Source organism: Syngnathus scovelli, chromosome 1 (assembly GCF_024217435.2).
Source record: "Syngnathus scovelli strain Florida chromosome 1, RoL_Ssco_1.2, whole genome shotgun sequence".
NCBI classification, from domain to species: Eukaryota; Metazoa; Chordata; class Actinopteri; order Syngnathiformes; family Syngnathidae; genus Syngnathus; species Syngnathus scovelli.
In genome coordinates this window covers 15,239,633-15,382,737 of record NC_090847.1, presented here as the reverse complement: position 1 = coordinate 15,382,737, position 143,105 = coordinate 15,239,633, and the positions used below count along the sequence as shown (strand labels likewise).

Genomic DNA, 143,105 nt, shown 5'->3' with positions numbered 1-143,105 from the left:
GGCCCATTGTAGCCTCATGGTCAGTCCACTATGGCCTATTAAACCAAAAAGTCTGTAAGTCCCAAATGGGTTTTCCAAAATCCACAGCGTGTGTCTGCTGGAGGCTGCCGAGTGTGAGAAAGTGGCAGGTGCTGCGTTGCGTGACTCGACATTGGTCAAGTGGTGTGACTGGTTCACTTAGCAGCCAATAGCACCTCGCCAATGTTATGTCATGATTGTGTTCTCTCTCCAAACATCAAGAAAGCTAACAAAATTTGCACTTGTTTAATCAATGAGTAAATATTAAATACTAAGCGTTACATAGTGTTTAATTGTGCCGATAATGTCTGCCTTTCCCGTTTGCGAAATCAAACGAGATTTGCGATTGGCCAAGTAAGAAACCAATCAGCAAAACATCACTCGCGATATCTCACATACATAGTTGGGAGACCCTACGCTTTCATTGGCATCTGTTCATCTCAGAAGCACACAGATTTGTAGTTTCAAGGAATAATCAATATGTAGATGCATACATATGTATTCCCCCCCCCCTTAGATGTCTTGAATAATAGTTAATCAAAAACGGAACAATAACAGTAAGAGCAGGGTGCACTAAAGTGCGGGTGTCAGCAACGCAACCATTACTTCATTGGGATTGTTTTTTACTCCCATTGTGAGGAATGGGGATGAACAATTCGCTAAACCAATACATAACGTTCACATGAGTGATGGTTTTGTAAATGCCTCCCCAAGCTTAAACAGCCACAGTTTGTTTTATTTTCCAAAAGTTACGGATGATTGCTAATTTTAGGCATTCATGGTAAAGGCAAACCCCATTCACATAGCTGTGAGGGTGGGGCTCACTGAAATACTATAACCATAATCCCAAAACTTAGTGCATAACAGTAAAGGTACACTGAAAATCTTCCAGAATTAAGGCTTTAGGATCAGTGTTAAAAACACTTGCATTAATACCCCTCAGTAATAAAATAGCCTGTGTAGTCTCGGATGTCACACTCTTGTTACGATAGGGGTTCACCTAAATTCCACACTGATTGCTGTTTTACGCCTTTACCTAAGGATTGAAGTTGACTCGTTTGAGTCGAGACAATTTTCTGCAGCATCGTTTCCCTCCTTGTCTGCAAGTTGGAATCTGTAAGGTAGGCAAAACTTTCACATGATGGTGTTTGAAGAAAAAGCCACGTTTTGTGTGTGTTTTTTATATCCTTTATTTTACCATATTGCCCGAATATAAGACGGTGTTCTTTGCATTGAAATAAGACTGAACCGTCTTACATTCAGGGTCTAGACATTATACCCATTCACAATGCTAGATGGCGCCAGATATCTTTAAAGCGAATGCTGAACTTAACTCCCCAGGCCAAAGCGAACCGCTGTCATGAAGAATAAGAAAAATAAAAAAATAGCGGTAAGCAAGAAAAGATAAGAGAAGAGATAATAGATTGGCAGCTGAGGAGATTGTTATGACGCAAACTTCAGATGATGGTGATGAAGTGATAGACAGTTTTTGCATGATTTGAATGAGGCAAAATAACATGCTTTTTCTCTCGAATATATTGTTATAATCATTTGTTTCAGATGTACTGTAATTATTTTCTGTATAAAAATTAAAATTGGTGTTCAAAAAATCTTTTTTCAAACTTGAGTCTTGAAAAAAAGGGGGTCGTCTTACAATCAGGGACGTCTTATATTCGGGCCAATACGGTAATTTGAGTTTTGGTATTTGAATAAATGCTATTTTTAGAAACCAATAGATATGTGTTTGCTAATCATGATTTCAGCATCAATCAAAGCTATTGCCATTACTTTTTTTCCATAATTGCACACCCCTACAATAAAGAGACAAACAGCTTCATTACAATCTTCTAATTTGCACTTTTTACATGTCAAACTCTGCAAATACAATCACATAAATGAACCAAAATACTCATTAGCCCAACTCCTGGCCCCCAACAAAGATCCACCCCATGCTTTTAGTATTACTTTTACTTCAATTTTGACAAAAGGTCAGTCATGTGACATTTTGTTCTGGTTTTTAATTGGGTTACAATGATGTAACATCTTAAGTTAGCTGACTAACGACCACTTAAGATTTTCAATATTAATGTTCATCTTCAACTAAAAAGTGAATTTGAGAAAGTTCTCCTATTCCTTGAGGTAGATAAAGTCCCTAAACTCCAATTAGCCAACAAGTGAATTATATTGACACATACTTCTAATTAATCAACATTTATTCCTTCAACCGATATTATCTTCACATCTTGGTGTCACTTGTCACTCTCCACACAATATATTTTTTCATTTTATAAAATAATATAAATATTGAAGTTGCTTATGTTGTGTGATTGTGTGGTATGCAAAATTATTTTTATCCTATTACATAACATACTGCCTCCTGTATTGTTCTTTACATAATTCTAAAAAAATATGGAAAGTCAGACAAATTCTTCTGGGGTGAATTCCTATGGGTTTATGTAAAGATATCGACTGTTAGCTTCTCATATCAGCTAACCTCTTTCAAATACTTAAAAAAATAAATAAATTGAATACGTAAACTAGGTTTGTTTCTTCCATTATTCTGAGGACTATGTAATTAAGAGTTTTTGTGTTAACACATTATATCACTGATAGGAGCATACTTTCCTTATATGAGGTCATTTATAATGTTAACACCCACATAGCCGCAGAGAATAGATTTTGGTCTCCAAGTGAGCATCTGCTAAAGCTGTCACCATCCCCTCACACTTAAGTCTATAATATCACATCTCCACGTCTTCCCACACTGCGGTAAATGCTGAACCAATATACTCCCTGGCAGCGATATCTACTGTAAGTAGGGTAAGTCTGTCATTTCCAAAGTCTGAAACCATTGATCATAAACGTGTCAAAACGTATTCAGTACAATTGTGGTCACACACATACTTACATGTGCTCATCATGGGCATGACTTTTGGATGAATTGTGGCATTTAAATTCAAGACTGAATACCTTGGACGTCTTTACAATTGTTTGGATTGATGAGTTCAGCATCTGCTGTTAGTTCCCATATTTATATCCATATCTATATATCTATATACTATATCTATATAGATTGGATGGTGCGGTTTCAAATGAGTTAACAAGTTTGAGGTAATGCCAAACGTATATGGCTCACCATCATATTCTCAAGCCAGAGGCTGAGCAGCACTGTATTAGTTTACAGACTAAACGTGATGAGTAAATGTCTAACCCTCTGAACACGATTATATGTAGATCCCAGTGACTTTAGCCAGTGACGTTTCTAAGACGGGTGTACAGGAAAGGTTTAGAGATGAAAATCCATGCTCCTCATGAGTGTCTTTCCGTTTCCCATCTGTCATCATTCAAAACCGGCAGATGTGTGCTACTGCTATTCAATCTGCCTCTCCCAGTGTTTTGAGAGGCCAAGTGCATGCACATTGGTGTCTGTTTTACAAATTCCAACTGGTATAATTCAGGAAATAAAGAATATTCCTCTGTCACAGCTGCAAATGTCTGTTTTGGATATCAACCAGGATTATCTAATACTTTGTTAGATGTGCAGTGAGCGGCACAGTGTGATTTCAAGTCTCATGGAGTCGATCATTTGGTTTGAGGTCGCTGAGTACCTTTACCTAGTTTATGGTATTTTATAATAGGTGCAGTATGTGTGTTTAAAACTATTACTTGTTAAACACCTCAAGGTACGATGATTCGGTTTGAATCCCAACACTGCTTAGTCGGCATATTGACCATTTTTGTTTTGAACAAAGGGCTTATTTATGTGAAATTTCCACTGGTGTTGGGCATTTGAGTCCATTTGTAATGTTTGACAACCTGTTGTTCAGAGTGAAAATGTATCTATTTTAGCTTCTCCTGCTAATTGATTTATTCTGAATATAATTGCTCTCAATTGTTATTTTCGGGGGTGCTTGAATTCCTAACAAAACACATTCATTGGCCGAAAAAAGACCGAACTGAACCTTGGTAAACTATTTTCTAAAATTTCGATTCTATTCTATAATTCTATATTCTTTTTATTTATTGATTTTTTCATTTCTTTTAATGATATAATTCTACAAATTCAATAAAAATGAAAACACCACTATCAACAGATAAGCAAAATTGCTTCAACCCGATTCCCTTTTCGACAAGTCATGTGGAAACGGTACATGAAGTCGTAATGATTGTCGAATTATATACTTGTCGAAATAAACAAATAAAATCAACGCACTTTTATTGACAATACAGATATCACATTTCTTTTAAAGATTTGTTGTAATGTTTTGTACAAAAATATTTTCTGCATGAAACCAGTACCTTAATTGAGTTACAAAAAAAGAATACAAATGGGTATTTTCATATTTGTACGTGTCAGGGTAAAATCCTGGAAATAAATACATTCGTTTGAGCTTCTGGTCGATTAATTCGAAGCCACTTTTTGATCACTCGCAACAACTACATCCCTCCATTGATTTCAGGTCCATCCTTAGGACAGAGGATCTTATTTTCTCACTGACAAAGGAGCAGGTCCAGTTCATGACTTTAGCAAATAAACCGCAACCCTTTTGTTGTTGTATCTTCTCCGACGTCTTTTCCGCCCTTGTCGCTCCTTCCTGTTCTTCTTCCCTTTACTGTCCTTCCGCTTCCTCTTCTCCTCCCTAGTTTCCAGGCCTAGTCATAAGCAATTGTCCAGCACGCACGTCCGCTTCTCCTCCAGCAGGGGGCAGGGTACTCCATTGTTGGCATGGTGCATAAGGACATAGCGTGTGCGGTACTGCAGGGCAGTATCTCCGCACTTGCCTTTGCACAGGCCCCAGGGAGACCATGCTGACACCTCACAGTCCAGCGGCGTTTCTGCGTTGCACAATGGTAGACTTTAGTACGCGAGTTGTCGACATGGGTACGCTACGCTGCATGCGCTACATTTTTCTAAGGTTTTCTTAGGTTTCTCTAATGTCAGTAATAATGCACAGGACTTGTTTAGGACATACTACCCTTTGGGAGGTTTTGCCCTTTTCCCATCCTGAACCCAGGTGTAGGGACCTCCTGTTTCTTGAAAGCTGTATCCTGCCTGTTTTAGATGTCTCTCATGATTGAAATGGTCAGGATAATTATCATTTTTTTCTTACAGAGCTTGATTATGATCTTATCATTTGAATCAGGGGTGTTGGCAGAAGGAAACATCTAACAACAGGCAGAATAAAGATCCCGAGGAATTGAAGCTCATACTGCTGTCCTAACCCAAACCTCAGTCCTAAACCTCAACTCTGAAGGGGAATAGTAGGAATTATCCTGAGACCTAATTCTAAACGATAAACCTGAAATATTGACCTCCTTTTGCACATGGACTACATTAATACAGAGACGGGGCATTCAGACAGCTCGTCTCTTACATATCTGGGGCTGCATATAAGCAGTGCACACGTACGCAGGAGTGCTAAGAATGGTTTACAGAGCACCAAATCCTTTATACATGTCTCATTTTATTGTCTATCTTTTGAGAATCAGAATGAAAGCAAGGGAATGCTTTTGACAACCTAGTTTGTCAGATTGAGTCCAAATTTGCTTCAGTGTAAAGTCGAAAAGCAGAAGGATGAGGCGAGGCACTGAAGGATGGATGGTCTGCTGGAAGATTGCGTCAAGTCCTATCCGGCATTATATTGCCAGTCCATTTAGGACACAGGAAAGACATTAGTGGGCTAAAGGATGAAATTCCGTCAGTCAAACTTGGCCTCAATTAGTTGACATCTGTGAATATATTACACAGTTCAAGGTGATTGTGAACTAGTTGTGAAGGCCATCTCTTTGACTCTCTGGAAATATTGACGATTAAGTGAAAGATTGAACAATGGATTAGACCTTCGGGGCTGTTTGCAGGAACTGAAAGCCAATAAAATGTCTCGTTCGGACTGTTTGCTTACATGATCACAGAGTGTGACAACAGGTCTCAGGTTAAGTTGGTTCTTCAGCAATCTAGCCTCAGAGTTGTACTTACATTCAAAAGATGTTTTCATCAACATCAGCAAATACAGGCCTGGTATGCATATGACAGTGTTGTCAGGTCTGTATGAACTGAGATTGTTTTGATACTGTATCAATAACATTTGTAAGTTTAAGAATGTTTTTAATAGTTTTTTTTATGTGTAAGATCTGGACAACATCTCTGATTTTTAGTCCCTGACTGTTTGTTGGCGCCTTGTCAGCGGGAACAAACCTGTCGTGTAATCTAATTACTGCAGTTTTCCTTCTGTAAAACCTTTGTCAGATTCGTATTTTAAAGATGGACAACTCACATGGCCCTCCCATCCCACATCAACTGGACCACCGTGTGGTTGTCTTAACTCGTAAAAAAAGCTGTATTTTCTCAGCTTCCTGCTTTGGCTCACTTTTAATCCGAGCAACAGGGAGTCATAAACAGTAACTGTCTATGACTCAACATAGACTGAATGGAACTTCACCTCATTAATAGTGGTCCTGTTGAAATATAAGAGTCTGCCTCCCATTTTGGGTGGCTGACCCATATTATCGCTGTCGTTTTTTTTTTTTTCTACATATAATTCCTTTTCCACTTCTCTCTGGTCCTCTTTGCGTTTTAGTGATGACCTTAAGTGTGCTCTTAACATTTTCGAAAATGTAGTAGGTCATGTGGAACATGTCAGTTTATAGCTTCTAGATGTGGCGTACACTTGTTGATACATTGTCAAGGCAGTTAATCAGTGTTTGGATTGTTACCAACAAACCCTCTTATAAAACATGCATCTCTTACCGAATGATTAGTAGTTTTAGTGTGTTAAAACTGAAATCAAAAAGGCTCAAGACATGCTTTTTTGAATACCAGCTCTTTAATGGCTTATTATTTATATCCGACATGGACCCATACTCAACAAATGTTTTTACATCTGCACATTTGTGTTGAGGACATGCCTTTTTTAATACATAATTTTACTCTTTAATACCTAATTTGTGCGTAACAGTACGTGACTACAAATGCTAATCTCCGACCATGCGTGATTTATTATTTCTTTGACTTACTTATGAGGTTGTCCTCAATCTCATTCCCCGTTGGCAGCAGGTTGGACTGGGTGGGCTCCGCTGGAAGGCTTATTATCTGATTGGTCTTCCTTATCTTGGTCAGCGTTACCTTGGCGATTGGTGGGAGGTGCTTCAGTCGGGGGTAGTAGAAGGAATTAGCAGGGTGGTTGGGGAAGGAAGAGGTTATCTAGGAATGGAAAAAGGCAAGAAATGACTTTGGATACATAAAGATGATCTGAAATGTAACTCACTATCAAACAGATCCAAGACATTTCGTTAGGGAACAACCTAACAAATTCAACTTAGCGGCATTCATCTGTTGTCTCGTATATTTTGTTGACATTTGGTTGCAATTAGACAAGATCTTGATGAATAATCCATTTATGAAAGTCCCTTGAAAAGGACAAAATGACCCCGAAATATAGGTTTAAACCTATTTGGCCCTATTTCTTGTCGTTATAGTCATGAGTGACATGGCTACCAAATTTGATGTTGCCAAGTGAAACTAGCTGGGTAGAGTTAATCTGTGAAGGACCTCTGAAAATCATCAAAATGACTTTATACGGGTCAAATTTTGCATTCCCAAGTGATGGTTGTGCGGGGGGATAAACTTTCAGTAACCCAGCAAAATCTTACCAGGCTGAAAATGGAAAATCCTTGAAAATTGCTGTTTGTTTGGCCTCAGAATAGTAATGCCGAAGAGGGCCTTTGTACCCAAGCGCTTTAGACAGTAAATCTAAAACGCCAGCAGCATGCCCATCTTACATTTGTGTGGTTGCCCACAATTGTAGTATGTCCTACCTGAGTGATTTTGTCTTGTGGCATGGTCTCGAAGTTGGGTGAGGAGAACGTGAAGCCGCTGTCGGTCCCAGCGTCATATGGGAAGAGCTCCAGAGACACGCTATCTTTCCATTGGTCACCGAGGCAGAGGTCCACACTATCCGCTCCCACGAACCAGTCGGGGCTCGGAACAAGGCGCACAATAAACGACAGCTGGAGAATTGACAAATAGAGAAAGCTCACCACATTAGGAGATGGTCTAATTATGTTCTAAGCTATTCAAGAAATTCACTTGTTGTGTATTCCTAGCCAGAAAGTAGCTTTACTCATGTACTGAGACACACTTTGCTTGCCTCTGCCCCTCTTTACATGCGTTCATGGAAGGTATGGTTAAAAAATAACCTTCAGTGAATGACAGAAAACGGAAGGTTGTCTAGACCGCTGTCATCTATTATAGACTGACTTCGGAGAGGCTCTGATTGAAGCCCTGACCTAGTTTTAGCAAAACAGGTTCGTGAGCGACTTACATAAGAGTGTCTGGCAAAGACCTCAACCACAGTGTTGCTCTGGCCGGTGCCTCCTAAGACAGCAGGAGCTGAGAAGATGCCATAAACGCTCTGAATCTTTTCTCCGGCCTGCTCCACTTCCTTCATGAGCGTCCAAGCTTCGCCTTTCTCTGTGAACTCCCTCACTCCATTGCTGGCAAAGCCATTACGCTGCCACATGTGGTAGTCGGAGCTGTGGGTCACACCTGAAAGCAGAGAGAGGAAGGGCAGGGGGATCACCACTGTGTATTTATTATTAACATTAGTCATTTTATTTTATCTTTATAAATTTATGTCTAATTTGCTTTCATCCCTGATAATGATTTTTTGGGGGGGTTATCGGGTTCAGGAATTCACATGGTTTTCTCATGTCCGATGCACACAGGATGGGATCCGATGCTCATTACGTCCAACCACACGCAAAGATAAAAACCCACATTTGTCACTATTTCACATTTCCTATCTTTACACATTTCAAAATCGGTAGCATTTAGACAAAATCTTGATAAGTTTCTGTTTGGATGGCCCCTGGGAATAGTGAAACCGACCCCAAAATGCCTACCTCAAAACAAAATCGCTTGCATCTTGTGTTTTGACGAGAATCGCCTTTTGACACTTATTGGTGAGTATCATCATGAATTATGTGTTGCTAAGCGAAACTCGCTTTGGTGACTGATTTTCAAGCAATCTCTACAATGTAGCATACAATATGTAATGTTACTGTTGGTCTATTCCACCATTGCAATATACCAGAGTTCCTCATCATGAATGTACTCACCGACAAGTTTGGACCATTGTGCAGGGGGGCGGTAGACAGGATACTGTTTGGGGAATGCTGCCTGTGACCACTTGCCAATGAAGGTCAAATTGTACTGGGCTGGTTCTGAGGCAGTGCAGATGGGGATGTTTGTCGGCACGGGCATCGGATGGACACCGTAGCCCAGTGTCAGCATCGTGACCACCACGAGGCCAAGAATGGCATCGCTGGTGGAGGAGACACTTGTCGAGGCGTCCATGATTATGAGGCGGAAGAAGTGGGAAAGGAGACTAAGGACAAGAAGATGAATAGTTTTAATAGAAATGGACTGTCACAAATCTATGTGAAGTTTATTGAAGACTCTAAATCCCTCATTAATTTACACGATTGACACCTATACGTTTTTGGTTGCACAGAATGCCTATTCCTGCTGCTGTTCACATTTATGTATTATGTACAGTAGAAGCCCGGAACTCGACCGCCTCAGTACTCAACATATTCGGACTTGGATGCAAAATGTCGGGAAATCTTTGCCTCTGATCTTAAACAAAGCTTGGGAATTCGACGTGAGTTGGCACTGTTGTTTCGCGAGTTTTAAACCATTGTACGGCCTGACTGCGGTCGTGTGCGGTGCGCTTCCAGAGAGCTAGGGAGTTAGTGTTAGATCCGGGGTTCTATTGTAATGTGAAAAAATACAATAAACTTTAAATTTTGAAACTGCTACAGAACGAAAACTACTTGGACTGTGAAAATACAGCTTTCCATGATTTTTTTCAAATCTATTTGCAGATTCCACCAAAAAATAAATCAGAAAAATCCATGACACAAGTTTTCTACATTTCACAATGAAAACATAATTACATGAAAGTCACTCCTTGTCAAAATAATATCCAATATCCTTATTTAATGGACACACATTTTGCTACTACTTTCAATTCTGAATACATATTGTCTGCATGCATTTGTGAGTGTATAAATACAGTAGTTAATTAATACTCACTGATTTTGCAGAGGGTGAATGAAGGGTTGAGGAAGAGAGAGAGGAGGGGGGTGGAGAGCAGTGGTTGTGGCTGCCGGCAAAAGTGACTGCGAAGCTCCATAGTCCAGTTTCACCTTTTTATGCCTTCTCAGGAGCTTCAACCCCTCCTTCTCTACAACCCCTATCCCCTTTTCAAACCCCCTCGGTTCCACTCTCCTCCTAAACATGCTTCACTGCGTCCTATCTGCTAGTCGATTGATCCTGTGCCAGCTTCACAAAAGACATCTATCTCAACTACTATGCTACCCAAATGACATTTCCATTCAATTTCAATGGGGGGGGGGGGGAGATGTGATTTGACATGTGACAGTTTTAATCAGAAGAATGCCCCTGGTATAAAGTATGCTGTAACCACAATTGTGACCAAATGCTGCACAAAAAGAGTGAATACAACCCAATACAACCCTATACAAATCCAATACAAATCCAATACAAATCCAATACAAATCCAATACAAATACAACTTTATATACGTATATAGCGCCTTTCACAATATCTGCCGCTGTAAGGAAGCACTTTACATATACTACCGTTCAAAAGTGTAGTCTCACTTGGAAATGTTTTTATTTTAAAAATAAAATCACTATTTTTCAATGAGGATAAAAAAAACAATAAAAGCTTGTGCAATTAGACAGACTGACGGACGGACGGGCCGGCGGGCGGGCGGGCGGGTGGAACGGTACGTAGGTAGGTAGGTAGGTAGGTAGGTAGGTAGGTAGGTAGGTAGGTAGGTAGGTAGGTAGGTAGGTAGGTAGGTAGGTAGGTAGGTCGATCGATAGATACTTTATTGATCCCCAGGGGGAAATTCAGTTACCAGCGGCATCCGCACCCACGACTCTTTAAGTGTGATTATTTGTCTTTTGACCAATGCTTTCTACAAACATTGAAAAGTGTGTCACGTTTGACCCAGTCAGGCCTTCCATGTGGACAGAAGATGCTGTGTCTCTGTTTTACAGTGCATGATGTTTGTCTCTACACCGACAGGAAGCCACAATAGCAGCTGTTGTTTTCTCCTCCATCTTCTCCGAAACCTTGTGTATGTGTCTTTTGGTAAGCTTTCAGCCAGCTGTGTGTGCGCGTGTGCGGAGGCCGGGTGTGGTGCTTGGCTCAAGTCGGTGCCTAGAGGTGGCAGACAACACTATATGCTCACGTGCAAACACACAAATATACCAGCATGCTGACACAGCCCACATCTAATGTTTTCCATATGGTCACGTTTCTTCTTGAAAACACACATTGACACACCTACACTCAAACGCTGCGGCCGCTGACTCTCACTCAACCCCTTAGAATTTTCACAATTTATTGTTTAGACTGGTGACTTTTTCCCATTTTCACCTAGTGAATTTGGGTCACCCAGATTGCTTTTAAATAATGTAGTGGAAAAAAAAGTGAATATTAAACTTCATACCCCAATGTCCCGGTATTGTGGAATTCCCTTACACACAGGTAGACAGCATCCCGCATTTGTTATAGCACTGATTCTACCTCCGAAGCCAGAATATTACTGGTAGGAATCGCTTTCTTCGGATCTGGAAAACTGCCCGTTCCTTCTTTTATTGCTTTCAACACAATGGTGAGGATAGCCGGCTTTTTGCAAGGAGTTTTTCTTTGTCGTTATGATTGAAATCATTCCAACTAAAGACATCTGGTCAACTCTTTACGTCATGTGATCTATTCGTATCTGCTGTTTACGGGTGCCACTACATTAATCACAACATTTAAAACAGTAGTAGCCTTTTATTATTATTGTTACAAGTGGTTTAATCGTTTTTCTTCGCAGACAAGGCTGGTATGACAGTACCATTTTCAAGTGCGTGAACGATGACGTTACTCGCCATATGTGTGTTGAGCACAGTCTTGTGTTGTTTTGAAGCCATAAACAAGAGCAAAATACAAAAGGCTTTCGTAAATATTGGTCAGGAAACGTGAGGTGGGCCTTGTGCCATGTCAGTGAGGCACGTGGCTGCCATAACTTGGCGGTGGTGGGAGGAAGATGTGAGTGCACGTTGTGGCGGCAAGACGGACAGGTTGTCAACATCAAAGGTGATATCGCTGATAGATGAGCGAGCATGGTGCACGTCTGAAGGGAGGAGATTGATTTCCTTGACATGTCATCTCTTCGTCTGGTAGTCGCATTAAGATGTTTTTTCACTGGACTTCCAATTTCACAAGATTGATTTGTTCACTTAATAGTTTACACAGTATCATGAATGCAGCACTGTGTTTCCCTAAATATTGGTTGTTGCTCTAATAGAGGCCTCACTTTCCAACTCTGTTGCTTACCAAAAGAGCAAAGCTTTACTAGTGTGCAACTACTGTATTTTCCGGACTCTAAGTCGCTCTGGAGTACAAGTCGCCCCACCCATAAAATGCATAATAAAGAAGAATAAAAGACATAAGTTGCATTTTTGGGGGAAATGTATTTGATAAAATCCAACACCAAGAACAGACATGTCATCTTGAAAGGCAATTTAGAATAAAAATAGAATAGAGGCAACAACAGGCTGAATAATTGTACGGTATACAAACGTTACATGACACATACACAACAAACTAAGAACGTGCCTGACGTAAAATATTAAGAGTTATTCAGATAACTATAGCATAAATAACATGCTAACAAATTTACCAAACCATCCGTGTCACTCCAAATCACTAAATCAAATGAAATCTTCATCCTCTGTGTCACTTTTGAACAACTCCGCGAACTCCGAAGGTAGAAGATGCGGCGCTTCCTCTTCTACATGGCTTATATCAGACTCATTGTCAGTTGCAGTTCCAATTATTCCACAGGCCTAGAACGCCCTCAAATTACATGTGAAATTATATAGTAATGTGTTAATAATTTCACACATAAGTCGCTCCTGCGTATAAGTCGCACCCACGGCCAAACTACAAAAAAGAATGCGACTTATCGTCCGGAAAATAGGGTAGTTGAACTCCATGTTATGAACAAGTTACCTCCAGGGGTGGAAAGATGATCTGGCGTTAATTCATTGCTGTTATTTGTTCATACTTGGGCATGAAAGACTACACCATTGTAACTCCTTTGCTAACCAACACAGCTACACCTAAAAGCACCTAAAAAGTATTTTCAACAAATGGAACCACATTTTTAATGGTTTTCAAGGAGCGGTATAAAAAAATTATTCGGAACGAATTGGACTATCGGCACTATTTGTGGTGTGCCTTGCACAAAGGCCTCTGCTAAGTAGCCAGAAATCAGACTAGTGTCTCCCCACCGACTCGTTGCTATTCTTCCATTTCTGTTTACAATGGAATTCAAACTTGTGACACTTTGGCTCAAAAAACCAAAGTCTCTGCAAATGAGCCACTGCCCCAATGATTTGCAACGTTGCTATTCTTAGCATTTCCAACACACCGCACACGTGTCACGGCTATTACAATTCTCAACTGGCTTTCAATAAATGATAAAAAATGGCTTTTAGTTGCTGCAAAAAAAGTGACATCATTGCACTTTTTACCAGCAATCTTAAAACACTGATCCAGCTAGCAGACGCTGTTTGGAAGGCAAATCTCAAAATGTGGCGACGTCCGACAAAGCCCCACAGCCGCCGCCGGTCACGCTAAATGAGCGCCCGGCTTCAGACAATTTAACAGCATTTACTTTTCGTGCGGCGCCAGTGTTGCTGTGGCGACAGGAAGTGTTGTCATTGTGTCAGGTAATGGAAATAGACATAAATTTGCAGTCCAAAGAAAAGCATGTATCTCAAAACTGAGTCAACTTTTGCTTTCTTATTTAAAACATAAAGAAGTGACTTTTCTTGTGTTGTTTTTTGAACATAGCATATGGGAAAACGTGCTTTAAATTGATATTGAGGCTCACGTTTAGACCTTTGGCCAATTTAATGAAGGGAGCATGTATGTATTTTGGAATGCCACATACGTAGATCCCAAAACCTCTGAACTGTGATGCAGGTGTGCTTGTCACTTGGCTGCTTGTGAGGCGTAGGAAATTGGAATCATTGGAAAATGAATGCACAGTATGCATATACTCTATATATTGTGTTAACACCTGGTGGTGACATTGGGCCTTCTCCACGCTCATCCTCCAGTCGGCGTACCGCAGGGGCCCGATAATCACCCTGATTTCCTAGTAATTTCCGCCATTGTGTGGGAGCAATCACAGAGCACGTGAGGTTTTTTTTGCACATTTCTGCACACACAGATCCTTCTAGTGTGCATGTGCATGTGCGCACTGAGGTGGTAAAAGTACTCAAGTAGAAGTACAAACAAATACTAACTGAAATGTTTGAAAGTAAAAGCTATAAGTTAATATGTACTGTGAGTTATAGAAAATACTAGTTTATACTAACTTGGATTCACAAAATAAAAAAATAAATCTGTACTGCTTGTCCCCACGGCGGTCGCAGGCTTGCTGGACCATATCCCAGCAGTCATAGGGCAGTAGGCGGGGAACACCCTGAACTGGTTGCCAGCACTGAGACTCACACCTACAGGAAATTTGAAGTGCTCAATCGGCCTACCATGCATGTTTTTGGAATGTGCGATAAAACCGGAAAACATGCGAACTTTACACAGAGAGGGCTAAACTGTGAGGTGGAGGTGCTCACCAGTGCGTCACCATGCCGCCTGCTCAAAACCGACTCTTTTTAATTTAGCTTTTAATTCTTATTTACTGTGTGTGTGTACATGCGTGCGTGTACGTGTGGACAAGTGATGAGAGAGCTTAAAATAAATGGTATCGTCGAGCAGCTTTTGACGCCGAAATATTGATGTACAGTACATGTACTGGTATCTCGTGCAACACTATTGCGTACAGTACTAATGCTAGCTTAGTTTGCTGGAGAGCGATGTCTGTGACTATTTGTCACAACTTGTGTCATCATTCGTAGAGATTAAGAAAAGTACCACGCTTCTTTTGACCAAATGAGGAGTAGACCCGTTTTCATGTAGGGAGTAAATGTTGTCAGAAAATTACAAATGCTTGCAAAATCCAGTAGAAATACTGTGAGTCAAAGCGGCTGCCTGATGCATTACCCAAATCCTGCCGAATCAGACTTACGTTGGCATTATAAACGACCTCGGTGAAGGTTTGCACCATCAATCACGGCAAACCCATCGTCCTGGCGAGCCAATGTGAAATTTTGAAGAGCAACATGCTTTATACCTCAAAAATTATGGATAAGCAATATCTGGTCAGGGTATTATGACTACAGAGTATTAAAACACAGCATGTATAAATTATCCATTTGGAGAAACTGCTGACTTTGCTTTTTATTGTTCACTCTGATGGACCAAGGACATTGCTACTCGGGAAAAGGTCATTTTAAAGTATGTGTGCACAAGTTGCAGTCCTGTGTGTGCATGTAGATCCGTATTTTACTTGACAAAATGTAATTCATCAACTTTGTGAAGAGCTGTCTCCACAAGTAAAAATGCTCACTTCTGTTTTTAGTCCCACAATCATTTAAGAACAAATAGCCACTTACCAAGTTGTAACGTCCGAACTCCGCCCTTGCTCATCACCTGACATTGTACAGCCAGAACTGAGTCTAAAATATAGGGTGTGACGTGCTGCCTCCATCCATCTGTTTTCTGAACCGCTTTTCCTCACAAGTGTGCTGCATGCTGGGGCCTATCCCAATAGTTTTTGGCGGTAGGCGTGGGACACCCAGAACTGGTTGCCAGCCAATCGCAGGGCACACAGACAAATAACCATTCACACTCACAGAACAATTTAGAGTGCTCAATTCACTTATCGTGCATGTTTTTGGAACATGGGAGCAAACCGGAGTACCCAACGAAAATCCACGCAGACACCGGGAGAATATGGAAACTACACAAAGGGAGGGCCGGAGCCCGGAATCGAGCCCATGACCTCTGCACTGTGAGGCAGACGTGCAAACCAGTGCCACACCATATGTGCTGCCTCTGAGTGAAAATTATTTTATTGTCTTTAATTGTTTTAAGATGGGGGAGGAAGAATGCATGAGGCTGTGAGAGGGTCACTACTGTATTTGTTAATAGTGTGACAACATAGCATAGTGCACCGTCCACCTGCCACACATCAGGTAGATGTAGCAAGTTTGTTGCCGGTTTTCTTGGTTGGTGCCTCGAGGTCTCTGTGTTTTCTTCTGCTTCCTCAGCCGCCGCGACCCACTCAAACGTGATACCATCATGTTTTTCACATCATGCAATGTAGGGAGGCGGCAAGCCCCCGACCGGAGGTATAAAGGATGTGATTTACTGCATCCCTACACAACAGCAAAAAAAAAGTGGAGAACGATCAGTTTTCCAGTACAGTAGTTTTGCCCGACATGATTTCAGAGCAGGATGGAGCGTAACAGCTGATAAAGTGTGTAAAAAATAAGGTAGCAAACATGGTATGGAGTTGCCATTCATTTGTTTTGTGCTCCCCAGATTTTTACATTTCATTGTAGCAGATTCACTGGACTATGTAGTATATTACATTACATTGGGAGCAGTACAGTATCTCTTTGTTCAAAGTTGACTAGTTTATGGCAGTTTTGACACTTTGTTGAACCTCTCATCATAATTGATCTTATCCAATCTACAAAAAAAATCAGTTTTTAAGAATTACTTCTAAGTTTTCCTTTTGTTTGTGCTTTTCGACAGAAGTATACCTGAGCTAGAAAAGAGGAAACCTAACCATAATTTTGATTGAAAATGATAATCATGACGTAGATAGCTTTGGTTCTACAACTGCTTCTTTTACTTTACTTTTTGGAACTGTATATGTACAGTTTGATGTGTTTTGTGAAACCTCGAAACCAGTATTGTTTCTTTTAATGTTATTTTAATGTATTGGTAATTTTAATGTAATGTTGATTTTAATATAATTTCTTAACATTGAAATTGATTTTTGTTTAACCAAACACATTTTTACAAGTTCATTATAATGTAATTTTATGTAACTTATACATTGAACATTAAGTTCCACAGGGGCCCATCTTTGTCCTGCTCCTTTACATGACCAAAGGTTGAGTGGTTTGACTTTATTTCATTTCTATTAAAGTGAAAGAAGGCAAGCTGCCGCCCACGTTCATCCCTTGGGTTGCATCATCGCAGACAGACTTTTACTACTCGATGCACAGCTATTCATTTGTCCCCAAGTGCTAAAGTGAACCTCAATCCGCCATAAATATATCTTATTGCGCTTACATAACCAGAGTTATGAAATATACTGCAAAGCTACTGAAGAAATCATAACGTAAAAGTGGATATTCGAGAACATTAACTGTGTGAAACGACAATGTGGTTACGCTTCTGTCAGAGTCTTCAGTCTTCTGGCCGTTCAAACTTGAACGGCCTTCATGCTTTACATCCTTTATTAGGTTGGCCATCTTTTCGGCCGTAACGGTAGCCTTGGACAGCAGCATTATGGCTTTGGCTCCCCTCTTTATACCTTTTTCTCCACCTTGCCATTGGCATCATAAGAACAGATTCTCTGAAAGCTGATACAAAGGTTTTTCTCTGCTTAAAATAATTTGCTAACCATGACAGGTTACGTAAGAGCACAAGCTATAGATCATGATCAACCAGCAATACCTGTAAGGTGTTACCCATTGTAGTTTCTTAATTGAATCATAATCTATTTGTGTTTGTGAACATTCAGATCTGTGTATTTTTAAATAACATCCTGTTCTTCAATGGTAAATGGGTTTTCTCCTGTATAGCACTTCTCTGACTTCAAGTTACTCATAGCGCTTTAGCACTGTCTCCAAATTCACCTATAGATGATACGGCGTCAGGAGCATCTGAGAGTTCAGTATCTTACTCAAGGACTCTTCGACATGGCCACATAATTACGGCTGAAGAACCACCCTACAAGACAAAGGAAGACAACCACTCCACCACCTGAGCCATACCGTGTAAATATATAAAATATATAATATATAAAATATCAAAGACTAAAAATTAATACTATCAAATGCATAGAAAAATAATCACATTATTAAAATAATTGTCAAGATCAAAGCCCTACTTTAAACTAGATTGACATGTCCTGTTCAAAATATTGCATAGGTCCTTGAGATTTGTGCAGCTTTTATTGAATCAGTAAAGCTTGTGTTGGGGCAAATCTTTTAAGTTTACACAAGTGGCCAAATTGACTCAAAAAACGATGTTTCAAACCAAAATAGGGGAAGTCTTGTGGCCAAATTGACTCAAAAAACGATGTTTCAAACCAAAATGGGGGAAGTCTTGTGGGTATGGGTCATTGAGACTTTTTAATGTGTTCATTCATGATAGACATGCCCACCCAATTTGGTGTTTATCAGTTAAACTGGCATCAGAGGTTGATTTTATTTTCATTTTCCAGTTTTCATCAAATTATGAACAGTGAGTTCCATTCAGCAAGTTGCATTCAGCAACCCGTACACATGCTTGCAAAAATCTCTAAATTTTTCCCCCAAAATTTGTATCGTTTGGAATAAACCAGTCAATCAATTATTTAAATGAATGAATGAAGGAATGAATAAATAAATGAATGCATGAAGGAATAAATAAATAAATAATGCTATTAAATACACCATTCTATGGTATAAAATACTAAATTATTGCAGCAACTCTTTCCATAATGTTGAAGTTGTAGAGTAAATAAATGCAAAGTGGGTCACGTTAAAGAACAGAGTGGGCCACATGTGATCTGCGGGCCATACTTTTCCCACCCCTTCGCTGTATAGTCCACTCATTACTGTATCTTAGCAGCGGAAAACAATCTGTCCGACCACCGTCTCAGGCGATGATACTGATGATTTACTCAGTGTGTGGAAATGAAGAGACCATGGAGGCTCTTACAACATCGCCAGCGGTCTAAACCAAACACAAACTCTCTGGAGACATATACGGTTCCACACCGCAGGAAATGCATAGCTGATCATTTGGAGCAGAGCGGAAAAAAGGTGTAAATGTGTGAGGCCATCTCAGAGTGTTTTCGATGTTAAATAGAGATGACATTGTGAAAGTGAGGTCATCCTTCCAGGGAACAGATTGACTTCACTTCGGAATGAAGATGGATAGCTTTTGCGGCGTGCGGCAAAAGTATTTTGGCATTTTCCATGTGACGTGTTTTAAATACAGTATACATTTTGGTTTTGAATGTGTTCCGCAGAAGGTTAGCGTACAGGGGGTGAAGCCATGATAGAATCAACATGACGTTCACAAGATTAGAGAGGTACATAATGATGTGATGCTTTGTAATGCATCCTGGAACAAAAAAAAACAAAAACATACTGTCTATGCTTTCACTATCAGCTACATGCGTTTTTTTAAAAAAACGCTTTTGAAAATGTATTCGTTGCCTCCTCAATGCAACAAGGCTTTTTTTTTGATAAGATTTGAAAAGTCTAAGAATCCAAGTGACTCTTGCGATTTCAAAGCGTCAATAGATACGGAAGATAAATAAATAATATATCCTACATTTTTATGGTAAATGAAGACTCAAGCAGAGCTGATATGCTCATTCTTAGTCTAGATTCCCCTTGGCGGTTTATTACGGTCAACTCGTGGTTAACAAAAAAAAGCTTCAATATGTGGCGGCTCGGTGGGGCACTGGGTAGCACGTCCGCCTCACAGTTAGGAGGGTGCGGGTTCGATTCCACCTCCGGCCCTCCCTGTGTGGAGTTTGCATGTTCTCCCTGGGCTCGCGTGGGTTTTCTCCGGGCGCTCCGGTTTCCTCCCACATCCCAAAAACATGTTTGGTAGGCCAATTGAGCACTCCAAATTGCCCCTAGGTGTGAGTGTGAGAGGTTGTTTGTCTCTGGGTGGCAACCGGTTTAGGGTGTCCCCCGCCTACTGCCCGATGACGGCTGGGATAGGCTCCAGCACACCCGCGACCCCCGTGGGGACTAAGCGGTTCAGAAAATGGATGGATGGATGGCTTCAATATGTCATACTCTGTGTTGTAATGAATGAGAAACAACATATGCTTAATTTTGAATGGCTGTTAAGTTATTGTACCCCTTAAAACATTACAACATCTTTCATTTTACCAGTGAATGAGATTACCATAACACCGTAATTCTTCTCTTCCTCCCTGAGTTTCCGATGATGGTTAGACAGGCGTAATGTGTTTCAAGGTTTGTTTTCATAGGTGCAAGCACTTAGCAGCACAATATGTTGCATGAATTATCTTCTGCCAGCCCCTGTCTCTCAGGTTTCTCATTTAATGAAAGAATGATGACGAATATTACAACGGGATCGGGGAAAGAAGGAAATTCTTTACACCGTTGTTTCTTTACTTGTCAACCACCCGATAACAGTGACATAATATCAGCAATGATGGACATTATTAGGGGTCTAGTGGTATGCCAAAAATCAGGGTTTGGTCTGTTCAGTATCTTGGTTTCATTGTCTATATTCTGTAGTTTATTGTCTTTTTAGGAAAGTGCAACATACTAAATGTTTTTTTTTTAGAAAATGAAGAAAAAACATTTAGTTTGACAAGTATGCCTCGTTGTGATGTGAAAATGTGACTTCTCATTGCAGTTGCTCAATCCGAAGAGCCCGATGGTGACATCGATTCACCAGAGGCCGAGCCGCACTGTATCTAGTTGTTTACGTAGTGGGCATTTACACGTGCTATTCCCTTGCTTAATGGAAGAGGCTCTGTTATTTTCCATTTTGCTTCATCTTAAATCTGTGTACTGTAGGCTACAGTGAAAATTCATGGCTGTCATGATATTCTGGAGTGGGATATGCTGTCCAGTGTCAGAGAGACTGAATGTTGTCATTTGGGTCTCCTGTGCCAGATTTGACACAGGGTGTCCTGACTGTGCTGGGTACAGTGAAATTTTAAGATTATTGGTATTTGACTTAGGTTTGAGGTCCCACAACAGATCCAAAAACACACTGCGAAAAAACAACCAGCAATGACCAAAAAAAAATGACAAAGCGTTTTATTTGTGTTTGTTTGAGGATTACTTCCTAGTTCATGGAGGATTCCGCGGGTGGATGCTTCCATTGAAAATATCAAAAAGTGAAAATATTACATGTGTATAACAAAGTGTAGTTTATGCCATTTAAAAATCAAGATAGCACAGTGTGTTTATATCAGAATGTTGTACATGGATCAACTCATGCAGTTCATTGTGACACCGATCCAAATTTAAACCCCGGAAAAGGCATTTTTTCATTGCTTTTGTTGATCATTTGCAGTCCACGTGTAGCCCTGACACCCACCCCTGTCTGACTGTGTGTTTATGTACTTGTGTGCCGCATGGCGTCTGTCACCTATCAGCCTTCAGGTCCTCCCAGACCAAAAAGGCACGTGGGCAGAATCAAACGCAGGAAACCCCAGAAGCCTGGCAGCTGAAAGTGGGTCAGCACCTTCCCAGAATTGTGTTGGAAGCACACACACGCACACAACACGTTGAGGGAAAACGTGACCTGGCTGGAAACCAGCAGCAACGACATAGTCTACTTTTTTATTCGGTTTCTTCCTATGTTTTTTTTACGTTGTTAAATCCAGCTAGTGTAACCAACACTGACGCTTAGCAAGAGGTTTGTTTCAACAAAGGAGGGGTGGTCCACTCATTTTTCATAGTTTGCCCATATACACTTGCGTCATTAAAAACGAAGAATGGCCGGTTATTTCAGGTTGTCGACACTGTTCATTAAAATAAGAGAGGGTTGTCAGTTATTGTTTTTGCTGCGTTGCTTGGTTGTTAAATTTAGTTTAATAAAATAAGTAAGGGGCTTACGGCCATACTACCCTGAGAACGCCTGATCTCGTCTGATCTCGGAAGCTAAGCAGGGTCGGGCCTGGTTAGTACTTGGATGGGAGACTGCCTGGGAATACCAGGTGCTGTAAGCGTTTGTCTCTGTGTGCCCTGCGATTGGCTGGCAACCGGTTCAGGGTGTCCCCCGCCTACTGCCCGATGACGGCTGGGATAGGCTCCAGCACGCCCGTGACCCCCGTGGGGACTAAGCGGTTCAGAAAATGGATGGATGGATGAAAATAAGTAAGGGCAGTTGGTCTTGTTTCCACCACTTTGTGGGTGGTTGTCGACTGTCTGGTCATTAAAACAAACCAAGGCAGGCTGATTTGCTGGCAAACCGTCAACGCTCACTTTATTAAAAGAGAGTCATGGTGGTTACTTCTTATTTTCACACTATGCCAAACGTCGTCCACACCACGGTCACAAAAACGGTTACAAAATAAAAGTCCTGATACTTATTTTCTCCTTTTGACTTTAGATCATGGACACTCAGGCTCGTTTATGTGAGCAAATATCCGGGTTGGTCAAGGGGTAACTCAGATTATTATTGGGGTTTCTAAAAGCTTTTAGAATTCAGATTTTTGCGTGCGTTTACATGGCCTCAAATACTTGAATACTGTCAATACTTGGGATTTAAGAAGGTTATCTACTGCATTTAAACATAGGTAAGTTTTCACCCCTTCTTTGGGTGGTTCTTAGCGCAGTACTTGGTTCATCAAAAAAGTAAGTTGTTTCTTGTTTTGCCCCTTTGCTGCAGCTCAACACTCAATTGGGGGTTGCTGACACACACTTCATTAAAACAAACCTTTCTTTTGCTCATTGAAACAAAATTAAGATCAGTGTGAAGGTTCCTGATCGATGGCAGCTGATGGGTGGAGTGGTCGTGCCATTACGATTCTTTCGGGGTAGATTTTTCCATTGGTTGTTCACATTGATATGTCTTTCAAAATATCGTCTCAAAAATATCTTGCAGTCACATTTCTTGAATGAGATTTCCTAAATTTTGTAGAAGTGGCCTATATAAAGGTTTTAATCTGAGTTACACTAGGATTAGTTTGGATGGAAACATGTTTTTCCAACATTCAGCATCCATCCAGCCATTGTTGCCTTTTAATGAACCGATTTAATGACGCTTGGCTTGGCGTGATAACACGTTTTCCACACCTAGGCTGACTGCATGTCTGTAAACTTAGAAGTAGAGCACCTTTTACTTGCTGTGGTGACCTGCCAATATTGCTAATGGGCTTGGCAGCCAACGTTTTGTGACTCTTGGCTCAGAGGATCACTTCAACATGTAAAAAATAATTTTTGTTTGGTCGCATGTCTCACCTTGTTGTAAAAAAATGTCACAAAAAGTATATATTGTCTAACTGCAGTTTTTGTGAGAAAGTCTGACTACAATCAAATTGTACTAATTCCAAAGCAGTATTTCCCATTGGAAATAATATAAATCCAACCAATCCATTCAAGACACTCAGAAATATTAAAATATAAATTTTTATAAAGAATAGCTGTAGCGTTACATAACATGTGAGGAGCAGGAGCTAAACTTCTTTGCAATACTATCTTCAATATGCCCCCCACTAATCAAAACATGATTTTTTTGCTGTCGACCAATCTTGACATCCAAGTGGCTTTAGGCTCGCATTGCGTACGTCACATCCAAACCCAGAAAGTACAAGTTTGCCGGCTCCGTGGTCAGGAATCACTGGTTACCACCACCGCCTCATGCAGATAATTTTCTCATCTACACTTTTATCTGGATCAATATCAAAATGTAATTGTGACCCATCACTCAAATCGTGCTAACTAACAGACTGACTATTGGACAAACCAGGTCTCTCTGGATTTAGACTCAATGAAGTTGAAATTCGTTTCGCGAGATCATATGTATATGTAACATTAAACCACTTAGTAAACATTCTATTAGATTGCTCTGATAACAATCTGCACTCATAAACAGCAAAAAATAGTATCTCCATCCTAAAGGGTTTCATGTTTCACAGTTGGTGACTTTCTAGCTAGAACATTATAACAATGGGCAAAAAAGTGTTGGAACAACACAAATCATAGATTTTTGTTTGAGTGCCTTGCCCAAAAGCAGCTCAGCAATATTCCCTAAAGTAAAAGCAAGGATTAGAATGACCATCCCGGTTCTTCTGACACATCACAATTGTTTAATATCATGCATTGGGAACCAGCATTTGACAGCATATTGAGATGTTTAAATCCCTTATGTTCACTTCTGACAGATCTCCCGCCTCATCTGTTTTATTTTGAGCTTTTGATCTCCTCCAAGGCCTCGTTGCACGGTGCCCCCTCGGAGACGCTGAGTAAACAACTCTTTCCCTCCATCTGGTTCCCATTGAGCTCACGGAAGTATTTTAGCTGAAAAGCATTTTGAGTTCCCAGCTCTTAGTAAGCCGCTTCCAAGTAAACTTGGTGGATGTGAGCCATTCGGTGGGCTACACCATGAATGCTGCCCTTTCATATACCTCCCACTCTCCCCCCCAAAAAAAGCATAGACTTAGTTTTTGGAGTAAAAAAATTAGCCTTAAGCAATATCTTCTACTCCTGACCTACTTGGAAAGATTTGTTTCCTCTTTATGAACTCTACAACTAAGTGAATTGCACAACAAATGGGAGTAAGTGACATGATAAGTGATGAAGACTCTCTGGAACATCCTCAGCACTTTTACCATTCAAATTGCATGGACATCTATCAAAAGAGATCTGACAAAAAAGTCAAAAGGAACCATGAATGAAATTGAGCACGAAATGCACAAACTTGATCAGGAAGTTGGCTTTTTAGTTTGGATGAATTCCAGAGCTCATACTTTGGCAAACTCCTAGTAGGAAATTTGCCCCAATTAGCTTGAGCCAGTCGGTAAATTATGAAGCTTTTTTTACTTTGTCATCTCTTGTAGGCTTGGCCTCATCAAAAGTTTGAGGATCATCTTGAGGATTTGCCATGAAATCATGGGGTGCGAGGACCTTTTCATTGCTGATGGGTTTATTGCACTACATTGCTTAAATAAATTATTTAATGACTCACTGAAGCAATGAAAAACATGTCATCTAATGTGTGGTACACCAAATAGCTACACGGGTCAGCATAACCCACTGCAGTTGCACTTATTTTCTTTCGACGCCATTAATCTTTGTTTGTATGTTAATATTGAAAAATTGAATGTGTTTGATGTTACACTTTAGTGGTCAGTTTGACCTACAACTTAAGTTTTTCAAAGAATAGAACTAATGTCAATGTCAGATGACAGATGACTTTCAAGACTGGTTACAGTGTAGCATCTAGTGCCCTCTAGTGGCTCGCACTGTAACTATAAACGTGAACGAGGAAACTTAGTTTCATTTTCAAACAGTAGAAACTTCTTCCTCTGTATATTATGAAAGAAGACACATTATCTACCCCTCCCCACACACATACCAGCATACTAAACCATTATTTAAGATGCCTGAAACTTTTCCTGTAATCCAGGGTGTGATCCAGTATCATGATTCCGCTACTGTGTAACCAATAGCGTGGCAAAAAGTAAACCTTTGTAGAGATGGTGGCACATACAGCATGTGCGGCTTTTCTTACCATACACCCTTAATAATGTTGGGTTAAAAATTAGACCGACCCTCGAAGTTGGACTAGTTTGACCCAAGGAGAAGTTGGGTCGTTTTGCACAAAATTACCTTTTTTTTTGTTTGTTTTTTGCAGGTAGGTAGGCAGGCAGAAAGGTAGGCAGGTAGGGGATATGGGGAGGAAAACAAGTGTTGCCAGATCAGGCAAGGCACAGCGAATTCGTAGTCGGGTCAAAGCAATCATGGTTGGTCCGGAGCAATCGTGTCAGGGTTCAGTGTCCAAGATCATTTTGGGAGATAGCCAGTGAGCAGGAACATATGAGGTGCCGTGAGACAGAAACACATTCCTGTGACACTGAAACGCCTTCCTGTTACACTGAAATCTCATTAGTATTATGAGAGGGTTGTGTATGTGAGAACATAACATTTCACTAGTGTGTGTCAAAGCATTTCAGTTGTGTGTGTGTGTGAGAACATTTTGCCATCATATGCTCTCTTTAAAGGCAGTGTAGTGGAAAAAGTGTGTGGTTTTAGTGAAGAGCCTAAATGTAAAGAAACTATTGACAGTGCAAATGAAGTGTTTTGGGTGTTTATCATCTTTCAATTGCCACTACTGATCATTATCATTACCTCAGTAACCACACCAATAAAACATCATCATCCACAATTTTATTTCCTTTTAAAATAATTCATACAAATGCATACAGGCACAAACATATTTTTCATTAGGGTTTTGGCCAAAAATAATATTTACTGTAGAATATATATATATATGTACTGCATATTGCTACACCTACTACTACCATAAAGATGACAAACATGTAGGCAACAGTGGACTGTTTGTCACTACCAGGGAAGGAATTTCAAAGTGCTGTTTTTGTTTGTGAATGATGAACAATTTCTGTAGAGGTTGCCATAGAAACAGCAAAGGTGATAGGCATCTTGTGAGGAATGTGTAGTCCACAGGAATTCCCTGCAGAATTCCCAAGGCCTTAGAACGTACACATTTCAGAGTTTGGCCCAGCGAGAACTTGGCACTCAGCTCAGGTTTAGAATTGGTAACGTCGATGTGAAATGTCCATCCCTGGTCGCTACGCTTGCTACCTCAAAGTAAAACGGGTAGGCAACAGTGAACTGTTTACTACTCAAAATGCCTGATCTGGAGTGGGATCCTGAAAGCACCGTCACTTGGACAAACTTCCAGATTTGAAAATGTAAATTGTATTTTTCTGTAAACCACATGTAGATGTACATACACGAGTCTCACAGTGGACTCGGGAGCAAAGTTATTGCATCTATAAGTACTGTATACATTTCTGTCAGTTGGCACTTTAGCCTCTTTGGGTGACCAATTGTCATCACTCACATTTGGCCGGGTCATCAAACTCTCAGCTCTTCCCCTAAGCAGTGATTCACAATTAAGCTTCCCATGCATTTTTGGCCATGGCATGCATATTTCGGTGGGTATAGTCGCGAATTGCAGCACCACACATAGATCCGGTTTGGTTGTAAATCCAGACGAAAGTCTGTGTTTACACTAGGCTATGGATTTTAATGCTTGACCAAAAGAAACGTTTGAGCCGAGTACCGTAGCTCGTTTCATTTGATTGCGCCCTCAGTGACGATACCTTCAGGAACCCAATGCTCCCACTCGCAGCGCTGCTTTTTAGACACAGATACAAACCAAGTCACATTGACACAGGCAGGCAGAAAAACACCACCACGTTATGTACATATAAGGACACGGAGAGCGCCGCGGTGGCCAAATGGTACACTTAGTAAGGACTCATGAAATGTTAAAGGGAATGTTGTGCTATTCACTCTAGTGCTTTGTAAAAAATGATTCAAAGTAAGGGGGGGGGGGGGGGGGTGTACTGTTTCTTACGCGTTTCAGGATTTCAAATTTGAGTTTTAAACCACAGTTAGGATTTTAAATTTAGGTTTTAAAACCAAATTAGGAATTCAAACAAATGCTAGAGTTTGAAATTAGGGTTTCAAAATAGCGTTAGGTTTACAAATTATGGTTTCAAGCCATGGTTAGGGTTTCAAAACAGTGTTAGGGTTCTAAAATAGGGTGTCAAACCTGGTGTATGATTTTAAAGCAGAATTATGGTTTCAAGCCCAATGTATAATTTAAAACAAGTTTCATTTCAGGGTTTAAATCCAAGTTTAGTTGTCCAAAAAAGTTGGTGTTCCAAATTATGGTTTCAAGACAGAGTTAGGGCTTCAAATTAGGCTTTAAACCAGCTTCATTATTTTATGCTAAGGTTCCAGGCTATGTGTAAGGGTTTCAGGTTAGGCTTTCAAATTAGGGTTTTAAGCCTTGATTGGGCTTTCAAACAAGTGTTATGGTTTCAAAGTATGATTTGTGACCAGGATTTGTGGTTTTTTGAAAAGTGCATCGGAGAATAGTTCTCCTATACTTTTCCACATGTGAGGGCATTACATTTTTTAAGCATACTGCGATACAGAGGGGATTTCCACGGTAGACAGGTGAATGCGGTCCACACAAAAATTGTGCTTTGCAGCGAGGCTGCGATAGATGGACGCAATATAGCGGGGTGGAGGGGGGGGATACTTTACAAGTTTAACGCTACACATTTAAGTCTGCTACAGTACAGAATCTCAGTGCATTATTTTGCATCTTCCCAACATTGTTTAAAAAAAATCAATGTCAAGCACAATATTTCGCCACCTGCATACAACAAACGTGCAAACTCAGAAATTGCAGGCTCTGTACAAACTATAGCAAACACCCCCGGCAATTCAAGTTGCAACGAAAAGTGAGAAAGAACAACAAAAAGGAGCACTAAACGGCAGGAAATGAAGTCAACAGTAGACCAACTGCGGAAACTAAAGATCCTGAGATGGTGTGCAAAAAAATAGCTGCCTCTTTTTCAGGGTGGCTTGTTTAGGAAAATTGTCACACAGATGTATCTAGTTTGTTTCCAGCATCTTCTGGCCTCCACTCCAGTTTAAAACCGTGATTCCCTACCTCTGTGCCAAAAATGCCATGAGAGATCATCAGTCGAGGAAATTGCACACCTCCACCCCCATTTCATTCTGGCCCAAATGATTTATTTTACAACATTGATCATGATGTATTAGTGACTTGAGTTTGTCGTTTTTCGATTAGATGCCAAAATATCTTTGTTGAACCAAACATGTCCAAAGAATTTGTGGGTGAATAGAAACGGTGTACAGTGGTATCTTCATTCTTTATTCCATGGCTGAGCTTGTACAGTATCTCAATTCACTTGAATGGCAAATCAGTTTTTCCCCATATAAATGAATTTCAATGCTATTTTCACAGCCCAGCCCCGCCCCCCCCCAAAAAAACTACCTAAAACAGCACTAGATTGAATTTAAAGAAATAAACTGGTTTCATAAAGTATAATTACTGTACATAATATAGTATATGTTTGTTAGATGTGTGCTTTTAATGTGCTTTTAAGGGGTCTGGCCCAGTGGGTGAAGTCTATTGTGTAGTTTAATTAAAGTTTGAAATTGCATCGGTGACTGTGCCTCTCCTTTCAGTTTCTAAATTATTTTTCCTTTTTTTTCCACTTAAATGGAGAACAACATGTGTGAAGCTCACGCAAAACCCAACTTTTGGTTCACAACATGAAAAAATATAATGATGAAGTGAAGGCTCAGAATTCTCAAAACTGGTCAATTGGGGAACACCTAAGTCAATATACCACTATAGCGTTATAGTACTTAAAATCAACAAACTGATTCTGAATTAGGGATAGGGGCAAACCAGCTCGGGAATAGGGTTAGGCTATTATGAATGCATTGGGGGTGGATCAGATTAACCCTAAGCAATATTTCGAAAAGTTCATAATAAAATATAAATAAATATAAAAATATGTTAAGGGGAAAAAACATTTAAAATGTCGTTAAGGAAATCCACAAATAGTCCACTCGCATACCCACTACGCATATTTCAAATTTCAAAACTTCTTTTTCACTTGACTTGAGTGGCAAAAACTCAAAGTTTGGCTCGCAACACGAGGCAAAAAAGTTATAATCTGACTTTATTGGGGCTCTCTTAAGTCAAGGTACCACTGTAGTAGTATCTAATTTTTGCGACATCTTTCTTTGGTGTGCCGTATGACTTTTCTCATGTAAATGAATTCACCCTGATTCTTAAAAGGCTGGGAAAACACTGGTCTGCTTGAACAACTTACATTCATTTCAAAGCCAACAGCTTTTTTTTTTTTTTTTTTTTTACTTCCAGGCCCAAGGAATGATGGGGGCAGGGGGCGGGGTAAAATAGCAACCTATGTGAAATTTTGGACACGCGACTGTCAAAAAGATTAGTTTTCCCTCAGTCTTCGCACAAATGGAGCATCCAACCTCTTTGTTTACGTCTGCTGACCATCACTGCTGTCTTCTTGGTTTTCTTTGGAGTTTGGACGAGCAATTGGGTGCCTGTACATCATTTTGGGATCAGTAGTTGTTTACTGGACTTTGTCTTCCTGCTGCGCTTTTAGACTACAGCTGCTCGTTTGGATGCTGCTCTCTGTCACCCTCCGGTGGTTTGACTGTGTTCTGTCCGGGTGACGGGGTGTGTGGCGGGTGTGCGACTGCAGGCGGGAGGGGGTGTGTGATGGGCACTGCGTTGGGCACGATGCCCTCCACGGGGGGCGGGAGGCCACCACTGGTCATGCTCACTACCCCTGGCGGGTACCTGGTACGGGGAGAGAGGAGTTTGCGTTGGGCTTGTGCTCCACTTGAATTTATTAAACCTATTTTGGTTATTTTCAAACAAGGAATAAGATTCAAAATTGGGCAAGACTTTAAAATGTGCAAGTGTTTGCAATTATGATTCCAAAACCAGGGTTAAAGTCTCAAATTGGAGGAGGGTTCTCAAAATACGATTAAAGCCAGGATTAGGGTTTCAAGTTGGGGTTTAAAGCCTGTGTTAAGGTCTCACTTTTAAAATCGCGTTTGAAAGCAGAACTCCAGTTTCAAGGTAGGTTTTCAAGGCAGGGTTAGAATTCCCAAATTTCACAGCTTTATTGGGGTTTCAAACTGGGACTAAAATAGTTTCACTGTTTGTAAATTAAGCTTTTGAGCCTACCTGTGCAAATTTAGCTTTCAAGACAGGGTTAGATTTTCAAGTCAGGTTAGGATTTGGGATACAGTTTCCCAGTTGGGTTTCACGGTAGGATTGGGGTTTAAATTTTCAACCCAGTGCTGGGGTTTCAAAAGATAGTAAGCATTTCAAATTAGGTTAGGTGTAAGTGGCACGACGAAAGCTATATTGTTTCTATGATGACTATGTCTCTAGTCTACGATGTGTCGTTACCTGTAGGCTCCATTGAGTTCTGGGTGGACGTTGGCTGGTTCCACTGCCGTCCAGTGGTTGTTCTGAGTCAGGAATTCCTTGTTGACGCAGTTCTTAAGACTGTCCGGAATACGACCTGAACACAGACACAATATTTTTCGAATGGAACTTATGGAAGTAAAGCTGGCGATCAATGTGGGCCCGACCTGTGATGGCTCTCCGGATCTCCCTGGCAGCCTCCTCCCGCATCTCTAGCGAGGCCTGTTCACTGTACCAGGCAGCATGAGGGGTGCAGATCAGGTTAGGGGCATCCTTCAGGGGACCCTGACTGAAACTACAAAGGGAAACACACACACACACAGTGTGAAAGGGGCGAAATGACAGGATGAAAAATGTTATGCTCAAGGGCCTGTTTTATTTATGCCAATGATGAAGTCCAGGTCAGTCGTTCTTTCTTTCACAAGTATGTAAACGAACCATTGTGAATATCTTTGAGTATAGGAACCCATGAGTATGCAGAGGTCCACTGTAATTTATAATTAGTTTTTATCTTACAATAAATGAATAAAAAATATAAAAAAAATCTTTCATTTTCTTATGTTCATTATTTCACTATTTACAACTACCAATTACTGAATAAAAGAAATAAAATCATTACATTATGTTTGTAAGGTTTTAGTTTACTAATTTTCTTTCATTGTTTACAATAAACAAATTAATGAGACATAAAAGGAATAACAACATTCACATACACCAATTATAGGAGGCGGACAGGTAATTAATGCAACAAATATAGCAGGATTTTTTATAATGTAAATTCTCGCAAATATGTAAACACTTTCCCATTTACATGCACCAATTTTAGGGTGGGGGGGCAGTTAAATTAATGCAACAAATATTGCAGGATTTTTTATACTGCAAATTCTCGCTAAATGTAAATACCTTCCCAATAGTTACCATATTGAACACTTAACTTTGACAACCAACCAGAGTTGATATTACCTGAAGGGTTCCGTCTCGTGAACATCCAAGGCAGCGCCGCGTATTCTTCCGTCCTTCAGGGCCTGGGCCAGGGCCTTCTCATCCACCAGACCCCCCCTTGCCGTGTTGACCAGAAATGCTCCCTGACGCATCTGGAACACATGCCTCCATTCACATTGTTTGTTGGAATCAAAGTGAAATCAGAGGAAGGTCTGGTTCAGCCACCTGCTTAACGGTGAAGTCGTTGATGAGGTGGTGGTTGTGTTCGTTCAGGCTGCAGTGCAGCGACACGCAATCGGAGTGGAAGAGCAGATCCTGTTTGGGATAACCAAGAGACAAATATTAATTTAACAACACACACAACGAAACAACACAATAAAAAAAACGTAAAGGGATTAGGGATACTGACATCAACATCATACATTCATAAATTTATAAACTCAAATGCGACAGTATTCACTCTAATTAAGATACAAAATACAGCACGATGTGACACAATACTGTTCATAATAACTACAATACATGAAGACACAATTTGATGCAACGCAACACAATGCTGTTCACTCCACTTGCACTACAAGATAATATGGCACAATGGTATTCACTTCGATTCTGATACATTGAAGCTTAAAAATAAACTAATTATTTAAAATTGTGTTCACGTAGGTTTTGTGACAGTTATATTCAAATGTATGCACCTGCCTACTTTTGTTTAAATAATGACTGCACACTTTCTGTAAATCCTATAAACTTCATATCTCTTCTCAAATATCACTTTTTTTGTCTGCTTTATGATATATTTATCTGGAATTGCTGATCCAAACAACCAATGATTTATAAAGGAAAATCTTGAAAATTATCAGGGGTGCCCAAACTTTTGCATACGACTGTAAATACCTCCTCCAGCCAACTCTGTGGTGTGCTAGCCATTATGTTAATCTATTTATTAGAAGATATTTACAAGCGAGCCGATACTACAAAGGCTCCCGGCACGTTATAAAGCTAATTAGATATATGTGTGTGTGTTTGTGTGTGTGTGTGTGTGCGTGCGTGCGTGCATGTAATAATAATAATAGGAGCAGTAGTAATAATAATAATAATAATAATAATAATAATTGGTCGGTGACAGCCTTCCAAACCCAACACATTATTCACTACAGTAATTATGAATACACACCATAGTGTTCAGTACATTTATATCATACCCATTGCCACAAAACAGTTCGCTCCAGTTACGATACAATATGAAAGGATATGTATGGCATAGTAAAATTCACTATTACCCTACAATGGGACACATATTCAATAGTGAGGGTGGAAACACATGAACCTTCATGTGAGCAAATCTGTCCAAATCAAATGTACCTGTAGCGTGGTGACTCTTTGAAGGCCCAGGGATCTTTCCACGCCGTCCGCCAAATAGGGATCATAAAAAATGACATTGAAGCCAAACGTCTTAGCTCGCAAGGCTACAGCCTGGCCCACTCGACCTACACACACATCCGTGCGTACACATTAACACATACTTGATATATCAAGGCAGTAGTTAGTAGAGTAGGTGGTTTCACTTGAGTCTGAATTAAATAGTAATTTTTATCTTGGTTGCGACCTTTATATTGTTAGCTTGAATCAATTTTATTACTGTTTAAGATACCCTATTTTTTGGCATTCATTGAATGCACCTAGCTTGTACACATTCAATGTGGAACTAAAACTATGGGTCTGCTTCTCCACTGATGCCCCTACCAACGGCCCATGATGCACTTCCCCATTGCGCCTAATTTCATTCAAATTTTGTTTTAAGTTTACGACCATTGTGTGGCATCTATACACATAGATGTGCCTTTTGAGAGGAAGGGTCAATTTTAAAATTTTCACTATTTGCAACTGTCTGAATAGCAGGGGGGTCAAAGTAAAGCTAAAGCTTCATTTTACGCGGACTTTGGGGTCCAGAATTTGGGAATCGCGTTAACCACGAAAGCGCATTATATAGAAAATGTTGTTGTTGTTTTTTTAGAAAGGCATGTTTTTAGGCAGCCAAAGGGGTCCTTTGTCACGTTAATTTACGTCAGCTAAGGGGTTCGTTCGCCGTTCATGAATATGAGGCTCCCTCCTACAAGGACCGTCTGTTGACATTTATATTAAAAGAGATGCAATGCGCAGATGACAATGTTGGGCAAATTGAGTAAGTCATTTTGTTAAGTGAATGGATGGAAGAGAGATTAAAGCGGCCACTTATTTTACTAGTGTGTCGGGCCACGGTCTTTGACTTGTGAGTGACTGTGTGGATGAGGTGCTACTGTGAACCTCCCCCTTTTCGAATCAAAAATAAACAAAGCTATCCCTAACACTGCAATAAAGCAGTCATAAAGATCAAACAGCCCAATTACTTATCAAACGTCTTTAAATTAGTCACGGAAATTAAATCAGAAGTCTTTATATTGGCCATTTAAAATACTACTTGAATATGTAGTATATACGACAAAAAAAAAAATCGGGGTCCATCACCAAACCCCGTGAGACAGAAAGTTGCAAATCAAAGCGCGTAAGATTGAGCTTCAGCTGTACATTGTCTGGCTTTTCGCCTTGACTGACCTAGTCCGATGAGTCCCAACGTCTCCCCTCTGATCCTCGCTGCTCCTGAAGCAACCTCTCGGATCTGCTCCACACTTTGGACCCGTGTGCCCTCCCGGAGAGCCTGGCGTAGCGTGTAGCGTGTAGGTATGTGATGAACAATTTGACGTTATGGGTTTTCTTAAGGTCAAAAGCCACAAACCTGATGGAGCCATGTTGTACGCCGATACAAGGTGAGGATGTGACACAGCGTGGAGTCAGCCGTCTCCTCCACGGAGGCGGCTGGCATGTTACACACAACAATTCCTGTTGGAATAGAGGATGAGAACGTTTTGGCAACAGCTTTACGAGTCAGCTTTGGGTTATTTCAGAGGTCCAATAAACAATATCGGTATGAATAACGTTTGCAAGGAATATTATACAGAAATGAGTTTAACTTCTACCCCAACCTTTGTTGGTGGTTCTTCACAGAAATATGCTCAATGTGCCCCCACTTGTCCAAGCAAGGTATTATAAATAATACAACCTCCACCAGGTTTATCCATCTCAGGGGGCCGCCATTCTACCTCGTACGGTCACTTGCTGTCGACTGAAAATGAGATCATGGTGCTTAAGGTCGCCTTGTCCAAACGCGACCAAATCGAGAAAAAAGGTGAGCTGTGATTCATATTCTATTAACTTAACGTTAATATTAATCAGCATAGCATATTGATAAGAGTAGGGGTGCATATTCGAGAATGTTTGTGACTTGACTCCACCTGTAACTTCTCCCACAATGTTTGTTGGGGTGAGCTCCAACAGTACTACCTACATCCTTCTACGTTTGTCGGAAGTGTCCAAGACGGGATTTTGGTTGATTCGCTGCTCTATGGATTGTTATGAACAGAATGCCATACAGACATGGATCTCCCCCCTCATTTTATCTTTAGCTTTACAAACTCTTCCAAACATCTGCATCCATCGAAAACATCGCGTATGTGTTTGAGCCAGGATTTGGGCTGTTTCTGCAGTCCACAGATTATTTTTGGAAACTCAATTTTGAACTGTCATTTTTAGGGTGAGCTTTCCAATGATTACAACCCACAATCACAATAAATAACCACGAAAGCGTGTTAAAACTTCAGACCCCTGTCCCAGCATCATTCCGATACTGCTTGAGACGACAAAAACTTGCCGCACGTTTTTGTGTTGGTGCTGGAAAACAGGCATTATGAAAGGGGCCAAGAGCTCACTCACCAAGCTCACCCGCAGACTTGATGTCAATGTTGTCATAGCCGCTACCGATGCGCACGATGATGCGGAGAGCTTTGAACTTCTCCAGGTCTTCTCTCATCAGAGTGATAGTGTGATACATCAACGCTCCCACGGCTTCGTTCAGCACCTGCGTGCACAGAATGTGTGAATTACTCCAGGTCCGTCTGTATGGAGCACATGAATGCATTTCTATGAATGGATAATGGCTTTGCTTGGATTTGTTGTTTGCGTCTTCTTAATATCCTGTGTTTGAATATACCTGCCTGCAATGGTCGGCTGCACTTCCTGAATATCGCCATGGAAACAGATTAAACGCAATCAGATAGTGTTCCCCTTTCTTATCGGTGACAGGGTCTCAGTCAGTTGTGGCCCACCAAAACTTAGGGAATAAATCAGCGCCCGGCACCAATTTCACCAATCAACATATAATTGGGTGAACGATTCTATCAAGACGCAAGAACACGTTTTTACAGATTTTAATTGGTCTAAATGTGAACTGTTAAAGAATCCGTCTTCAGTAAAGAACACTTGATTCTCACAGTCAATGTCAAACTGTGGATGGCATGATAACCAGTGATGTCTCAAAAGCAAGCATACAAATGTGCACTTACACATAATACAGTTTGTCTTGTCTTTGAAGTAAAAAAAAAAAACAGTGTGCCATAGTTTTTCTTGTGTAACGACCCACCTTCTCATGGATCTCCTGCGTCGACTGGGCATCGCAGAAGGCCACAGTGGCGACATCTTTCAGGACTGGCATCTCTACTGTGCAGTCTCGTCCATCCAGCAGAGCCACTAGGGGACGTGGGTGCATAGGTCCATTCATGATGGGGGGCCTAATGCCTTGAACACAACGGAAATAGTAAAAGTCAGCCGATGTCAAGTGATGTAAGTATAAAACATGATACTACTTTGACAAGACACAAAAAAATTCCTGCAGGAAAAAGCAAGAAGCTGTCACTATTCTCACTATTCTTGCATTATATATAATTATTTTTTGGGGACAATTCAATAAAATTTTATAATTTCCTCCAGCACACAAATAATCTTACACTAATGTGCCCCAGCAGTGGCACACTGGTTGAATCTGTCTATGTATTTTTGCAAGTTGAGGGCTGGGTTGGCCTAGTCCCAATACCCCACAAAGCGCGAGTCCTTAAAAAGTATCAGAAGTATTCATGTCGCATTAATAATATGGTACTTGGATCAGTTACTAACAGTAACCCTCACAACCCTGTTTCCACTGGATTCGTTCCCAGCGAGTCCAAAATCTCTCATGTCCTTCAACTGGAGGATGCACAAGTGGAAATTCCTCTGTTTAGACGGCTCAGCTTTCCTGTTTAAATTAGCTCACATCATGGGAAATTGTAAAAGCAGTGATTTCACAATCGCTATTTTTCAAATATTCCGAAGAATCAGACTTGTTGGGAGAAGATTCCAAATGGAGATTTTCTTGTGATGACATTCTTGAGGTCTGATGTCCTTCGGTGAGAAACGGATGAGACGTCAGTTGTGGAATCACTGCCTTGGTTAGTTTTACTGTTAAAAACATTGACTAAGCAACGTCTTTTCCAGAAGGCGAGCCCTACATTGTACCGAGCAGTGCCCGGAGATAATTGATATCTTTGGATCATGATGTATAATTGTAACTTTTTCCAATTAAAATTTCAAGATAGGATTAAAGTAGGTTAGGGTTATATAGCACAGATACAGTTTCAAGTTTGGGTATTAAGAACTGCACATTAGGATTTAAAGTCAGAGTTTCAAGTCGGAGTTACAATTTCAAATTAGGGTACCACATAAAAATCAGCATTTTCAACAAGGGAAGGTCATTTTAAACAGGAATTGTAGTTTCAAGACAGTGTTACATTTTTAGCTCAGGGTTTTAAGATAGGGTTAGGGCTTTTCAAAGTTTGGGCTAATTACAGGGTAAGTGTTTCAAAGTGGGGTTTTATAGTGGGGTATGAAAGTTGTTCCAAACCTGACAGGATTAGGGTTTTATGCCAACAAAAAGATTTTAAATTAGGTTTTCAAGACAGGATTAGAGTTCAAAGGGTATAAAAGTCAGGTTGCAAAATGAGGTCAGAGTTTTGAATCAGGGTTTCACAACAGGTTGGGCTAGAATTTCAAAGCCTAATTTGAAACCAGCTTTGAAATCCTGTGAATTGACCTGTTTGATGAAAAAGGAGCTGCGAATGAGTGAAAGTCATATATGCTCAGGTATATCACTGTGTCCCATTATGATATGACTTTTCTACACGCCGCTTTCAAGTAATCACCAACAAAATGCTTCTTGTTGTCTTCTGACAGCTGAGCACCAGCTCAGCACAACCTCAGCCTGCTGTTGCCTACTTATCTGTGACATTGGATTCCAATGTGAAACCTGATCCAATGATCAACTGTGCTGTGTTCACGCGTTGTAAAACACGCTTAATGGAGAATCAAAAGAACGTCGCTGACAGAATGACTGGGCCACCAGCAGAAACGTAGGTATCAAAACTCAAGGCCTGCAAACTAGGTCTGAACCTATTGAAGAAAAAAAATACCACAGGTTTTCTTTGGTTAATGTTAAAAACTAATTATTGGTCTGTCATCACTTGAGATACTTTATGGTGGCAGGTGACTCAACTCACTTCACAACACGCTGAAGTTTGGCAAATATCAGGGTGACCATCTAGCGGTCTTCAAAATAGGTACGGTTTCCGGTCAAGGTTACGGATTTCAAATTTGGATTTCATACCTGGTTTATGGTACCATAGTGAGGTTATAAATGAAGCTAAATTAAAGCTTTCTATTTTGTGCCAGAGCTCGGGTTTTAAATGGAAGTTTCAAGAGAGGTTAGGGTTTGAAAAGTGAATTTAAAGTCTGGGTGTTAAGATTTCAAACAAAGTTTAGGGTTCTAAATCTTAATGTTCCTAAATAGGGTTTATGATTTGTTTGGGTTTCAAATTGGGGTTTCAAGAATGGGTTGGGGTTTCAAATCAAGATTTCAAGTCTGAATTCGAGTTTCAAAGTGGGGGTTTTAATCTGTTAATGTTTCTACTTAACTAGGTTAAGGGTTGCAAGTTAGAGTTTGAAGGTAGGGTTAGAGTGGGTTCAATAAGTGGTTGATCCAGAGTTAGTATTTTGATTTATTGTTTCAAACCTGGGTCAGTGTTTGGAAGTAGGTTAACAAGAGCCAGGTTTCTAAAATCCGGGTATCAAGCCTGCATTAGGATGTAATGTAACGGTGACGATTTGTAGTCAAAATAAAAGTGAGTATTAATTAGGGTCTCAAACCAAGGTTAGTGTTTCAAATCAGGGTTTTGACAATTGGTTAAACTGGGTTACTCTATTGAAGAAGTCTTAGACTGCATTTAGGGTTCCAAATCAGGGTTTCAAGTTAGGGTTTCAAACCAGAGTTGGTGTTTGTAAGCAAGTAGGTTAACATGGGCTAGCATTCCAGATTTGGCTTTCAAGAGACAAGGTTAGTGTTTCAAATCATTGTTTTGCTGTCTGGGTAGGGTTTTAAGTCAGGGTTAGGGTATTGAATTAGGGTTTCAAATGAGCTTTTTGGGGTTCAAGTCACACAGCTAATGCTAAGAGGATTGTGCTCCGGATCATCTATTTCTCACAAAATCAAATCTGAGCAGCCTGATGCCTCAGTTATCGATTGCTTCTTCCTGATCTGAAAGTGATGGATGCCATATCCCATGACCTTGAACTCGCTGCCTCCCCAGGGGAGACGATGGGGAGGAGCATACGCGGTGGTCCCCACAAGAACACGCTGGGCCTTTACATTCAGCAACCGGCACTACCTTCATCACCCTTTTTGTTTTCCAGAACAGTCTTTCGAAGCCACCTGTGTGTGTGTGTGTGTGTGTGTGTATGTCTGTGTCTGTGTCTGTGTGTCTGTGTGTGTGCGCGGTGCGTGCATGCGTGCTTATTCTCGCTAGCCCTCGTTTTCTGTCCTTACCAACACCACGCACACACAGGCACACACACACACACACACACACACACACACACACACACACACACACACACACACACACACACACACACACACACACATTCTTGCAAGGCCAACACAAGATAATGTAGTAGTGTGGGAGAATGAAGGGGAGGAAAAACAGAGGGGGGAAGGGAAGCGTATACACTCACACACACACAAACATTACCACACACAAGTACACACATTTACCTAGAGGCATGCCTTTGTTGAGGAGATGTGAGCTTCCCATGGTTTTCTCATGTAGACTCCACTCGGCATATGGCGGCGGCTTCCTCGCCTCCCTCTCTCACAAACGCATACACATGTGCTTCCCCCCCTCTCTGTCTTGCTGTCTCTCTCAACCGTTCTACCAACTCCCCCCCTCCCTCACGTTTTTCTCTCTCCACTACAGCAAATCCCTCCCTTTCTGTTTGTGGCAGTAAGGGAGTGCAGGAAGAATGTGAAAGTGTGTGCATGTGTGTGTGTGTGTGTGTGTGTGTGTGCATGTGTGTGTGTATGCGCGCGTGTGTGTACGTGTATGTGTGTGCGTATGTGTGTGCGTGTGTGTGTGTGTGTGTGTGTGTAATAGAAGCAGTAGAAAAGGGGCAGAGCTCATCTTTTGTCTCCTGAAGCTGGGGAAAAAAAGTTATGCAATGCAAGGCAGTTGCAAGAGAAGACCAACTTGTTCCTGATTCGAACGTCATTTATCTCTTCTGGCATGTTGCTTTCTGAGCGCCAACACTTTGTGGAAAGAAAAGAGAATGAAATAAAAAAGAAAAGCTGCCTCATGTTAAATCCATTAATATCCGATTATAAAACTGCATCTTAATCTAGTTTTCTCAAACTGTCTTTCCCTGCTCTTTTCCAGCTTTCCCCAATCACTTTATTTCTATCGTCATACAACAATGGTACAGTATTGTGGGCTATTAATATTTGGTATGGATGTGTCATGTATCTTTCCTAAAGAAAGAATAAACGTTTGTACACAACTTAACGATCACTGCGCGGTAATGTGGACACATGGAAAACGTTTCAGAAAAAAACTAACAAAACATTTTGGCAGGCAATGTGCTTACAGACACTAAAATAAGAATGACTCAACTTACTGGTTGTCAACGCACATTGCAAACTCACAACACCGTGCACAACATAGCCCCAGACTCTACTGTGCTGCACTTGAGCCACATGTAGCATCGTGCAAATAACGCGAACGCGCTTTTCACACAAATACAGAACATACAAGCATGAAAAATAGTAACCATTGTTACACTGACTTTTTTACATTTTCTACAATGATAAAATCAAATCAAAATTTAATCCAAAAACCCAAAAATGATTAGCATTTAATTGAGTAAATCATCCGACTTAACGGCAACTACAGCACAGCGCACCTTAGCAGTCATTTGTTCTAAGATGGCCGAACCAGTGATTTATGTGGCTCATCTAACGGGCTACTTTGAAGGAGAATGTGTATTTGCATTTCGTATTTAGTAAACAATATAAAAGTTGAAAATTTGATCAGAGGACTGTGTTCAAGACTGAATGTCTATTTGGACCTGTTACATTGGTTGATAAAGCAAGTAAATTTGCATCCCACAAAAACAGCAAGGGAGAGCAAGGGGTGTGGCCATATTCATTTCATGAAGGCATGCAACTGACACTATTAAGTTGATGGGAGAATCTGCACAGCCCGAAAAGTGCATAGTAGCATGCGTTTTTTACAACGTTCAAACTTCATTTCAATTTGGTTCGTATAGAAAAAAAAACATCATTGCAAAATTCAATAAAAGTATGATCAGATTTTGAAAAATTGGATGGATAAAAACAAAATAAGACCACCAAGAAACATAACAAGGTCATCAGTAAAGCTTTGTAAAGCTTTTTTTTTTTCCAGTGGATTTTCATATGGCTCCATTTGACCCACTCAGTTTTGTTGTGTTTGTGTTTATGCAACCAAACCGGCCAAACTACATCTTAAACATACCCAGCCTTGCACAAATATGTTCTACTGCTACAACAAAGGTCACATGTACCATCTTAAAGCAAAAAAAGCCCTAAAAAGAGAAAATGACTCATAAAACGTGATGTCATTCTTCATGACATTAAAGACAGTTGATATGTGTAGGGTTTACACACAGCATGTACTACTAAGTACATAGATGAGAACGCAAACAATGTGTGACATTGCTACATAAAAATGTGACAAATCTAGGTCAATGGCTTGCACTCAAGTTTTCAGCAGCGAGGTTCCATGCTTAAATTCTTTGAAGTCTCCCACATTTTAAATTGTTTTTGAAGTCTGTAAAAATATGCACGTTTAACTTTGCGTCACTCAAACCAACTGACAAATCAACTAAATAAAAATAATAAAAATCGACGGTGAAAGGAGCTGAAGATGCAGAGAGGTTAGGGTTGCAACACAACTCATGAAGGGAAAGAAGAAATGATCATTGCATAATTTTCTGTTTAATTTACTTGCTTTATCAACCAGTGGAACAGCTCCAAATAGACATTCAGTCTTGAGCCTCTGATTAAGTTTTTAACGTTTATATTGTTTACTAAAAATACATCATACTGTTCTGAACATACACATTGAATGACAGTGTGTGTGTGTGTGTTTTGTGTGTACGTACCCACTGCAGTAATCCCCACCTGTGGGAAATACCCCCCTCCTACCACTGTTTCTTGCTGTTTCCTCATCTTGAAGATCCTCTGTTCGCCTCTTCTAAAGTGGTGCTGAGGCAAGCAACTGACAGGAGCACTTACAGGCTAATTACAAGCATGCTTGGCTGCACAGTGCACACACACAAACACACACACACATTAACAGATTCTTACGTTAAATTAAATGCTTTAATGTCTCATTATGTCTCAAACTCAATTTACCTGGGGGCCACTGGAGGTACAGTCTGGGGTGAGGCTGAGCCGCATTGGGTTTTTTTTTTTAGGCTTGGATAAAAACGTTTAATGAAAAATAATTATCAAACAGTAATAAATAACTAAAATGATATAATGAAAACAACATTAATAGATATAGAAAACTGTAGAAACCACATATAGTTGCTGACTAGAGAAATGTATTATTATTCAGATTCATTGTCTGTATTAACAGTTTTTTAACCTTGGAAGGAACATTGCTCTGACCATGGCTTCTGCCTACTTCTTGCTGCTAGAGACCTGGCAGTGATTCCTCTTGGATAGCTGAGCCACATTTGGCGTGAGGGAGGAAGCAGTTGAGACCCTTATGCGCATCAATAAGTCTGGATCTGTACTTGGACTTATTGAAGTTCAAGGTAGAAAAGAGCTTTTTGCACAAGTACTATGTGCTCCCAAAAAGACACATTCGAATCAGCACCGCACACAAACATTCATATCAAAATCATGGGCCACACTAACAAAACTTTCATGTTAAGGTGAGGGCCACAAACCATCCTCCTGCAATTGGGCCACGGGTTTGAGACCCCTGCTCTAATGCAATTGTGTAGTACAAAATCATACTGAGAGATTCCTCCTTTAGCTATGTTAAGCTTTCAAAGTAGGGTTTTAAGAAAAGGTCAGGGTTTCAACACATGGTTTTAAGATAGGGATAGGGTTTCAAAGTAGGTTTTAAAGTCTGGATAAGGGTTTCAAGATAGGTTACGATTTCAAAGTAGGGTTTTAAGTCAGCATTAAGGTTCCAAAGTACGATTTCAACGCAGGATTTGCTTCAAGGTAGGGTTTCAAGTTCAGTTGGGGTTTTCAAAGTAGGGTTTCAATTTAGGGTTAGCGTTTCAAAGTAGTGTTTCCAGTCAGGTTTGGGGCTTGAAAATAGGGTTTGATGTCAGATTTAAGATTTCAAAGTAGACTTTCATGCCAGAATTGAGGTTTCAAAGTAAGGTATCAAGACAGGGTTAGGGTTTAAAGCAGATTCAGAGTTTCAAAATAGTGTTTCAAGGCACAGTTGGGATTCCCAAGCAAGGTCGTTGATCAGAATTAAAGTCCCAAAGAAGGGTTTCAAGTCAAATTTGGAGTGTCAAAGTAGGGTTATAAATTTGGGTTGTGGTTTTAAATTACAGTAGGGTTTTAAAGCTGGTTTTGGCAGTTGGAGTTGGGTTTCAGGCTGGCGTTTGGGTTTCAAAAGAAGGATTTTAAGTCACGGTCAAGGTTTGAAAGTGCACTTTCAACCCAGGATTGGAGTTTCAAAGTAATGTATCAAGTCAGGGTTATGATTTCAAGGTAGAATTGGGAGAATTGGAGAGAAAAAAAATAAAGAGTGCAGACATTTTAAAATGGATCTCTATTTTCTACCTTAACATTCGGTTATCCTATGCTCAATTAGTAAAATTTCATTTTAACTAGTCAAAATGGATGGACGGATGGATGGAAATTAAAATATTTGTTGGTCAGTGGTGTTAATGTTGCCACCGTTCCTCCAGGTGGCGGTCGCGAGCAATCGACGCCATGCTGACGCATTAGAAAAAAAGAAAAAAAGACACACGTACACAACCACATGTACACTACACACACGCGCACACAAACACGCCTTCAGTTGAAAGCCCCACGCACAAAACCAAGATGGCGGTGCAAGAGACAGCATCTCAACTCTCCATGGCTCTTAAAGTACAAGAATATCCCACGCTCAAGGTAAACTACCGATGTCGAGTGACACCGAGCGACTCCTTATCACGAGGTGGCCGGGGGTAATAGAGAGAGACGCTAGTTTCTGACTAATTTGACACCAATCTTGACGGGATTTCAACGTTAGCCGAGATAGCTTAGCCAAGCTATCAAACGTCTGTCTTACCCACATAACAGGTGCCACGATTTCGCATGACCAACTTGTGGAGACTTCCTTGTCACTAAATTGTACAATAAAGACTTTAAAATGACATGTCAGTGTAATATGGCGTCCCCCCCCTTTATTCAACATGGACGACGGGGTGGAATGTGTTTCTTGTCGTAAAATGGCGTCACGCTGAAACGTTTTGACAGTCAGCTGGAAAGCGAACGGCATCGCGGTCGAACCATCTATCTCGGGCTATCGTCTAGGGCTCAAAGAGCAAGCATTCGTGCCATACAAATCCGAGCCATCTGAAAGGGAGATCGGTTGAAATCACTCGTGTTAGTCTGTTTGGGGGGCGTGGGTAGTGGAGTAGCTCCGGTTTTAGGGGGGCTGGTACGACCCCTGTTCTCTGCGAATGTTCCTCACAAAATGGCCAACGAGAGGAAATGAAAGCAGCCGCTCTTCTCTCGCTGCGACACCAAACCCGGATTACCTCCCTCATCATCATCATCTTCGCCCTCCCATTCTCGCCCCTCGCACACAACTCTGCATCTCTCGTTGTGAGTAGCAAGTACATGATCAAGCTCATGCATCACATGTTAAATCAGCCTTTGTATGTGTTATGTTGAAGGTGGGCTGGCTGGGTCTACTGTGTCTGTGTCGATGCTGCAGTCAGAGGGGGGTTGGCGATGATGGGATCCATTTTAGGAGTAGAAGTGGTAGCAAATGGGGGTGCATGGGGCTACACGTCTGCAGGCATGTTGCAGGAACAAATTGTCATCACGGCTGTTAATCTGCATTTATACAAATAGCCTTGCAAACTGCATTTGGAATGCAGTGGTTGATATTTGTAGCAATTGTTGCAGTCTGCTCTAACATGCTGATTCATGTGTGAGACATTGAAATGAAGTCGAATGCTATTCCAGTGTCCCTAGCTTTTATTTGTTGAATTAAAAAAGGGAGCTTGCTGCATGTGGAAGAAGATGGGGATCAAAACCTACAGCCAAAGTCAGCGAGTAAGTGTCGCCCACCCTGAAAGGTTTGTAATTGCTTATTGATGCTTTAAGCATTATTTCTATTCAACAAGGTTATGGCTTGACTAAATGAAGCTCCTCCTTTCAGTTCTACGTGATTCCTTGTAGAGCTGCAATGATTATTCAAATTACACATATGTTCATGAAAAAATAAAACTTGAAGCACAATATCTGCCACAGAGCTTTTTAGTAATATTTATTCCACACGACTGATGTTAAGATAGACTCGAGTAGAAATTAGTCTGTCTGTAAAAGACTATGTCCAGTGTTTAATAGCTAATGTTCCCAGAGGTGGTCAAGGATAGACATGGCCACAGTGCATTTCTGCTTTATTGAAAAATGGTAACAAAATAAACATGTAATAAACACATTCAGGCACTAATATATTTGTTCGCCCCAGTTAATGTGACATAATTGAACAGGTGAGGGTCTCCCCCCCACAGCAAATAGTGAAGTGAGTGGAGGAGGTTCATTTAGTATAGCCTTTTTTTCTTCTTCTAAATGTTAGAATATATTCCCCACCATCTTGTGGCATCAAGAATAAATTACAAACCTTTTTTGGTGGACGTCAGTTACTCTTGTTCCTTGCGGTTTCTCCAAGCTTGGTGTTGTTTGTGTTTTTATTCATCAAGGAAAGAAAGTCTGACTTGTGTAAAACACACGTGCAAAATGAACTTTCAAGTGTCCATGCAAATCTGAACTTCAGAATCTTACATAACATATTTAGCCACACTTTTCCATAATGTTCCAATGAAATGCATAGCTTTGTTCTTATGAAGTGTCCTTTTCATAACAGGCAGCACAGTGCACATAAAGGTACAGATACAGGAGTGCAGATTATTTTACCATTTGCGTCACTAGTTGGTTCCAAAGGTGTGCGTTTTACTAAGCGATATATTGTTGTATAGTCATAATTACAGAAGGGGATTCTCTTTTTTAATCTTCAAATTCTGAAGTGAAAATTCTCACCTTCAACTCAGAATTGTCAGAATCCTAATTTTCACGTGAGAATTCAGATCTTAGTCAGAATGTGATGTATGTGCATATGTATATGACAATGTATGTGCTGTATATGACAAAAAATGAAGCGGATGGAAGGAACTCACGAGGGTCAATCATGCTGAACATTGACAAAGTCAGAGACCCTATCCGTTGCAAATGGTGGAAACCTTTGACCTGCAGTAAATGCTTCAAAGCTGCAAATACTTTGCCAGCGTTGCAGTGCTTCACCTGTAGGATTTTACATAAGTGTGTGTGTGTATGGATTGCAGAGCCGAACAGTTGATGGCTGTTTTCAATATGTAATGGTCATTTATAACTTACAAATACATGCATTTTTTGATGAGTCTTTTTTTAAACTTTTTTTTTTTTTGGCCCGGCACTGCACACGTTTGTTTATGTATTTATTTTATGTATTTATTATCTATATAATCAATTGTTTTTATTTATTTGGATACAGCTTGTTGAAAATATTGCAATCAAATGAATCAATCAAAATGGGATTCCCCCCAAGAGAAACGTTTTTTTACCCCGCTATTTCTGTAAAAGTTGGTGCGAGTTAATGCTGGGGTAAAAATACAGTCTCTGCTTGCTTGCTTGAGAAAAAAAATATTTGAATGGCATCATAATTTTCCTTTCCTATAAGTCAAGTAGTGCTCATTATTAAAATGTATCAAATATTTGCTAGAAAAAAAAACAGATTTTATTGTAGAAGCTGTTTTGCCCATCCCGACTTGACACGAATTTTTCATCCTTGCGTCAAGGTGCTCAAACATCTCCCTTTTTTCCATTCTTCAGGTGCCCTACGAGACACTGAACAAGCGATTCCGTGCGGCCCAGAAAAATATAGACAGGGAGACAAGTCACGTGACCATGGTGGTGGCTGAGCTGGAGAAGACGCTCAGCAGCTTCCCGGTGGTGGACTCTGTGGTGTCCCTGCTGGACGGCGTCGTGGAGAAACTCAGCGCACTGAAACGAAAGGTGACAAGCGCCTGTTTATGTGGACACCGCATTTGCTCTGTGAGACCAGAGGTGGTAAAAGTGCTCACTTTCTGTTCTGAAGTAGAAGTACTGATACTTTATCGATTTGACATGCGCAATTGAACGCGCGAACAAAAGTAGGACTCATTGGTGCACAGATCTAGTATACACCAAATAGTAGGTAATTTTTCCATAATAATTTTGACTGTGACTTGAGTTTCCACTGTATCTCAAATTAGCGCTCGCCTTTGAAATGAATGGAAATGCCATTAATATGTTTCACATCCTCAAAAAAAAACAGCCATTATTTTATTGAATGTTTCAAAATAGAAAAGTAGCATATGGGTAAATTGTGTGCTCATTTGCAATGGTTAAATGTGTCCACTGCAGGTCAGCGTTTTTCCCAACTTGGACACTTCGAACCATTTGAGACAATATTGCGAATGAGCTGTCAATGCTTCATGAGTCTCCATTCGCTATCACTAGTAAATCGAGCTCTGCCTTAATCGTTTTTTTTGTTTTTTGTTTTTTTTTTCTCACTTAAGCAGTGAAGGAAGGAACTGTATAGCACTTGTTCCATGAGTCTTGCTCAATTCAAAGCGCTAACTATTTGTAGGCAGCTGAGTCCATCCAGGCAGAAGATGAGAGCGCCAAACTGTGCAAGCGACGCATCGAGCATCTGAAGGAACACAGCAGCGACCAGCCGGCCTCGGTGAATCTGTGGAAGAAGAAACGCATGGACCGCATGATGGTGGAGCACCTGTTGCGCTGCGGATACTACAATACAGCCGTCAAGCTGGCGAGACAGAGCGGCATCGAGGTCAGCCATTTTTTTGTTTTGAAGCGCTGCTCACCAGTCTTGGGCAATGCGTACTCAAGTCTTGAACTTTTCAGGATTTGGTCAACATCGAGATGTTCCTCACAGCAAAGGAGGTGGAGGAGTCCCTGGAAAGGCAGGAGACGGCGACCTGCCTAGCTTGGTGCCATGACAACAAGTCTCGCCTTCGCAAGATGAAGGTAATAAGTAGAACCTGAGTCCTATCATACTGTCAACTAGATAACACACGTAATCAAGTCAACAGGATACATGTTAGCCTCACGTGGGAATTGTAAATAAAAGTTGTATAACATTAGTATAGAAAAAAAAAGGTTTCCCCAAATTTCACCACTTTAGTGGTCGCACTTTTTCAGCTCACGAGCTACTTTTAAAATGTCACAAAAAGCTACCCACTACAAAAAAGCTTGTTAGCTTTGGCGCCAGTTTGTGTATGCACGGCCGTTAAACTTGCTGCGGTGGGCGTTTGGTCACTGTTCATTCGGATTGCCTCCCGACAGGCTTACCAGTATGTCAATCAAGCGATGGCATGGATTCTCCCCTATAGAAAAAAAATGTCATGCGATCAGCCAGTAGTGCCTTGGCGATCGACAGAACTTGGATGTTTTACTGTTGCACTACATATACTCCATTTGACCGCTAGGTGTCACTAATGTCACAAGGATAGACATGATGTGATTTTGTTTGTGCAGAGTTGTCTGGAGTTCAGTCTGAGAATCCAGGAGTTCATTGAGCTCATCCGACAGAACAAACGAATGGATGCCGTTAGGTATTCTGATACTGCAATATTGGTATTATTAAGTGCTTTCATTAATACCACATGCCGATTCCATGCCAGACATGCAAGGAAACACTTCAGCCAAGCCGAGGGGGGGCAGTTGGATGAAGTACGGCAGGTGATGGGTATGCTGGCCTTCCCCTCAGACACACACATCTCCCCGTACAAGGTAACATTCACACGATGGACAGGAGTCATGTGACCTGGTCCCGAACAGTTCATGTGAGAATCTTGTGACACTCTCAGGATCTGTTAGATCCGGCCCGCTGGAAGATGCTGATTCAGCAGTTCCGGTACGACAACTATCGACTGCATCAGCTGGGCAACAACTCCGTCTTCACCATTACCCTACAGGCCGGGCTGTCGGCCATCAAGACGCCGTATCCTTTTGTGGGCTTGACACGTAGGGGGATTTAAACTTTTTTTTTTTTTTTTTTGTGCTTACTGCTCTTAGAGTGAGTGGGTTTGCTGGAGATGAGCAACACAGCACACCACATCACCATGTTACTAAGTAACGTAACACATAATAGTAATTGCTATTTGACTAACTAGTAATATCACATGTTAAAGGCTTACATTTTAACAAGATCCCATAATGGGGCTTTTTCTGATTTTAATGCCAAGAGAGGGAAGATACTTAAATTATTTATTTGCATGTAAAGAAGTGTGAACCTTAATTATCTTTTCCAGTCAGTGTTACAAGGAGGATGGCACCTCCAAGAATCCTGACTGCCCCGTGTGCAGCAAGTCCTTAAACAAGTTGGCTCAGCCTCTGCCCATGGCCCACTGCGCCAACTCCAGGCTCGTGTGCAAGATCTCCGGTGAGGTCATGAATGAGAACAACCCCCCCATGATGCTTCCCAACGGATACGTGTATGGATACAATGTGAGTACATACACAACCTGGAATGGGAACAGTAAATTTGGTTAAAATGATACATTAGAAGTGTATAACGTAGAACACTTATGGTAGATTAGAAATGCACCTGATTGTATACATTAAATATGATGGCTACAAAGACAATAAAACACGTAGATATGGTAGATTAGAGGTGAATATACATTCAATTAGATGCACAATATTTATCTACCCATTTTTGTAATCAAACGCTACACCATAAACATGTATAATCTTAATTTTACTCCTCGTTAGCAAGTGTGACGTTAGTGGGTAAAAATATGTAAGCTTTAATTTTGATAAACTTGTTTTATTTAATTATCAGTCAAAATGGTTGTAAAACATCTCCAAAGTAGTTTGCATGTGATGTAGTCTTACAAAACTGCACGCAAAGTAGTAAGTTGTACACAAACTGTCTAATAGTAATCAATCCTTCATTAGCCTTCATCTTAGTGTCATCTAATACAGAGGTGTTGAAATGGTTTTGTCCAAGGGACCAACATTAAAACCAAGAAGCAAGTCGGGGACCACTGTTTTGGCGGAAAATTATTTAATTTTACACCGGAGGATAGACCTATACAGGCTACTTGCATCATCTATTTTGGGAATCTCAGCTACATTTGACATAATATGGATGGGTAAATGATTCCCAAATTTAGCTAGAAAATAAATCAAATCTAAATAATGAGTCAATTTTATTTCTAAAAATGTTACAATTATTTTCTATTTCCAATTATGTGGACTACCTGCAATATCGCCACAGACCACTAGAGGGTCGCAGACCACCGGTTGATAATCCCTGATCTAATATATATATATGCTTTATAGAATAAAGATAAATTGAGTTTGTTTGGAGGGAAAAATTAAAACAAATTCTTTGAAAAAAACTCAACAATTAAATTCCAAACGGAATTTTGAGAGGGAAAACAAATCACAATTAGATTATTTCCCCAAATTGTGTAGCCCTAGTACATGAGGTACTTCTACACAGGTACAGGTACACTAAACATTATTTAAATGTTTTTTTTGTGTGTGTCTTTCTTTGGCAGTCCTTGCTCTCCATCCGCCAAGACGACAAAGTAGTTTGCCCCAGAACCAAAGAAGTCTTCAGCTTCTCTCAGGCTGAGAAGGTCTACATCATGTGATCAGGCGCTGTAACGCAACAAAAATGCCACAAGATTTAACCCCCCGCCCAAACTACATATGCACAACCCATCCGTGTCCCTCACAAACCACCTCCTTCCAATCATTTGGCCATTGGCTCTCACAGATACCAGTATGCTTCCTTCAAGACTGGTGTCCAGAGATTAGCTTGGCAAACATGCCTGCCAGGTAGCAAAGTACCTGTATGTGTTTTTGTGCTGGAGGCTGGATGATGTTAAATGCCTACATTGTTGCCTCTGACATTGCCTCCACCTCCCTACATGGCTTTAAAAGGCCACATCAGGGCTGCATTAGAGATGTAAATAGTAGATAGGCTTTGTTCACATCTCCTGGTGACGCATCATTGTGTAGGGGGGGAGGGGTGCGACTGAACAAGTATTTTGCTCCTCTGGTTTAACTTCTCTCCTGCTTTCACTAAAACGACCGTTTATTTTCTACGATCACACACTAATTCATGAGTGTCTCTGGCGATAAGGCTGATCTTCCTTTTTTGTTTTTTTGGACTTGTATAAGGTTTCTCACATTCATTTTCACCATCCGGCTTAACTTGTTTCACTTGCGATGGGAGTCCTATGATAGTGGGACAAAATTAAATGAGGTGCATAATGTTGCTTGACAATTCAACCACTGTGTTACAAAAAGCAAATAAATTGACAAATCTTTGCAAACTATGAAACGAGGGGCCAGTGAGGTGTTTTGATACATGTCTATATGGGCACTGTTATTTTCCATACTATAAGGTGGGTAGAAAATTGTAAAGACACTTGGTATTGGGGACAGGAGCTTGCCATTGGGGGCGAACGGGCTCATTCTTTCACACCGCTCCCATGGGACCTGGTTTTGTGCACTCGGAAGCAAACAAGTGGCCCAACATATCTTGAACTATAGGACTCTTGGTCTAACTTCTGACTGATTTAATTGTTTACGTGTTCCAATACTTTATCCATATGTGTTCTTTTGGAATGAAAAAAGGATTGTGTGAAACAGTCATGGATTTGAGACGTGACACCCCTCCCCCCCCCCCCCATCATTTCGATTGATAATGATAAACACTAAGCACAAAATTCAGCATGAAATTTAAAAAAGGTTTTCAAATCCCCACCACATAGAAGTAAACCAGACTTTTAATTTCAAGTTTTCTGACTGAAGGACTGTGACAAACCAGGAGTTGCTGCTTTGTGGACTGTCGTCTTGTGTGTTTCTGTTCTTAGACGTAGGTGAAGATGATTGTTTCGTCATAAATATGCCTCATAAAGATTTTACCAGTCTTTCTTTTCAATTGGCTGCCTTCTTTGTGTCTCTGTGATTTGAGGGTGTGGCTTGCTCATCACTTGACTCCATTTCACATTGAATTTTCTGCTGTGTCTCTCACCTGAAACCTACAATTGAGGTATGACATAGCAAGTCATAGAGATAATATGTAATCCTCGAACCGTGTCATGCTAATGAAATTAATTTAATTAACATACATCACATTGAAACAATTTTGGAGATGTTTTACAAACGTTTTGTTTTTAAACCAGGAGTTCTCATACGTTATGGGTTCAGGGGAGAATTTTTTTCGAGGACCCCTTGGACGTTCTAATGCTGATTGTACATTACTCGTGTGTGCATTGTGCATCCCCCAAACGGTGTCAAATAGGGGTTTCAAGAAAGGCTTACATTTTTAAAATAAGATTTTGGTTAGTGTTTCAAGCCCAGCCCAGTCTTATGAGAGCAAATTAGGGTTGCAAATAAGGGGTACAGTTTCTCGCCAGGGTTAGCGTTTCAAATGAGGGTTGTGAAATATGGTTTAAATTCAATGCAAGGTTAAGTCTTCAAATTAAGGTTTAAAGCCAGTTAGGGTTTCAAATAAAGGCTTGAAGACTGGGAGATGGTTTCAGCCAAGAAGTAGGGTGTAGAAGTATGTTGTTTGTAAGTTACAAACAATCCTTAGAGTGTCAATTTATTATTTCGTGTCAGAGTTGGGAAGAGTTTCAAATCGCGGTTTCACGATTGAGTGAAAAGCTTTAGGCTCTGAAGTTATGGTTTTCAAGCTATGGTTAAAGTTGCAAATTAAGGTTTCTCGACCAGGTCAGCTAAACTAGAATGTCAAATGAATAAAGGTTATCTCTTAAATAGCCAATCAGTTTAATTTGACTTTTGAAAATGTCATACGATAGTTATTTTAAAAAAATCATCATAAAGGCAATTCATCGAGGTACCTTTAAACATCTTTAAAGGGCACGTTGACTTTAACAACAAAATAAAAACGGAAATAGGGCGGTACCCAAGTCGAAGCGTGCGTGACGTAACTGGTGCTTCAATATAAATGTAACTGCGTTGGTTTCCTCGTCCACCATTTTGAGATTTGAGGCACCGTGTCTAACAGTTCTTCTGCGGTAATAGTAAATCTCCATTTTGAAACATGTCCGACCAGCTATGTAAACTGTTTGTCGGCGGCCTCAACGTAGACACCGACGACGACGGGCTTCGCAAACACTTTGAGCAGTACGGCTCGCTCACCGACTGCGTGGTGGTGGTTAACAAGCAGCTCCAACGCTCCCGCTGCTTCGGCTTCGTCACCTACTCGACGCCGGAGGAGGCCGACGCCGCTATGAGCGCTAGGCCGCACACCGTCGACGGCAACACAGTTGAGGTGAAGCGGGCCATGTCGCGAGAGGACGCCAACAAACCTGAAGCTCTCGCCAAGGTGAAAAAAATCTTCGTGGGCGGACTGAAAGACGACATCGAAGAGGATCACCTCAGCGAGTATTTCTCCCAGTATGGCCAAATCGAGAAGTCGGAGGTAATCTCCGAGAAGGACACTGGGAAGAAGAGGGGCTTCGGCTTCGTGTACTTCACCGACAACGACGCCGCCGACAAGGCCGTCGTGATTAAGTTCCACACCATCAACGGACACAAAGTGGAGGTAAAGAAGGCTCTTACCAAGCAGGAGATGCAGGCGGCCAACAGGGGCGGCATGTCCCCGAGAGGAAGAGGCGGCCGAGGCATGAGGGCTAATCAAAATGGCTACGGCAGTAGAGACTATGGCGGAAACTACAGCTACGGAAATGGCGGTGGAGGCTACAACAGCGGCGGAGGCTACGGGGGCTACGGCGGACATTACGGGGGTGGCTACGGCGACCAGGGCGGCTACGGTGGTGGCAACGGCTACAGCGACTTCGGCAGCGGCTACGGCCAACAATCCTCTGGCTACGGTCCTATGAAGGGACCATTCGGCGGCCAGCGGAACCCAGCCCCCTACTCACGCGGCGGCGGTGGCGGCGGCTACCCCAGGGGGGGCTACAGCGGCTACTAGACCAAGTCATCCGAACATCCCTCCAGACCATACCTCCAGCCGTGGATTTGGACGTCAAAAGTCAAAACTCAGTAATGGTGGTGGGGGGGGGTCATCCCCCACCCCCAAACAAAATGAAGACCTCAAAGCCCCGTAACAGGTAGGAAGGTCACTTCCCAAAAAATACCAAATTAAAACAAATTAGGACGTTTAAAATACATACAATATATAAAATACAGATTATCACCATTTTGTATGTACTACTCGTGTAGCTGACGTCTAAACAATTAGACCCTTTTGCGTTCACCCTTTGTTAAAAGCTGAATGTAGGCTTGTTTTATTATTCTTATTTTAATATTTTAGATGCTTTTTTTTTTTCCAGTGTGGGCGTGAGCACATATTCTGATCTGTTAAATATTTTTTTTTAACTGTTGTCACAAGGCCATTTTGTGACTAGACTCACGTTTTCCCCCAGTAAAGATGGCGGGAGACGCACTGCTTTTGTTTACCCCCCCCTCTTTATGCTCTAAAACCGACCACGCATTCATTCTAGCTGGCGTCTCAGCGGCTATTTTGCGTCGATTTGTTATTCCTCCCATTCAGCCTGTAGAGCAATATCCAAATGTATGCTGTGTACTTTCATGTTCTTCAGAAAACAATTCATTACTGTTTGAAGAAACTTATTCTGTATGTTCATTCTTAAATAAAAGGTTACACCACATAGCTTAGTTTTACTTTACTCATTAATCAAGTTTATCCACAGGTCAGCTTTGTAGTTACACGGGGCCTCTTTTCCCAGTTTTAAAGTCAGGTGGGTGTATTTCAAAAATACACGTCTGCCCACAGCCAATGCATGTAGGCTATGTAGGGTTTGACCATGTTCTTACTTAAATGTGACTAATGAACCATATCGCATTTATGAATATATATATATTTACTATCTTATGTGGACACATCATTTTTGCTCATTCCTGTTGATTATCCCTACATTTAGGTGTTCTTACACGTATTCCAGTAGGATATCCCAGCCAAAATAGCCGTAGCAGTTTGTTTGTAGGCTACGTCAGGACCCTGTTGATTACCTGGGGTCGGTTGTGATAGGAGTCTGAAATATCTCTTTAGGATATCAACATCCAGCCAACTAGGTATGTAAAAACAACCTATCTTATGTCTGTGTTGGTCAACCATGTATGGAAGAATATTATACCATCTTAAATCCTAGCTAATCCTTATGTAAAACGCCATTAGGGGTGGGCCGGGATTTCATTAGGTTTTTAATGACTTGGGAGGAGGGGATTCAAATTTTCCCACCATTTACAAACTAACTATGGCAACAAAAGTGGTGGTGTTCTGGTGTCTCCTGCCGAAAAGTCTATTTGCACACAATCTCATTTGCTTTCTCTCTTTTTTCTCCCCCCCCCTCCCCTTTCCAGGTTGGAATGGTAACCTGGGCAAAGGAGAAGGCAAAAGATCCCCCTAATGTGCCGATGCGGAGCAGAGCCGGCTGGTGCATGGTGCAAGTCTTCTCAGGTGATCTCGGGACTTAACTAGTGGTACTTTGCCATTGCCAGATCAAAGACAACCGTTGTGCTAAAAGCTTTAATCGTGTCGTTGTTTGTATTACAGATTGTGGTGCTCAAGGAGATTCGACATCATAACAATCTTCTTTTAATGACAATCTTTTTTATATATCTGAGAATAAATTATGACCAATACACTGATGTCCTTATGTCAGTTATTTACATGGGGAGGATGTTGTTCTGTTATATTGCTTTAGGGCTTCAAGTCTGGAGATGTGATGTCTTGAATGCAAGTTTTCCAAGTGCAATGTGAACATCGAAAGGCTACATTTTGTATCGTACTTGCTTCTATATCTTTGTTGTGTAGCAGGTCGCACCATGTACATGGGCTAAACCAATATTTTGGAATTAGAATAAATGTGAAGTTACACTGGAAATGAAATAACGGTAAGATACCAAAAGGAAATGTAACTAGTAATGGTATTAAACCCAATGCTGACTCCCCTTTGTAAAACCTTTGAAATGAAAAAAATGAATCGGTGCTCATGATGTAACATGAACGAATGGACACTTGTAATTCTAAGTGGAAACCTAATGTACGATTAAATGATAGATGAGTGTACAGCAGCATCATTTGCGCTACCTAAAGGCATTGAAATAATAGAGGCTGCAAACGAGCTAAGGACTCGAGCTCCCACATCTTTTACGACGCCAAGCAAAGTCTCACGCATGATTGGCTCATCACCGCGGTAGAGGTGTCGCCAGTTTTCAAACTGGCCAATCAGCAACCGCAACGTTTTATGAAAGCGCGAGTCGAAACGTCCCGCCCCGCTCGTCGCTCATTGAAGAAGGAGAGGGACGGTGTGTCGCACCTTCCCTAGCGCGAATCTAGTCATGTCGTCCAAACTTACAAAGCTTTTTGTCGGAGGTCTGAACGTGGAGACGACGGACGATGGCCTCCGTGGCTATTTCGAGCAATTCGGCACCCTCAGCGACTGCGTGGTGGTCATGAACCAGATGCTAGGTCGCTCGCGCTGCTTTGGCTTCATAACCTACACAACGGCGGAGGAGGCCGACGCAGCAATGGCGTCCAGGCCACATGTCGTTGACGGCCGCAACGTGGAGCTCAAGTGGGCCGTGGCCCGGGAGGAGGCCAGCAACACAGACGCGTCGTCCAACGTCAAAAAGATATTTGTTGGTGGTGTCAAGGATCATCTGGAGTCCGAGAACCTCAGCGACTACTTCTCTCAGTACGGCGCGGTGGAGAAGGCCGAAATCATCACCGACAAGCTGAGCGGTAGAAAGCGGGGCTTCGGCTTTGTCTTCTTCGAGGACAGCGAGTCTGCCTCCAAGGCTGCGCTCACCAAGTTCCACACTATCAGCGGCACGAAGGTGGAGGTGAAGAAGGCCATGAGCAAGCAGGAGATGTCCGGCGGAGGTCGAGGTGGCGGTGGCCGCGGTCGCGGCAGAGCAATGTCGAGTTACGGCGGAGGAAGAGGAGGCGGTTACGGCTCGAGTAGCTACGGCGGGAGCTACGGAGGTGGCGGCGGCGGTTACGGTGGAGGAAGCTACGGCGGCGGCTATAGTTCTGGAGGCTACGGTGGGGGCTACGAAGACTACGACAGCGGCATGAGTGGCGGGTATAGCAACGGGGACTTCGGGGAGGGCTACGGACAGCAGCACTCCGGCTACGGCGCCATGAAAGGGGGAAGCGGCTACGGCGCCATGAAAGGGGGAACCTACACCTCGTTTCGGAGCGGTGCCCCGTACAGCAGAGGCGGCTATGGCCGGGGAGGAGGAGGAGGAGGCGGCTACGGAGGCGGCTATTAAAGTTCCCTCCACTTTTGATACGGTCACGGGAGGGAGTGGAGTGGGGGTGAAAAGGGGGTTCAGACTTCCAGAGAACTTGAATACATACCACCACGGAGGAGGTGGGTATGGGGGGTTCTCCTCTTCCGAGTTTGGGAGAAGTGTCCATCCCCCCCGACGAATGAATGAGTCTACCCACCATTAACCTCCTCCCCGTCCATCGTGTTCCTCTTCACGGACGCTACTACTACAACAGAATTGTGAATTATTGATGAAACATTGTCATTCGCTCTGTGTGATTACGGACACGTTTGTCACTTTTTCTTGCGTCTGATTGTTTTTGGTTTTCTTTCCTGAGTTCTCTCAGGGTTTTTATGTCGACTTGTAGGCAGCGTGACAGTTGAATCGCTTGACTTTGTGTTTCTTCCCTCTGGAGCAGACAAAGCCTCCCCCCCACCCCCGTCAGCTTTGATTTAATGTTTGTTTAGATTAAAAATGTTCTGAAATCCTGTTTAGCACATACATATGTTTGGTTTTATTAAAGTTTTTAATGTTCGGAAAATCTCAACGTTTTTAAGGTACATTTTCTAAAGGGTGCTATTTAACTAGTGCCGCCCAGGGGGCAGCATCTCCCTTTTTATTGATCGCCATTTTTGAGATGATTGGTTGATTTGTAGAAAACCCCAACGGCTAATTAAGAATATTTTGGGGATGACCACTGAGTGTTACAGGTGGCAATTCTTCTCTAGAGTTTAGAGCAGAGATCATGAGCTGTTGGGAAAGTAGACCCACCTCAACAAACTAGAATGTTTTAGTTTCAGCTTTAATTCTCTAACATTTACCTAACTTGCATACAAAAAGTGCGAGTCAGTATGTCCAAAATTATTCAATGTCATTGTCAATGATATCGAAAGTAAAGTGTATAAAATCCAAGGTTCACTCAATATTTTAAAATGTGCTCATTTGAGTTGGAAACAAAATGGAAAGAAATTGCACTTTTCTCTGTGCTGCTGTCTCAATTCCAGCATTCATTATTCCTTGAAAAACCAAACAGTTTTGAATTGTAAGCAAAATGGCTAATTTAATTGTGCTGCAGTCTCAAAACCAGTTAATGCATGTCATCAGATTAAAAAAAAAATGGAGTATACTATTATTTGATAATTAAAACCCATAGTAGCATGAGTTTAAATTAAAATAGTAGTAAAATCAAAATAACTGACATTAAAGTGCAAATTTAACTAACTAATGTAAACGATCAACAATCCTGAAATAATAGGTTCAGCGGAATATCACACATCTTATTTCCCCAAATAAATCGATTGTCATCACCTATTTCACATACTAATGCAATTGGACTTTATGTAGCTATTTACTTGCCAGTGAAGCTACTTTTTAGGGCACAAACTACGGTTATCAATTTGTAAAGAAAATAATACAAAAGTACATTGATAATCTAAAAGATTGTACAAGATTTTCAAGTCGCAAGTACTCTTGCTTTTGTTTGCTTGTGGCATCAACAATTTGTGACCAATATGCAACACTACAATGAAAAATCAGTAATTAGTATGTTAACTGTTATTTATTTAGTAAGTAATGTGGTTTGGACATAATTTATGTAATTTTCGAAAAATGTATATATATGTACAATATATTTTTGGCTCGATTTGTCTTTGGATATGTAACGGAATTCAGCGTACGTAATAAATAAAGAAAATAAAAAAAATGGCCAGAGTGGTCAGAAACTGGAATAGACGATCTTTGTGTCCGTGGGCAGTTGTGCGCCCGCGGTGTTGCGTTTGGGGACTCTGCCAGGATGGACGATGTGTCGCCGGGGTGAGTTCTTACTATAATTCCCCTCCGTACTTGTTTGTCTTTCTAAATAACACCAATATTACCTCGTTTTGACAATACGTCCTCAAACCATATGTTATACGGGACAAAGAAAACGTGCTTCCTGCTTGGGGTACAAGCCCCCATCCTCCCACGAATAAGCTAGCATTTTGTTGTTGTTGATTGTGATGATGATGATAATGATGACGAGAGCTAACGTGCTAAGTTGCTCCCTAATGTGACTTGTTTTTGTTTCCGGACACATGTCGCCTCGTAACGTTCCTTTCTAGACACGGCCCAACATTAAAAAGCCGATCGACAATTCCTGTCAGGTTGTGCGACTAGTAAAGTTAAATGTGCTAAACGCTAACGTTGCTCAACTTGACCCCCCAAAAGACATTTTTTCAACAAAAATATTACGTCCATTGTCTCAACTGGGATCGGACCCATAAGCAACTAGGTAACACGTTCAATGTTGACATATAATGAAGGTTGTAGGTGTAGTAAAGGTGAATGTGCTAGTAGCTAACGTTGCTCAACTTGATATACAAAAAGGCTTTTTTTTTTTTTTTCAACAAAAATATTACGTCAAGTGTCCCAACTGGGATTGGACCCATAAGCAACTGGGTAACACGTTTAATGTTGACAAATAATGAAAGCCAGTGGCTCAAACTTAAGGATGTGAGTCAAGGTGTAAGCATTTTCAAAGGTAACGGTCTTTTCGGGTTCAAATTGATGCAGACGTGGTATCATTATGGACACTTGCACTCGTGCATATGCCGTGCTCCCGTGGTGTATTTATATGCATTTTCTCAATTTTGTTTTAACATTGCTTTATTTCTTACATTGCATATTATACTCTGTATTTAAAAAAAAAAAACAGAAACCGTGTTGGATGTTGAATTAAATATAGCCTAATAGCATTATTGGAATGTTATTATTGGAGCATTTGTGTCATTTTGTCCATTCACACAAATTAAAAAATCCTCCCCCGTAAGGCAATTACACTTAGATGAAAGCGGTACAGAAAATGGACGGACGGACGGACGGACGATGTCAACAGCCATACTGAAATGAGAAAGGAAGTGAGCCATTTTGCTTTGAAGCATCCTTTTGAGGGACATTTACTCGAATTAAACTTCACATGAAATCTGGTAAACATTTGTATCAAGAGTACATAGCTATACCAAAAAGTAGTACAAAGTAGTAGTACTGGGACGAGAAGAAAAAAAGTCTCAAGAAGAGGTTGGATTTGGTTCACAATTTAGGAAGCGCACTATCCGTGCCTCACGGCAAAAGCCAGAGCCAATCACCTGTTATCCATTTTACTCCCTTCGTGTTCGTTGTCTTTTGCAATGTAAGGAAAAGACTGAGACACCAAAACAAAATTTAGACTTACACAGGTTGGTTGAGTTCAATCACAATTCTTGTTAAGAAAGCTCTGTTTTCAGGAAAGTACAGTACAGCGCTGGGCCTTTCGTGCAACCATGTTCAAGAGCAGAAAGTCTCCATTCAGAAAAAGCAACGTTCAAGGTTCTTTGGTCAGCTTATATTCAGTTGCACATGCCGGTGTGGGCCGAGTTTGATGGGTGATGAGTCTTTGGGGTGGGGCAAGTTCGCAGGAGAGTTTGATTCCACGGGAGTGGGTGCTGGTTCGGTGAGAGCTGGTTCCGTGGCGTTGGGTGCTGATTACGGGCGATTCGATGTGTCTGGGGGCTGTTTTCCTTTATGTCTTTCGGCCTTGGCAATCATCTTTGGCCGGGTTCTTGGCTGTCTCCCTCTGGCACCTGCTGGTTTTATCTCCAAATGACCTTCCTGTAAACATTCTCCTCCATTCTTGCACATACACCGTCACACCTCGTCCATTCATCATCCTTCCACTTTTGTCATTTTGTACGGACTCATGTGAAGTTTTGTGTGTGACATCATCAATTCGTTAATGTTCCCTGACTATGCAAAGTTCTAACTCACCACTTACTATGCATTTGTTTGTTTGTCACATTCTTAGTTTAATTATGCTTCCGACCGTAGTTTTCACTATTAGTCAAAACATTTTCTTTCTGTCCAGAACATTCAATAGTAATCCAAGGCTGGCATCTAGCATTAGGCAAAATACGACGTCACATCAAGCATTAATCAAAACACAAGATATAATCAAGTACAAAACATTCTTAGACACCTTGGGCTGTGTCCGTGAATTAGAATAACATCAGGCATGCATTTAAACAGTTCCTTAAGGGTCGTTTTGCTATTCAGGCAATATATCAACAAACATTTGTTATTTCAAAGTGCACAGAAATACATATCAGATCATGAAGTTATAAAAACTTATGTCATCATCATATATAAAAATGTCTAGTTATGTCTTGTTTATTGGTTTGGTGTGCAGGTATAATTATATGCTTAAAATGTTTCTTTTGATGATTTAATATGTGAATATACTTGTCTGCTTATGTACTTTGTTCAATGAGGTTTGAGCATATCTGTTTTTGTAGCTAGGCAGGACTTTTTGTATTTCGACCCCATTCCTTCAAAGCCATACACAAAAAGACACAGGAAATCAGCCAGTTTGGTTTCAAGCAAACCTTTTAGGGTGATTCACTCTATTTGAATTTGTAAATTCCGCTCGTGCAGTTAGTATACATAGCAAATTTGGTAGGCATTGCTAGAACTACAAAAAGCCCCAAAAATGCATGGGCAAAAAGACAAAGTCTGAATTATGCAATGTTTACCTTCATGTTTTCTTTCAGTTGACATAGACTCTATTACTGCTAACATCATTTTGAAAATGACTCTCCCCATCAGCAGTCGAGTAAATTAGCACCTGTGGTAACTATTTGTGGAAATAAAATAAATCTGTCTTGGTTCTAGAGCCGTCGTGTCATGCGTTCCCAGTGTGGAGGTCCCATCGCATCCCATGTGCCATCCCGAGCCAGAAGAAGAGGAGTCCATGACGGCAAATGGCACACTGCTGACTTTCAACCACACGCACATGAGGAAAGCCTTCCAGCTCATGAATGACCTGAGAAAGTATGTTATTGTTTTCATCTATGCCATGAAGTTGCAGCCCTTTTGTTTTAACCATGTGTGTTTGCACATGCTGCAAGTTTATTTTACACGGGCAATAATAAACGAACGGTTATAAATTAAATTAATGTATTTGGATGTATATTGTAATAGTAACTTAACAGATTATTATTATTTTTTGCTTACTTCCGTAAATACTGACATGTAATCTTTTCTTTTGTACTGTATGTGTCACTCGAAGTCATACTTTGTGCCCGTGTGTCTAATCACTGATGTGTTCCGTTCACTTAAACATCCCAATTGTTTTTGTAAATCGAACGAGAACATAAAAAAAATGGAATTGTGGCATCACTCCCTGTAGTGTGAACCTAGCCTATCTGATTGCGACAACAATAAACCAGAACAGTTATGTCAGCTCCATAGAGTCAGCGTCGGTTTCACTTGGCAACATAAAATCAGGCAATTATTTTGCATGCCTATCATCGGTAGACCTACAAAAAAAGTCTACAAATGCCATGCCTGAAAAGAGACTGGAGGGAATCTTGCTCCGAAGTTACAGTTTTAGGCTCAATAGCCTCAGTTGAGTTTTTTAAAAAGGCTTGTCTATCATTAGTAGACCCACAAAAGTCTCAATCATACCAGTGAGATTGCTAATTTGCACAGAATTGGTCTTTTGACCCTTTTCAGGTGTCTTTCATAGACAAAGTGGTCCTAAAAATGTATTCCTATTGCTACCAAATTTGAGGCATCGCCATAAAAGACAAAACTCTAATAACTTCCATTTTGGGTGTCCATCAGGAAGAAAATGCTTTGTGATGTCCAGCTGGTTGCGGGACATGTAACAGTGGCAGCGCACCGGGTGGTCCTGGCAGCCTCCAGCCCCTACTTCTGTGCCATGTTCACAGGTACTCTCTCCTTTTTGTTTGTATGCTTTGATGGTCATGTGTTTGTTTACCTGCGTGTGTGTTGTGTGTGTGTGTATATGTGTGTGTACATATCTGTGCGTGTGTGCACATGTAGGCGACATGAGTGAGAGTAAGGCCCAGCGAGTAGAAATTGGTGAGGTGGATGGCCCTACCCTCACCAAGCTGGTGGACTACATCTACACGGCTCAGATAGAAGTCACTGAAGACAATGTACAGGTGAGGTCGTACAGTGAACTGATTGTTTTATTGCCCTGGTCTGCGTAAAATGTAATGTCCTCTGATTGGTTCATCGGGTCTTCATATTACGCCTATACATTATATCCCTGTGTGGCGGCAACCGGACAACAACATTTACCGATTTTGGAATTCGGTCCGTACAAAAGGCGCACCTTCGGTTTTTGAGAAAATGAACCGCTTTTAAGTGCGCCTTATGGTGCAGAAAATACGGTGTAAGGTTTGGAAATTGTTCTTGACCATCATGTTTTTGATTTGCATATTTAATTTCCTAATGCAGGGAACCCACTATTTTTAAATTTTGCTGGCTCCATATGAAAGAGCCTCTACCTCTTCGCTTGAAAACACACCAATTCTTTTTTCATTCCAGCAGTGTGCGCACGTGCGATCACGTCTTCGCAGCCTGCACACTTCCTGTCATTATTAGTCCAGGAAGTGTGCTCATGGAGAGAGACGGGAAATCCTCCCACTGTTAGTTACGCGCCTCATTCGCGAGTGCACCTCCATCACTAATGTGTTTAGTGGATAGCCGTCCTATTTACTTGGCCCTGTTTAACATGCAATTAGTGTCTGGTGGTTGTTTGTGATGCCCTCTTGCTCCTCCTTGGATTCTATTCACTGTTTTGTGCTACCCCCACACAAACAAAATCTGAAAAGGAAGCACAACGACAGCTACATGCTACATTTTTCTACGTCATGTGGAAAGAGAGCTTTTATTTGTTTGATTTTCTTTATTTCAGGTTCTGCTGCCAGCAGCGAGCCTCCTCCAGCTGATGGATGTGCGTCAGACATGCTGTGACTTCCTGCAGTCTCAGCTTCATCCTTCCAACTGCTTGGGTATCCGAGCCTTCGCAGACGTGCACACATGCACGCAGCTTGTTGGACAGGCGCACGCATACGCCGGTGAGCTACTTGTGCACAAATGAAATTTTCAATGTAGAACACAGTAGTACTAATATTGAAGAAATACACCTCATCGTCTTAAAAACAACCAAAAATGCATTTAAAAAAAGTCACTTTAAATAAGGAGCCAGAAATGCAACTTTATTGCAAAACTGCTTTCAGTATTTTTGCTTTCTCTTTGACTTTGTTTTTTTTGTGCACGAGTAGTTTTATTTTTATTTGCTCATTTTTCATTTATTCATTTGCTGTCAGAGTGGCTTGGGTTGCAATTTGGAGCTTCAAATCCATATCATGCGCTTGTAAATCTGATCAATTGTGTGTTTTTACGTCTCACAGAGCAGCATTTCTCCGAGGTGGTCCAGTGTGAGGAGTTTGCATCTCTGTCTCTACAGCAGGTATGCAGCCTGTTCTCCAGCGACAAGCTCACCGTGCCCACCGAAGAGAAGGTGAAAACACGCACACACAAAAAAATCATATAAAATGGAGGCTGACTAGTAGGCCTGGGGATTCATGAATGAATCAATGAAAGATTAACTTTACTCACACCATAACAGTGGAAGGCAGCGTAATGATCTGTGCAGATAGAGTGCGTGGTGGGAGGGATTCGTTGGAGCAAAAGCATTTTGATGCAGTCAGCCAGTGAGGCGTGTTTCCAAAAACGGTTTTATGGGCTTACACTGTTCTGAGTTGCTACAAAAGGACACACAGCTTTTTTTTTGATATCTTAACTTCTAGGGGTGCTGGGACTCAGTTTAGGGGTGCATAGACTGGAAACGCCCATACTTTAAACCCTATATTGAAACCCCTTACCTGTTTATATAGAACTCTTTACTGATTTAGCTGTGCTCTTCTTGGTCACCCCCTGCTGGCTGTCATAGGTGTTTGAAGCAATGATCTTGTGGATCAAACAAGACAGCTCCCGTGTGGAGCACATGCCCAAACTAATGGAGCACGTTCGCCTGCCACTGCTCTCCAGGGACTATCTGGTTCAGGTACATCAACACAACATCCACACCTTCAAACATATGAACAGAAAGTCTTTCAGTTGACGTTTTTGCAAATTCCAGATTCATCCATCCATCCATCCATTTTCTGAACCGCTTAGTCCCCACGGGGGTCGCGGGCGTGCTGGAGCCTATCCCAGCCGTCATCGGGCAGTAGGCGGGGGACACCCTGAGATTCACTACTCATGAATTAAACTAGTGGTGTTATTGTTCTGCGGAACCTATCCTAGCTATTCTGTGAAACACTGAACTATTTGAGTTTTTTTGTACTCTTTCTGAAACACCCTAAGATGCCACAAGATATTTCCTAAGTAGGTAATACGTTGGTTTGAAGAAAATAGGTTGCAGTGATACCCCTCCACTAAGAGACAAGCTTTGTATGTAGGGGAGGATCTAAGTTTAAATAAGAGCTATTAGGAGAAACTTTCTGCTGCAAGATCAAATAATTTGTAAGCCATTTTATTCTTAAGGATACATTTGTGGGATGGGTTTTGAAGTTATGTTAAAGAGAAAGTCAAGGCAAATATTTTCTTTACAATATGTCCTATTTTGTTTGTAGTCCTATTTAGTTTTATTTTCTGTTTTTTCTTTTGTGTCCAAAATTAATATTCAAACACACGAAAAAGTTACTCTTCCATCGAGCCTGCATAGCCGTATGTTGTGCTGCAACTGGTGATGTGTTCATTTACCACCAAAAATTTGGGAATTCATACCTCTGTCAGAATTTTAATCAATCCAACTCAGCAGGTCCAACTCAGCAAGGCGTCAAAGCCAGCCATACACTATAATTGCATGTGTTGTACATTTACTATAAGGCTGGAAAGTGCTGGGAGCACACAACTCTGGCGTCACAGCGTTCAAAGTTAGCAGAAGTTTTTTCACGCAAGAAATGAGGTGTTTGCGCAGCGTGAATGACCAAACAAACTATTTTCACTTGATGTTTATAAATTTTCCCCCTTTGCTGGATAGGTTTTGTGTCCTATGCTTATTAATAGCTGAATTGAAAATTTAAATGTATGTGGAAATCATTACATCTTTATTATTTTGACCAAAGACTCGTTTTTTAAAGTGTGGGGTTTGCAGCCAGGGTGAGGTGGCTGTGCAGTGCCTGTTCAAAATGTCCAGGGTGATAATAAAGAAACCAAAAAATAATCACAGCATTTTCTCTTCTAAAACAATCAAACAATGTAAATAGATTATCGCACCCTTCGCCAAGATACGGTTCCCTTTCAGATAGTAGAAGAAGAGGCGCTAATCAAGAACAACAACATCTGCAAGGATTTCCTCATTGAGGCCATGAAGTACCACCTCCTTCCTGCGGACCAGAGACACCTCATCAAGACAGACAGGACGCGACCGCGCACACCTGTCAGCATCCCCAAGGTGCTCACACAGGCCCAGTTAGGTGCATGTATGTGTGCATATCTGTAGCTTACCGTTGTTTGTGGCCAGGTTATGATGGTGGTGGGCGGCCAGGCTCCCAAAGCCATCCGTAGTGTTGAATGTTACGATGTCCAAGAAGATCGATGGTATCAAGTTGCCGAACTGCCGTCAAGACGCTGCCGAGCAGGTGTGTGTGTGTGTCTGGGTGTGTTGCGTAAAGTCAATGAGCACATAAAAAGATTGGCTTTGACAAAAAATACAAATTGGGCATCACACCTTGCAGTGTGAACGTACTCATAGACTCCACTGCGAATACAAGAAGGATTCATCGGAAACGTTCCACACTGTACCCTATTATGACAATGTATAAAAAAAGTGAGTCTAAGATTTTTTGCTGATTGAGAATAAGAAACTAAGAAATATATATAGATCCAAAAGATAAGATATATGTGTGTGCGGGCGGGGGGGCATGTACAGGCGTGGTGTCGCTAGCAGGCCGAGTGTACGCGGTTGGCGGCTTCAACAGTTCTCTGCGCGAAAGGACGGTGGATGTGTACGACGGCACCAGGGATCAGTGGAGCCCTGTAGCCAGCATGCAGGAGAGACGCAGCACGCTGGGGGCGGCCATGTTGGGGGGGCTGCTCTACGCTGTGGGAGGCTTTAATGGAAGCATAGGTACACAGGCACGCACACTCACTCACTGTCATGTGGTCACTGAACATCTTTTGAATAGCAGTAGTGACTGGCGCACAACTCCGACATCAAGATTCATGCGTTATAGACTTTTAGAAAGTTGTCCAGTGTCATGTCCTCATGTGTTGCATACAGGTCTGTCCACAGTGGAAGTGTACAACCCAAAAAGTAATGAATGGACGTACGTGACGTCTATGAACACGCGGCGTAGTAGCGTTGGTGTCGGCGTGATTGACGGTATGAACACCTCTCTCTATGTGCGCATGTGTGACTCAGAGAGAGATCACATGACTTATGTGTGAGCACGTGTCTTAGGTAAGCTGTACTCTGTGGGGGGTTACGACGGAGCTTCACGTCAGTGTCTCAGTACAGTGGAGGAATATGACCCTGTCTCTGATCAGTGGGGTTACGTCGCTGACATGAGCACACGCCGCAGTGGAGCAGGTAAAACACCAACTTAGTCACAAGCACATAGATTCACTCACTTCAACTGCATGTGTATTCTACAATGTCATCCTACTTAAAGCATGTGAACACACCCGTATGTCTTTGCAGGTGTGGGGGTTTTGGGAGGGCAGCTGTATGCCGCCGGCGGCCACGACGGGCCCCTAGTGCGGAAGAGCGTGGAGGTTTACGACCCAGCCAGCAACACGTGGAGGCCCGTGTGCGACATGAACATGTGTCGCCGTAATGCCGGTGAGAGGACACCGTCGTCTCACAACAATATCAAATAAACATTGTCATGTAGCATTGTTGCACTGTTGCATGCGTGTCCGTTTTTAAGGCGTATGCACAATCAACGGTCTGCTCTACGTGATCGGAGGTGATGACGGCTCGTGCAACCTTTCCTCTGTGGAGTTCTATGACCCGGCCGTGGACAAGTGGAGCCTCGTTCCCACCAACATGAGCAATGGACGCAGCTATGCCGGTGAGACACAGCTTTTATTCACTTCCTGTTTCTGACTGGTGGGGCTGTTTGAGAAACCTCCTCTCTTCACTTCTTTTAGTGGTCAATTATTGAAATAATAATTTTGAAATTGAAATAATAACTATTAATAAGGTGTTCATTCCAATTCCCTGACATGCTTAATTGTTATTCATGATCTAATAAGTACTTTCTAAACTTCAAATCATGTTTATTTGAGATAGGGCATTACGTTTTGAAAACTAAAATAAAGGAAAATGAAGCATATGAAAGACATTTGATTTTTCTGTTATATTACAGGCGTATACGTAATACTTTGACGTGCCGTCTCGTAAGCGTTCACCACGACGATAAGATTATTATTACCTTCCAGAAAAAGTAATTATTTGGAGCGTCGACATTCATTGATACTTTTAGATTAGGCAAGTCGTATTTATTTAACTTCACACTCAGAATGTGTTTATTGGAGTTGCAGCGTTAAGTTATTCAACCAGGCAATTGTACTTGCTCTTGGCAATTGTTTCGTCCCACAAATAATAAAAGGTTTATTTAATCTGAGGCGCACACTCCCTTCCGTCACTCTCAACCCTACTTTGCTCATTGTGCTGCGTACAGGAGTTGCAGTCATCGACAAACCTTTCTGACTGTGGCAAGTGTTTGAAATGGCTGATGTTTGACGCTGGCGAGAAGTAAAATATCCTGAATGCCACCTCTGCCAATACTGCTCCAAAGGAGCCAATCGGGATTTATCCTGTCAGTGTTTTGGACCTGGATTGAGTTGCTGTTTACACTGCGGAGGATGGTGCTCCAGTTAAAAACCCAAGCAACAAATATGCACTTTGGTGTCAAGCACACGTTTCTTCTCAGGCTCTCCGAATGGAAGGCATAGACGATGCCAACTGGACCACCACCAGCAACAACACACGTTTACATTCATGTTCTCGTGGACTTAAACACACACACACACAAAAAAAAAAACATATAGAAATTTATTTTGAATACTCAAAAAGATGTAAACAAATGTTTGTATGCAAACCAGGTGAAAAAGAAGCACTGCTGACGTCACATACTACTGATGAACAAAATGGTGGTCCATAAAGTTTTTATATGTTGTGCTTCTTATACTAATATTACAAAAGAAGTGTCAAAACGCACTGTACCTATAGAAAGGCTATGCTTATTTATTACAGGGCTTGCATTTATATTGTAATTACTGCTAAAAGTGACGTCATTGTACCACATGTTATTATGCTTCAGATGATTTTGAATGATTTAAAATATGTAAATCTGCACAGATTAAAAATATTTAAAGGAATCCTGCATTTCATATTCACAATTATTTTATTGGTTCACAGAATTTTATCAGACCTAAAAAAAAAAAAAAAAAAAAACTAAAGCCACTGAACAAACGGACCAGTGGACCATATCTGCATGACTGTGATGTCATCCAGGTTTATGAGCTGCTCTCTAGAAGCCAGCTGGTAACTTTTTACTTTGTTACTAATTATACCCCTGAAATAATTGGCCGCACGTCTTAAAGGTATTAGAGAGGATCTTATTTTGATATATATATTTTTTTAATATTTCTCAAATTTCTCCCCACATACCACTGACGGACTGTGCCCACTTAAACCTCGGAAAAGATCACAGCAATTAGCCCCATGGCTCATTTATAGGCAAAGGAGGAAATGAGCATCCTGCAGTTTCTGTCATGCCAGATTCCGTTTTGATGCATCCCCAATATGCACGGCGCTTCACCGGGGCAAGGTAGTGCTACAGCTCCGTCAGAAATGTGCCTATTCTTGCTCAGCTCCCCATTCGTCTATTTGAGTTTTAAAACGTTGAAAAGGTCACAAATAGCCATTCTAAAATCTAGCGTTCTCTTTCAAACAGTGCATTGCCATAGCAACAGCATTTCAGAAAGACGTCATGTTAAAACATCATGAATGTCAGGGCACTCTTTCGAGTAAATAGTAGTGTTGGCTCGTGAGTGAACAGTTCGTTTAAAAGAACGAATTCATTTCAGTGAACGAGATTGAACGAATCACTTTAGGAAGTGATTCGTTCTTTTTTTCAGTTCATATGACTTCAACCAGTAGGTGTCGGTAATGCGCATTGAAGCTGGTGCCACCTCGCCGTAAAACAAAACGAAGGAGAAAATGACGTCACTTCCCGTCACGAACCAGTCGTGAATTGTATTTCCCGTTCACCAACTGAACGGATCTGTGAGTGAACGAGTCAGTGAGTGAGTGATTTGCATTTCCAGTTCATCGCGAGAACGGATCAGTGAGTGAACGAATCCTGACTTTCCCGTTCGCGAACGAGTTAATGAGTGAACTGCCTTCCCGTGCATCAAAGGATCAGTCAGTGAACGTGTTGCGTCTCCTGGCGTGAACTATGTAAACCAGAATGTGGATTTACGATTTGCCAAGGAAAGAAAGAACCACTCACTGAAACACCACTTCTTTTATGCACGTTTTCTCCAAGCTAACGGCTAACTTTATTGCATGAAGGGATGCGCCGTTATGCAACAACGGGGAGATTATGCTTCTCTTTGGGTAATCTTGATTTTATAACACTTGTAGTAGTTTTTAAATAACGTGTATGCATATATACGCCTAAATATTGTTATCCAATATATCTACTGCAGTTTCACATTGGATTGCTGGTTTGAAATTTACTTTTATTATTATTAATATTATTATTATTATTATTATTTTAATAAACATTTATATTAAAACTTATCTGGTGTTTTATTCCTTGTTTTTATATTCGCCAATTAAAACAAAAATCAGACATTTGGTTAATTGCTTTATATGACAACATGTGTAGGTACACCTCATGGACACTTCAATAGGTACACTACACGAGGTAAAAAAAAAATTGAATAAATAAATAAAGGGTTATTTGCACAATAAAAGCACGTTAAAGCATTTTCTCACACCTGGGATCAAACCAAGCTCTTACCGAGCAAGAGCCTGTGTCACTAACCAGTCAGCTGTTTCGACACGATAGGCTGCTGTCGAATGCACTGTTTTGTACTAGTGATGTTGAAGGAATGGGGCCGAAATACAAAAAGTCCTGCCTAGCTACAAAAAAAGATATGCTCAAACCTCATTGAATAAAGTACATAAGCAGACAAGTATATTCACATATTAAATAAATAAAAGAAACATTTTAAGCATATAATTATACCTACACACCAAATCAATAAAGAAGACATAACTAGACATTTTTGATAAGTGGTGATGAGAAAGGTTTTTATAACTTTATGATCTGATATATATTTCTGAGCACTTTGAAATAACAAATGACTTTTAATATATTGCCTAAACAGCTTAATGACCCTTAAGGAACTGTGTAATGCATGCCTGATGTTTTTTCTCTAAATCATGGACACGGCCAGAGTCATCTTGACCGTTCAGTACTTGATTGTGTAATGCTAGACGCCAGTTTTTTATTACTACTGAATCAACCATGATATTTCCCTAATAAAGTGGCCTGTACACTTGAAAATGGCGGTGTACCTAATGGAGTGTCCGTGTGATTCCCTCGTTAAGTGCACCTGCGTGAAAAGTTTTAGCTCCCGCAGAACGTGAAAGAAGCTAAAAGTTTTCACGCAGGTGCGCTTAACGAGGGCACTTGGAAAACATGTTGGAACGCGGCCCCGAGGACTAGCGCTTGACACCTGTGACCTTTGACCATGATATTTCCTTAGTAAAGTGGCCTGTTATTCGGTACACTTGAAAATGGCGGTGTACCTAATGGAGTCTCCAAGTGACATCACAGATCAAACAGCCAATCAGAAAGTGGGGGTGAGGGCGGGTGTGGCACTTTTCACTTTCATTTAAGCTTTTTCCCTATTGAAGTGGCCTGTGATTAGGTACACCTCATGGACACTACAATAGGTACACTACACAAGGTAAAAAAAAAAAAAAAAAAAAAAAAAAAGAATACATAAATAAGAAAGTGTAGCGAACGATTCGGTGAACGATTCTTTTGAAGAAATATTTTGAGTGAACCGATTCTAAAGATTCAGTTCACTTAACTGGAATGCACATCACTAGTACAAAACAGTGCAGACGACCATGGGCTGCCAGGTGGAAATAGCCGACTGGGTAATGACACGGGCTCTTGCATGGTAAGAACTTGGTTCGATCCCAAGTGTGACAAAGCACCTAAATGTTCTTTCATTGTTCAATTAACCATTTAGTTAATCTTTTTTTTTTTTTATACCTCGTGTAGTGTACCTATTGAAGTGTCCATGAGGTGTACCTACACATATTGTCATATAAAGCAGTTAACCAAATGTCTGATTTTTATGTTTTAATTGGCGAATATAAAAACAAGGAATAAAACACCAGACAAGTTTTAACATAAATGTTTATTAAAAATAATAATGATAATATTAAAAGTAAATTTCAAACCAACAATCCAATGTTAAATTGCAGTAGATATATTGGATAACAATATTTAGGTGTATATATGCATCCATGTTATTTTAAGTGTTATAAAATCAAGATTACCCAAAGAGAAGCATAATCTCCCCGTTGTTGCATAACGGCGCATCCCTTCATGCAAGAAAGTTAGTTGAACAATTCATTTGAACGAATCTTTTGAGTGAACTGATTCTAAAGATTCAGTTCACTTAAAAGAACTGGAATGCACATCACTAGTAAATCGGAAGGCGAGCTCAGATCAGGTTAAAAAAAACCATCAAAGAATAAATGTATTTCTTGTAGCCAGTAGCTGGCGCTACTACCACGATAGAAACATACATGTATTCAGCTAACTTACACACCTCGAGTGTTTTACTACAGTATCAAAACATTATTTTCTAAAAATTGTTTTGTAAAAAATCACTTAAATATGATCTTGGCAATTACACATCTAATTATGTAGCATTTTCATAACAGCTGTTAAGTGTAATGCTGACAATATACATCTGTCGTAAAGGTTTAATATGTATAACAACAAAAAAGGACGACTGTGGAGCAAAAACGACCAAAAAGCACTAATACTTTACTGTAACTCGGATGTTTGTGGCGCTAAAAATGGTGGCCATGTGAGACGAATGATGCACTAAGCATAATAGCAATTTCCCTGGCTGACACACGTGCACACGCATAAAAAAGTTCAAATTCAATGTGTAGTTGATCACACAGTTTTATTATTATTGCTGCTTTTTTTATGGCACAAATAATAGAAACAATAAAACGTGTCATTGTCACTATGTTGTAGCATGCAAGCTTTTTCCTTTTAAATCTCTGAAACATCACAGGACAAGCAGGATCACGCACACACTACGAAATTCTGAAGCTGCTTTGTACACTGAGAAGATTAAAAAATCATTGTCATCACACACTAACAAGTCAGATATGAGAAATCATAGCAATAATTCATAATAAAAAAACCTCAGGCATCAGAAATATGAAAAAAAAAATGGACCAATGGGGGTGACCATGAAATAATTTAAACATTGATGACATTCATCCTTTTCGTGGTAGTATTTACACAATGTATGTGCATTATACACGCACACACATACACACATACATATATTAGTATATGTATATAGTAGTAAATAACAGTAGTCCATCCTTACAACACACACACGCAAACAAACAGGGCTGCATTCTGAAGAACGCTGTGCAAATAACAGTTTTTCTTTCTTTTTCTTTTTTTTTTTAAAACACCTTGATCACAAATGCCTTTGCCTCCAAAATGCTGGCTTTTGTGAGCTTTACAATAACTCCTCACAGGACCTGCCGGCAAGAAACCACCACCACTGTGTGTGTTGGGGGAGTTTTGTCCCAAAAACAACAAAACACAAAATAATCTTGAAGGTTTTGTGTTAAAAGGACGAGTAAAAAGTTCCAAGGCATCAAGAGCGACAACTCTTTGAGGCCCTGGTGATGACTGAGCAATGCTTGGACTGGTTGGATGCTACACAGTGAGCTGGGGATTAGTCGAGGCGCTGTCAATCAAACGGAGAGTTGGTCAGTTGAGGAGTTGCTTTGTGTTTGTGTTTATATGGACTTGGAGGAGTCTTGTTTGCTGATGAGCACCTCCAGAAGGCGCAGCTTGGCCTTGAGCCTTTTGTAGGCTCCATACTCATCTAGCATGGGCTCACGGTCCTCCTTCTGCACGTTCCTAACGAGGTCGAAGGACAAAAACAAAGTAAAATCAAACAAAATACAAATAAAGCAAATACATTTGATTGTTTTTTTTAACGTTACTATTAATGCTGTTTACCTTTTGACATACATGTACGACTGATTGAAACCACTGACGATGGAACAACATATTGATATTACAGTGATCCCTCATTCATTGCTGATAACTGGGTCCAAGAGAGGATAGGTGAAAATCCCTGACAGAGTCAATATTTTTACGATTTCTGCACATGACTTTATTGTATTTTTAAACACTTTTGAAAGACTTTAAAGTTAAACATTCTTTAGGGCTCCACTAAAACTTACAAAGTAAAAAAAAAAAAACTACTGTAAACGTGTCACGGCTCTGCTATGCTCTCGCCGCGCTGGTCCGCGCAGATCCAATGTGGAAATGCGCGTGCTAACCAGTGCTGATCCCTGCCACCAGTGCTGCTGATTCTGTCGACGCGAACAAAGTGGAAGAGTGGATACGTAGCGCGACTGCGGGAGGCTGAGATAAAGCGTGGTTAGAACTGCTCTTACAGCTCTAGGCCAATCAGCGGCAAGAATACAGATCAACATGTTCCCATTGGTCTCGTTTCCTCTACCAGCCATTAGTATGCTGTAAAGTCAAATGGGCATACAAAGCCCCGCGCTCCAAATGACGTCGCAAAAAGCAGCGATGCACCGAAATATTCGCAATATTTAATATTCTTAAAAAACCCGCGATGCACTGAGGCCGCAAAAGACGAACCGCGAAATAGCGAGGGATCACTGTATATTGTTTGAATTTTCTTTAGGTACCCTAAACAAGGCTTGAAATCCTAAACTAAACTAAACTTACCCTCAACTAAAACCAGGAAACTGGCTTGACACACATTTGAAATGCTTGAAACCATACCCTATGTCATGTACCTGCCATTCCGCTTATAGAATTCCTCTTCAAATTCTTTGATGGTCTTCCTCAGTTTCTTCTTTTCTGCTCTGGCTTTCCACAGCTGTTCCAGCAGCTCTGGCCTAAGAGGCACATACACAGGAAGTGATGTCACCATCATCTGGACCATGAGTTCTTTGTGTGCGTGCATGCATGCATGTTCTCACATGGACGAGGCGTTAGAGCTGGACAGTCTCAGGTCGAGTGCCATCTTCCCAGAGCCTTCCTCCATCTTGGTCCTCATGGACCCCCCTGCACTGGTTTCCATGGCCATGATGACCTCTGAACCTTGCATTTCTCCTCCGCTGCTCTCTCCTTCCTCCTCCTCCTCCTCCTCTTCATCCTCCTCATTGTAGTCTTCCTCCTCCTTCTTGTCTTCCTCTTTGTTGTCATCTTTTTCTCCTGCCACTTTCTGCTCCTCCTCCTCCTCTTTGATCTCCTCCCAGAAGTGAGCCGTCTCTCCCTCGATGATTGGCTGGAGGGTTTGGCTCCGTCTCTTACTGGAGGGAGACACCTGGCGGTGGTGGTGGGGTACATGTTAATATGTGCTTATTGTCACTAATGCTAAGTATGCTAGGGCTACATGAAAAAGTTTGATTTCATCCCTGCTGGGGAGGCAGTGCTTTAAGCTCCGTCACCTCGCGGTCAGCATTGATTCATAGAACCGTAGCTACAGTTTCAATTTAATACGCAAATGCTAAAATGATGATATAGCTTATGCGACGTTAATGCCAAAGATGCAACAAATTATGACTATATACAGTGCCTTGCGAAAGTATTTGGCCCCCTTGAACCTTTCAACATTTCGCCACATTTCAGGCTTCAAACATAAAGATACAAAATTGTAATTTTTTGTCAAGAATCAAGAAGTGGGACACAATCGTGAAGTGGAACGAAATTTATTGGATAATTTAAACTTTTTTACCAAATAAAAAACTGAAAAGTGGGGCGGCCCCTTTACTTTCAGTGCAGCAAACTCACTCCAGAAGTTCAGTGAGGATCTTTGAATGATCCAATGTTGTCCTAAATGACTGATGATGATAAATAGAACGCTCCTGTGTGTAATCAAGTCTCCGTATAAATGCACCTGCTCTTTGATAGTCTCAGGGTTCTGTTTAAAGCGCAGAGAGAACCATGAAGACAAAGGAACACACTAGGCAGGCAGGTCCGAGATACTGTTGTGGAGAAGTTTAAAGCCGGATTTGGACACAAAAAGATTTCCCAAGCTTTAAAAATCTCAAGGAGCACCTCACATCCCATCATTGCGTAGATCTCAAACTCAGGACCGCAGTATTCATAAAAGAGCAAACAAATGCTCTGAACGCGGTTCTAGAGAGACCTTGTGCACTGTACACTAAAGGTCTTTGGGGACACAATATTAGGTTAGCGAATAGCACTGGCTTCTTGTGGTCTCTCTGGAGGTGTTCCTTCCCCTCGTCGGCATTTTGTCGTAACGATGCATATTCGAAGTGTTGCTTTATTTGCTGCCATCCGGGGTTAGTAATAGTTACTTAGAAGAAAGGAGCTATAAGTGCTAACAAGTGCAGATACTGACGCGAAAGCTAATCATACCAACTGATGTGAACAATGTTATTATTGATCCAAACGATACTCACAGTGACCGGCGTGATGGTGACTCTGGTGAGCATTTGCTTAATCAAACGGTAACGCTCGTAGAGAGGCTTCACCACCAGACGCTCCTCGTGAGTCACCTGACACCAAACGTGAAGAGGATCCGTTTTAGCATACACACCGGCCGACTCGACAAGCCAGTTTGTACTGCACGTGAACTGACCGGTCGCCCGTGCAGGCCCTCATAATGCAGCAGATTCTTTTGGAGGACGGTCTTCTCACAGGATAGTTGTTCTTTTGTCATCTTCTGCGGTGAGCACCATGTCATCTTAGGCCACTGCCACTAAGGCTTCACTCCACTAAGGCTGCACTCAGGCTTAAGCGTCTCACCTTGATGTCGTCGGGCCAGCCGTCCTCCTGGCGCTTGCTGATCACGCGTCGCTGGATGAGCTCCATAGTCTCTTCACGGGTGGGATGTGGCGCCGAGGCCTGCTGCACCGCCGTCTGCTCCAGCGTAGAGCCAAAGCTCTTAGGCAGCGTGTTGCTGCGAGGACGAGTCTGAGGACCCAGCTCGCTTTCGGCGCGCTGTTTGGCATCTGCACCAACGACCAACAACAAGGACAAGACCATGTCGGAAAGGTTCCGAGTGAAACACCGTTTGAGCTTGAGTTGATGTCGACCACACATGGACAACATGTCAATGTCAACATGTTAGACATGCATGCAGCACGCAACACTGACGCACACACACGTGACTCTGTAACATTTCAAGTTGTTGGACCCAAATATCGGTATCGTGATGACTTGAAACACGACTGCTACAACCCTGACCTAGACTTGAGTCCTCACCTTAAAACTCTAAATTGGGTTTCGACCTTCAGTCATGCTTGTAAACTAATTTTGAAACCATAACGTGAGCTCTGTTGTCAACATCGCTCGCAGAGATCCAATGAGAGTGTGACGTGAATTCTTGTGGGGAAATGTGGACAACTAAAATAAAAAGCAGGTCAATGCAATGCACGTCCGTGGTTGTGAAAGGTCGCGGTCTCACTCATTGCCGTTGATGTGCTTGAAACTGCATGCCATCGCAGTAATGGTTCCAGCAGCAGAGCATCGGTGCACTCGCCGCTACCAGAGAGGTGCAGCGGGTGAGAGTGACAGTCACGATTGGATCTCTAATTACATAACATTTTATCTTGGATCTTTTACCGTACATATGTATATTTTTAATGAGTCCTTGCGTCTACTGCGGGCTATAAAAGCAGCTTAAATATCCGCGAGAAGCATTTGATGTGGCAAGATAGTGCAGTACACCAGGCTTGTATAAAAATGAATGACAATATTGTTTACTTTGGAGTGTGAGAATACACCAACCTAAAAAAAATACCAAGCTGGGCAAACCTAATTGTCACACATTTTACCCCACCCCCCAAAAAATGTATCAAATAATCAATAAATAAATATTCAATGAATGATTAATAGCATTATTAATTCTAAAAACATTGGTTTGTGGCAGCCCTATTGTATTTACAGTACTATAACTTTATGTCTTTGGCCAGCTCTGTCTAAATCCAGGAAATGACCGCGTGCAGCACAGTGTCAATCAGATGACAGCGATGACAAACCCCCATAGCACTGACGCTTTATCACCCCTTCTGAGATATTCCTTAAAAGCGGAACAATTGTAACACTTGGGCCCTGAAAAAGTGAAAACGTGGGAAAGTGGAACCGGGCTAATGAAAAAGTGTCTAATCCTTGTTTGACAACAACTTGAGGATGAACCCTAATCTTGGGCTTTAAACCATAATTTGAAATCCTAACCCTCATTTAAAACCTACCCTGATTTAAACCCCAAATTGGAACCCTAGTTTAAAACAATACTTGGAGAGCCTAAACGCAGGTTTGAAACCCTCATTTGAATACGAGACTTTAAACCCTGACCCAGGCTTGAAACTAGAAAATATGGACAAATGTGTGGGTGTGGTTCTGATGAATTATATAATTGTTTTGTTATAAATAACCCCAATGACAACTTTAACAGCTTGAATGACATTAAACACATGACTACACATAACACACAGTCACACACGCGTACACACCCACAGAGCACATGTCCACGTGACGGAAGCGGGATGCTCTCACAGTGCCACCTGACAGTGGACGCATCTACTTACGGGCACTCTGCTACTTACTGAGGTGACACGGGCCCAAGTGTGGGGCGAGTGTGCAATGTGAGGGGGGCGTGGGGGCGGGCGGCGCAGGGTAGCGCCTGTGTGAATGGAGCAAAGCCTGGTGCCTCAGCGTGCTCCTGGGAAAAAGGTGGTGCTGGCGTCCTGGGTCGGTCAGTCGAGAGAGGAAGGAAAACGGAGAGCGGGTTCTTGGGTTATTCACAAGACAAATGTGGCGGTCTCCGCCGGGGAGGGAGCGCTCGCCTCGCCTAGGGAAACCGTGAGCTTGGGCGCCACGTGTCTGGTGCAATGACATCCATGGTACAAATTCATGAGTTTGCAATTTCACAGACGTCCCACTGAAGGGTGGATTTGTGAGAGCCACTGGTTAGTGCTGCATTCATGCAGTGGGCCTGCACGCGTGTTTGTGTCTGTGTGTGGCCATGGCACAAAACACTCGCAGCTCATACGACATACACACATACATACTCATACGTGTGAGGAGTGTCTACCTTTGATCTGCCGTCGGATCTTGGTGAGGTCTGTCATCCACTTGAGGACTTTGGTGTTAGCTGCCTTGTCGCCATGAGAAGGCTGCACACACCAAATGGAATGATGACATCAAACTTGTGTTACATAACAGTGAATGTCAAATCAATTGAATTTACTATAGGCGAACTCCAACGTTTTGAAATAGTAATAATAATAATAATGGAATGTAGAGAATATGCTTTACATTTTTTGTGTGTTTCTTGCTCATTGCATTTTCTCTTTGTACCTTATAGTTCTTCTCCTTCTCAAATTGCTCCTCAAACTGTTTGATCTTCTTCTTGAGGTGTTGAAGCTTCTTGGTGAGCTGGTGCATCACTGGGTCGCCTCCTTTCAGCGCCTCCTTGGAGCCGAACGACGCTCGCCTCGGCCTAAAGAGGATGCAACCGGGTCAATCAATTGTGGGAAGTAAAAAAGGAAAGCATTCATGGGCCCATGGAATGCGAGATGTGGAGCCAAAACCTCCTTCCGCCAGTGAGAGCATTGAAGAGGAAATGTGGCTGGGTATTCCAGCATAATAATGATGGTTTGGTATAGTTAGCTTTGAAGTAAATGTTCACAGCATTATTAATTATATCAAGTAATCTTATTAAATTATTAAATCGTTTTTTGTTTTTCCATCTGAGCCAACGGCATATTGCAGCAGCAAAAATAATAAATGATATAATAAAAAATAAATTAAAAAGTGCATTAAATCTAGGGGTTTATGGTATAAGACCAAATTGAACACCGTAATTAATAATTGCAGCTCGTTAGGGATCCACCTCTAGCGAGCTATACAGAACTACACAGTAGTACAAAATTTACAGTGAAAAAAGGTACATTACTTTCTGCTTACTTTACATATACGTAGGTTAAGGAGTTCAACCAGTAGTTACACCTTTAGTATTGTCTTTTTCTTTGGTCTGTATTTTCACCTGTGGGCTTTGGTGGGCGAAGTGGCGTCGGCATCCTGCTGCAGGAAACGCTGAGCGCCGTGCACGCCAAAGTCCAGGAAGCGGCGCGCCAGGTGGTGTGGGTGCGAGCGGGAGGATGAGGGCGAGGCATCCTCCCGCTCGCCTTCGCCGCCACCCTCATCCCCGTCATCCTCCAGGTGCAGCAGGGGGAGGGGAACCATGCGGCCCGCAAGGGGGGACAACTGGGCCTCGCCGCTCTCGCTGTCGTTCTGCCACGACTTGAAGGCTGGAACCGGTTCTGCAGGAGGACAGGAATGGAGAACAGGTCTTAAACGTTCAGTTGGTGTGTTCAGGCAATACGAGAGGCTTTGAACAGTTAGGGCGGGAACACAAAGGGAAATCTGCCAGGGGAAGAAGAAAAAGGAAGAACCAGGACAACCAACAAAGCCCTTTCACAATGTTCCCAGTGGGGAGCAGGATGGAAGGCAGAGAGGATGGATGAGTGAAGTCGTGTTGGTCGGTTGGGCAGGTGAGAGGTTGGGTCTCATCTGAAACAACCACTCACCTTGGCCTTCTTTCTGTAGGTGCATGCATGAGAAGTCTATGGAAGGAACGTGGACATGATGGTGAGGAGATGTAGGTGGTGGTGCTGTTTGGATGGAAGGAAGAGGAGAGGAAGAGGAGGAGAAGACGAGCGATAAGCTCAACCGGCCGGCAACATTCGGTCATTGCAAAACTGCGCTCTGCTGCGTCATTACAAACAATCATAGGAGGTCATTTAATGGTCTGACACTGTAACATCACTGAAAAAGATGAGCAGCGGTATGCATATACACACGTGTCTTGGTAGTAAATTACTCACATTTAAATTAAATATCTTGTAGCTTTTCTTTCAAAGGTAACTAGAAAGTGAGATAAGCCTACAAAGCTTTCTTAAAGAAAGAAAGTCACAAAAGGAGTGGGAGGATGCGGCTCAAATAGTCCATCTGTGCTCTGGTCTCATGACAGAGCTCACTTTGGCTATAACCGACCCTTAAAACCAAACCAATCAACCTTGCTGACTATTGGCCAGTAGCCAATGTTAGCACCTGCCGCTAACATGTGAGCCTTAGAAAGTGCAGGCTGTTTGGGAAACATTAGTAAGCGCGAATTGGTGAGCTTTTTTCAGCAAATACTTTTTATGTTATACAGTAAAAAATTGCAAAATGTAAACTGATAAGAGGCTGGAGTTCACGGCACAAGGATGATGAGTTATGTCCTATGTATGTTTAGTCACACACCATCCCATTGGTGGTCGGGGAAGAGCTGGATGTGGGGGGCGTGACCACTGCTTGACGTTTGGCTGGTGTTGGCATTCTGGTCGCATAAAGAAGATTCCTGGAAGGTGAGCAGAAGGGAGGATGTGTGTTACTTCACATTTTACGCTATATTAAATAAAGTTACATGTTATGTGTTCAACTATTGGTATGTTATGTTACACGGTGCTGCATGTGTATTTCTAGCATCACGTGGGATGTGTTACATTGCATGTCCTTTGGTGTGCTACGACTCGTAATTTACAAGACATGTGATACAATATGCTACATGTGTTATGTACATTACTGATGAACTGTAACTGATGAAGTTAAAAAACTAGATGGTGCGTGTGGTTACATCACGTGTTACACTAAAACTCACACTTTTTGATACACGTGATTTGTTATTTGTTATACGCTCGGTTGCACGCATTCTGTTGAATTCAATGTGGTACAATAATCACGTCGTTACATGTTTGTTCAACTTTGTTGCGTGTTACAGTATGCATGTTGCACTCTTCATTGTTACATTAGTGAGTTAACTTACACAGCTTATGCTGTCACCGGGCTGATTGTCCACACTGAAAGCAAAACACAACACATCCAATGAACTCACTGGCTTAGTAGAACATTGAATGTTAAAGTATTTTCCAAAAGTTCTTTTGTGGCCGAGAGAACAAGTAGTATTATGAGCGCATACATGTCCAAAGTCAAAATGCATTATTATAAGCTGTTCTTGTATTTGACAGTGTGAACGTGTCACATGGTTTTTAATGTTCAGTTTAACTTGCCTTATTGGAATCACATATTCTCCTTAGTGGTGGTACTAACCACCATGACCAAATGATCACAGCAGCAATGACGCGTCATCACGAGTGTGTCACAACGCGGCTCAGCCGATCAATTTGCTTATAAGCTAAACCAAGCAGAGCGGTACGAAGCGTAGCATGACAACACAAACGACGTTTTGTTAAGTTTGCTTCCTTGGGACGCTTGTCTGCAGCCACGCAATTTGTAAACATGGATGATGTTAACTGCCAGCTAAGCCTTCAGTGTTTCTGGCACACGAGAAACGCTGTCCAAACCAAACCAAAAGCAGCAATGAACCTGCAGACGTTGATGTTGTTCTCGACATCTCGGATGGTGTCCAGCTCCATTCCCAAACCCTCCTCCAGGGGCCCAATTGCATCCTGGGAAGAACAAGTAATAGAGCCCATGAACACTGAGTGTCTTCAATCAATCAACACTTTCAAGACTTCCACTCTCACCTGTGTGTCTTCCTGGTCTACTTTTTGCTGGCACTCAGCATGGCAACCAGCAGGCTGCGCTGTGTCACTGAAAGAAGGTTAAAAGGATAAGGGGAATGCGTGTCACACAAAGGTGGGAGTATCAAGTCGTGTTGGTCTCTCACTCTTGCTGGCTGTCAAAGTTGCTGATGTCCTGGTCAATGGAGGACTTGAGATCAAAGAAATGCTGCTCTACTGCTGCCCTGATGGTTCGTTCGATGATCCTGAAGACACAATACACATTTTTTTCCTTTTTTGCACATCGTGTTAAATATGTTAAATATGCATTACATTTACATCTGGTACACTTGCAGCGATATGAGGTCAGCATGTGCTGTAACATTAGGTGTGTTATATTACGTGTGCTATGACTCGTAACATTTTATGTGATGCCGTATAATATTATATATATCACACTATGCCAGGGGTCACCAAACTTTTTACGAGTGCTACTTATGTACTAATCAATCCAAACGTTTTATGGGAGAGCTACTTGTGTACCAATCAGGACAAAGGGCTACCTCATTTGATACCCTATTATATATCTGAAGTAACACATTTGCTCAAACTACCTTTAATAATAGTAGGATGTGTTATTATAAACGCCCCTCCGCAACACATACACAAGAGGCAGGATACATCAATACTTACTACTTCCATCTTCTCTAGTTAGTGCGTTTCATTTTCCAAAAAAGACACTCAAATGCTTCCGATATCAATTGTTTTCGACATTTACTTTCAAATGCAGTCAAGGTTCCTTTTCAGACAAGACATATTCAATGTTTTGAAAAAAATCTATTTTAGGGTCGCCTCTTATGTTGGACCTTTTGACGCTAAAGAGAGAGCCAAGTCAGACTGTAAAAGGCAGGGTCGCACCGCTTGTCTACCTACACACCTTTTTTGGACACTTGAGCCTTAAGATTTACGAAGATTTTGGTGCGTATTATTTATCGTCCTTCTCGTTTACTTTAGCTCACAGTCTTGGTACACGTGATGGAAATGTGATGTTCTAATACTGTGTACGCAGCTGTCTGTAAAATACCATGTAAAGCCTTCATTTAAGACGGGACTTGACCACGTGATGCACAAGCTGACAGTCATGCGAGTCTTTACCCCGCCCCTCCCCCTTATTTTGCAAGGCTCCCGCTTCTGATCCAACACATTTATCGCTGTCTTCACATGTCATTGACTCACTTCCGTCGTACCTTTGACCATACTCCTCCTTATCACAGAAATATGATTAAAATATAAATGTTTCATATTACGACGATGAGCAAGAGGATGTTTGTGGTCAATAAAGTAATGCGGCTGGATTAACGGCTCCTGCTTCTGTCATTGACTCACTTACAACACACCTTTGACTTTGACCATACTCGTCCTTAATCACCAAAATATGATTCAAATACAAATGTTTCATATCATGACGGTGAGCAAAAGGAAGTTGTGGTCAATCTGATCATGATATTGTTCAAAGTAATTTGGCTGGTTTAATGGGGTGAGTGGTGGAAGGCTCAAGCAGGGGTCATGTAATCTTTAAACTCATGTGGCTAAACAGTATAAAAATCTCAGGTATATTCAAGCATAATTAGCCACAACACTGCATATTAATGTGGTGGAAAAATAAAACACAGAAACTTATGATAAAACATTCGGAACATTTTTCAACAGGATTCAATTAAAAAAAGAAAATATTAAAAACAGTTAAAAATACTCAGAAAATATGGAATGATAAAAATACAAAAATATTAGAAAACAACAGAAACCATTATAATAGAAAATACTACATTATAACAAGAAAGCTAAATTATTACTATACGCAAAAACACACTAAAATGAATAATGCAAAAATATAAGGCTAAAAACATTCAGAAACGCTAGTTAAATGATATTACAAATAAAATTGGAAGATAATATAAATAATCTGTGTAACTGAATTATACCATGGGTGCGTGTCTACGTGTGCATGCATACTCACTCTGCAGAGTCAGCAGGCAGCATGGGCACAGGAGAGAGATGGGAGCTGCAGAGAGAAGAAAAAGAAGACCTTGTCTTTAGAACATCCTGTTCTCTTCGACTGCCATCACAGAAATTGAATGACCTTGGCGAGTATGTGTGCGCGAGGGAGTCAAAACAGGAAACTGAATAAGGATGGTTATTTATGGTTATTTGGGCTACTGTATTGATAGTAAGATACGAGACTGTTGAGGGTTGCAAAGGAAAACCGGGTCACATTCCAGGGCAGCACGTTTATGTAACACAAGGACAGTGATGTTAGAGCAGCGCACAAGTTCAAGTACACACTCAAGTCTAGGTGTGTGTGCGTGGGGGTGAGGGGGTTCAAAGAAAAAGTTGATCGTGAAATACATTTCATCCACTTACAATACGCAGCAAAAATAGCAATATATTTGTACAGAGGCACACTTACAGAAAACTATAAAAGGTGTACTATTTTGCTGTATGAAAACGGCTGTACAGACAATTGGATGAAAAAAAAATCTGAAAATAATAAAATAGACAATTGGATGAAAAAAATATCTGAACATAACAGTCTACATGCCAAACAAAAACAGGGAAATAAAAATATAAAAACAGATAAAAATATATTAGATGAAAAACTAAAATATTACAAGCAAAATATGAACGTTTTAGAAAAGTCACAAAAGATTAGATGACTAATAAAGATTTATGTAGTACTTTCAAGGGACTCAAGGATGATTATATTTGGAACAAAGTGTTAACTGAAAAAAATACGCGCGCGCACGCACACGCACACACACACACACCGTATCACATTTTAACGAGGTAACATCACGCTAAAAGTTATTCTGTTAAAACCTGCTAATATGACTTCTAAACGTGCAATATAAATGACATCTTATGTAGATAAGCTGCCTAATTCACTTCCTGCCATAATAACGGTACATCAAACATCTTGCCAGCAAAGCTCACGTCCTGAATAGATTTCTGCTCCGTTTCTAGGGACCACATCGACGAGCGCTAGAACGTTACGTAACCCGTGATAATGTGCCATCACTACACTGAGAAGGACTCAACGACATGTCCTTGGGGGCCTCTTGACAAAGCTATTCTATTAAATACACCTGTGGGGTAACACGTCAAGGCTACGAGAAAACGCTACGTAGCCAAGATTGTGTCAAAAATAGTGTTCCAACATGCAAAATGTATTAGACAGTAAAAGCAAAAAGACACAATCAATTGAACCAGTCCCACCTAAATAGTTTTTATAATTTCCTGTACTAATAATTTGTAGCATTATTAGGTCACAAACTATGATCCCCAAAACTTCAAATACCACTTTGAACACATGTTAGAACACTACCATTACAAAAAAGCCTTACACATGATTTGATATAAAAAATGTGCCCCCTTGTATGCATCCAGACTCTCTGTAATGCAAGCAAAATTTAAATCCTCCTTGACATGCAAAGCTTGTCTCTAAGTAAAGCTGTTACACTTCAAGATACTTCCTTGGATCCATTCTAATACGTTTCTATTTCGACACTGCTTTGGCATCAATACAGTTCAGCATTAGCAATTATGAGGATGAATGGCCGAGATATGTTACAATTCTGCATCATCAAATGCTTGTTTTACTTTTTCTTTGGATTTTTTTCAACCAAGTTCCCCATTGCTGTAAATGTGTCTCAATTTTGCCAGACTGTCAACCCGGGACCGAGTTACTCTGCACATGGCAGTCAGGATGGACGAAGACTTATGGGTACTTTAGTAAATTGTAAATGGAGTGCATTTATAGGTGAGGTTTTTTGCCCATATGCAATTTTCTTTATGCAGAGTGAAGAGTACAATTACTATTTTTTTTTTTTTTAAATGAAACCTGGGCCTCTTTTGTATGTAGATCTAATTGGGATCTGTATGCGAATCGTCTGCAGTGTAAACGCTCATCCACACAGATCCGACCAAAAGCTCCATGTGTAAGGTGAGAGATTAATGCAGGCCCTTGAGGAGCTGCTGTCAGCAAGTAAGCAATTATGACTAGGGCACATGCAGACACGTCATAAACTAATCTGTTCACTGTGTGTGAGGCATTCACAGCCTTTCATTGAAAGAGGCAATGACAATGCTCTGAAGCCGTCCCGGCAAAATTGTTGTGCTCAATAAACACGTTTGATTTATAGAATGTACAGATGGGCCATGCCATTCGGAGATGAGGATAGAAAACAAACGTATGTAGTTACTTTGAATAATCTCTTAATTTTATACAGCGCTTCCACAACAGCTGTGGCCGTAACAGAGAGCTTTAGAAAATATGTAACATAATACAACAGAAAACATCACATAAAACATTGGCAATAAAACCAATGTAACTACGCCTCTAGATGCCTTGATGAAAGGTACCATGCTACAGTAGTATAAATATCTAATTTTCCAATTGTTTCAGGCTTACAACATAGGACAAAAATGAGAGTTGTACACTGGCCACAAAAGCGGATGAAATGCTCAGATTTGAATTCGGCGGCTTGGGGACACGACTCATTATTCAAATGAGTGTTGATTTCGTGGCTACGGGTGCATTCAACTTAGGAAAAGAATTGTTGAAATACCATGCAGCGTCTAAAACTCTGCATCAGCTGCCAGTCTCAGAGATAGCGAAGAATAAAAGGCTTTAATTTATTTTGGGAGTAACTCCTATGCATTTCAAAGGCAGAACCTTTTTGTGTTTGGGCACATTTCTGGAGGCCTTCTTCAGCTTGAGCTTTCACACACGCAACACAAACGTTTTGGAGTTTTAAGCATGAAGGTGTGCCGACGTTTGCGTTTGAAATAAATAATCATGGCGCACATTGAGAATCAGCTGAGGCACATGGCTTCGTTCATTCCTCTCAGAGTGCTCGCTGGGTGGCGACAAGGCCACGGGCAGACTACAATAATAAGAATAAAACAATGTTTTACTTAACATTAATTTTATTATTCAGCCCACTACCTAATAATAAAATTTCTCATTTTACAAACTTATTTTTTCTGCAAATCAAATGACCAATTATTTGAGATAAACTAAGAAATTATAAAAACTATAATCAATTATTTGATAACATTGCTTTATATCAAAATAATTATTGGATGAATCAAACTTGTTAAATGTGTATCTATTGTCACGTATAGTGCATATACACTACAGTATTTTCGTTTTCACAATAAATGAACCAATGAGAAATTCATTTAAAAATTGAATGCATAGATTTAAAAGGTAAAAAAAACAACCAAATGAATGCAACAAATATTACAGGATTCTCAATAATGTAACTCTTCACGATCTCATACAAAAAATAGCGAGGTAAAAAAAAAATCACTTTGTATTTATACTTGCGCATAATTCATAATGTCACATCAGTCACTCCTGAGTTATGAAACTGACACGTTTACCTCTGCAGCAGCACATCACAGGACATCCTCATGGTTGCTGTTAGCACTTTTTACAACGCTTCTCAAAAACAATCACAGCAGCGGCAACAAATCCAAAGCTGACTTTTGAGTCAATTTGCTGGTCAGTCAGACCTCCTGCAGGGTGAACAAAATCCAGCTGCTGTTTTCAGGTCAGCACCCGGCTGCATCCTACATCCAGCCGAGGCGGTGGCGCTGCCCAAGTAAAGTCCTGACGTAACCAGGCAACAACACCAGCAGTCCAGGGGGAGGAGGAGCAGACATTGGGGAGGGAACTCAAGTTGTGTAAGCCAATCAGAATAGAGAGAAGAGTTGCAGGCAGGCAGAGACAGCAGGAGTTTTTGGGTTTGCTTGCCCACTTACGCAACAGTCCTCGGATATTCAGTGAATGATTGACGGGCGCAAAGAATCTAGGATGGTCGAAATAAAACAAACCAGACTGGGTCATACCATCTTTGCAGACAATACATTTTGGGGATCTTTTTTGGGAACTTTTCCTGTACACATTGGCCTGCAGACTTTTCAAATATTTACTGTACAAGTTGAATTGATCCGACACTGGTAATCAATTCAAATACACTACTAGCAAGCTACTCGTGAGAAACAATTAAATAAAACTTTTGTTTTTCTATATTTAAGTTAAATTAATATACATGACATATCTTCAATAATAATTTTTGCTCGACAAACTTATTTATCTGTAACCAATAGTCTTTGCTCCAAAAAAAAAAAAAAGTCTGTATGATTTCACAATTGCGCGAATATACATTATACTGCCCCAAAACCATAACTGGCTTGGGAACAAGGGCAGGTGAAAACCCACCATTGTCAAGTAATAATTTATAATATTTTCATGGGCTACATGCCTGGGCAGAGCTCGGTGATAAATCAATATTAAGACTTAAGAGAAAACTACTGCTGCACTCTGCAATGACACCACAAAAAGTCACTCGATTTGTTGTCAGACAAGTGGCCTGAGGGGTTCATTGAGAAAAACAGTTATTGCCCAATGTTACCACCGAAGACAGAAACTTCTGTGTGACTGCTAGCTTCTGTGGGAGTCAACACTGTCGCATGCATTTTTTGATGTCTCAACGAAAGGGCGCTGAACTCTTAACTGCGAAGAGAAGCAATAAAGTCAATCTTGTCGAGCTTCTGTCAAAGATTTGGTAACTCCGCTTTCTGCCCGTTCAGCTCATTTTTTCATGTCCTACTTCCGTTCCCAATGCAAATAATTAACTGCAGTTAAGTAAATCACAAATAAACAGTAGGCTGTGGTCTACATTTGACCAACATGTCACTGTTAAACGTCACTTACACATCAATTAACCATCTTAAGCACATGTAGGGATATTCATTGGCCACATTTCTAGTACAGTAGTGAAACTTGGTATGATGTATGGGTAGTACCCAAAAAGTATGGTCAAACTGCATGGTGAAATGCTGACTCGCTTCGAGAGTAATTTTTCTTCAATTTACAATCAATCACAGATTTCACTGCATGCAATATCACAGACATACTGCAAAGATAAAATAACTTCAGTGAGATTTGTGAAAGTATTTTGAGTGATGAGATGTACCCCTCGCCCCCACTTACTCTTTGTGAAATGACAACCCACCCATTCAATCCAGGCCTCTTTCTGCCCTTAAAATGCATCAGCGTGAAATATCACACACAACACCGTTGACTTGAGTCCCACGCTTTATGTAATAAGTTATATGTAAAATCCACATTAGTGCGATGAGAGAATGGAAAATGCCTCCTAAGTGAAGTAAGTTGTGTAAAATACACTCAAGGACAATGAAAAGTGTAATACACTCAAGTGTAATGAGAGTCAGTGTAGAATTCCCACTTGTGCAGTAAATGAGCAAATACATAAATGGACAGTTACAATGTATGCTATGAGCCCTCATATTTTTTAGACGTTATATACAAGATTTTAAGTCAGAACTTCATTGGATGTTTTTTGAAACAATCGAGATTTTAAACTTCAGTGAGAAGTGGTGTGGGATGGAAATGAAAACCTTTCTGGGAAGGCAGAGCGCTACCAGAAAGTAAGGGTCAGAAGAGAGATGGCTCCGATGTTATCTGGGTCAGTTAGCGGATCTCCTTACGCGCAGTGAGGAACCAGAGCATCGTCGGAAAAGTTAAGCACACGAGGATGGGATGCAAGCCAGGGTGAGAAGGGGTGGAAGTAAAGTGGGGGCATAAGGTGGTACTTTTTGGCAAATGTCCGAGTTGTCATAAACTGACACCGTTCCTTAGAGTGTGTGCGCCAACCGCTGTGCTGTGGTATATTATCCCACTGAAGGGCGAACATTTCCAACTGTTGGCGAAGGTAGCGAAACGTGCATTCACGACAGGTTTGGTACAAAGTCGCAAATGTTCAAACGGATGTCAGACATTCACCAAAGCTTTCAGTGTTTTTTCTGTTCAAGAGGGAATTTTGAACACCTGTGCAATAAGAAATGTACAGGCGAACATGTTTTCTTACCCTGAGTGAACCCTAACAACATTTTATTACCTTTGAAAACTCACAATTACGTATCTGCAGTTTATTGTAGAATGTATCTTTGTTGTATGTATATCATTGATGTATCGTGACAGGCAGAACAACTAAATGTCCTTTAACTAGAGAGCTGAAGGACCACAGAAGCAGCTTTGTATTCAACATGCTTGGATTATACACAGAGAAAACATAACTACAAGTACATTGTACATCATTTCAGAATACAGTGGTACCTCAACATGCAACTGCTTCGACCCACACGTTTTTCACAATGCAGCTTTTTCTTTTGTCGGCGTTGCAAGCAAAAATGGGTAACGGGAGCTACAAGGTGGCAGCGAACTGCACAACAAGCAGCTGTTTTGCAGACAGTGAACAGTTCTTCAAAAAGATGCAAAGTGCTTTTACAGCCGCTCCTACAAGTTTACTGTAAAACTAAACAGACACAAAAATTCAACCATTTATTTAAACAAACAGCATAATTTTGCCTGACTCGCATCTTAATGCAAAATTAAAGCAGAATGTCATAAACAGGCTAGCAAAACTAGGACTGATGCTTCAATAACTATAACTCTTGAAGCTTCAATAACTATAACTCTTGAAGCAACGGATATCAGAACCCAATCAATGCAGCAACATTTGTCAATTAACAATACTCCCAGAATGACATTCATACTCTGGAAAAAAAACAAGAATATTACTGCAGATGAATATACAATGATGACGGCAACCGCTCAGCTCATCTTAAAAGAACACTTTTTCCTTATATGCTCTACATACTTTTGGATAATAAGTAGAACTAGGTTTCTGTAAACATTCTAGTTTGGCGGCGTGCCATGAGAATTTGCAGACGCCAAACTTGTCTTAATAGAGGTTGGGAAACACTGCTATAAGGATTTCGCCGTATGACATTTTCCGCATGTGACGCAAATAGGAGGCCTCTCATTCCACGCTGCAGTTTATGGCGGGGCAATAAACACGTGTCGTGAGGCTTTCACACCAACATGCTGGTCAACATCGGCCTGTTTTGAAGACAACTCTTCAACAGCTACAGAGCCTCAACTTTGCATGTGCAGTTGCTCTCGCGGTTCACAAATAGAGTGTTAGCATGCAGCGAGTGGCAACAAAAGTCAAGTTGTTTGTGTGCAGCTTGACTGACTGTGAGGTCTGTTTTCTTCTGTTGCCATGCAGACAGCACAGTATAGTCAGTCCACATAATTAGCCGGACTGAATACACAAACATAGCTTGATTTCTCTATTTAAATAACAAAATGAAACTTCTAATAGTTTGTCATGTTACTTGACTGTTGACCAGCATACTGATGTTAAAGCCTGGCGACACGTCGTGTTTGTTGTACTGCACCATTGTTGTTAGCGGGCCGTGTCCACGCATGTTCACGCAAGAACTCTGATAACCGCATTATCGTTTCAGGTAAGATAATTGTGTATTGTTAACACAGGAACGCAAGGGCAAGATTTTGAAATGTACCATAATTTTCGGACTATAAGTCGCGGTTTTTATCATAGTTTGGGTGGGGGGGGCGACTTATAATGAGGAGCGACTTTAAAAAAAGTGAAACTGTGATAAACGAACCGCGATGTAGCAAGGGATTACTGTAATTTGTATTTCAAGTGACGTCAGCAGCGCGGCGTGGCGCTGCGGTTGTTTACAAAAAGGACAAAGATTGATCACGGGATGACGAAGATGACAAAGGGCCCCACGTACTACCGGCATCATTAGCGGCTTTGTTTCTAAGTGACACGGAGGACGAAGTGTTTGAAGGCTTTTACGCACACCCGGTCCTACTCTACGGAGCTCTCTTTCACCTCCGTGGATAGAAGTCGGGGTTTGATCGATGGATTTAATGATTTAGAGTGCACAGATGGTTTGATATTATTGCTTATATAATAGTTATTTGACATCGTTATATGGGCCTGTGGAATATTTTGAAGTGCAAGCAACTATTTGACTATTTTTAGCCCCGCCCCCCAAAAATAAAAAAAATTATGATTTTCCTCCCAAAATACAAAAGTCTTCATGTATTTTTTCTTGTCTAATTTAGCTTGAAAAGACTCTTTGTTCTCATATTTTTTCAAAAATATGTCATTTCACACCTTTAAGACTGAAAACACCACCCTTCCCTTAGCCCAAAAATTATTTGCCTGGGTCCCCGGCAAATAAACTTGATATTTCTTCTGACTATGTGTCTATGCAGAATTTAAAAAAATATATATCTGCCAAAAGTTGTCACCAACAAGGTCACAACAAACAGCTGTTGAGACGTATAAGCTCTTAGTGCATTACCCTGATTATTTTTAGCTGTTTGTGTGAGATTGATGTCTCTATCTGGCTTTACTGCAATGTGCCACAGAGCTGATATTTCATTGTGTGCATGGAAGCATACTCACAACCACAACATGCTCTGCTCATTAACCAACACCACACATCAATATTGCAATACTAATTTGAAATTAAAAATACTTTATTTCTAAAAGATCAAGTCTTTTCCTTAGACAGATAAATTTCAACTTTATCCTTTCAAATTGAGGCAAGGGTTTTTGATACTTGGCTGATAATTTAATGACGTCATTCTTTGTTATTGACTATCAATAAATTGTATGAACCATTGTCAAACCGCATGGGTCAAACCGCATGGGTGCAGTCCTTTAAGCTCATGGAAGTCATACAAAATATTAAATATCGCTCTAATAGCACAACAACTTAATTCACCAATGGTATGAAACATTTTTGTATTTGAAGTAATTATTTGTTTGACTCTCACATTACAGGCGGCACGGCGAGCACTGGTTAGCACGTCCGCCTCACAGTTTGGAGGGTGCAGGTTCGATTCCACCTCCCGCCCTCCCTGTGTGGAGTTTGCATGTTCTCCCTGTGCCTGCGTGGGTTTTCTTCAGGTACTCCGGTTTTCTCCCGCTTCCCAAAAAACATGCATGGTAGGCTGATTGAATACTCCAAATTGCCCGGAGGTGTGAGTGCGAGTGCGGATGGTTGTTCCTTTCTGTGTGCCCTGCAATTGGCTGGCTGGTTCAGGATGTCCCTTGATGACTGCTAGGGTAGGCTCCAATTTGAATTTAGAAGTACCATGTGCTTGTAAGTAATCATTTGAGATTTGCTTTTGAGACATGCCCTTGGCCCGAGTGCCGACATTTATGGGTGTCCTTGCACTGGTTCAGTGTCACTTAGCCAAAAGCTCAAATGTCCTCCTGACTGCCTTGTTTGTCATCTGCAAAAATGTCACGAACGGAAGGTCAGTGAGAGAAAACGAGATGTGAATATTTGTGCGCTCACATGAAAACGAGAAAATATTAATCTTTTAGACCAAATGATCACCTTATTGATCTTGCTAATTGGCTGATTTATGACATTTTATGATGTCCAGTAATGATATTTTATTTGTGTGTGCAGTCATGAATGACCCTGACCCTCCTTGGATTACAGCAAAGACACATACTGAACACTTTATCCTCAAGCGGCATGCCAGTGGTGATCTATTTTTTTTTTCTTTGCTAATGTCGGCCATGGCCCCGAAAGCCTACATTACAGCCTAAATCCCCCTCTGACTCGTCTAGCAAACAATAATACCACCTAAACAATCACACGAGCTGCAAAGATCCAAAGAGACTGATCAGTGAGGCTTTAAACTGCTGCAGCTGCCACATGAAATCCAGCACAAATCCTTTGTTGGCCCACAAAGCAGGCATTAGCCACAAAGACGCAGACCATGTCGACCACGAAATGTACTGTTTAATTAAATGTCCCTACAAGTTATCGCAACAGTCCATCCAATACAATTAGAAACTGACACGCAGACAAACAGTTCTTCCCTTGTCACCTCAGGAAGGACATGTTGCCACTTGTTTGTTAGCAGGATTACACAAACACTACTCGCGTCATCTGATCAAATGGACGTTCACATAATTTCATCATGGGAGGTTATTGGTATTTTCAACTGTGGGCATGAGAAGGCCTTTGAGACTTTTCTGTGATTAAGGGCATAGAAAAAATAAATCTGACTTGACTTGGGCTCAGGAGCGACTTATATATGTTTTTTTTCACAAATTTTTACTTGATCATTAAGACATCACTTACTTACAAGTATAGTTGACCACTTCCCATGTTATTTTTAGTATAGTTGATCACTTCACATGCTTTTATATCTTTATCTTGAACATATTCAAAACATAAAAAAATAGAGAAAACATCAAATAAAGCAATTTACACTTTAAAGCACCATATCCAAGTCCACTGTCTGCTGTATGTACACTTGCTCCATTTTTGCTCCTCTTATATTTATTATTATTATTTATTATTATTTGTTTATTTATCATTTATTCAACACTCTTATTTATTCATTGTTTGTGCCTTCTTGTTTTTTTTTGTGTTGCTTGTATGCATATGTGTACTATCTCACCGAGGGATAGTGGGAACGTAATTTCAATCTCTGTGTGTGTCTTGGTATATGAAAAAAAATCGACAATAAAGCAGACTTTGACTTTGATAAAACAACCAAATAAACAAAACAAAAAACTATATCTGAAAAAAATTATATTTTCAGACGAAACTGGATGAGGGCGCTCTAAATTTCACAGTTGGCCGTGACTCATCAACTGGGTGGGCTTAAGAAAAATGGCACCAAAAAGAAACTCATATTTTGCAGGTTACAAACTTCAAGTTGTAAAATATGCAGCTGAAAACAGTAATCGAGCAGCAGAAAGAAAGTTTGGAGAACCGTGATGTACCAAGGGATTACTATTTCAAGTGACGTCAGTGGCACGGCGCGGCGCGGCGGTTGTTTACATAAAGGACAAACGTACCCACATAAGGACTACCGGCATCATTAGCGGTGATCATTTCTAAGTGACACGGAGGACAAAGAGTTTGAAGGAATTAAGGATTTGGAGTGACATAGAAGGTTTGAAAAACTATTATGGCTTTTACACACGCTCGGTCCTACTCTACTGAGTCGGGGGCCGGCGCTCGGCCGAGTGGCTGTCCGCGAACGGTGCATGGGGCTTGGACATGGCCATTACGCACGCCCGGTCCTATGCCATGGAGCTCTCGTGTCTCGAAGTCCACGCCGCCACACGCTTGGAAGTTTCTTTTGTTTAATAAAGAGCCGTTTACCAAACCCACGTCTATCCTTGTACTTTGTTAACGCTACAATATAGTTATATACTAGATCTGTGGAATAAAGACGAGGCTGACGTCAGGGCGCACGCGCGGCGATGTTGACAAACGATGAGGAATTTGATCGATGGATTTAATGGATTTAAAGGGCACGGATGGTTTGATAATATTATTCCTTATATTATAGTTATTTGAAATATAGTTTATCTATCGTTATATGAGCCTGTGGAATATTTTGAAGTGCAAGCGCCCTCAGCCACGCGCACCCATTGTTGACAAAGAATGATCGATGGATTTAATGAATTGGAGTGACACCGATGATTTTATAAACGTGTTATTCATGTAATCGTTTTCTTTAATAACTCTATATGTTACGTCAGGCCCATTCTGAGCTCTTCGTTTGTGTTTGTCATGTTAGCATACCTATCGTTTAGCCTGTTGCTATCGTATCGAACGATCGATGGATTTAATGAATTGGAGTGACACCGATGGTTTTATAAACATGTTATTTATGTAATAGTTGTTGTAAATCACTCTATATGTTACGTCAAGCCCGTTCTCAGCTCCTTGTTTGTGTTTGTCACGTTAGCATACCTATCGTTTAGCCTGTTGTTGCTATCGTTTAGCCTGTTGTTGCTCGTTCATGACTGTTTTTGGTGTGGGATTTTGTCGAATAAATTGCCCCCCAAAATGCGACTTATACTCTGGAGCGACTTATATATGTTTTTTTCACTTTTTGGGGCATTTTATGGCTGGTGCGACTTGTACTCCGGAGCGACTTATAGTCCGGAAAATACGGTAATTGCAATTTTTGATAAAGGTTGTGATTTTTATTCAATACATGATTTTCCTCAAATCGAGCTTCGGTGCAATTCCATGTAAATGACATATACTATTGAAACATTGAAGGCTATTACTGTAATAGTGCAAGGACACTAAAGAGGTTGTGTGAAGGAGACAGTCCCTTTTAAAAGTTTTTAAAACCATCTCAATGCAAGAGCCATACTGCTTGCCGTTATGTATAAAATTAAGCAATTATAGTGCATGTAAAACACTTTTTTAAACTGAAAATAAAATGTCTTTTTGTGAGTAACATGCTTTAGTCTTGAGTGTAGCAGAAACAGCCACAGCAAATGTTAATCATCTTAAAGAAGATCAGCCGATCAGACCTTGGCACCCCGAGAGGAGGGTCTTCTTGTTGCCATGTGTGGACAAGGCTCTTATATGGTGTACATGAGAGTTGTCATGTGGCCACTTTGATCCTTTAAACGTTGGAGTCTATATGATACGATAAATATGGTGTCACTCATTAAGTTGCAGAGTGCCGTCGGAGGGCTTCAGACACCCCAGAGTGAGGACAACTGCTGCCTTAAACACCGAAATTGATTTTTCAACTAGATATTAATGCTACTGTGCATTTAATAAGCTGTATTTGCAACACTGGCACATCATGCACAGCAATTCATATTGCCCCCAAAATCAGTGGCAGAAAGTGGCAGGGAGTCTGTGATTCTCTGTTTTTACACTGGATACCCTCACCGAAGCATCCCATTCATTTTTATCTATTTGTTACTGGGTAACAGTACCAAACACTAAAACCTAAATAAGCAACTGTGACTATTAAACTTGTAAGTTTATTATTCATTCTTATTTCAATCAAACTAAAATGCTCAATTTTGTGTTTGTCATTCAATTGGCAGAGTGGCACGGTGACGCACTGGTTAGCATGTCCCCCTCACAGTTAGGAGGGTGTGGGTTCGGTTCCACCTTCTGCCCTCCCTGTGTGGACTTGGCATGTTCTCCCCGTGCCTGCATGGGTTTTCTCCGGGCACTCCACTTTCTTCCCACATCCCAAAAACATGCTTGGTAGGCCAATTGAGCACTCCAAATTGCCCCTAGGTGTGAGTGCGAGTGCGGATGGTTGTTCGTGTGCCCTGTGATCGACTGGCAACCGGTTCAGGGTGTCCCCCGTCTACTGCCCGATGACTGCTGGGATAGGCTCCAGCACGCCCGCGACCCCCGTGGGGACAAGCGGTATCGGAAATGGATGGATGGATTCAATTGGCACACACTGTTTAGTTGTCAAGGTCGGTGTGTCCACTACGCATTAAAATAGAATAAAACATTTTGAGAACATCGGGATGACCTGAGAAGCCGCTGAAAAGATTAATGATTGACGCGAGTTCAAGCAGTGAGACATGTATACCCTTGGTTCTTGCTTGAAGCACACTCACTTCGTATGCTCCAAGGCTCGCACACGTTTAATTCGTATAGCAAAATGTGTGATATATTGTTCTAAATGAGGTGTTTTTGTGAGTTATAACCACAACATGAAACGCTCACCTGTTGGCGGGGTTGTTGGAGCAAGTGTGTTGAGGGGAGCTCGAGGAGGCGGCACAGTCTTCGCTATCCTGGGGCAGCTCCTCACACTCTGCCTCGCACTTGTCGTCGTCCAGCAGCTCTGTGATCTGACCACAAACAATTCAAGTGTGAAAATGATTTCACTCCTTTATTTTTTTAGCAAGAAATGGAAATGGCTATGTTGGTAACTAACTTCTTTCTTAAACAAGCTGTACTCTGTTCACGGCCTTGTGGTTAGTGTAAGCAGTGCACGTCGACAGGTGGAGTAAACCACGGAAACGGTTTTAAGTTAAAAAAAAAAAAAACTGACAATACAATAGATTAATTGTCTAGGTGTACATGAAAAAACAGGGGAATTGTCCAGAGTTGCTTGCATTCATTGGTACAGTACAGTAAATAATGTGAAATTAAAGCTAGACTTAACTTTTGTCTTGTATTCAGTTTTTAATCGGTCTTCTGTAAACAACAAAAATAAAAGAATTGCTATTTCAATCATTCAGGGCAGGACTGTATATTATCATTATTGCTAATGTTACCTCCACAAACCTGAATGTGATATCGTTATGTAACTTAACAATTGCGCCCATCTCCCACCCGTGACTTTGCAATGTCACCCATGACACTGAACAACCTTTTCATTTGATGTAACTTAGCTGAGACATTTAAGGCAATGGAGGCAGTTTCATAACATGTCTAAAAATAGTCGCATTCGCTCAGCAGGTGGACAAGATGGAAGACGAGGCCTCCATCGTTTGTCTGGGGTGGGTGCAAAACGCATCAAATAGCAGAGGATGAGTTTGGGCTAATTTTCTGCAGGCACTCTCCATGTGCTGGGATTTTAACAACTTAATTTTGGGGGAAAAAAATGTTCCAACTAGGACGGAGGCCAGTGTTAGCATTCTAGTTTTAACTGTTCCACCATGGTTAAAGCTAGTTAGTCTCAGTAAGTTGTGAATAACTGATTAATTAAATGCCTCTCATATTTACTATATATATTTTTTTTAATTCAAGATTGCCAACTAATAGTTGCAGCTGCGTCTGCACGTTCTTCCTTCTCTCCGCAAAATAATTGTCATTGACTGGCTATCAACACTAAACTTGTGGACGGGGCTTTACACGCAATACAAGCGTGGCAAGGTCACAAGACTGATATCGTCAAAATTTCAATATCTTTCAAATTCAAATATCTTGAAGGTTATGTGGATTTCGATAAAATAACAATATATCACCCAGCCCGAATACCGAAGTAACTACACAATGAACACACTACCATAACCAAGTCTGTAAATGACAACCACCTAATTACACAACCAATTAACAGACGAATTGACTACATCTTTCCATTTTCTCCCTCCATCACAGTCTTTCTCCAAGTACCGGCCTCTTTTCCGGACGATTTCTTTCCCGCTATCTCTCAAAGTTTTTAGTAACCAGCGGACGAATGAGTCTCTTACCTGTTCGTTGATGGAGCTGTAGTCGTTAGTGGTAGAGACGTCGTCGTCCTCAGAATCAAACAGGCCTTCTTGGTTGTCTAGCAGGTCGGCCAGGATTCGGCTAACGGACTCCTGGTCACGCAAGTCCTCGCCTTCTGTCGACAGACTGCTCATGGATGAAAGCAGAAGACAACTGTGTGTCAAAGTAAGTCATTAGATTTGTAATTTGGTTCAGAAGCACAAATTCCAATTCCCAAAGTTGTTGTGGAAAATTAATTAAAAGAAGACTACAAAAATGTGTAAATTTTTTTTTTACATTTTTTCAGAAGACTTACTGTTTTGCTGTGTCTTACACAGAACTATTCAGGCTGAGTGCACGTGGCTGGTGAGGTTGTGAATGCAGTCTACCATAGAAGTTGGCTGTTTGTATTGAAAAATACAGGAAGTATGAAGCCCCCCCTCACTGTAACTAAGAAATGAGCGTCACTGATTTCACAGGTTATGGAAGAAAATGTTTTAAGTTTTTTTTTTTACCATGAATCTATTATAAACAGTTAATGGGAATGTGAAAGATGAAAATACCCAATATTTTAAAATAAGTATTTCAGTGAAAGCATTTTAAAAATCAGTGTATTAAAATTCAAAAAGCAGGTGTATACAGTCATGACACGGTCAATTGTTACTTTATTATGGGCATTAAACATACCCTCAAATCTTGAAAAACGAACAAACAAACAATAATGTTCCCTTTGTCTATTGCCAGTTCCGTTCGAGTTCTCAATGCTGCTGTTAGCAGTTATATTAGTGGAAAAGTTATTTTTGATGATTGAAACTACTAAAATGTTACCGTATTTTACACACTATAAGGCGTACCGGATTACAAAGCGCACCTTCAATGAATGGCCCATTTTAAAACTTTGTCCATATATAAGATATATACATTTGGCCTGCGGGCCGGACTTTAGACACGCCTGCTGTAGTGGCTCAATATTGGTCCATATATACGGCGCACCTGATTATAAGGCGCACTGTCGGCTTTCGAGAAAATTGGAGGTTTTTAGGTGCGTCTTATAGTGCGAAAAATACGGTAAATATGTTTGTTTATTATCATGTTTTAGCTTATGAAAGTGATATTCATAAATTGATAAGTTGATCCCCTCCCCAATTTTTGGTTTGTTCAAAAAGATCAATAAAGGCTCTATTTTCAAAAAGTCATAATTTTCCTCCTTAAACTCACCTTTATGGCTTGCCCCATCTCAAAGTGAACGTTACAGTCTACTCAACAAGCATAAAACGTTTAGTGCACATGCATGCAGCTGCTTGTACTTGTGCACATCAGGAGCTCGACAAAACCTGCTTAAGTAGCAAATGATGGAATAACATGCCAATTCGTGGGATTTTTCTGGTTGAACCAATGAAATTTTTGCATTGATTTTCTTCTTCGACGAGTATACGCACATATTACATCCCATAGGATGATTCTTGCGCATTTTTCTAAACTAAAATAATTAATTACGACCAAAAGAGCTGCAAATATAAAAACAACAAAGCATTTCTTTAAACGCATGTTTTTAAACCACATGAACAATGACAAGTATTGTTGGTTAATTAAGCATTATATAAAAGAAAAATAATAAGGACTTTTGTAGGTGACCAGCAAGTTTTGAACAGCACACATTCTGTGTCTGCCCAAATTTTTTTTTTTTTAATTCTGTGATTTGATGTCCGTTTTTCTGTTTATTTTCACTGTGGATGCTGGCGATTATCATGAATACCTGGCAAGACAAGTGATCACAATCTGTCCACTTATTTGAAACGTGGATTATTTTTGGCCATTGTGTGTATCCATTACACAAGTACGCAAGTTGTATAATATAATAAATATCAAACATATGAATAAGACCATGCATGTGTCTATAAGATGGGTGTCTTACTGAAAGATGTCAGGTCCAAAGACAGCAGCGAGTGCACCGACGTTCCACCTCTCACATTGCAATGATGCCACACTGGCCAAGAATCGGCACAGGAAGCGTAGCAGGCCGTAGTTGAGTTGTGGAAGCTGCTGCAGCAGGAACTTCAGGTTGCGGCACAGCTCGTCATCGCTGCTGTATTCTACATGGATACATGAATATGAATTTGTGTCATGTGGAAGGAAGGAAGGAAGGAAGGAAGGAAGGAAGGAAGGAAGGAAGGAAGGAAGGAAGGAAGGAAGGAAGGAAGGAAGGAAGGAAGGAAGGAAGGAAGGAAGGAAGGGCAAATGCAAAACCATTGCCTGAGTGACTCCGCACATTTTAATTAGTGCTGTTACTTAACAGGGAGTGGGAGCAATTACTTTTTCAATAGGTTTAATAACAGAAGTCCATTGTATGTTTGTGCTTTGAACACACATTCACATAGAAAAATGTGCAAAAAAATCAACTTGTAAGAGGTAAAGAGGAGGAAAAAAAATTATCTTCTAAGAGAATTTGAAATGATTCCCCCTTGGCCGTCATGGGGATTAGGGGAGATTATGTGAAATGATAACAGAGTCAATAAAAGGACAGGATGATGAAGCACAACGTTAGCAATACCAGCGGTGATTATCAGACCATTAGAAGTAATCTACATCTCTTGTGTTTTATACTCAGGTGCGATTTATATAGTATGTTAAAATTAAAGCTCAGACTGGCTCCCAAAATCCCTGTTCCCTAATTGTGTTGACTCTATGTGCATTACCCCAACCTTCTTTCCACCTCCGGTAATGCACAGCAAGTATTTGCCAACCGCCAAGCCGGTACAAGAGATGGATGCGGCAGCAGTAATGGAAGAAAAACAAGCAGCGATGAAAGAAGCGCCAATGGCAGAAGAAGGAAAAAAGAAGCAATGGAAGGGACAAATGAAAATTACAACGAAAATTATAATTAGTAGTAGCAGTTCTCATGGATTACTGCCTATGGCCACATGCATGCTAGAGAAGGTATTGGTAACCAAGAGTATATGCCAACCGCCAAAGTTAGAAGAAATGGAAGAAAGAGAAATAGAAGATAAAGTAGCTGCTCGCATGCGGCCATGAAAAGGATTCACTACTTACACTACTTTGGCCGCAATGCGACGCGCGATTGCCCTAACTGGGCAAGCCATTTTTAACTCATATGAAAAACTTCAGTTGTAAGTTTTGAATGCAACTCAAATTTGCAGTCAACATGGGGCGCGGTCGGAAATTCTCTCTGATGCCCTAACACCAGTCGAGTGTCGGCGTTGAGAGGCACAGCGAGCTTCCCACCCGTTAATATTCAAAAGCAGCCTATTCGGGCCCGTTCGATGAATCGACCTGCCGATTATGGCCCTTCAAAGGCAAAATAATCAGCGTTGTTTATATTTAGGGATCATTTTTATTTTAATGTATTCTTACCACTTTAAGCATGCAAACACAAATAACACTGGTCTCAATAGGGATGGTCCCATTCAGCTTTGTCTTTATTTTAATACCACATGACTGTTGACTTGGATAAAAAAAAATTTAAAAAAAAAACACACAACATGAACTGTTTCTGCAAATCATTGGTTTCAACCAACAATGCACAGGGCATCACGAAGTTAAGCGAGGAATTAAGTTGGAGCAGTAAATGTTCTTGAGTCTCCGTTGGTGTATTTAAAAAAAGAAGAAAAAAAAAAGAAAAAAAAATCAACCTCCCCAAAATGTCAATGGTTAATAAATGCCCACGTGTACAATGACCATTAAAAAAATCTAAAAACATTGTGGCCAATCACATCTCTGCTGCTCTACACTGTCAGAAATACAGTAATTTCCGGACTATAAGCCGCGACTTTTTTCCAAAATTTTGGACCCTGCGGCTTATAGTCAGGTGCAGCTTATATAAGATTTTTTTCGTGATTTTTGTGATGACTTGATCACTTTTACTCTTAACACTATTATATACAGTAAAAGCTACAAAACAAACCGACAAATAACTTGTTTTCAAATCAGACGAGTAAAAACTGGTCAAATATTTAAAAAAAAAGATATTATTAAAAGTGAAGACAATTTGCAATTCTAGTAATGACACACGAATTTGATGCACAATTTGTCTTCGTGGGCCACATAAAATGATGTGGCGGGCCGTATCTGAGTTTGACACCTGTGCTCTAAACCCTTTCTCTTACTCTGCCATGTCACTCAGAGATTACACAAAGCAGTGGCACTGTTTGGACCACCTGCATTGTATTAAAACCCAATCAATCGGCATTTAAATTCAATTCTTCTGACATTTTGCTCACCAAAAACATGTTGTAATGAATGTGAACTTTTAATGCATTTTATTCAGAAGGTTACTTTGAACCTTAAACGGCGGCGCGGCGTACTAATGGATTTTTACGGCCTCCGGCCTGCAGGGGGCACTCTAGCAGGAAGCAAGAGCGAGACAGGCGAAGAAGAGATAATGCGCCGAAGAAGACGTGCTAGTTTGTGTTTACATTTCGCACATCACGCAGAACGCGATCAAGACCGACATTACTGAAAGGAAGCCTTTATACACAAACCGTCATCATGGGGGACAAAAGAAATGCATATGATGCCGCTTTTAAGCCAAAGTCGATGTTGCTGACATTATCTTGTGTCTACTCTGGAGCGTACTTATGGATTTTTACAGCCTCCGGTCTCCAGGGGGCTCTCTAGCAGGAAGCAAGAGCGAGACAGACGAAGAAGAGATAATGCGCCGAAGAAGACGTGCTAGTTTGTGTTTACATTTCGCACATCACGCAGAACGCGATCAAGACGGACATTACTGAAAGGAAGCCTTTATACACAAACCGTCATCATGGGGGACAAAAGAAATGCATATGATGCCGCTTTTAAGCCAAAGTCGATGTTGCTGACATTATCTTGTGTCTACTCTGGAGCGTACTTATGGATTTTTACAGCCTCCGGTCTCCAGGGGGCTCTCTAGCAGGAAGCAAGAGCGAGACAGACGAAGAAGAGATAATGCGCCGAAGAAGACGTGATCGTCTCGCGCATCATGCACACACCCGCATTCACACAAAGACAGGAAGCTTTTATACACAAACCGTCATTATGGGGGACAAAAGAAATGCATACGATGCCGCTTTTAAGCTATACGTGTCGCTCGCTAGTTTAATGTAATTTAGCGCTTCGTGCGTGAATAAGATTAGCATGAACAGACCCTCTTCACACTCGAAGAAATGCATAAAACCGACGACGAAAGAGAGACTGAGAAAGTGTGAGGCGAAGGATATCTAACGCTATTCCAATCGGACACCAAGAAGGAAGACTTCGATGGTTTCAGTGCACAGGAGGAAGATGAAGACGTCTCTTTTTTTACTTTTACTGGTATGTTTTTTTTAACCAGCCCTGTTAGTGCTGTGCTACCGTGTTGCTGCTGTGTTGCTGCTGTATTGCTGCTGTGTTACCGCCGCGTCTCAGTGACTTTGCTGTGTTACTTCCGTGTTACTTCCGTGTTGCTGCGGTATTACTGCCGCGTCACAGGCAGTGTTTGGAAAGAAATGTTAAGGTATGTTATTAAAGCTTTAAAAAAACTTTCTGTGTCCAGTCTTTCTTTGCTAATAACTCGCGTGCACACTTCCGCGTTGCTGCGGTACTACTGCTGTGTCACAGGCAATGTTTAGAAAGACATGTTCAAGTATGTTATTAAAACATTAAAAAGGCTTTCTATGTACTGTCTTTCTTTGTAAAAAACTCGTGCGCACGTGCGGCTTATAGTCCGGTGAGGCTTATGTAAGAAAAAAACTGAAATATCCCTGAATTTTAGCTGGCGCGGTTTATAATCCGGTGCGGTTTATAGTCCGGCAATTATGGTAAGTACTTTTACTGTTGTACTATATGTAACTGAAATTTAGAACAATGTTAATTGCTGTTCCTACGTGTTTACTAATGCACCAAACAATCTATATAATGTTTAAAAACAAAATGGCATTTAATGCTGAAAAAAATTCTATACCTAAATGTTTCAAAATAGTTAATTTCAGAGCTGTAATTGCAATACCGTGGTATCCTGATATTTTTGTTCTTCAGCTGTCAGAAACTGAAACTGGCCCTTTCCTACCGACGTTAGATCCTCGCTATGGACTTTCTTGTGTGGATTATTTGCAGTTGTACAGTGAAATTCAACTGTAAAACATGGCAGACGCCTCAAGTAAATTTGCTCTAAGCATGTCAGGCCTACCTTGGTGAAGCTGGAGAATGGATCCCTGGATGGGCGCCGGAATGACGGGCTCGGGCAGCTCCTGCAAGAAGAGTCGCAGCAGACTGACAGCCGACGCTAGGTCTGCCTCCTTGTCCAGCGCTACCTCCTCGCCACTGTCATAGCGACGCCGCAGCCAGCCCACACGCTCAGCGTTGCCGTTGACTAGGAAGAGGCCCTCCAAATCCAGATGACCTGGCAAAAGAAAAGAAGAAAAAAAAACTCACTGGGGGTGCAAAATCAAAAGGTCAAGTCTTAAGGCTTGGTGAAGCTCTCAGGCTGAGTTAACAAAGGACAGGATGACAAAGCACAATGCTAACAATAGCAGCAGTCATTACAGTCCATCACAATTAAATCCACATTTTTGGTTTTGGACGAGCTTTACTGTCTGATCATTAGTGGAATGCAAAAATGACCGTTAAAAAATGTTTGGGGTATTTGAATCGCCTACTTTCTAATGCTTTGGGAGTGAACTGTATGTTTTTCACAGTAGTGTTGTTTCTGTATGAGTATCGATGTACTCTTTGCAATTATAGTATCAAAGTAAAAACTTTGGTATCGTGGCATCCCTTAACCTCTGTTGCCTTTTTATGGATTGTGGATTATTTTGTCAGGTACTTTCAGGCCTCACATGTTTTTGCCCTCATTGTTTTTTAAAAGTTTTTTATCATGCATCACCTGTGTGAAATGATGCACTTAAGTGTAGCGTGCACAGTCACGTATGTTTTTAAAACTTTTTTTTACTCATCACTTGTGCAGCAAAATAATGTGCAGCCATTTTCCATGCCTCCCATTTTAAGAGATCTTTTTGATGCTAAGCTGATGCTAATACCCGCGCGCACACTAAATATGAGATTAAAGCCTTTTCACAGGCTGAATGACTTCCTGACTCGCAGCAACGGCCCATTTCACGCACCAGCCATGCCAGCGGGGGCTTTAAAGACTTGTTATACAACCTCATATGGTCATAAGGTGAAGTCCCAGTGGGCTGGTATTTATATTTTGCTATCATCTTAACTTAATGATCACAAGAAAGTGAAATCCGCCAAACTGTTTTCGGCCCCAAATGCTATCATGTTTCCGAAACGTTGGTAACTTTTTTCAAAAGATCACAGACAAAATGTAAACAATAATGATGTCATGACAACTACTAAGTCAAGGCCAAAAAGTGAAAAGAATTCTCAATCTATGGCTTTATTAAAATTTGCAACTAAGAAGTGTCCTCACGTATTTAGATGAGCTGTTGCTTAAGTGACCAATTTTTACTCTTCAATTACAGGCAAACTTTCATGCAGACCAGATAACAGCGGCAGACTTCACAACATCCAGTCAACATCAATTCACAATATTTTCCATGCAAACCCAGTGGCTGAGACCCCGCAACTTCTAAAATATAACTTCTAACCAATGTTCGCGTACTGTCAATTTGGCATAACATCCCTAAAGCACCCATCTCACTGTGCAGCAAACAATTGAGAGCGTTTTTGAAGGCATCCAATGTTGCCTTCACGCCAGGATTCGTTCAAGGTTTCAAAGGTTCACAAAACATTCATCAGACGTCCGTCAGATCCCTTGAGACAAGAAAAATCACAAACAGTTTGCAATCTTGAATGAATTTTGATATGAATGCAACATTCGGCGCCTTAAAAAAAAAAAAAAAAAAAAAAAAAACTTTTCTTTGCTACCAGGTGGCATAGAGGCTTAAAACATGTTTTTTTTTAATCAAATTAATTGACAAAATAACAATTTATTTAAATAATTATGAGTTGCAGCTCCAAGACAGACCATAACGCTCATTACGCACACATCTCACCATGCTCCTCGATGTACTCCACGATGTCCTTGACAAGCGCCGGGACCTCGAGACCGCCAGGTGTGTGCGTTCGCGTCACCTCCTCCAAGGGCACGCCAAATACGCGGGCGGTGCCAGCTGGGCCCCCGCCCTCGTTGCCTGGCAACGGAGACGCGCTCTTCCTCATGGTCCCCTCTCCTGCTCCTCACCACGCGGAGACGTCTGAGGAGAGGACCGAGAAAAAAAAAAATCACAAGCCATCAGTCACTACAGTAGAAAACGCGTGCACACACAGACATACAACTATTCACAGTCACACCTAAGGACAATTTTGAGAATAGTCAATACAATACATTTTGGATAGAGTCCAAGGTAGGCAAATTTGTTGGCCCAAAAGTACTGTTTTTCCATGGCTGGCTATCAAAACATTGATATTTCCGCATTGTTCTCTGTAGTGCAGTGGTCCCCATGACTATAGATCAGGGGTGTCCAAACTTTTTGCAAAGCAGGCCAGATTTGTTTAGATGAAGATGCAGAGGCGCCGACCATTCGCACTGACATTCCTCGAACCATTACCATTGTAAATGAACTTGTAAATATGTAACTAGATCCTTTGCTGTCTGCAGATAGGCTGATATTGCAAATGAGAATCTATTGGCAATTACATTACCAGAAAAGTTAAAGATTAAAATAATAATAAGTTAAATACAAATGAACAATTTTATGAAAGTTCAGAATCAGAAAACCTTTATTGTCATTCTACATAGTACAATGAAATTGGAGTTGAATGAGTTTATATTAGATGTATTGAGTTAGTTTTATTATTGTTATTGTTGTATTAATGAGAAGAGGGATATCGGTGTTTCGAGTGTAGTAAACAGGCCAGGTTGCGTCATGTCGGATTTTTAACCCAAATTAAATCATTCTACATTTTATCTTTTTTATTTTAACTTCATACACAACAAATTACTTCATAATCACAAAATAATAATCCAGTCTTAGTTGTTTGCGATCACTGAGTGGGCGGCACGAACGCGCAAGAGTGTGTAGAGTTAGTACTAAGTACACAATTCCGTGGTTTTTTTTTTTTTTTGCCTTTCCCTGTGCAGCGTCACTTGCTGTGTCTCTGATCTTATCGTCGCCTTAGTCCTTGGTGTGTGGACACCTGAATGAGGAAGTGTCTGTGTCACTGATTATCTTACAAACGGACACTTGTGTGCGCGTGACCTGGGAAGGGACGGCGGGCGAGACGCGCTCACGACCGATCATGAGCGCTCGATCATGAGCGCTCGTTTATGTGTGCGTTCCCGTTCGGACGAGTTTCATATCTGTGGCTCGCTCTGGGGTGCGCAGGTCCCCGCGACAGTGCCTGCGGGCCACATATTATTGATTTTATGACACAATGCTTTGGGCCGGTCTAAATTTAGACACTGGTCGAATTTGGCCTACAACAGATGAAGCTATCTAAAAAAACTAAACTAATAGCTCTTCACTGCACTTCACTTTTTTGGCAGATTTAGATTCTCAACAGTGTTTTTATTGTAGCTGTTTCCTGGGCTTCTTGTGTCAGACGCATTCCTTTGCACTTCGTAACTGGCTGCGGGCACAAAATATGCTGTAGTAATCCAAACATGACAGGTGCAGCAGTTTGTATTGATGATTTTGGGCATTATAAATAATTAACACTCAAAATAAATATTTCTGTCACCTCAGTTTGGTTTCATGGCATGTGTGTGCATGCGTGTCAAAGCTAAGTCAAAAGTCAGCTTTTCTGTGTGCGTGTTTTCACTTACCGTGTAGCAGTGAAAGTGTGTCCTATGCGCTCCTCCCTAGACAGCGAAACACTGAACCATCTATGGCTGCTTCAGGTTGTGACAAAAGATGAGCCGGTAGTTCCTCATTGACGGACCGCTAATCCTTCTTGCAGGATTCCTTTTTCGAGCTAAAAAGAAAGAAAACAGGGAGGGAGGAGAGTTGTAGATTGAGCAAGAAAATGAAAGGAGATAAATGCAGAGGGTGGAAACAAATGTGAAAACCAGTTAAGATCTGGACATGGTGTCTGAATTGGCAAGTATGCAGCATTGCATAAGGAAAGCATATTTGTAACAACAACAAAGATGGATGACATTAGAGACTTAGACTTTATTCTCATCCACATTGATTTCTATTGTTCAAGGTGTTTTATGAAAGGATAAGAGCCTCAATCACCACAATTGCATGACGTTAACAGGGTTTTTCCTGCGTTCAAAATTGTGTGGCAAACGCTTCCAGCTCATTTTTTGCCATGCTCAGCCAGAGTACCCGATATAGCTGAACACAGCATAACGCTCCAGCTACTGTATGTTGATTGAGCGATTGATGCCCCTCTGCGGCAGCTATGTATTTTGCGCCACTATGAAGGTGCTGTATCAACATCAGTGTACAACAACTTGAAGCAACTAGCAGATAGAAACATGTTTTTCTTTCTCCTGCTATTTAGTGCTATTGCCGTCCTGAATTTTCCTGGCGGATGATGATTTTTTAATTTTTTTATTTAATCCAAGCATGTTTATTTTTGCAACAAAAGGTTTCCTTCGTGTCATAATAACATTCATGATTTTTAGCATTGCTGATATGGCAAGCAAAATCAGCCAATACTTTTGTTGGCATTAGAAACACTACTTTCTTAGTTTGCACAAGTGCGAAAACATGAGCTCACGACAGGTGCATCTGTGAATGTCACGCACCCATAAAAAAACCATGAGCGTGATCCTTATCTGTGTTGATGGAATGAAACACAACATCACCCTCCTCCCATAAATTCTTTTTTTAACTGTGTCACAGTTCACAATCGCACATTTTCCTCATGAAGCAAGCTAACAATAATCATGAATGTAATAAAGACGAAGTAAGCGTCATTGACTGACTGAACACAGACACACGTCATTCAAAAACCTATTTAATCTAACGCGGCAACCAATCTCCGACTGGAAACTTTTAAGCCGCAACGAGATGACACCATGCTAAGCTGGGCAAAAGCTGATTAGCGTGGGACAGAGGGGCTCTCCGACGGCCACCACAACTACTTTTCCTTCAAATGACACCAGTGTGTAAATGTGTGGGCATTCCATCCACGGGATGGAACAGTTTATCCGTCCAGGACATTTTGAAGACAACGGATGGGATAGTTGGAGAAAAAAAAAGGACGGACAGAGGACAGCGGAAAGTGGTTTTCCTCTCTCACATCATAACGCAGGGGTGGGCAAACTTTTTGACTTGCGGGCCGAATTGGGTTCTAAATTTTGACCAGGGGGCCGAACCACGAGCAGATGGATGTAATGTTTGTGTGAAGTAATATAAACGACCTGTAAAGGTCATTGCATAAAAGGTTTTGGCCTTTAGTAGGTAGTAAAGCATGGATATTCCAAAAAAGTTTTTTGAAAACAAATGCATTTATCAACAGCATTAAAAAAAAAAAAAAAAACCATCCCTAAAAAACTGCTATCAGTGATTCTCATAAAATATGACACTGTTATTATGAATAACCGTCTCCATCACTTCAGTGCCTGCAGGTCAGATTAATGAAAGATGTTTATCTTATGAGATCACATCAAACGGCAAACATTCTGACCAAATATATCATCTTGAAGAATCGGTGAAAGCATACATCCAAATAAAGCAATCAAAACGGCAACACGGTGAGGGGTATCTGAAAATCAGAGCAGAGTTTTAACTCACAAACACCTGATAACAGAGGTGAGGAAACGGGAAACACTTCCTTAAAGTAAGCCTTAAGAACTTTACAGGTTAAGATTAGTCACAAACAGGTGGTGCATCAATGTCCTTGACCATCCTGCATTGTTAGAAAATGAGAATGATCGCTAGTTTCAATCCCTGCTATTTGTACAGATATTCAAAATGCATTTTTTTACAACAAACTTGAAAGCCTCCCCTTCATTTTCAGTGGGAACAGTGTTGTTGGTCTCCTTTTTTTTTTGCTAGTGTGTCATAGTCTGGAGTAAAATTTGTTGTGGCAATTCTTAGGAGAGATCCAAGGTGTTGGTCCGTTTACCTAGATCTGTGACGGGTTGATGTTGATGTTCATGTGGCTGAACGTCACGTCGCGTACGTCGAGCCAAATTGGCCACTCTTTTTAAACACTCGGCACTCAGTGTCCACCTTGCTTTTCCTTGGGCGACTCGTTTTAATGGAAGGATTCCAGGGGAAGGTTTGTGGGCAACTTTAGCGTAAAACTGTATCCGAAAGCTCGGCGCGCAAATTACAAGAATGCTGTCGTCACAGCCCACGCTCTAAATTCGGCACTGATACAAATAGAGCGCGAGTGCGCCATTTCCGTACTACTGAGTACGTACACGCACTTGTGAGTGTGCACCGAGCTTTCTGACACGGCTTCCGGTAGTAAATGCGCAGGCGAGTGGTTCCCCATCTACTGGGGAAATACAGTCATTGCAGGCAAAATGACCCCAAAAAAATGTTTACTAATACAATTTATTTAGGGTTGGCGGGCCGGATTAAACGGTCCTGTGGGCCGGATGTGGCCCGCGGGCCGTAGTTTGCACATACCTGCCATAACGCATAGATAAAAAATAAAGCTGTTTGCGCTAGAGAGAACGTCTGCTCAGCTTTAGGATGCCGCCGGATACTATTTTGTACGACACTGCAATAACTGACTTAGAGTTGATTCCACTCTTGGCTACAATGGCGAAATGGTCAACAACACTCCCGGTGTCCTTCAATTTACAAGATATTTGTCCATGTCTTGTTATATTTAGCCACATGAAACAATTTATAAGGTGTAGTGTAAGATATGTAATGTTACATAGTTACATGAAGTGTTTGCATATTTTTGCCACATTACAGAAAATCGTGAAGTGGCGAGCTTTTCTGCAAATAACAGGCGCAAGGCTCACCTCCCAAAAACCACAAAGAGTTCAAGTATAAAATGCCAAGCTGCACTAATGCAGGGGTCCAAACCATTCATGACAACCTTGCTCAATAGAAAAAATGATCAACATGATTGGATATAATCACCCCGTAGACTCCCTCAATAGCAAGCCCTGATAGGTTCATAAAAATGACATTTCCCCAAAAGGCTAAGGGCCAAAAGGCTGTCTTGGCTCTTTATTTTGGTTGCAGCATGGTATCAGCATCTTTGCCATTTTAAATCTGTTAAATACTTTCTTTGTCTGTTTGGTCACTGATTTAATGTATTTCTAGGCAGTTGCAGTGTCAACCCACCTCTTGGCACACTGATGGAAATGACAGGGCAAGTCCAGTGCTATTTGAGTCTAGTATGGCCTGGAAGGGCCCTTAGAAAATAAGTGGAGAGGCGGTGTTACTGCCTGAGAACGGCGGGCTTTGTTTTTAGGGGCACAAACTTGGCGGTGTTGCTCGGGTCTGGAAATTTCCATCTGACAGTCAAGCAGGCAAAGAGGGAATAACGGGGCGGAAGTCAATAAACAATGTCATCGTCTCAGATGAGAAAGCAGCAAGAATACAGCGTTGCTTGTGTATTGTCGCTGTCCAATGAAAAACAAATTGTGACTTTTCTAATCTATAACGGAGATCTGAAGAAAAGGCAGCAGCATTGTTTGCACATTATCTCTGTGCATTGGAAAACCTACTCAAAATGTATGACTTTTCCCAATCCATGCTGAAAAGGGTAAACCAAAATCGTGCTTTATTTGGTCATAAGTCAGTTAAACTGTTAAACCTATTTCTTGTTTACTCCTGGTTTTGATCACCTACATTTAAATCTCATCTTCAGGGTCACTCTTTCAAAGAGTGATTGGTTTTACGCTAAAGTGGTTTAACTTCACTTTACACTGAGTGCATTATACAAAAAAGACCACTTGTCTGCACAATTTATACAAGGCACCCTTTGACCCTGAAATGGATGATTTGTAATATTCCCATTGGGTGTCTAAGTTTGATGGGGGAAGGGCATGCAAATAGATGATGCAATATGAATTTAAAAATATAAAGGGGGAAAAGGCTTACGTCAAGACATGAAAGTCAACCTTGGCATGCTAATTACATTTAATTGCAGAAATTAAAATGCTGAGTCATAATGTTTTTTGTGGCTCTGAGCCCTTTTGGCTGACACACCACATAACATTCCACAAAAGGGAAGGGGTGACTGGATAAAACAATGCCAATTATGAGTACAATCAAAATATATATGTAGTCCCTGAAAGATTAAAATTGCATCACAAAACAAACTTAACCGAGCGTGAAGAGAAGTAGCAAAACAATTTTAAACAGACACGAAATAAGTGATTCGGACCACCTCGTCCGAGTCAGCCGCAAAATACGGAAGCATGGAAATATCAATAAAAAACATGTGCTTATGCTTACCCTGTCTACTTTTAGGATTTGGCATACATGTACCTTCTAAAGTACTTGCAAATAAACTTAAAACGTATTTGCCGGTCAAAAGTTTTAACTCCAGATTGGCAGTTCCACACTTTAGTATCAAAACCACTGACAGCATGAGTTGCTGCAGAACACATTGCGGGTAAGAATGTGTGAAAGGGTGAATGCAAGAAACTTTGAGCACCATATGTAGATAAAAATCTATAGTGCACCCTAATAGCATTTAACGTGAGTAAATAAAGCAGCGAGGCCTATTTTGTTCATACCAAAGGCTACACATACAGTATACAGAGGTGCCATGTTTCGATGTGCACTTGTCCAGCGCCATTCGATGCAGCTCTATCGCGGGGTACACACATCGATTAAATAGGTGTAGCATTACATCTCTATTTGATATGGTACACCTCAATTTGAGATGGTATGTTTCTTGTTACCATTTTACATACATACAAAAGAGCTTGTCATTAGTGTAAGGACGGCAAAGAAATACCTCTCCAATAAAAGGTGATGGATATGTATGCAAAGGTTCATTCGATTCGCTACATTTACAACTTTTAAATTAAAACTGGTTCAAATTGTTTTTTGTTACACCCATAAATATGATTATTTTTAGTTGTCATTAATATAAGTAGTAAAACAATAACTATTGGGACACAGAAATTAAATTAATATATAAAACTTTGTAGAGGAATGGAGTGTGAAGGGGAAAAACAATTACAGTTTAATTAACAACTTAATGTTTCATTATTTTTGGGCAATGATTTGAATAAGAATGCCTTTTTTTTTAACAATGTGAGCCAGTAGTTGGAATTGTCCAACCATCAGAATTATTTTGGCACCTAGCATCTGCACCCCATCCTCCATTAACAAGATGGTAACTTGCTAACTATTAAGTATATGGACAAACGAACCCAAATGCCAAGCTCTACAGTATGAATTGCTTTCACATGTATTGGCAGTTCATTCTTAGTAGAGGTCTGGAATTTTCACAGCAATCTAGTTTTTATGATCATTGTGACATTGCCAAAACAATAAATGTTATAGTGGCAAAAGTGGCCTCAGACCTTTGTACAGTAATATATACAATACATATATACAGCAGTTATGATAAAAGAAGAAATACGGAATAAGAGCAACAACTGGAAAAACGAACATAAAAAACTGGAGAGATACCAAGGGCTGCAGGAAGAACCAGAGAAAATGTGGAGGGTAAAGGCAACATTTACCCAGAAGCTGGATGGATGCTGTAGCACAGGGGTTTTCAACTGTTTTTGTCCAAGGGACCACCATTATAACCAAGAAGCAACTAGGGGGCCACTGCAGATTTTTTTTTTTTTTTTTTTTTGCACCGAAGGATAGATAGACCTACACAGGTTATTTATTTGCACCTATATGAATATTTTAGGGATCTCAGCTACATTTGACATAATTTAGATGGGTAAATGATTCACAGAATTAGCTGAAAATTAATCAAGTCTGAATAATAAATCAATTTTATTAAATAAAAATGTTACAACTATTTTCCATTTTGCGGACCACCTGCAATACCGCCAAGGACCACTAGAGAGCTGCGGGCCACCGGTTGACAATCCCTGCTCTAGCAGATACCAGGAAGATCTCGCGTCATACGATTTAAACCATAAGCGATTGACTTTAAAGGTGAAGCGTGCATGTGCAGCTACTACAATAAAAATAACCCAACGCATTCCCGCAAAGGCAACGGACGACAAAAGTAACATAAGTATTAATACAAAAAAGCTTCAATACTGAAAGGTGACAGGTGTAATAAAAATGGCGTTTAAACGCACAGGAAACGTCCAAAACTTATCTTTCAAAATACATCAACTGTTAAACAGTATAAATTTTTCAGAATTTGTATCAGTACAGCTACACATTTTATTCTGCTTTGTCGAGCTTAGTTGTGATGGAACGAACCTTAACCTCTGTCGGCTAACCTATTTAGCAGCTAGCTCTCCATATGCAACCACAATCCATCCATTATTCACAGAGTAAGATTAAACAAACCACAAATGCAAAAATAAACACACAACGCTAGGTATTAATTCATATGATGCACAACCGTTCACTGAACGTAATAAGGCGTTTGACACCCTTAGCCCCCGGTTATATTGAACGGAGATGCTAAGCTATTAGCATAGCCAGCTAACGCCAGTCTTACCAGGTCAAAACAAGCACGGACGCGGGCCGATGAGCATCGATTTCCGGCTTGCTTTCGCCGGATGGCCCGCTGTCTGTCTGGCTCCTATTGTGAGTTGGATGACGAAGGAAAATACGCGGAGGATCACAGCGGGCGCTGGAGACGACGCGTCAGGCTCATCACATTTAAGATGCTGTCCAGAAAAAAAAAACTGGAACAGCTGCCCGTTCTGTTCAATGCCCGCTTTACTGTTGCAGGTCGTCGTCGCCGAGCACTCCTCACACACCCCTCCTTGGACAGATCTGTACTCACCCCGCCCCCTTCTCTCAACAGCAGCACAAGAAGAGGGGCGGGGCCAGCTGCCAAATATACTGTCTCCGCCCGCCCCCTCCTCGAGTTGCGGCACGATTCGACTCGTTTTGTGATTACTTTGCGCCTTTGAATGTTCTATTTAGTTTTGTTGGCAAAATTGCGAGTCGAGCAAAGGGACTCGCACGTTGCCGACGTCACTCCTTAGGCAGGCACAGGTACACTTCATAAATCACTAAAAAAAAAAACCCACTTAAAAACATTGGTTGCTTGACTGTTCTTTGGATGCAACAGAGTATTGTGCTTTAAAAATTAGTTTAAATCAGTCTGTGTGTGTGTGTGTGTGTGTGTGTGTGTGTGTGCGCGCGTGTGCGTGTGCACGCGTGCGTGTGTGTGTGACAGGTTGATTTATGTTATGTTATGTTATGTTATGTTATGTTATGTTATGTTATTGTTTTGTTTTTTTCAAATTGTCATTGAGGTAGATCTGTAAACATTTTGTTTGGTCCGTTTCAAATTGTGCCTGTTCACGGCCACAAAGCGTTGCTTTAACTCAAGAATTACATTTTGTGAAAACATACGTAACTGTAACTTCCATTTACTTTCAATTCTCTTAAAGCATTTTGTCGTGGGGGGAAAATGTTACTTTATTTTCAGGAATGTAAGTATTGATTGAACTTCAACGTTGGGGAACTTCATTTTCCAGTTTCAATTTTAATACTATCGGTCTTTATGGGTGCAGATTTACTTAATTTTTCGAACTGCCTAAAGTGTAAAATCTTAATGTATTTTTTATTTGCTTCTTTGTTTTCATGAATGCCTAATGTGTTATGTATTTTCATTTTTAAAAACGACACCCCTTTTTTTTATTTACATAGGTTTTGTTCATGCGAAGATAGTATTCGAGAAAATTCTCGTAGGGTCTTTATTGACCCATTCTGCACAGTAGCTCTACACTCCCATCTAGTGGATGAACCTCTTATAAGGCAATGCTGTAGAGTCCTCTGTATTTTTGTAGTTGCACTTCACAGTGACATTTGTTTCATTATTGTTGCTTTTATTGACACTCAAATTATTATTCTATATTTTATAAAATACTTGCTAAGATCATGCAAACGATTTACACTGTGATCTGGTGGACAAATGGATTCTAAGCACTTTCGTGTGAATTTTTTTTTTTTAAATCGCGTGTAGTTGTTTGACAAAAGTTTTAATCGAAAACAATTTCTAGTTTTCTAATAACAAATGCAAGTGCATCAAGTGCACAAGTGTAAGTGCAACAAGTGCAAATTCCCCATGTTTCGAACTTTGGGTATGGAGGACTCAAACTGCTAAAATAAATATACAAGTGAAAATAAAATAAAAATATATATAAATATATATTTATTTATAATAATAAATATAAATATTATATATATATATATATCCATCCATCCATCCATTTTCTGAACCGCTTAGTCCCCACGGGGGTCGCGGGCGTGCTGGAGCCTATCCCAGCCGTCATCGGGCAGTAGGCGGGGGACACCCTGAACTGGTTGCCAGCCAATCGCAGGGCACACAGAGACAGACAACCAATCTCACTCACACTCACACCTAGGGACAATTCGGAGTCTTCAATCGGCCTACCAAGCATGTTTTTGGAATGTGGGAGGAAACCGGAGTGCCCGGAGAAAACCCACGCGGGCCCGGGGAGAACATGCAAACTCCACACAGGGAGGGCCGGAGGTGGAATCGAACCCGCACCCTCCTAACTGTGAGGCGGACGTGCTACCCAGTGCGCCACCGAGCCGCCCTATATATATATATATATATATATATATATATATATATATATATATATATATATATATATATATATATATATATAATATTTATATTTATTATTATAAATAAATATATATTTATATATATTTTTATTTTATATATTATATATATATATATATATATATATATATATATATATATATATATATATATATATATATATATATATATATATATATATATATATATATAAATATATATATATATATATATGAAACTACATATTAATTTGTATGCCATCTGAAGGAAAACATGAAATGTTTTAATTGTGTGTTAACGTGTTTTTGTGTATTAGGCATAACAATAATTTGGGGTATTTTTCAAGGTGGAAATGTCTTCAAAAGTTGTGGCTCTTTAAACACCAAGGGATAACCTTCCTGCCAGCTCTGTGGTGTGCTGGCGTTATGTTATGCGATTCTTTTTATTTGAACATGTTTAGCAGTGATCCCAGGACCAGCTCTGACGAAATTGGGGCCCTAAGCAAGATTTAAATCATCCCTTGACTCGATTTAATTTTTTTTTTTTGCAATACTAACATAAGATAGCAACATTAATAAATGTAATCTTAGCAAATTTGTATCAAAGTTTAAAGCCCTTGGCATTAAGCAGTCGTAGCTCTCTGTTTCATAAAGCTTGCCAATTAATACCTGCTGTAAATTGATAGGATATAAATTGATAGATTAAATTTTGGGCTAACTTGAACTGATACATTGCTTCAAGGTTAAAGTTGATATAAAACCACTCCCGTTTGGATCATTTTAACACTCCTTTTCATCCGATGAATGCATACATATCCAATCAATGGTAGTCAGGACTGCAGGGCTGTTAGGGATACCTTCAGTCGCCAGATTTGAGACAGAGACTGAAGACAGAGATTGCTCATATGTGCTGAGTGGCTGGTTTGTACCACAGTTTCATTTCAACATTCACCTTCAAGTGAAGTATTTTCCTCTGTGCCTCCAAGTGAATGCATAGTTCACTTTCATGAAAAGGTCACTTAATTAGACACATGTAGTCGAAAGGGAGTCTGTAGTTGGAGAAGGAGGTTGCTCGCGGTGCTTATTTTATGGTTATCCAGCTCAAAGTCCTACAGAGCTACACGTGTGCTACACCCGCACCTCGGCCGACGTGATCGCTCACAGTGCTTTGTTTCTCGTTTACACTGAAAGGATTGAAAATGTGCCAGGGAATGCGGACAAGGAAACCTAAGTTAGAAATATGTGTGAGAATGTTTGCGTACGTGTGCACGCGTGTGCATTTGCGGGCATGCATGTGTATGAAGGGAGTTACGTACAACATTCGCCGGCGCCTACCCCAACTGAACCTTCTGCCACCCCCTCGCCACCCCATTGGAAACTTCTGAACTCTTCGAAAGAACATTCAAATGTGGGGCTACAAATTAAATCAAACAATTTGCTCTTTATGGACATTTTATTGCTGCGCTTATTATTTTGTATACACACAATCGAACGTTGAATGGTGTATTGGTCAATCAACCAAAGCTGAAAAAACATTCAAATCACATATCAAGACAACTATAATGCAGCCACTTTACACACATCACTATAAAGATGCTAATAGACATCAATGTTTACAAAATGGACTAGAAATTGGAATGCATACAAAATAAGAGTAATGAATGTTGTACATACGTACATATGTGCAGGTATATTTGTGTGGCAAGAACAAAACAAAAACATTCAAGAGTAATGTAATTACGTATTGTTAAGTTTAACTCTTGATGGCTTCCACAGAATAAGACAATGACGTACTGCAGAAATGCGACATCTTAAACAGTTCCGGTGGTTGTTGTTTTCTTTTATTTAGACTTTTAAAAAAATGTTTTCTTCTTCTTGTGATGAAAAGTTGTCAATGTGTTAGGCTTCATATACCCTGCAGAGGGAAAGGAGAGTCGATTAAAATAAGATTTTTAAATAGTTGCATTCTTAGTTGGCTTCGGTATCGTCTCTGCTCCTTGGTGGGGATACTGGTTTACAGCATTTTCAAGTAATGTATTTATTTTCAATAGAGGTTTGCGACAACTGCAATGATTCATAGTTCTGAAATGAAAAATTAGACTTGTATTTGTTTTGTGATTTTAAAAAGCACCTTAGTCGTGTGTACTTTTGTAGCAAATGTCCCATTGAGAATGTACTGTATTGTTGGAAAACATTTACATACCACGCATGATCATTACAAGGGATTTATTTCTAATTGTTTTTACTATCAAATAGATGGTAATATAGTCTCATTTGAATATAAAATGATTTCACCTGTGCTTGTCTTTCCAGATGTAGAACCATCTGACCAGATTCTTGGTGCTCTGCAGTTTAGGGTGCAGACAGTACTCCTGGCCCTTGAAGCGAGCCACATTCTCCATCGTCACGCTGAATGGGGAAAACAAATCAATAGTGAATTCTGTGGAGTTGTTGAAATGTAGAATGTGAGATATGAAGTTGGTTCACAAGGTTTGAATTGTAAAAAAACAAACAAAAAAAAAAAAACATTGTTGATGTGGCATTTTGGGGAAAAAATGGGGATTTTTTAAATACGGGGGAAAACATGTCTAAGAAGTCCTGAATGAAGTATTTTGACATTGGAATCGTTTGAATGGATCGATAAGTGTGGATGGAGGAGGTTAAAATGTAAAATACGTCAATTTGTGCAGTTCATTGTGAAAATATGGGATTTTTGTGAAGGGAATAAACAACTCCATTTATGTCCTGGATGAGACGAGCAGTTCGAAGTTAGAATGGTTTGAATTGGTTGAGAAATGGGGAAGGAGGAGGTAAATATGCTCATATTGACAAAACTAAATATGTAATCTCTCAATCTCATTTAAATTAGTGTTACAGCATATTGTATGGTGTCATATCCTGTAGGAATGTATCAATCGTTTTAAATCGTACTATATTTTCTCCTCTTGTATCTAGTTTTGTATCTATCATAGGATATCGCTTCTTTTTGTACTGCATCCATCAAACTATATTCTGTCCTGTTGTATCAGATATTACTGTAGATCCTATGATACCAGATCACACAGGTCTGTATCCTTGTAGGCTGATAGAAGTGGCGAGTCTTAACTCATAAAAGCACGTTGTTTTGCGTTTTTAGTTTTTTAGTTGAAAGTTTTAAAGTTTAATTGATTGAATGATTCTTTTGAGTCACATCTTTCGCCACATATCCTATCCTCCTGTATGGCATCATATTCTTTTGTTGGGTATCCCTTAGTACCAATTAGATTGTATGCTATCATTTGATATCACACCAGTCCCATTGTATCCTAGAATGTCATGTCAAATGGTATCTTGTGCTATTGTAGCCAGTTGCATTGTATTGTATCATATCCTTTTTTTTTTTTTGCATCGTATTCTAGCTCATGGTCGGTATCCCATTGCATCGTCTTGTCTGGTATCATGGCTGATTGCATCATATTTTCCAGACATTCCTATCCAATTGTATCGTACTGTGTCCTGTCATATTCTATGTCATGCAACACTGAGAAATGAAGCCCAGAAATTAATTTTAAATAATTCTAAACATATAGGTGAATCAAAACGACATGCTGATGATTGGCTGCTATGTGAAAGTGCCATTGTGTTTTATTTAGTTGCACAGAACACACTCACACACTCAGAAGCTTGAGAACATTCTTTCTTTTGTATGCAAGACGATAAACGGCAATTCTTTGGCCGCCATTAAACTCGCTTATTGCATTATATAACAATACGTTCAACAATTTCACATGAGAACTCCATGAACGGGGCCGGCTTGCTTGTAACCTCTTGCCTGGCATGTGGCACATTTTGGCCAAAGGGAGAGAAAAATGTGAGAACAACACCCAGCATGCCCTGGCCTCTCCATCCAACTGCCATGAATGTTAAATGAGTTGACTTGGAGACAAATGGGCTGTATTTTTTAGTAAAAGTCATTGATCATAGGATTAGATTAAAGGCTTTTTGAATCTATTTCCTGAACCGTTTAGTTTCACAGCATGATATGCATTGTATGAGTGTGTGTGTGTGTGCACTTGCGCTTTTGTTCATCACAGTACACTTCCACTTCTTTATGTTCACTGACTAGGTGAAAGTCCACCGTACAGAGAAACCATATATATATATATATATATATATATATATATATATATATATATATATATATATACATACACACACACGCACGCACACACACACACACACACACACACACACACACACACACACACACACACATATACATATACATATACACATAAAAAAAAAAAAAAAAAAAAAAAAAAAAAAAAAAAACTTTTCCCCACCCCCCCCCCCCGTGGGTGGTCTCTTTTTCCCTACAAGCTCGGGTCCTCTACCAGAGGCCTGGGAGCTTGAGGGTTCTACGCAGTATCTTTGCTGTTCCTAGTACTGCACTTTTCTGGACTGAGACGTCAGATGTTTTTCCTGGGATCTGTTTCAGCCACTCCTCCAGTTTGGGGGTTACTGCCCCTAGTGCTCCAATGACCAAAGGTACCACTGAAGTCCTAACTCTCCAGGTCTTCTCCAGCTCTTCTCTGAGCCCTTGATATTTCTCAAGTTTCTCATGTTCCTTTTTCCTAATGTTACCATCATTTGGGATGGCTATGTCAACCACAACGGCTTTCCTCTGCTCTTTGTCCACCACCACAATGTCCGGTTGGTTCGCCATTACCATTCTGTCTGTCTGGATCTGGAAGTCCCAGAGGATCTTGGCTTGGTCATTCTCTACCACCTTTGGAGGTGTTCCCCACTTGGATCTCGGGACTTTCAGTCCATACTCTGCACAGATGTTCCTGTACACTATTCCAGCTACTTGGTTATGGCGCTCTATGTATGCTTTACCTGCCAGCATCTTACACCCTGCAGTTATGTGCTGGATTGTCTCAGGACCTTCTTTGCACAATCTACACCTGGGGTCTTGTCTGGTGTGGTAGATTTGGGCCTCTATTGCTCTGGTGCTCAAGGCCTGTTCTTGTGCAGCCAGGATCAGTGCCTCTGTGCTGTCCTTCAGACCAGCTCTTTCTAGCCATTGGTAGGATTTCTGGATATCAGCCACTTCAGCTATGTTTCGGTGGTACATCCCATGTAGGGGCTTGTCCTGTCATGACGGTCCCTCCAGCACCTCATCTTCCTTTGATGCCCATTGTCTGAGACATTCACTGAGCATGTGATCCGTTGGGGCCTTATCCCTGATGTACTTATGGATCTTGGATGTTTCATCTTGGATAGTGGCTCTCACGCTCGCTAGTCCTCGGCCTCCTTCTTTACGGCTAGTGTACAGTCTCAGGGTGCTGGACTTGGGATGGAACCCTCCATGCATGGTTAGGAGCTTCCGTGTCTTGATATCTGTGGTCTGTATATCTTCCTTTGGCCACCGTATGATTCCTGCAGGGTATCTGATTACTGGTAGGGCGTAGCTGTTAATGGCTAGGGACTTGTTCTTGCCGTTGAGCTGACTTCTTAGGACTTGCCTTACTCGATGGAGGTATTTGGCTGTGGCTGCTTTCCTTGTTTCCTCGTCAAGGTTGCCATTTGCCTGTGGAATTCCAAAGGTATTTGTAGCTGTCCTCAATGTCTGCTATTGTTCCTTCTGGGAGTGAGACCCCCTCTGTGTGGATTACCTTTCCTCTTTTAGTCACCATGCGGCCACATTTCTCAAGTCCAAATGACATTCCGATGTCAGAGCTGTAGATCCTGGTAGTGTGGATCAGGGAGTCAATGTCCCGCTCGTTCTTAGCGTACAGCTTTATGTCATCCATATATGTGTGTGTGCGCGCGCGCGCGTGTGTATATATACACACACACATATATATATATATATATATATATATATATATATATATATATATATATATATATATATATATATATATATATATATATATATATATATATATATATATAAAAAACCTTTTCCTCGCCCCCCGTGGGTGGTCTCTTTTTCCTTTCAAGCTCGGGTCCTCTACCAGAGGCCTGGGAGCTTGAGGGTTCTACGCAGTATCTTTGCTGTTCCTAGTACTGCACTTTTCTGGACTGAGATGTCAGATGTTTTTCCTGGGATCTGTTTCAGCCACTCCTCCAGTTTGGGGGTTACTGCCCCTAGTGCTCCAATGACCACAGGTACCACTGAAGTCTTAACTCTCCAGGTCTTCTCCAGCTCTTCTCTGAGCCCTTGATATTTCTCAAGTTTCTCATGTTCCTTTTTCCTAATGTTACCATCATTTGGGATGGCTATGTCAACCACAACGGCTTTCCTCTGCTCTTTGTCCACCACCACAATGTCCGGTTGGTTCGCCATTACCATTCTGTCTGTCTGGATCTGGAAGTCCCAGAGGATCTTGGCTTGGTCATTCTCTACCACCTTTGGAGGTGTTTCCCACTTGGATCTTGGGACTTCCAGTCCATACTCTGCACAGATGTTCCTGTACACTATTCCAGCTACTTGGTTATGGCGCTCCATGTATGCTTTACCTGCCAGCATCTTACACCCTGCAGTTATGTGCTGGATTGTCTCAGGACCTTCTTTGCACAATCTACACCTGGGGTCTTGTCTGGTGTGGTAGATTTGGGCCTCTATTGCTCTGGTGCTCAAGACCTGTTCTTGTGCAGCCAGGATCAGTGCCTCTGTGCTGTCCTTCAGACCAGCTCTTTCTAGCCATTGGTAGGATTTCTGGATATCAGCTACTTCAGCTATGTTTCGGTGGTACATACCATGTAGGGGCTTGTCCTCCCATGATGGTCCCTCCAGCACCTCATCTTCCTTTGATGCCCATTGTCTGAGACATTCACTGAGCACGTCATCCGTTGGGGCCTTATCCCTGATGTACTTATGGATCTTGGATGTTTCATCTTGGATCGTGGCTCTCACGCTCGCTAGTCCTCGGCCTCCTTCTTTACGGCTAGTGTACAGTCTCAGGGTGCTGGACTTGGGATGGAACCCTCCATGCATGGTTAGGAGCTTCCGTGTCTTGATATCTGTGATCTGTATATCTTCCTTTGGCCACCGTATGATTCCTGCAGGGTACCTGATTACTGGTAGGGCGTAGCTGTTAATGGCTAGGGACTTGTTCTTGCCATTGAGCTGACTTCTTAGGACTTGCCTTACTCGATGGAGGTATTTGGCTGTGGCTGCTTTCCTTGTTTCCTCGTCAAGGTTGCCATTTGCCTGTGGAATTCCAAGGTATTTGTAGCTGTCCTCAATGTCTGCTATTGTTCCTTCTGGGAGTGAGACCCCCTCTGTGTGGATTACCTTTCCTCTTTTAGTCACCATGCGGCCACATTTCTCAAGTCCGAATGACATTCCGATGTCAGAGCTGTAGATCCTGGTAGTGTGGATCAGGGAGTCAATGTCCCGCTCGTTCTTAGCGTACAGCTTTATGTCATCCATGTAGAGGAGGTGGCTGATGGTGGCCCCATTCCTGAGTTGGTATCCATAGCCCGTCTTGTTGATTATTTGGCTGAGGGGGTTCAGTCCTATACAGAACAGCATTGGGGACAGAGCGTCTCCTTGGTATATACCACATTTGATGGTCACGTGTGCAAGTGGCTTGCCATTGGCTTCAAGTGTGGTTTTCCACTGTTTCATCGAGTTGGCGATGAAGGTTCTCAGAGTCCCATTGATGTTGTACAGCCTCAAGCATTCAGTGATCCAAGTATGTGGCATTGAGTCATATGCTTTCTTGTAATCAATCCAGGCAGTGCTCAGGTTGGTACGTCTAGTTCTGCAGTCTTGGGTGACTGTTCAATCCACCAGGAGTTGATGTTTTGCTCCTCTGGTATTTTTACCAATCCCTTTCTGAGCAGTGCTCATGTATTGATCCATGTGCCTGCTGATCTTATCTGATATTATGCCCGACATCAGCTTCCATGTTGTGGAGAGGCAGGTGATTGGCCGGTAGTTGGATGGGACTGTACCCTTTGATGGATCCTTCTGGATCAGGATCGTACGCCCTTGGGTTAGCCATCCAGGGTGAGTCCCATCCCTTAGCAGCTGGTTCATTTGTGCTGCCAGGCGCTCATGGAGAGTTGTAAGTTTCTTGAGCCAGTAGCTGTGGATCATGTCAGGGCCTGGTGCTGTCCAGTTTTTCATTCCTGAGACTCTTCTCTGGATGTCTGCCACTGTGATGGTTACTGGGTTCTGTTCAGGGAGCTTGCTGTGGTCCTTTCTCAGAGCCACCAGCCACTGTGCATCCTTCTTATGTGATGCCTCCCGCTCCCATATATCCTTCCAGTACTGTTCAGTTTCCAGCCTTGGTGGGTCTGCTCTGCTATTATTCCCCTGCCACTGAGCGTATACTTTCGCTGGTTGTGTTGTGAACAACCTGTTTATTCGTCTGGCTTCATTCTCTCTTGTGTACCTCTTTAGGCGGCTGGCCAAGGCTTGGAGTCTTTGTTTGGCAGTTTCGAGTGCTTCAGGTATGGGCATATGGCTGTATTTCTTGGGAACTTGCTTTTTCATTGCACCTTTCTGGGCCTCTGTCATTTGGCTCACTTCTCTCCGTGCTATCTTGATTTTGGCCTCCAGCCTTCTCTTCCATGGTGGGCACTGTTGTGGTCGCATATGGTCATTCTTCTTGTAGCCAAGCATTTCTAGGATCACTGCTGCTGAGGTGTATATCAGCTCATTGGTTTCAGTGATGGTAGCCGTAGGAATTGTTGTCAATGCTGCATTCACATCTTCTAGGAGACTTTCTGAGGGTACTTCACTTAGCCTCTGCAGTGTGTATCTAGGTTCCCGAGCATTCATTCTCACCGTGATCTTGTTCTTCAGGTCAGTTGCTGCCTCGTTCAGCTTGATTGTGCTTATTGGGGTTTCGTACCCAACCTCTGGGCTTTTACATGGATTTAACTCGTCTCTGACCTGGTGCTCTGGTTGGCCTTCGCTATGGCATTTATGTTGTATCTCATCAATCTCGAGGTGTGATAGCAGGTGCCGTTTATGGATATTGGAACATTGAGCTACTAGTTGCTTGGCCGATAGTGTTGACTGTGGGTATTGAAGTTGCCATTGTTCCCGCATTCTCCGCATGTAACCCCTCTCGCTCGGGTTGCTGGAGTAGTAGCATTCCAACAGATCCTTATTCTCGCATCTCGCCCATTTGTGTCTTGTTCCAGTAGCCCATTTGTCATCAGGGTGCTCTGGTTCCCCAGCACCTGACGCAGACCTTTTTTGTCCGGGCGACGTCTGAGCCGGCATGTCTTTCGTTTCTTGTACTCTCATTATCTCTGAGGTAGGCGGTATCGTTAAGGGTCTTGCCTAAGGACCCACACTGACTGTTGGTAAGGTAATCGCTCATTGCTCATATTGTGCCCCTGCCGGGAAACGAACCCGGGTCTTCCGTTTGTAAGTCATGTCACTTACTGATTGAGCTAGTCAGCCATATATATATATATATATATGTGTGTGTGTGTGTGTGTATATATATATATACACACACACACACACACACACACACACACACACACACACACACACACACACACACACACACACACACACACACACACACACACACACACACACACACACACACACACACACACACACACACACACACACACACACACACCAAACCTGGGCAAAATACGGCCCGCGGGCCACATCCGGCCCTTTGTGCGTCCCTGTCCGGCCCGCATGAGGCCAATCATAAATTATATTTGATTACAACTTAATTTTAAAAATAAAATAAAATCAGTGTCGTGCGTGCAATAGAACTGTTTTGCTTTTATTTTGAAAGGTGTTGCACTTCCGTGTAGCGTACATGTATGTGAGCTGTGCGTGAAGGTGAACAGTGCGAACTAATGCTGCCCGAGAAATGTGTGCGGACCCTCAGAAAAGAAAAGTTGACAAGGATCGCCGTGTTTTCAACAAGACATGGACTGCCAAGTATTTCTTTACAGAAATGAAAGGTAAAGCCGTGTGCCTGATTTGTGGTACACAGGTCGCTGTGTTTAAAGAATATAATTTGAGTCGCCACTACACGACCAAGCATGAGAAAAAATACATCTGTCTGATAAACAGCGCGCATCAGCGGCTGATGCATTGCTAGCAAAACTGCAAGCCCAACAAGGACTTTTTATCAAACTTCACACCCAGAGATGCAGCGGCTTTGTCATTTCAGGAAAAGTTAAAGAAGTTAAGAATAAATTGTACCGATTAATGACTGTTTTTTTTTTTACTTGACCTATACACCACAATTTCACATAGCTTAATGTAAATATAAACAGAATAATTGTATTCTTCTAATTATCAGTACCAGCTATTTAAACTAAATAATTTAGTGCATTTTATAATGGAAGAAAATTGAGCAGGTTTAAGTTATTGTAGGTGTGGCCCTCTGACACAACTCATGTGGCCCCTTGTAAAAATTAATTGCCCACCCCTGATATATACACACAACTTGTAATTCTCAGTTTTTTTGTTTAGTCTGACAGAAAACTTCAAATGGAAATGGCAAAAAAAACAATTAGAAGCACTTTTCCCCTTTCTTGGGGGCAGTATTTTATGTAGTCAGAACTGCAGTCTCTCATGTAAAGTTTATAAAAATGGAGGCAAAAGTAGTTAAAGAGAGACCATTCAGGCCCTCCTGGCTGGTGTTGAGCAGTTTTTCAACTAGAATGCCTAAACAAGCCAAACAAGCCATGTGAGCCAAACTACTGCAAAATCAACAAAAAGACACTTATTCCTCTCTCTCTCCTCCTCTCCCCCTCTTTTTGTCTATCTCTCGTTTAGTGCCTTTGCCTCAAACTCACATAGAGACTCATTTTTCACTGGGCACCAGTAAGGTGGCGGCCCCCTCGTCACATGCTAATCGAGCAACCCACAGAGATGTCAAGCGACACGCTACCACTGAAAATGTGATGTTTTAGAGGATTTTTTGTATACAACACCCACATGATAGCCCATATCTCACCGAGCTGTGAAGGCTGGCGAAGGTTTGCGCACAGCCTGAATTTTGATTCTTTGTAAGGGTTCGTTCAAGGTCACAAAGACATTCGCTAGATATTTCCCAACAGTTTTAATAGTCATCAACAGTTTTGGAATGTTCAAAATTTCTTTGCGACGAGAAAAACTGTTTGCAACCGTTTCCAACCTTTTCGCAAACCCTGACAAAATATTTTGTGCACAAACACTTGCTTCTCAGTGAAATATGGGCTTAACTTGAAGTGACATTTTAAATGCACTTAATCAAGCTAAAGCCTGACTTCTTTTCCCAATGTAGAGGTTAAAAATACAAACAAAAAGTAAAAAATGTAAACTTGTCCATTTTGTAATAAAAGCATCAAATTGTTCTTTTCTAACATATATGTATATTGTAGCATATTTAGCAATTGAACAACAATATTATTTTTGCAGATTCTCATGAAATGGTGGAAAAGATCTATTACAAATATGTTCAAAGTAAATACGAAGGAAGTATTTTCTGCAGTTTAAACTTAATTGTATCACCAAAATCATCAATACAGCAGGAAATATATGATAGAAGCAACTTGTTAAAGTTGTTAATTACTTTAGTAATGAAATGGGAATTTATATATTTAGATTGTCATAATGTTGGAAAGTCTATATTTCAAATTATGTTAACGACCCAGTTTAATTTCTGTGATATGTTTCTCAGTAATTAAGCAAGTTGACAATTTGTCTTCCTTTTAAAAACATTAAGTTGTCTAAAATTTATTTGGCTCTTTTCGGTTTTTCATGAGTGTGATGTCACAATTGGCCTGCAGGTGGAAGCCAAGTGCACATCTTACGCAACTGGCTTGTGAAGCTGACATAACATCCCTCAGTTGTGGTTCCCCTTCAATTCACATGAACAACAGAAAAGAGGAAGATTAAAAAACAAATACTCACAATATCATCTTTTCTTGACAGTAGGGGTGTTTGGGTTTGAGCTCCAGCTTCTGCACATCCTTGTAACGGATCTTCGGTCCTTTTCTGGTGCACCGGCACTTGTAGGCTATCGAAAAGAACAATAATAACAAAAAAGGTTCATAGAAATATCTTCTGTTGGTGTCATGTTACTTTGATTTTTAAACTTGTCTTTAGAAAACCCATTTATCTTGTCATGGCAGTCCACTGCCTCTTATATATTACGTAAGGAAGTAAGGCAATTTCATTTTTTTTCTCCCAGAAGTCACATTTAACTGTAGTGAACTCTCACTGTCCCCTTTATCAAGTACATAAAGTACCTGATCTGCATGAACAATATCTGCCTTGTTTTAATAGCAGGTAGTATGTACATCACATTGGTGTGCAAGTGTATCCACATTTTTGTCCAGTCGTCATCATTCATCGGCTTCAAGGTGACATCACCCCCTGTTCACTGACAGTTGTGTGACTGCCTAATAAAATATATTTATTTTGGTTTGCTGTGGTGGGGCGGAGGTTGAGAGCCAAGGTTGCTAACATCTGTTTGCTTGCGCACAAACAAAGCTGTTGCATCCCTCACGGCCAAAACACAAACACTACATGATAACAAAGGCCTATCAAAATGTTATTTTTGAGGTGAAAAAAAATGTGTGTGAGTCCTATAAATGTATCTTTTTTCCCAATTAAAATTTCCAATGCCATAGCTCATACAAATACTGTTCCATCATAAAACTGAGGGGAGCAGAATGTGTTGCAATTGTAGAAGTCGCGTGGCTCAGTCTTAACTGCTCCACAATTGGATGTTTAGGGTGGGGGAGAAAATCTTTAATATGCAGCTTAAAAACAACAACCAAGGGGTTAACTGCAAATGTGTAGGAGATATATCCAAATATGAATATATTAAAAAAAATAGAAAAAAAAAAAAAAAAAAAAGATAATGATAATAAATGTAAAGTGATACTATGTGATGTGATACTGCCTCACTGCTTAAATAATCAGTAAAACCTTTATGGACAGTGACAACAAACATTCCAGGTTAAATGTAAACATAAAACAACATTTTAATAAAATTGCGGTGGCTTACTGCCTTGCCGCTAAATTAATTCCATCCATCTAACAACAAGGATTTTCTTTGGTCAGCAATTACAGGTGCTCTGTATTACTGTAAAATACACTTCATAAAAAAATTTCACCACTCGATGGATAAATGGGCTAGCCACTGACCATTAAAACACCAAGTGTTCTGTTGAAAATTACAATAAAACTTTATCTTTGTGGTCAGTTGACAAACTAGGGGATAAATACAATGTTTAAGGGCTATTTACTGTACAAATGTTGTCATTAAAAGATAAGATTTTTACTAGCAGAATTTTCTTCAAATGAATGAACTGTATGAAATGGGTCTGGTGGGCTTGTGTTTTGTCCACCAAACAACTTTTTCGACATTACTATAATCTGATCATTCAAAGCAACTATTCTCAAAAAAATGCTTCTAATCTATCCCACGTTTATTAAACCCATTTAATTTTCCGCCCGCTGGCTCCCGCTCTCTATGCGCCCCTGTGCCATGCCTTTAATTAAATCAGTTCAACTGCGTGTTGAAAGGGCTTGTACACCCAAGAAGTTGACTAGCAAGCTTTCGCCATGTTTTCTGATGGTATACACACACTTAAAACCCAAATATCAAAACACCGACATCTGATTATAAAGCAAGAATTAAACATATTCATTAAGTTTACCTTCGGCACTCAGGACATATAAGGCCACCACCAGCAAAAGTAGCACGACTGTGCACCGTAGCATATCTTCAACCTGCTCAAAAATCCCAAATCCAAACACTGTAAACAAAAGAATAGGTTGGGGGAAAAGTGTCAAAAGTGTCAGAGTTGAATCTCCACTGACGTGGATCTTATGAAAGGTCTGTGATGGAGGAGGTCCACACAAGCACACGCTCTCACTCGACTGCCTGTTTAGCTGCTGCTTTTAAAAGCCTCCCGCTGCCCCCCTCAGCTCATTAACATGCACCACCAGACGGCCAATCACCACGCAGGAGGGATGAGGAGCACACGGAGTCCATTTCATGAGATAACATGAAATGTGTGTGGATATGACAAAGAAAACACTCATATAACGCTTCATTTGCCACACAATATAATAGCTAGAGATACAGATGGATAAAGATTATGAACAACTTATTAATAAAATGCATTATGAGATTTTTGAGAAGGTCATTTTTTTGCGAGCAAAAGCATGCGATACGAGTGCCGGCCTTATAAAGGCAGAGAAGTCAACTCAAATACTTCACAACAAGCAGTAGTTTGACAGATAGTGAACAACTGATCAAAAAAGACGCTTCAAGGGGTCTAAGTTAGTTCACTGCCAAAATAAACATAACACAGAGAATTACACGTTGAGTATAAAGAAACAACAACAAAAAAGCAGTTAGGTTTGCAACAATCTTTTTATGAGAATGTGTGGCCATATTACTGGCGTTCATATTAACAACTGTAGTCTTTCTAACAAGAGAATCACTGACCTGTAAAGACATGGCCCTGAGACGAAGACCTGACCCCATCCCACGGACCCTCGGACCACAGCCTTCACTGGGCTTTTACTACATCAAGTGTGTGTGTGTGCGCGTGTAATGTAAGTTTTTCATAATTTGTCTCATCATTTATGGTAAAAATGTCAGCGGGGTCATTATTCCACATCAAACTCATCCAAGCATGCTTTTATGGACATGAGTCAAAAATGGTCTCATTCAACCAAACTGTGTCTTTGCTGGCAGATGCTACTTGAAACTGGTCTGGACAAGCTTGTCTCTGATCGATTGGTGGAAATGGCAGAAATGACCCTAAAATGTCAACTTTAAAGCAAAATGGCAGCCTTCCAGTGACTTTTTAATCACAGCTTGAAAGGTTAAGTTTTTTGTGGGTCGACTCGTGATGCCAAATCTGATCTAACGACGGAAAACTAGGTTGGACAAACTTTTCTTTGCAGGATCACTGAAATAGCAAACACGTCTCAATGTCTGCTTAAAAAAAGACAAATTTCAAGTTTGCAATTTTGACAAATTTGTCTATCTCATGCCATGAGGTAGTTGCTCTAAACTGAAATGGCTGACTTCCAATTTCGTTATTTGAGACGTTCAGATTCTACTCATGGTAGACCACATTTACGTTACCAAGAAAATCTAACTTTGGAGCCTGAATTTTGATAAAAAAAATCAAGCGGACTCAACCAATATAATTTTTTGAAGGTCGACTAACTATTCTCATGTCTGTACATCATGAATTTACTGTCAGCTCTGGTTGTGTATAGATTCAAGATCTACTTAATACTGTGGCCAGCAGGCGTAAACAAAAAGAAAAAAAGTTGCAATTTCACCAGAACATTTAGAAAAGTTTCTTGCCTTTCAGAAAATGCTAAAACACAGAGAACAGCTCTCGTGGTATTATGTGACAAAAGGCGCTAAGTGGCTGAGGCAAAATATTCTTACTTTAAGTCAGTAAATATCTGATCAAAGCCTTTCGGGAGCCTGCAGCGCTAGTGAAATTTGACACAAAAAGCTCTTTTGAAGAATTACCGGCCCCTGCGAGTCGGATCGTAGACACTGAGGCATCCCAACCATATCTCTGTGCACTTACATAAGCTCGTTGGACTGCTTGTTTACACCAAAGCTGCACTCCTGTCTGCAGACATTTACTGGTTCAGTCTCAAGTCAAACTTCCAGTTACATGTAAAACAAGGTACAAACATGATCACTTTACCATTTTGGACCATTTACGTATCTTTTTTTTTTTTTTTTTTTTTTTACCATACCATCATCATATTTATGAATGGACTCTAGTGACATGCACCACACATGAGATATAGCCCGAAATATGTGTCTGCCTGTGCCTCGATCAAATACACCAACAGGTTAAACTACCTGCACCACAACTTAGACCTGCTTTTACCGAGCCCTAAATCTAGTCTACTTTTTGTAACCAATTTTGTAGATGTGCGTCAGCATTGGGTAGTAATCGTCGGTGGCACGTTCTGACTCGCTTAACATGGAATCATCTGACACAACATTGAATAGCCGCTGCTTTTGTGTTTGAATATTTTTATGTTGGGTGCTTTAAATTAAGATGTGTAGGTAGGGTCTCTCTTTATGGTTCCTCTATCATGGATTTTCTTTTTTGGGTCTGGAACTGTTTTCCTTGTCTCATGTTGTTTCAGCAGTCATTGTATAATGTTGACACAACTGTTTTGAAAATTAATATAATTGTTTTCATCATCATCTGTTCTTGCCAAATTTTAATGGGAACCGACATGCATCTGCAACCCGAGGTGATATAAAAGAGAGGTATGCCAAAAAGTGTGTGGGAAAGTGGCTGAGGTGTTCACGAGGAAGTGGGTGGTTCTAAATGCCCGGGGCAACGATGTAATTACCCTTTAAAGTGTTATGATGTTTGTCACTAAGGCTTTTTGCGTGAATGCAGAGCCAGTGAACACGAACAAACAACTGTTTAAACATTTATGGGACACTAATTACAATTCAAAACTTGATTATTTTAATGATCAATCGGTGTAATAAAATGTTCATATTTCATCCTCTGGGAACTATCTGCTATCATGCACCTGGGAACTCAAACCAAAAGAAAAGGAAAGCGATGAAAAGAACACTTAAACGTATTAGTGGGTCAAAGTGGAAGGATAAACATGACAAATAAAACACCTCATAAAGAATGTGATAACATATCTGGATGGTAACGTCGAGGGAGGTTGTTAGAATGCAAACATGCACGATTGAAAGAGGGATTCCATCTAAAGGCACAAACATAACCTGTGTGTGGGCACATAAAGTGTTCTCAACTTTGTTTTGGCACGCTCGCATGGAAGCAGCTGAACTCACCTGATGACTGAGATGTTACAGTGTAAAAAATTCAGATTATTATTTTGTGTTTCGCTGGCATCAGACAGATGAACATAACCCATTAACATTTCATCATCGCCTATATCTCATGGAGCAGTGTAGTTTAGCAAAAGTTTGCACACGGCATGAATGTTTACTTTTTGTCAGTGTTCATTCAACGTCGTAAACGGTTGCAAAGACATTCACCTGACATTCGGCAACAATATTAATAGTCGTCAACAATTTTTCTTGTCGCAAAGTTTCAATTCTTTCCGACAAGAAAAACTGTTTACAACCGTTTGCAACTGGTTGCAACCATTTAGCAACTCTGATGAAATACCAACAATCACTATGTGCGCAAAAACCGGCGTCTCAATGAGATACGGGCTAAAGAGAGCAAGCCATTTTCACCACATGAAAAAAAATGAACAAAAATAACAACTTCTCGTGGGAAGTGGCCCATAATATCTATTTGAAAAAATTATGAATTGGTCAAATTTGGACATACCGAAAGGTTTTGGCCCAATTCGAGACGTTTCTAATGTTTGCGGCATTGCTTGGATGACGTAACAGCCCCAGGTACAAAGTCAGTGACAGTAAAAAAGTCTACACGTCCATTTTGAAAGGCCATGTCTTTGTGATATGAAAAAAGAGACAGAGATAAATAAAATGAACCAGAATGAACCTATTCCATTCAAATCCCTGTTAATTGAGAGTTGCCACTCCATACAGTGCCACTACATACCCGCATTATATTTCAGCTGTTATAATAGGCCTCTCCTCACATTTTTGTTTTTATTTCGAGGTGTTTGAATGTTTTATTTTTTCCTTCAAACTTATCTAAAGCCCCAGTTCCATCTGAGAAAAAACAAGCTTCAAAGCACAAAGCTGTCGTCACTTTGCTTAACTGTAGGTGTTGCTTACTTTTGGTGATAAGCCTTGAGTTTGTGCCAGACATACTTTTTCCAATTATGGCCAAAATGTTCAATCTTGGTTTTGTTGAAACAAAACAAGATCTCCTTACCACATGTGGGGAATGTAAGATTACAGTGTCTGCCAAGATGACTTTATAGTGTCGGTCGGTGCCTGTTAAGTAAACAATGTGATGTTAGTACATTGATTTGATGTCAGTTCCCTCCACTTTGTGATATTGCAGTCTGGCAACTTTTGACATGTTCATTACAGACTCTGGCGATCAAAGGCAATGCAGATCCTGGATATCAAAAAAGCAGTGATGAGTTTCACTCTCATATGTCTTGCACTGCTGAAGCAAATCACTAGTCTGCACATGCTTAAAAGGCGGAAACACAATTTTTTTTCCCTCCCTTCTTTTGCCAAGACAGACGGAGGGCGTCGATGAACAGATGCAGAAGCGATGTGAGCCATTTATTTCCTCTGCACATCAACGAAAAAAGGGAGGGCTCAAACAAAACAGGAGCTGTCCTGACATGCACCCTGTTGCTCAATCTCACACAAGACAAAAACATAAGTACAAAAAGAGAAGATGTGACGTTGAGAGATGAAATGTGTTTTTGTGTAAGGCAAACATTTAAAAGATGAAAACGCACGCTCAAGTCAAGACATTAATAAAATCAGTTGGATAGTCTTTGGATTCCTCCCCATAAAAAACAAAAAATATCCTGAGCCATGACTAAACATAAACATATGTCATGTTGTAGATCATCTTGAACGTGCAATAAGAGGATTAGAGAAAACACATCTGGATTTATGGGATGGATGGACTCCATAAGCTATCCATAGCCACACACATAAAGCTTTAGAACACGATGTTGGTCACGTGACTAAGCCTGATGAAGGAAAGTGTGGAAACGTGATCAGACGCCTGCATTATTCACACAAGTAAAGGGATAGCGACAATATGTGAAACGGAAACTCTATGAGCTTAGAAGGGAACATTCCATTTTTTTGTGATAATAATCGTGAAATCGTTAGCTTAGTATATATAGTATATAAGTACACATATGTTGCAGTGCGCACCACTGCCGTACACAGTATGGCACCTGGTGTGACACCCGCTGGCTGGTATTACCATTGACAACACAAGTATATAGACTCAGAAGGGAAGATGATGTGAGTGGCAGTTACAGTGGCAGATTAAAAAAATATGTTGCACACATTTGTTAAATCGCTATAGCAGTATCAGTTGATGTGTTGATTTGATTGAAGAGTTTGTCCTTAATGACTTGAGACATCAGGCCGTGAATGGCTTCGACGAAACAAACAAACAAACCAACAAAGAAACAAATGTTAAGATGTTACAGTCAGTTACATTACTGTTAAAATTGCAATTACAGCTACGATGGGAGTTACACTGATGTGAGTTTACAGTGTCTGCTACATTGTTCTTGCTAAGGTGTCATGGATGGATGGATGGATGGATGGATGGATGGATAGATAGATAGATAGATAGATAGATAGATAGATAGATAGATAGATAGATAGATAGATGGATGGATGGATGGATGGATGGATGGATGGATGGATGGATGGATGGATGGATGGATGGATGGATGGATGGATGGATGGATGGATGGATGGATGGATGGATGGATAGATAGATAGATAGATAGATAGATAGATAGATAGATAGATAGATAGTGTCTATCAATTTGTATCTTGGTGCCTACCCAACTATGCATCGTTAACATTTGCTTCTAGAGCAGCAGTCATTCAGTATTTATCAGAAACTTGAGGCGCTAATTAACCACGTGTCCTTTGGGTCTACGAGCTTCGTAGCCAAAAACGATATCAGCCAGCATCTTTTTGGCATGTGCGTAACACAAATACACAAAGGTCTGACACGTGAGATTTGCTATTATCACCGTAGGCCACAGATACTAAGTGTGTCTTCTCACCTCTCACACCGTGAACTCATTAACTCAAGTTACCCCACCGGTCGTGTTGGAAAACTGACCAAGCAGGACGGTGGAAGCCAAGGAGAACCTGTAGCGAAACAAAGGATGTGATGAGTCATGCGTAATGATGTTGAGGAATGTTAGAATCAGTCAGCAATGAGGTGGGTAGGAACCATGTAGGACTCAAAGTGACGTTCAAACAAAGCGCTCTTTTCTTCTCGCAGTGCACTGATGTATCCCTCGCCTACATATGTGACACACTTAACGATATGAGCGCCTCATTTGCATGATGATAATCATAGAGTTCATTCAGAGATGAAAGTTGGCATCAATCCACATGACGATGGAAGCAAATCCTACACACAATCCCCTCGACTGATTACTGCGATGATGCCACGATGTGTCAGGAAAAAGCACGTTAGACTACTGACAACCTCATTCACTGGGCTTTGCGTGTAGGTTTTGACATGTACCGTAGGTGATGGTAGCGTGTTTTCAAATTCTTGCTAACAAGCAAAGCAAATCCAGAGGAAGGTGCTCTATGACCGCCATCTGAGGTGGACCAGGAATGCTAATGCTTTAAACAAAGCGGTGACATTTGTAGCAAGCGGCACTATTCGATGCCTCCTTACCCTGTCTTGGAACCTTATTTTCAAACTCTTAGCCTTTTTTGAAACCTTATTGGACTCGAGTGTCTCATTTGATACCCTCACCTTGTCTTGAAACCCTGACACGTACCTCAGATTTTAAGCCTCATATTGCGTGTATATCTATCAAAGTCTGGGTATGTATTTATATATATGATATATGAATGTTTCATGCAGGGGTGTTGTCCTTCCTGCCCTCAACATCCTTGACATCTCCTGCTCCTGGCATGTCCTTGGCAATGGGGAAGAATGCCATGGGATTTTATGAGTGTTCTCCACAACGTGATGCGCAGATACTGGTGCCTTCTCGTGACTATAATCCTCTTAGTGGCGATGATCTGAGGGCTTCATTTTCTGACACAAGCATTGAAAAAAAAATCATGCAGCATTTCAGCAGGACATCTGATAGCTACGGGAATCGCTTCCAGAGGAACTTTGAAGCCTTTGAGGTTGTTCGAGGATGATGAATGAATGGCTTTTTCTTCTCCTTTTTTCTTTCTTTCTATTTTATTGTGGTCAACATTTTGGACACTTGTTTGCCAGTCAAGAATAAGAATGCAATTATGTTACTCAAAAAACCTCTAAAACACGAGACCTTGCCTGAAGCCTGAATTTAAAACCACGCTATTAAGATCTCCCTTTTGAAAAACCACTTGAAAACAACAAGCCACGAAAAACCAACACGGGAGATTTCCTCAACGTTTACCAACACACCGTGACAATTTTCATGCCGTGCATGGATCTAAACCACAGTGACGGCAAGCATGTCTGGATGACTCCCTGCTATCAAAGCACCGACATTTTGCTAATCGCTATTGCTGGGACTCGACATGTGCTAGCACATGGGAATGTTTTTGTGTTTATTCGATTTTGTGTGGAACATAGAATAAGTCACCTAATAGCAGCGATTAGTTGTGCTACAATAATTGGGGTGGGACTGTAAAGGAGATTCTGCACAGTCAGTTTCTTTTCAGTTCACCATGTCACGTTAACATTGAACATGAAATGTACTATCATTAAATGTTGAAATTGATAATCGCCCATGCCTGCTGCAATCCTGTCTTCTGTCACTGTTGTTGACTTGGCAGTACTTGTGACCGATGGACACAAAAGTCCTCGCTCAAGTTGTTATATTGTGAATCTTGATTCCATTCAGCATGTCCATTGGCTTTGCCTTGTTCATCTCTCACATGAAGTCACGTTGATGTACTCCTCCAACAATCTGCTCACGTGCATTCTTTCTTCTCCCGCGGCATGAGCTCAAACTTTATAGATCAGTGCGCGCTCTGCCATGTCGCTGCTTGCCCACTTCCCCCAGGGCACCCTGGCACAGCTTCCTGCCGATACGCTGTTGGCTTGTTGTCTTCTGTCCTCTATTAGCCTGCAGTGACCTGCTCCATCTTCTTTCTTTGTGGGGAAACTTTAGCATACTCTCAGAAATCATGCTTTGATTCGTTTAGGTGATGGTCTTTGATATCATACCCATTAAACTATCCCTCCGTGGACTTACCGTAATGGAAATGTATACTGCTTGGTGAAGTACCATGTTTCTCATTACCCAAAGTTATTTTGCCCACTTTGTTCCAATTGTCAATTAGTAGGCATTATATATATATATATATATATATATATATATATATATATATATATATATATATATATATATATAATAAAGGGACAGTTGAGCGAGCTGAACATTGGTACTTATATATTAGGTTGTCTAAATGTAAAAATGATGTCAGGACTCAGCATTAACATTCATGCCACTCAAAGAATATGAAGTGATTTAAGAGATTTTTTTGGCATGAGATTTAGGAGAAATTGGACCACCCAGTTTTGGAGCTTGGCTTCTTGTCTTTATTCACCACCTATATACGGACAGACAGACAGACAGACAGACAGACAGACAGACAGACAGACAGACGGACAGACATTGTAAAGACCTTTGTAAAGTCCTCTCATGAGATAACACCATGTATTTCTCCCATATGATGGTACATTAAATCGTCTCTGTTAACCCTGGCTGAATCCCATTCAAAATCTTTCCATGCTTGTTTTGACAGAACAATGATAGTGATACAAAGATGAGGATTAGGGTTTCAAAGTTAGGCTTCTGGCAAAGGTTTAGGATTTCAGGTGAAACATTCAAGTGAGGATTAGGTATTGAAGTTAGGATTTCAGATTTGGGTTTTGTTTAAAAAAGAGTTAGGTTTTCAAAACATAGACATACATAGACACAAACACAGACAGAATTTGGATTTCAAATTAGGGTTTCAAGATGTGTTGAGGTTTTAAACAATGGTTGGGGATTTTACACACAAAAACAAAAAGTCAAGCCTGTGTTAGAAATTTGAGCAGTTTCAAATCAGGATATGGTTTTCATCACAGTTAAGGTTTCAAGTAAGTATTTTAAGTAGTGGTGAATACTTTAAAATCATATTTGAAATCTGGGATTTCAAGTAAGGGTTTCAAGGGTTAGGTTTTAAATTTGGGTTTCAATCCAAGGTTTCATATGACTGTTTACAACCTGGGTTAGGGTTTCAAGTTAGAGTTTCAAGTCTGGGTTTAAGGCTTCAAATCAGGGCTTAAACAGACAGACAGACAGACAGACAGACAGACAGACAGACAGACAGACAGACAGACAGACAGACAGACAGACAGACAGACAGACAGACAGACAGACAGACAGATGTATACAGGTTGATCGAAATAAACTCAAAGGAAGCAAAATAAATGGATACTTATTGTTAGTTTCCTCACACATTTGGCTCTGCAAAATCAACTAGATTTTGAGCTTTAGATTTCTGTGTTGACAGAAGGAGTTTTAAAAAAGATAAAAGCACAGAAAAAAGAAGCAAAAAAAAAACCGTTGCAACAGTGTCACAAGCAGTACGGCTAAACGGGAGGATTTGTGTCATCATTTAGATGATGAAAATCCCCTCGGAAAAGCAACCCCAGGACGAATGCTTATGGCATCAAAATAGTGCTGCGGCAGTTAAGCAAGTTCACTTGTCACTTCAAAGTTGCTGCTGCTATTGCTGATGATGATGATGTAGATGCTGATGACGATGATATGACCAGAAGCTGCCTCCTGCTTACCGGAATGGTACTAGTACTTTATGTTAAAGATAACACATCCTATGCTTCACATTGGTTTAAATTTTAATGGTCTGCCATACTTGCCAACTTTGACTTTTGAAAAATAGACTGTTTTTTTTCATCGGCGTATCAACCCAATGTTTCTTTGACAGGATTCCAAGCTTATTTGCCATGAAGGGAAATTCTGCATAGCCTGCGAAGCTGTTTTTCTGATATTCAATAAATGATTTTGTTTTCCAATGAGGACAATAGAAAATTGGGCAGTTATGTATATGTTTTGAAATGAGTACCAGGGTTCTTATTTCGTGTGTTATTCCTCCGTTTACGTAGATTAACGATGTTAACGAAGCCTTTTGACTCCATATATCTATGTCTGTCTTTTTTTAGAGCATCCCTGAGTTTGATGATGATGGACAGGAAAGAAGTAGTGCACTTGCTGGAATGGAAGTGGGTGCGGAGAAGGGCAATCATACATATTCCATGTGTTGAGGGGACAGATGGCGGCGCCCTGCGGAGAAAGAGAGACAGAGAGACTGAGTTGTCATTTCATTTCACATGCTCTCCAGCTCTTGGTCATTTAGTAATGAGCCCCAGACGTGACACAAAAAGAAATGAATGATTTTACGGCCACACATTAGCACAACAAATCCATCGCTAGGACGAGAATGAAAAGTTTGGAAATCAGGCAAGATGTCACCGAATAGACTAACAGTTGGAACAAAGTATCAAACATAGGCCCAAAAATTAAGTAGAGTGGTAGCTTTACGTAATTTGTGACCAAACATG

General features: G+C 40.9%; 8 protein-coding genes, 1 long non-coding RNA gene and 1 other non-coding gene across 22 annotated transcripts in view; 5 read left to right on the top strand and 5 right to left on the bottom strand.

Annotated features, from left to right (window-relative positions):
* si:ch211-255i20.3 (transmembrane emp24 domain-containing protein 11) overlaps positions 1–49 on the bottom strand; it is a 2,575-nt gene extending 2,526 nt beyond the window's left edge. Inside the window, exon 1 of the mRNA XM_049751944.2 lies at positions 1–49. This exon is cut by the window's left edge and continues 112 nt beyond it. Within this exon, the coding sequence (XP_049607901.2) occupies positions 1–18 (18 nt within the window). The 5' untranslated portion in view covers positions 19–49.
* Positions 1–4,412, top strand: part of LOC137840617 (uncharacterized) — an 8,039-nt gene extending 3,627 nt beyond the window's left edge. For both annotated transcript variants that reach the window (XR_011087386.1, XR_011087387.1), the window contains one exon: positions 1,060–4,412. This is a non-coding gene — a long non-coding RNA (uncharacterized lncRNA). The remainder of the gene's footprint in view (positions 1–1,059) is intronic.
* spon2b (spondin 2b, extracellular matrix protein) lies at positions 4,218–15,755 on the bottom strand. 3 transcript variants are annotated; one of them, XM_049748073.1, is made up of 6 exons: positions 15,631–15,755; positions 9,136–9,404; positions 8,340–8,563; positions 7,834–8,025; positions 7,033–7,219; positions 4,218–4,854 (listed from the first exon to the last, which is right to left on the bottom strand). In XM_049748073.1, exons 1-6 carry the CDS (start codon positions 15,723–15,725, stop codon positions 4,676–4,678), a joined length of 1,146 nt encoding a protein of 381 aa, XP_049604030.1. In that variant the 5' UTR covers positions 15,726–15,755; the 3' UTR covers positions 4,218–4,675. The 3 variants fall into 3 exon arrangements, with proteins under 3 accessions (XP_049604030.1, XP_049604012.1, XP_049604019.1); XM_049748055.1 differs by lacking the exon at positions 15,631–15,755 and adding an exon at positions 10,115–10,335; XM_049748062.1 differs by lacking the exons at positions 4,218–4,854; positions 15,631–15,755 and adding exons at positions 5,476–5,645; positions 10,115–10,335.
* A 6,103-nt stretch (positions 15,756–21,858) lies between these two features.
* On the top strand, positions 21,859–21,977 carry LOC125994252 (5S ribosomal RNA). The gene has a single exon (XR_007490556.1). It is a non-coding gene; the product is annotated as a 5S ribosomal RNA (ribosomal RNA).
* A 4,145-nt stretch (positions 21,978–26,122) lies between these two features.
* Positions 26,123–42,289, bottom strand: LOC125985314 (C-terminal-binding protein 1). Of its 2 annotated transcripts, none has more exons than XM_049748034.2 (11): positions 42,182–42,289; positions 36,264–36,418; positions 35,558–35,702; positions 34,524–34,627; positions 34,343–34,445; positions 33,113–33,237; positions 31,973–32,062; positions 31,769–31,899; positions 30,973–31,100; positions 30,788–30,902; positions 26,123–30,166 (listed from the first exon to the last, which is right to left on the bottom strand). In XM_049748034.2, exons 1-11 carry the CDS (start codon positions 42,246–42,248, stop codon positions 29,971–29,973), a joined length of 1,359 nt encoding a protein of 452 aa, XP_049603991.1. In that variant the 5' UTR covers positions 42,249–42,289; the 3' UTR covers positions 26,123–29,970. The 2 variants fall into 2 exon arrangements, with proteins under 2 accessions (XP_049603991.1, XP_049603999.1); XM_049748042.2 differs by lacking the exon at positions 42,182–42,289 and adding an exon at positions 39,759–39,988.
* A 1,725-nt stretch (positions 42,290–44,014) lies between these two features.
* Positions 44,015–52,278, top strand: maea (macrophage erythroblast attacher, E3 ubiquitin ligase). 2 transcript variants are annotated; one of them, XM_049748095.2, is made up of 9 exons: positions 44,015–44,171; positions 47,142–47,324; positions 47,941–48,144; positions 48,219–48,341; positions 48,852–48,928; positions 48,998–49,106; positions 49,184–49,317; positions 49,628–49,823; positions 50,885–52,278. In XM_049748095.2, exons 1-9 carry the CDS (start codon positions 44,103–44,105, stop codon positions 50,978–50,980), a joined length of 1,191 nt encoding a protein of 396 aa, XP_049604052.1. In that variant the 5' UTR covers positions 44,015–44,102; the 3' UTR covers positions 50,981–52,278. The 2 variants fall into 2 exon arrangements, with proteins under 2 accessions (XP_049604052.1, XP_049604044.1); XM_049748087.2 differs by lacking the exon at positions 44,015–44,171 and adding an exon at positions 44,245–44,870.
* A 1,040-nt stretch (positions 52,279–53,318) lies between these two features.
* Positions 53,319–58,170, top strand: LOC125987508 (uncharacterized). The gene is made up of 2 exons (XM_068652732.1): positions 53,319–54,297; positions 56,646–58,170. The coding sequence occupies exons 1-2, from the start codon at positions 53,407–53,409 to the stop codon at positions 57,627–57,629; spliced, it is 1,875 nt and encodes a 624-aa protein (XP_068508833.1). The 5' UTR covers positions 53,319–53,406; the 3' UTR covers positions 57,630–58,170.
* Positions 58,171–58,324: 154 nt separating this feature from the next.
* Positions 58,325–69,848, top strand: klhl3 (kelch-like family member 3). Of its 3 annotated transcripts, XM_068651613.1 has the most exons (16): positions 58,325–59,441; positions 60,890–60,971; positions 62,310–62,468; positions 63,264–63,370; positions 63,486–63,607; positions 64,366–64,528; positions 64,865–64,974; positions 65,407–65,520; positions 66,766–66,915; positions 66,985–67,102; positions 67,393–67,590; positions 67,744–67,845; positions 67,924–68,052; positions 68,164–68,304; positions 68,393–68,536; positions 69,149–69,848. In XM_068651613.1, the coding sequence occupies exons 1-16, from the start codon at positions 59,429–59,431 to the stop codon at positions 69,175–69,177; spliced, it is 1,881 nt and encodes a 626-aa protein (XP_068507714.1). In that variant the 5' UTR covers positions 58,325–59,428; the 3' UTR covers positions 69,178–69,848. The 3 variants fall into 3 exon arrangements, with proteins under 3 accessions (XP_068507714.1, XP_049603917.1, XP_068507715.1); XM_049747960.2 differs by lacking the exon at positions 60,890–60,971; XM_068651614.1 differs by lacking the exon at positions 67,393–67,590.
* A 3,833-nt stretch (positions 69,849–73,681) lies between these two features.
* fam13b (family with sequence similarity 13 member B) lies at positions 73,682–117,091 on the bottom strand. 6 transcript variants are annotated; one of them, XM_049761934.2, is made up of 24 exons: positions 116,803–117,091; positions 110,042–110,190; positions 108,261–108,470; positions 106,439–106,651; positions 102,194–102,371; positions 100,281–100,425; positions 98,809–98,933; positions 85,364–85,408; positions 83,514–83,612; positions 83,371–83,437; positions 83,210–83,292; positions 82,650–82,683; positions 82,088–82,184; positions 81,373–81,456; positions 80,829–81,105; positions 80,141–80,282; positions 79,875–79,956; positions 79,387–79,527; positions 77,585–77,790; positions 77,418–77,501; positions 77,239–77,334; positions 75,790–76,136; positions 75,604–75,705; positions 73,682–74,686 (listed from the first exon to the last, which is right to left on the bottom strand). In XM_049761934.2, the coding sequence occupies exons 3-24, from the start codon at positions 108,433–108,435 to the stop codon at positions 74,563–74,565; spliced, it is 2,946 nt and encodes a 981-aa protein (XP_049617891.1). In that variant the 5' UTR covers positions 108,436–108,470; positions 110,042–110,190; positions 116,803–117,091; the 3' UTR covers positions 73,682–74,562. The 6 variants fall into 6 exon arrangements, with proteins under 6 accessions (XP_049617891.1, XP_049617904.1, XP_049617921.1 ...); XM_049761947.2 differs by having other exon boundaries at positions 77,418–77,498; XM_049761964.1 differs by having other exon boundaries at positions 108,270–108,470.
* A 3,235-nt stretch (positions 117,092–120,326) lies between these two features.
* Positions 120,327–132,780, bottom strand: cxcl14 (chemokine (C-X-C motif) ligand 14). The gene is made up of 4 exons (XM_049742009.2): positions 132,537–132,780; positions 130,780–130,885; positions 121,188–121,301; positions 120,327–120,807 (listed from the first exon to the last, which is right to left on the bottom strand). The coding sequence occupies exons 1-4, from the start codon at positions 132,598–132,600 to the stop codon at positions 120,792–120,794; spliced, it is 300 nt and encodes a 99-aa protein (XP_049597966.1). The 5' UTR covers positions 132,601–132,780; the 3' UTR covers positions 120,327–120,791.
* Positions 132,781–143,105: the final 10,325 nt, after the last annotated feature.

What these genes read in the sequence shown, in the direction of transcription:
- cxcl14 (XM_049742009.2), bottom strand. Translation starts at nt 132,600, where the DNA reads ATGCTACGGTGCACAGTCGTGCTACTTTTGCTGGTGGTGGCCTTATAT. An exon ending in ATATGTCCTGAGTGCCGAAG is followed by an intron (nt 130,886 to 132,536) that starts GTAAACTTAATG and finishes TCTTTTCGATAG; the next exon opens with CCTACAAGTGCCGGTGCACC. An exon ending in TGTCAAGAAAAGATGATATT is followed by an intron (nt 121,302 to 130,779) that starts GTGAGTATTTGT and finishes TTCCCCATTCAG; the next exon opens with CGTGACGATGGAGAATGTGG.
- klhl3 (XM_068651613.1), top strand. An exon ending in CACCTGTCAGCATCCCCAAG is followed by an intron (nt 66,916 to 66,984) that starts GTGCTCACACAG and finishes GTTTGTGGCCAG; the next exon opens with GTTATGATGGTGGTGGGCGG. An exon ending in GTCAAGACGCTGCCGAGCAG is followed by an intron (nt 67,103 to 67,392) that starts GTGTGTGTGTGT and finishes GGGCATGTACAG; the next exon opens with GCGTGGTGTCGCTAGCAGGC.
- maea (XM_049748087.2), top strand. Translation starts at nt 44,757, where the DNA reads ATGAAAGCAGCCGCTCTTCTCTCGCTGCGACACCAAACCCGGATTACC. An exon ending in TCAGCGCACTGAAACGAAAG is followed by an intron (nt 47,325 to 47,940) that starts GTGACAAGCGCC and finishes AACTATTTGTAG; the next exon opens with GCAGCTGAGTCCATCCAGGC. An exon ending in GATACGTGTATGGATACAAT is followed by an intron (nt 49,824 to 50,884) that starts GTGAGTACATAC and finishes TTTCTTTGGCAG; the next exon opens with TCCTTGCTCTCCATCCGCCA.
- LOC125985314 (XM_049748034.2), bottom strand. Translation starts at nt 42,248, where the DNA reads ATGAGGAAACAGCAAGAAACAGTGGTAGGAGGGGGGTATTTCCCACAG. An exon ending in GTTGGGACTCATCGGACTAG is followed by an intron (nt 33,238 to 34,342) that starts GTCAGTCAAGGC and finishes ATGTGTGTGTAG; the next exon opens with GTCGAGTGGGCCAGGCTGTA. An exon ending in GATCCGGAGAGCCATCACAG is followed by an intron (nt 30,903 to 30,972) that starts GTCGGGCCCACA and finishes GTCTGTGTTCAG; the next exon opens with GTCGTATTCCGGACAGTCTT.
- spon2b (XM_049748055.1), bottom strand. Translation starts at nt 10,320, where the DNA reads ATGTTTAGGAGGAGAGTGGAACCGAGGGGGTTTGAAAAGGGGATAGGG. An exon ending in ATTCACCCTCTGCAAAATCA is followed by an intron (nt 9,405 to 10,114) that starts GTGAGTATTAAT and finishes TCTTGTCCTTAG; the next exon opens with TCTCCTTTCCCACTTCTTCC. An exon ending in CACAAGACAAAATCACTCAG is followed by an intron (nt 7,220 to 7,833) that starts GTAGGACATACT and finishes TTCCATTCCTAG; the next exon opens with ATAACCTCTTCCTTCCCCAA.
- fam13b (XM_049761934.2), bottom strand. Translation starts at nt 108,435, where the DNA reads ATGAGGAAGAGCGCGTCTCCGTTGCCAGGCAACGAGGGCGGGGGCCCA. An exon ending in CGAGGAGCATGGTGAGATGT is followed by an intron (nt 106,652 to 108,260) that starts GTGCGTAATGAG and finishes TTCTTTTGCCAG; the next exon opens with GTCATCTGGATTTGGAGGGC. An exon ending in TCACCATCACGCCGGTCACT is followed by an intron (nt 76,137 to 77,238) that starts GTGAGTATCGTT and finishes CACCACCGCCAG; the next exon opens with GTGTCTCCCTCCAGTAAGAG.
- LOC125987508 (XM_068652732.1), top strand. Translation starts at nt 53,407, where the DNA reads ATGTCCGACCAGCTATGTAAACTGTTTGTCGGCGGCCTCAACGTAGAC. An exon ending in GGGGGGGCTACAGCGGCTAC is followed by an intron (nt 54,298 to 56,645) that starts TAGACCAAGTCA and finishes GTCGCTCATTGA; the next exon opens with AGAAGGAGAGGGACGGTGTG.